We start from the raw sequence: 141,259 nt of genomic DNA, 5'->3' as shown, positions 1-141,259 counted from the left end.
CCGTTGCATAAGCTATATTTAACCGCACCTGCTGGCGCCAGACTACTCGCTTGCGCATGCGCGCATCGCTATACGTGGCGACGACGCGACACGTTCGACGCGTCGCTCGGTGGGACCCAAGTTAGAGACGGTTCCTCCGTTTTGTCTGTCTACTCAGCCGGCCGGCTGGTCGGCGGAATAGGGCTGCCGTTACCCGGGCTTTCTCCACCGAGGAAATTCGTCCGATTCTTATATCCGGGCGCTCTCTATGTACAGCGGAGAGAGCGCTAGAATTCATACGCGGTATCTTACGGTTGACGATAAAAGCAACCTGGAACACATTGAAAGGATCGTCCACATTCGGAAAGTTTGAATACTGTCCTTTTTTTCGATGCATTTTCGAAACACAACCGATATTCAACGGGAGAAATTTGTTTTCGAGCAATTCTCAGGGGACAAGTTTTTTTACCGGGTGTCGTTTCAAGATGCATCGAAAGTGTTGAAACCTTCTCGCCTCCAAATGTGTGTGTTCCTGTTCATAGGTTCTCACAATTATAAAATTTCGGTTCGGACGCGCGGGCAGCTCTCTCGTGCAATAGACCGTAAGTCGAGATCGGGGTACGGAGAATATTTCGGCCGGGGGCGCCATTGGGACTCGCTACGGCCCTGGTATCTCCATATCAGTATGTGTAAAATAAGAATGCTAAAACAAAGATTGTTTTATAATTAAATTCGTTTACAGGGGAAGAGCGGACTTGAAGGAAATATCAGGATCTGTGCGACACGATGCATTCATGTCGTATCTTAAAGAACAAAATCATGTTAAGCGAAAGTTACCCCTTTGCATCGGGGATGAATCACTCTCTTAGATTTCGGCGAGATAGAGGACAACTTCACGATTGTTTTCCGGTTCTTAAATAACAGTGATGTCAACGTGAAGAAAGGCCTGATGCGAAATGGAAAATTTTCGTTTGGAGTAAAATATGCTCGTGAGATTCTGGCGAACACTTTTTTAATGCGACGAAGTCGTACGATAAAACAGGGAAATGATTTCGAAGAACCGTTGATTATAGTACGTTTAATTTAATTAAACTCTGCGCCACCGTTATTGGGTGTGTCGTTTGCACGCGTGAAATGTATAAGGGGTAGCTGAAAACTATTCAAGCCCAACTCGTCAATGAATTAATACCAATGAAACTATTGTTGAAAACGAAAAAAAATCTTTCAAAAATTAAATTATTAGCTTGCTTCAGGTTTCTATATCATCGAGATATATGAAAAACGAAAGAAACAGTAAAGATTCTATTATTAGGATGAATAACCTTATCCTTGAAATGGTAACGATTTTTTTTCTGTTATTGCCCAAAAACAAAAAATACTCTCTAAAAGTATACTTTTGTCTCTATCTCGTGATATAAATATCTCATCTTAACATCATCATTAGTATTGTCAATAATAGCATTTTATTATCTGTATCGCGCTCAACTTTTGTAATTCTATTTATACTATATTAAAGATCTATCGGTAAATATTTAAACAGGTGAATAAATAAAATAGCAGATCGCGATGAAGAAAAAATATTGTAGGGAGACTCAATGAACCCTTTGAACAAAATAAAAGACAGAAAAAGAAAATAGTGAATACGTCTGCGCAATCCGATGAAAGAAAATTCCCGCGGCACGCGAATCTCCGAGGTGCAACTCTCAAGAGAACCATCTCGGGAAGTTTGGTCGTTAAGAGAGAGAGAGAGAGAGAGAGAGAGAGTAGAAAAAAGAAAAAAAAGGAGAGAGTGTGAGAGAGAGAGAGAGAGAGAGAGAGGAATTCAAAAGAAAGAAAAGAAAAATGTCACTCGATCGCACATATCTAAAACCCAAAAGAAAATGGAGAATATTACCGCGCCACGCGGGCCGGCGACAGATACATCGTGCAAATTCCTGCGGCGAGACGTTCGCGAAAAAGCGCCCGGACGACGATCTTCGTTTACCTGATCCAATGCCGACGACGAGGAGCTGTTGAACAGCTGCGCGCACATTCCGCTCTCGGAGGGATCGATCGCTCGTTCGCTCGCACGCTCGCTCGAGGAAGAACGACGACATGGCCGACGTCCGTCCGTCCGTCCGTCCGTGAATCCGGCACACCCGGATACGCGCGTCTCGTCGTTGCCGTCGTCGTATCGTAAACGCCTCGCGATCTCGTATGAAACGTCCGCGGCGGACTCCACCCTCCTTGCGACGGGGAAATTCGCGCTTCACGAAGAATCGCGTCGCGTCACCAAGAGAGGGAGGAGATGAAGGCGAAGGAGTAGGGGAGACTGCGACGTCCATCGTGCGAGGCGCAGGCCCAAAAAGCGCACTGTCAGCCGGAAGCGTGGCGTACGATTCGAGGAGGTGGAAAGATGGCGAGGAGAAGAGACGAGAGAGAGAGGAGAGGAGGAGGAGAGGCGGCAGCGAGGGACGACGAAGAGAGAAGAGCAGGCAGAGAAGAGAGAGAGAGGCCTTGGCACCGGACGACCAGTTTAAATCCGAAGGAACGTCGGAAGAGAAAATAGAAAGGTCGCGTCTCCTTCTCGTGTAGCGAGGAAACGAGAGTATCCTCCTCCTCCTTCTTCACCATCCTTCCCCCGCGAGCAAACGTACTGCGTGGATCGTCTTCTTCCCCGTCGCTCCCCTTCTCCCCTTCCGTGCGTTGCTTTTCCGAGTGCGATGCTACGCGATGGGCGCAAAAGCCTTCACGAGGAGAAGGAACGAGGTGAGGCGACGAAACGAGCACGCTTTCACAACGCACACGTGCTTCAGCTGATCGAATTGAACTGAAGCCGGCTGCCGCGTATAGCGCGCCTACCAACTAGCAACGCATACCGCACCGCCCCCTACCACCGCCGATATCGTACTCTTCTCTTCCACCGCAGCGCGTCGTCGTCGTCGCCGCCGCGAATTTCTCCCATCGGCACCGAGAATGCGTCGCGTTTTTTCCCCCACCAGATGGCGCGTCGGGTGGGGGGAAGCGAGATACGCATAGGACTCTCCGGCAGAAGTTGCGAGGAGTCGCGCGCGGCGGCGCGCCGGCGAGAGAAGGGGGGCGGCGAGGGAGGCAAGGTACACGCGTTTCGCGGTTTCGGCGATGCGAACGCGAGCATGGGGATTGGGCGAAGCCGGCCTGTGTGAATGGCGCAGGTGGCGGAGGTGCCGCGGCGGCTCTCTGAGGCTCTGGGGCAATGACTGCATTTACGTGCCATCGGACGCGCGTTAGAAGAATCGCGTCTTTGTAACGACCTTTGCGGTGTAAGCCGCGAAATATTCCGATCGAACGCCGCACGCGCCGCTGCCTCATCGCGAGCCGCCAACTTCGCGAATTCGCCCTTGGCGATTGTATTTAGTACCGGGTCAGCGATTTCGAAGGAATTTTCCAGCCGCAGTTCTAGGGGTGGTCTGGATCTTGTCCATAGGAAAAGAAATGCTAGATTCATGTAGATGATTACTCGGATATTTCTTTCGGCAAATTTTTATTTGTTTGTAAACGAGGAACGTTAAGTCAATCTTTTGAAATATTGATCTTATGAACATTTTATATACATTTTGACAATATTTTATAAATAATTTCAAATTGTTACTTGATCATATCCCAGATAGCATACGTTAGTCTCATATACATTCTTTAAACGTATGTAATGTTTCATAATTATATATGCATTATATACGTTTCAAGAACATGTGTGAAATTAACTGTGTTGCAGGGAATAATATCCTTAAATATTAAAATCGTCGTGTAGAAATATTAGGTTTAATATTTCGGTTAAATATTGTTAACAATGACATTGTACAATGACATTAAGAACTATATATTTGAAAACATTACATGTTACAAAACATTATAATGACGTTATGTTAATAATGCTTTTTGTTTACTGGATATATTCAATACTTAGTAGCAACTGTTTACTTATTTAAGTATTATTTACTTCATCCACGTCAGAATTTGCTAAGCAGTATTGGAACAATTATTTATTTAAATGTAGCACTTTTTTCCGTGTACGGGAGGTTTGCTCTTTTCCGCTGAACTACTATATACTTATGGGACTTAAAAAAGGATATACAGTTAAGATTCGGTGGAAGAAAAAGGAGAATTAGTACAAGCTGGTGTAGCCAGTTAAGTGGAAACCTGGTTATCTACTTGATCCAAGTAAACAATTTTCGAAGTAAATTATCCAAGTAAAATATTTACTTAACGTTAAGGTTAAAAATTTGCCAAGGAGCATCGGGACAATTATTTACTTCTAGCACTTTTTTCTGATGTATTTAAGGTCGCCTTGAGTTTATCTCGAGATGACCTGTAGAGCCAACAGAACGGCTCTTACAGCATCTTGAGATAAACTTCGGATGATTCTAAGTCGGACCATGAATCTACTCGGCCGTAGATCCTGTGTGATTTCTGCAGGAAGAATTTGATATTACACGCGAAGGAAATATTAAAAGTTGAAACTGGTCGCGCTGAAAGTAGCTCGGGTAGTTCTCTTCAAAAGGAGAGCGTGGCTAGCTTCATTCCAGGTTCGATATAGTCGCTCAATACACGTAATATACACAGCCCGGCTGGCGTCTCGACGCCACCACGCCCCTTGATCAGCAGGTTAAACGCACTCCTCTCCTGCAGGATCACCGTGCGTGCGTGCGTGCGTGCGTTCCGATAATTAAGCACGTATGCGCGCACGCAGGATCGGCGGCGGAGAGCCGTAGAACCCTCGCCGAGAGATTTCAACCATGAAAGTCCGAGTTCACGTCGGATTACGTCGTTGAAACTCCAAATCCTCGATTATTTCGTAGTCCGCTAATAAAAACGCGACCGTAAATTCGCGCGATTGCCGCGCATTGCATTGCGTTTACGCAATCTTGTTGTCGATCTTTAATGGAGCCGATCGCCGTCGGATATTGATGAGGTATCGTCTGGAAAGAAAGAAAGAGAGAGAGAAAGAGCACATCTCTCGTCGTAGTATCACTTTACGTAACCAATGCACTTATAACCGACGTCAGAGTAATCTTATCGTCGGCCGCGACCCCGTCCGACTCGACCCCGTAATTTTGTCGTGGCCTAAATTAAAAAAATTTTATCGCTTCTCGCGTTTGTGTATCGTTGTCGTTCCCTCTTACGAAATAGGGCCACAGGCTCTCCGCCGATAACTCCGACGGCAAATTCCTAGCGCGCACTCTGGCCGCACAATAGAACGTGGTGGAAGAGATAGAGGAGCGAAAACGCGCGCAACTCTGGCGTTTTATTTCATTCTCGAATTCGGAAATTATCTATTCGTTCTTTATTAGGATGTTATAGGTCACACGGCGAAGAAACAGACCGGAGCATTTCTCGTTTGAATTTTGGATAGTCGTACGGTCTGTTTTTCACAGCCGGACTGGCTGCACTAGTTTCGAGAAATTTGCATCGAAGCGTACGCACATGATTCTCACGCTTTAGTGTGCGTACATTTCTTGAACTAGTGCAGCCAGTTCAAGTCAGTATAAAGAACAGACTAATAATAACAAAAAGGAAAGAATCGAATATACGGGTCTCCTGTGCAACGAAACATGACAGGATTACGCATATCTCGTATGTTTTTCAGAAGACTAATCTTGAAGACTGGTAATCTTTTTCAAATTTAAACTCGGATAGTCTTCGATTACTTGTTTTAAATTCATCCCGATAACGATTATCAAAGCATAGCTAAAAAGTGCGCTTTATTTGTAGAGGAAAATGAGAGTGCTGTTTTGGTTCAGGAAATGATATAAGAACGCACTTTGCGGCGGCTCTAAACACGAAATTAATTATTATACGGTCGGCGAAGCGGTCGGATATACTGGTCGACCCCGAAGACCCGCGCTTCGTTCACATGCAAATATACTTTTCCTATGCGCGCGTTTGTCCGTGACGCGTCTATACCGTTCATGAATATATGGAAGTGCGCGCGCGTGCGATTCCGATGTACTTTGTCTATTGTCACACTATGTATGTATAGAGAACAATTCGAAACCTTCGAAAGCACGGACCGGTTTGACATTGCCAAAACGAAAGGCGAGAAACCTTTTTCTCTCGATCGATAGGCTTGATATCTAAAATAGCTAAAACCGCAATTAGAATGTAGTATTATTTACTTGATCCAAGTCAGATTTTGCTAAGCAGTATTGGAATAATTATTTATTTAAAAGATAAAAAGGAGGGCGTGAAAAATTGAAAAAAAACCAAATTTCGAAGCAATCGATGGATCGCTTGAAGTGTAAAGAGAATACGGGCAAGAATCAAATCGTACAGTCAGTGACGAAAATATTGCAACATGTCGATGAACTTTGAAACGCATCCAGCGTCCAATAGGAGAATCTATTTTCCGAGAGTTATTATTAAAAAAAACATGATTTTTTCCATATAGACTCGTTACGAAACCGATTGCAAAAGTGTCGCGACCTTTCCGCCACTGACTGTTCCTATGGCGACGTAAACATCTCAATGTAGACATTTTAATGTCCACTTATATTACATGCAATATAATAGTTTTTTGCGCACTAGGCTTTTCGTGGTATTGGGATTTAAGGTACGATAAGGACACGGGACTTCGTGAAATGTATTAGTGGGTCACGACGGAAATATATCGAGCGTACGGGAGCAATAGCGTAGTCCGGAAGATGGCATTGACCGTCGTTCCGATCTCTACAGTCCGTCGCATTCTTTTCGATTAAAGTGGAATATCCAGGTGTGAGAGAGGAAGAGAGAGAGGGGGGAGAGAGGAAGTCTTTCGAAATTATACCCCTGACGAAAAGCGAGAGAGACACACACATACGGCGAAAAAAACGAATACTTGACACGTATCGTGCCTCATTTGAATAACAATCGAAAGCGATCGTGATGAATTGTGTATTGCGAAATAAAGACGATGCATTCGCCGATCGCGAATAAATGAAGAATTATCTCGTTTACTCGCGTTATCTATCATTCGAGGCAAAATTCGCCCGTCTTTGGCCTGTGTTCCTCGGCTGAAATTAAAATAACGACGCTTCGAGAGCCCATCAATTCGATGTCGGTATCGCTTCGCGGATAGAGAGAGAGAGAGAGAGAGAGAAAGAGTTTCGTCTCGCATTTATCTCGTCTCGCGATGACCCGTAATGGTCCAGCGGACTGATCTCCGAGGCCAGTCGCTCGTTAACGTAACACTTTCCACGCTGTCGCAGTCGCGAGCGCCGAAAAAAAGAGGCAGATAACCCGAGATACGCACTGGTGGTACATGCGCCCGCTCCGCTCCGCTCCTCGTGTTATCACTCCCGTGACTTCGGCACTTCGACGAACTGTGTTGCTAGGCGAGCATCGTCGGGGCGTAAGAGCACGCGCTCGAGGAAAGCTGCTGTGCATTCCTTTCGTTGTCGAAGCGCCGTCGTCCCGGGAAATCGACGGGAAACGTCCGGTCGTGGCGATTCGTATCGATACGAAAAGGAGGACATAAAATGGAGCGTGATATGGGCAGTCAATTGCGATTTTCCAATGAATTTCTCAACGCATCCGTGTCCAATAAGAGAATTTATTCATTTGGTGAAGAGATTCTCAGAGGACGAGTTCTCTCATTGGATATCGGATGCGTTCTGAAGTTCGCCGAGGTAAAAGCGTTGCGGCCTTCCTACCATTCATTGTATTTTTGATAATGAGACGTGACAAGACTTGAGCCGTTGAATTAAAATTGTGATAAATCTTCGTGTGATTGTTCTCGGCTTTTTGCTAAAAAAGATCGACTCCAAATTGCGAGATAATGCGTCGGACTTTATTATATTCCTACAACACGTAATCAATGTAATGTGTTTCGCGTATTGACATGAGAAGAAAGACTCAACTTACTCACGACGATTCCGGATGCGACACTCGAAAAGACTACAGCTCTTTTTATTCTTTCCTCCCCTCTCGTCGACTTTTCACTTTGTTGTCGTGCTCTTTTGATTCTCCACAGCATAGGCCGCATGACTATAATTAGCTTCCCTTTTTTATTACGCTTTATAAGCGCGCTTGCTCAAAATTAACACGACTAGTGGCGACGCTACGAATTTTCGGACCCCGAGTAAAACAAAGAAAAGTTCTTACTTTCCAAGTTCGCTTAATTCGTAAAATTTATTAAAAAATTAAGAATACATTACAATATGGAAAATATAAAAAAAATATTGAAAAGGAAATCCTAAGTTTAAACGGCTAAGTCTAATAATATTAAAGAGAGGTTAAGGTAATTGGTCTATAAAATAATTTTCTTAAGAATCTTTTCAAATTTTAATAGCATATTAATCGAAACACGATCTACACACATGTAAAATTAGAAAAAGATCGACCATACCGAAGCTAAAATATGAAGTCAAAGTTAGCATTATTTACACATATCAAATTTTCGATATCACGTTTTTAATTCTATTAAAATTACTCTTACAGTTTTAATAAAAAACGAGAAGACGATAAAAGAGATTTCTAGAAATATAGAAAAATTACAAGATCGTTGACCATATAATTTTCTAAAAATTGATATATGATGCACACACAATTTCTGATAATGAAGTATATATAACAGCTAAATTTATAAAGATTTAACAAATATTGCATGTGTCGTTATATTTCTATTTGTGCTTCTTACTTATAGGAATCTTTTTAAAAATAAAATGGTTAAATAACCTTAAAGATCTATAAATCAATACGTAGAAATTCGAAAAATATAGAAAAATATGGAAAAATCTGACGTCACGATCATTTCTGTAGTAGTGTTCATTCGTACGCGTCTATCAGGATACGATATATTCACAAGCATAACATGGATAGTCCCAGCCAAAAGTATCATACATCAAAGCGTGAAAAATCGATCATTTCTTTGTATGTTTTTGAACATTATGCAAATTTGATTGATATTTTCTTGCTATAGTGTCAAAGCTGTATATCATAAATCATGTTTATAAACATTTAGCACAGATTTGTCGAGCTTCTTCGTGTTATATTATAATCATTATTTTTCTGCAGCCGACTTTACGCGATATGGCAAATCGCACATATATTATTTATGTTATATTATATTATACATATATTCGCCCAACATACGTGATTAATATAATTACCAACGTTTGCCTACATTTGTCACATCGTGTGGAGCCGGCTTCACAATATTGTCATGGACCAACTACACTGAGAGAAAATTATAATTTCGGCACTAAACACACTTTATAACAACATACGTGTAAGGTTATTATCGCTGATACTAGAGTAACATTTACCAGAAAAGTGGTTCTTCTCACTATTTTAGTTAAGATTAAAGAATATATTTGGTATCAAAATTAACTATAATTTTCTATCAATGTACCTTAAGAAACAATTAATATTAAAATATACGTACTAGAAGGTGGCACATATACAATGTTACGAACCGTTTGCTCCAAAACTGATTAGCTGTTAGTGATTGATAACGAAATCAATTACGAACAATGATATTTTATGATATTTAATGTCTATCAAAGTTTTTGATAGACAGATATATCAGCCACTCTGTATAATAATGATAATTCCTCGCCCCACGATGTGTTACGGGATCCTAAACACTCTCGTGAATTACGTCACTGGCGAAAATGGAAAGGTGAAATGATCGGACATATATGTATATATATATATATTTTTTTTTTTAATGAACCGCCATCAGTTTTGAAGAAATAGTTCAGAAAAATGTTGAATTTGCTTTTCACACGGAAAGGAATCAAGTGGAAAGATTGTTTCTTTGCTCGGTCTAATTGGAATGTAAGTCGTTTCCGCTGTAATTTGTGAAGATATACTGGTCTTCTTGGATACATTGAATATAAGCGACATCTTTAATGTTGATGAAGGCTTACATTTCGGGATGAATGACCCGAAATTGATGATCTGTCCTGTAAAAAAAAAAAAATAAAGAGAAAGAGAGAGAGAGAGAGAGATAAAAAAAATAAAAATAGTGGACAGAAGATATATCTGAAAAAATAGAACAGACTAGTATATGATATTTATGCGAATAATTTTTACACACTAAGAACGCGAAAATGGCCCTTTATGGAAGTTACACTGGTTTCGAGTGGGTTTAATGGGTAGGGTCAATTATAGTGTTTCAAGATCGTACCGACCCTGCGGGGTGCGAGTGGTTAACAAACATGGGAGCGCCGTAGACAGGGTCGATGGTAAAAAAGGAGAGGAAGATGGCCGAGAGGAGTGGACCTTTCCACCTCGTCTGGCCGTTCCCCTTTGCAAACGGGTGTGGTTCTTTCGCCACTGGATTATCATCGTGTACTTCATGTACCTCCGCCTGGAAATTACGCTCGAGAGCTGGAATTTTTAATTCCCAAAATCCGCGGGACCGCGTGAAATGGAACGATAGTTGTTATTAAGGGTGGATTTGAGATTATCTCGCAAAATACTAGATTAGTTGCGGATTGACGAGGATTTAGCAATAAATCTAGATATGTTATTGAGGACAGGAGTGCAGATCTCGAGTTGGAGGAAAATCAAACGATAACGATGTTTTCAATGGCAATGGATTTGCCGGGGAAAAAAAGACGTCGCGACGAATCGCGGTGAGCGGAAACCGATGAAGAAATCGCGCGTGCATTACATATATGTATACAGCGGTGCAATTGTAAATCGCGCAATGTTAATATCACGCTACCGGGGCTCGCTGGGGTCGCTGGGTCGTTGTGACGTCAGCGGATACAGCGACCCGGTGAGTGTGCATGCATACGCATACATGCGTGTAAAAATCGTGTGATGTTTTTCCGAACCACCGTTTGATGGACATACAACGATGGCCACGTTCACCAGAACGTTCAATTTGCAACTGTTGGAAGTTTTCTGAAGCTGAGATTGGATTATTCTTTTATATCTACAGGAATAATCCAATGTTAGCACAGGAAACTTCCAACAGTTGCAAAATAAATGTTCTGCTGAAAGCAGCCAATAAATAATACTCTACTTCTTATAGTTTACATATACATATCTCAATCTATGTATGATCGCAGCCATAGATTTCAACTTAATGAATCATAATCAAATTAATTACTGTCCTTTAAAATATTTGTCATATTTAATTATATATAAGGCGTTATGTATAACATTTGTCCATATGTAAAGATATGTAATTATTTATGAAGCACATTTTTACATATAGGCATATTCTATACATAATTATATATGAATAATTTTTTAACAGTACTCATTTTATCATAATAATACTGATCTAATAATCGTCATCATAATGATCCAACAATCGAATCAAATTTGCTAATATCTATCTGTGTTTATTAATCAGTAATTCACCGAATTAATTACACATTATTTCCACTATTTTCACTAATATGAATAATTACTCTTAACTATCGCCATATTAATATAATTATCTTTAACGTAATCTAACAAATTATTAACATCTAATTATTCGTTAATTATATCAATACTGATTTTCATGCAATATGAAATACTGATTCGATCAACATCATTATCAACATCATTATTAACATTCTATTAATTTAATAAGATTTTACACCTTAATGATCACGAATTCACTGTTTCGATCGTTCAGATGTGATTTAAATGCGTAAATGTACAAATTCACCTTTACTGTAATGTCCTTGTTTTGTATTTGACGGATAGAAAGAAGCACTTTTTTCTTTGTCCTCTGCCCGATTTCGCGGTTTGCCGCGATCTTGATTCTCCTTATTGCTTGACTGAGGCAATTTGTTTCTCAGTACAATTTCCTTTGTATCCGACTTCTTCTGCGGAGACTTCTTCCTTCCGTCTGCCGACTCGTTATCGACTGTGTCTTGGTCACTATAGGAGAGTCTCCGAGGTTTCATGCGTATTTTTGAAACACGGTTTCGCGGTTTTAACGGAGCATTTGGGACCACGACTAACTGTATCGAAGGAGGAGTAAACACTGGAACTTCGTACTGCTTGCTGTTCATCTTTGCTTCGTTCTAGAAGTTTCGATGTATTTTTGGTATTCATATTTTCATATGTATGTTTATATATATTCATGCGAATAACTTTTATATGCCAGAAAAGCACAAATTCGCGTTCTTTCGAAATCGAAAATAAGGCGCTTCGAGATTACATGGATAGATTGTGTTACATACTAGTAGTTAATGTAGGAACATCGTAAGCGCTGTGTATTGTATGTATGTATGTATATATGTATACACACACATACATATACATATATATATATATATACACATACATAACATATTTCTATATTTCTATATACACATATTTTCAACCAATATTTTCAAATAGATCCTTCACAAATGTGTTTTCAGGGTTACTTACATTCTGGCTTGTTTCAGAAAATGAAATTTTGTCTTGCTCGTAGTTCCGCAACATCAAATTACCAAATGATTTTAACAATCTTGAGGTCGCGATTTTATCGGGATTTTTTTGTTTCAATGATGACGACTGGTATGACTCCATTTCTGGCGAAAACATATTGTCTGGAAAATATACTAATAAACCTTCTTGCGAAAACTAAAGAAAGGTTTTTTCAACAGTTATGCCGTTGGCCATGTAGAGGACGACATGGAATATAAGATGGACACGAAAAAGGTGCAGAAGAGATAGATAGATAGATAGATAGATAAGTAAAGAGAGAGAGAGAGAGAGAGGGAGGGGGAAAGAGAGAATGAGAGGAAATGAGAATGAACAACTTCATGCCACTGCGCAGACGTGCTGCGGTCTTTCAGTGAAATTTTTTAACACAGTCCACACTAGGGTTCATAACAATATAACATTTTTTGGTATACAGTTTAGAACGCATCTTATCCAATCAGAGAGCTTGTTTTTCATTTATTCCTAGAAGCTAAGTTCTCTCATTAGTTTAATTCGATCATGTTCGAACATTTTCGCTAGGGCGGAAACATGAGAAATATTTTCAAATTGGAAAATTTATATTTTCCACAAATTCAGACTAGAGGAGAAGATTCATGATTCATTGAGTGCTGAAAAACGTAATCGATATTCTACATCAAAGAAGTATTCAAATCAATGAACTCTATTTTTTCATTTATTCCTAGAAGCCAAATTCTCTCATTGGTTTAATTCGGCTGCGTTTCGATGTTCATTGTTAATACTAAAAATCTATAGTATACGTTACATAAACCATAGATTTTTAGGACTAACTATGAATTTTGTAACGTGGTTGGATAAGGACGGAAATATTACTGTCCTTGTTTAGAATTTTGACTGGCATACAGAACGCGGCAATGTTTGCCGCGTTGCGGAAGTTCGCGCAGTAGCCAACCAATGCGCTGTTTTTCCGTAAAAACTACAAGTTTATTGGCTACCGCGCAAATTTTCGCCGCGTTCTGTGTGCAGGAGCCATTACAGTGGTTCAGAAACTATCTCGAAACCCAGGTCCATATTCTGAACTTTATTTTATTAATAAAAGTGCTTTAAAAGTGGTTTTTCAGCTAATCATGTGATTTTTAAGCCATTTTTAGAGGCACTTTTATCAATAAAAGAGAGTTCAAAATACAGACCTTGGTGTACACTGTAGACGCTATCAGTTTTAAGCGTGGTGTAGCGGAGAAGTTAGACATTATGATCTTTATAATAATCTCTATAATATATATAACTTTTCACACAAAAATTTTCACAAACTTTTTTGTAACATTTTGAAATCTTTAAACTTCCTTCTCTTCCTCATCAAGTGTTAAACACATATCTATTTCATTTTCAGTATAGGCTTGAATGCAACTTATTGCAGCTAAAAAGAACTTGTTGTAACATTATACATGTGAGATTAACACATATTTTAATAATTTATTACTTAGTAAACTAGGAACAGTAAATTATGAAATTTCTACATATACATTTGGTTAAATATTAACATATTTGCCGTGACATGATGCATTGGTAAATTTTACGAAAGTATGTTTCCTAAATATTACTAACGTTTAATATTATTTTATTACCGCGAAATACATATTTATCAATATATATGTACAATAAATGTAGAGTCTACTTAAGAACATTGAACAAATCATGGTCACAGCTAAAGTTTCGTCTTATTTTAGATATACTTGATAACATTGTTCGAAACAAAATGCGCAATTCAATTCAACATAGTATGACGATCGTAGATATTCCGCCTCTGTTCTCGGACTTGCCGTTTCCATTTATCTTGTTGATGTCCAACACGATTCAAAACATTGCCTCTTTCTCCCATTGGGTGAGATGTTCCAGGTGCGATGGATGAATCATCCTTTGTAATGTAAAGACAGTAATAATGATTTATGGGGTTCCTTAATTATTTATTGTTTTGGATATTGTAAATAGAAAAAGTATATAAACAACATGTGCCGTATATATAATAAGTTCTAATATGGAGTAAGATATAAATCACAAGTAGTAGAAATATTTGAATAATTATATGTATCTGTCAAAAAATTAATAATGATAATAATATATGCTGATTTTTTTAAATGCCACATTTGGTCTAATTTTGTCTAATTTTCAATGTTCAAACTTGTATGTCTGTTCTAGAGAAAAATAAACCTGTAATATATAAATTTCACACACATTCCATTTGTTCTTTTTCAAATGTAATCTTGAATGTAAATTTCTTGTAACATATATAAATATTAAAAACACCTTTAGAAATAAATTTCATGTTTTACCTCTTCATTATTATGTTCATGATAACCAATATTTGCTGATGCTTTATGTATCCGCTTGTTGAGTAATGGATCGAGACAAATTAAGAATAGCATGTAAATTACTAATAGTGATATAACCCATATAACTATTATCACCACAATCTGTAACAAAAAAAAGTTGTATTCTCTAATCATCTTATAGTAGAAGTATGAATCTGCAAATGATAAGATAACCTTGATGATAGTTGTATTCCTGTTTTCATATTTACAATCACACCGTGGACAAAATATTTCTTCCTTGCCCTTTATTTGATCTCCAAGTTTTGGCAGAACAACATTTTCACACTTGCTAAAAAATATATTGATATTTTGGCAATTAGCTTATAATGCTTAAAATTATAAAATACATTTTTAATTACCATTGTAACGGTGGAACATTTATGATATACGCCAAACGTTCCATAGAAGTCTGAGTTGTATTTATGACGGAGGAGAGACTTGGACAGATGCACTTGCATCTTTTGTCATCGTACTGCGCCTGAAATAAGTTCCATTTATTAAGAATACATAATCTAATATAATTAAGAGGTGTAGATAATGAAAATATATTCTAACCTCTGATTGTGACAGACAGGTCGCTAAAATGATCGTCACAACAAGAAAAATATACTTTAGCATTATGTCTTGAAGTTCTTCTTTGAAAAGACGCAGTTTTTATATGTATTTCTGTAAGTAACCGTATACAGTTAGTTTTACACATGAAAATGTTAACTACGGCTGCAAAACACCCTCACTTCTACCATGACGAACTGTCAATTTAGGATGCGTTCCATTTAACATTCTAAACGATCGCGAGCATCATTCTATCCTTGTTTCTCTTGGATGTTAAACAAAGACAGAACGATGCTTGTAATCGGTCCGAGCGTTAAGTGGAGCCTTTTAATGCGATAAAGGCTGTGTTCCAAAATTTACTGCCAGCGTTGAAAAACTATATTTGATGTTACGTATATTATAGATTTTCAACACTGGCAATAAATATCGGAACGCAACTAAGAATATTAAAAATTTCATTGGTCAACATCTAGTGAATTTGCTCATTTTTATAATTTTCATCTCACTTGAGAACCGTAAATCCGGATCTACAATAAGTGTAAAGCGTACGGATTGGAGATAAAAATTAAATTAAATTAGGCAAATCGATATAAAATTAACTGAATTTAAGTTTAGTGAAATTTAATAAACTTTGTACTGATTGGTCAAATTTTAATTCAAACCCAATCTTCAATCCGTAGTCTGATACGGACTTCACGCAAGTTACGCCGCATGGGGAAGCAGCCTCAGACTACGGATTAGGATTGAAGTTGAATTAAAATTTGGTCAATCAGAGAAATATTCACTGAACTTGAGTTTAGTGAACTTTGCTTTGATTGGTTAAATTTCAATCCAATCTCAATTCTAATTCGTACTCTGATATAAGTATAAAGCTTTAAACCATAATTGACTAATCATAATCGAATATGAGAGAAATAGTCGATTATGATTGGTCAATTTTTACTACCTAAAAATTTACTATTTAAAAGTTTACTACATCTATTGTAGATCCAGGTTAAGTCCCCATTTACAATGACTGCATTTACACGGTTAAAGTCAGCGGCACACGATGCTTGTTTTCGTGTTAAATAACTTACTGGTTAGAAATACTGCATTCTGATTAGTGTATTTCCAAAAATGGATGACAACGTACCAATCAAAACGCAGTATTTCCATCCAGTAAACAATACGAAAACAAGCATCACGTGCCGTTGGCTTTATTCCTTTCTGAACATTTTGAACATGTCGAATCGTTTTGAAATGCATCGGAAGAAGTATTGAAAGCACATCGAAACCGGTTATACACTAAGGGCAGGTTTCACTTGTGGTGCGTTCAAGGAGACGATATTTAGCGCTACGCGTCATTCTATCTTTATTGCTTTTTACATGTACAACAAGAATAGAATGACGTGTAGCGCTAATTAGCATCTCCTCGAACGCATCTTGATGCAACGATCGCAAGCATCGTTCTGTTTTTGTTTAACATCCAAGAGAAACAAGGATAGAATGATGTTCACGATCGTTGCGAGCGTTAAATGAAACGCATCCTAGACGTCATACATGCCTTCAACATTCCAACTAGGGTCACTTGTGCGATTTTCAACCCTACCTGTATTCACTTAAGGCGTATAATCGCAAGAAACCCTAGAAAGAAGTGTCAAGAAGCGTATGTACGGTGCACATACAGCTATGAAGAACGAATCTGCCTTATATGCCCGTTAGTAGAATCAGGTTCTGTCATTTGACGCAGAATCTAGTTGATACGTGCAGTGACATTCGTGCGAGAGTTTCATTTCGCGGGGCATTATCGATTAATGCGAGAAGTTTTAGCGTTTGTCCTGCGATCTCTCGGTGGAGGAGTTCTTTGCGCGCGGTGACGTGAGCCGTGTGCACGTATATATATATATATATATATACATATATATATATGTATATATATATGGTACCAGAATACCGAGAAGCAGGAATCTCTTGCATGCTAATTTCGTGAATCATCAATCGTCAGTCATTGTGCGAGAGAGATCAACCCACTGACAGTTTTGTTGACAACTGCGCATACCAAAGGTGGACTAACGTTTCGAAACAACAGTGCACTTTGCCGTTTTCGACCAAGTGTCAGCTCGAGGTACATTTTGCATAATTTCTTTTATCTCATTACTGTCCCGGTCCTTGCTGTAAGCGATGTCGAGAAACCTCCGATATTCGTGTACGCGTATAATTGGTTAGTTCCGGATGGGCATGCCCGTTCGAAATCTGTCCCGTGGGGAATTCATTTGTCATAGCTTCACAAATCTGCCGTTAAATACACACACACATGCACACAGGCAGCGGATTGTGAATTTTTTATTTCACTTTGACATGTCAAGGGAAAGATATTTGGTCTATTCTTTTTAGCTACACCGCTGAACTGATGCAATAAGTTAGAGTGAGACAAGTGTATTTTGTCTCGTTTTAACTTATTGCACCTGTTCAGTAATGTAGCTGAAAAGAACATATCAATTAATAGCAGTTTAATCAAGTATTCATATCAGTATTATGTAAGAAATTGAATTTATATGATCTAGTCTAACATCGCAGACAGTTCAAGATGGATGGTGGATTCTCATCCTACCATAACGGCGGCCCTGCCAGGGAGCAAGATTTTGGCAGGCTGTCCCAGACTATCGGCACTTCGATATTGAAGGTATCGCAGAATGGTGAGTCGTTAAATTAATAGAATTAGTATAATAAAGATAAGACTTTTCATTAAATATAATAGAGATAAGACTTTTCATTATCTCGATAATTTTTTTACAGTATCTTCTATGCAGAAAATGGTCAATCAGCTGGGTAGTTCCACTGACTCTCAAGAGCTGAGAAATCAACTGTAAGTTACAAATTAAGATATGTAAGAAAATGTTAATTGATACTAAATGATACATTGATATTAGATGTTAATTGATGAAATTGCATCATTTTATAGACATCAGATACAGCATTACACACAACAGTTAGCGAAGGACACCAGTGTTCATCTAAGAGATTTGGCTATATTAGCAAATAACTCTGGCTCTACAAGCCCTGGAGAACAGAGGCAGCGTAAGATGCAAAGGGAACGTCTTCAGGATGAATTTACAAGCGCATTAAATTCTTTCCAAGTAAGAACAAATATATTTTATCGTCAGCAGTGTGACAATGTGATAACATGAACCATTAAATTTAGGCTGTACAAAGGCTAGCTGCCTCTAAGGAGAAAGAAATGGTGAGAAAGGCCAAAGCTAGCGCGGGCATTGCTCCGTTCGGAGAAAAGAAACAAGAAACACTCATAGAATTGCAAGATAGTAAAACATATACAAGTGACAATACACAACCAAAGATGATGCAACATCAACAGCAGGAGCAATTGAATTTGCGTATGTTGGAAGAACAGGAAGCTAGCATCAGACAGTTGGAGGTAATGATTTTTGCTGTATATTCGTGTTCTGTGCAGGTGCAAAATAACGTTATGATTTGCTACTTTTGCAGAGTAACATTAGCGACATCAATCAGATCTTTAAAGATCTCGGAGCTCTGGTGTACGATCAAGGTGAAGTGATCGATTCTATAGAAGCTTCAGTGGAGAGAACCGAAGTGTCTGTTAACGAAGGTGCATCTCAAGTGAGGCAAGCGAGTATCTATCAAACCAAGTTGCGTAAGAAGAAATGCGTCATCGTATTGATCGCGGCTGTTATATTGTCGATTCTGATCGGGATCATAGTCTGGCAGAGTTAAATCTACACACATACTCTACACTGTGCCCGACACACGTAGCGCTAAGAAAGACTGCTGACTGTACAGATCGCAGAATATTCAGCCTGAGTAACACACACATTCTTAGTGACGTTCCTCTCCGATTTTAATTATTTTCCAGTATCCAGAAAGTAGTAGTATAATGGAAATACACGCGGAGGAAACGCGAGAAATTGACATCTTGAGAAATTGAGCCATTTCGATTGTGATAATCATTGATGCGAGCTCTAACTTGCGAGTAAAGTTTAGTGGCACGTCTGAGACTGACTGCCACGGTCCATTTGTACGTTTCAGTACTTATATAATGTGCATAATAATCCACTCACATAATAAGCAAGTACACGCGCGCACACTCGCGCATATATACATTTATGATAAAGTAGGCGATAAAAACGCGATTGTATTTAATAAAGATAAGCTTGTATGAAATATTTGTATATGGGTGTAAAGTACGACTGTTGTCCGGTCGCGTAGGTGAACACACGGCCGCGTGTGTGTGCTTGAAAAAATATTTTAAGAATTATCCCTATTGCGGAAACCAACATGAATGTTAGAGAGAGAGAGAGAGAGAATGTATTGTAACATTACACGAGAATTATAGGATCCATGTAAGTTAATGTATTATATATATATATACATATATATTTAATAATGTTGATTCATTTTAATCAAAATATAGCAATATAAAAAAAAACAATTACGAAACCGATGACATACTCATTTCTGCACACGATTTGCCGGAGAACGAGTATTATTTTGCGTAAAACGCGTCGAACAGCAATAATTTGTTATTTCTCGGACGACAATTCATTATATATCGTTTTCTCCGTCATACTCGAGCTTGTTTCTTTCACGGATCGGCCGTCGTAACTTATCCGTCAAACGGGACGTCGATTTTCCGGAGTCATCGAGGTTCCCATTTCTCGACCGGCCCTGTCACGGGTCGATAGAGCCTCTCACTCTCTCCCGCTTGCACATTGCGCGTTTCCCTCGCGTATAACGAGGAGAGAGGGTGAGGCGCTCATGGGACGGGAGATCGCGAGTTCTGTCAGTGGCCTCTCGGACACGAAGGCGTCGTAAGCGGAGATCGTCCACGAGAACGTGCGTTTCTCTCCCTCTCTCTCTCTCAGCTTGTCTCTTCCCGCCTTGACGTCTCTGTCGCGCGCACAGAGATCGTACGGTAATTGATTTCATCGAGAGAGCGCGGATCGTCGCCGCGACACACACCACGCGTCGCGTGGGCGGTTTAATAATTAACGTGCACGGAAGAAAGATCGCGAAGTGAGCGAGAAGGGTGACACCCCCCGCTGTTCCGATTGTGCCCCGGCTGTCGCCTCGCGACGTTGCGCTCACATGCCGTGACAGGGAAGACATCAAACCGAACACGGTCGATCGGCTCTCTCGATTGAACGCGCCTCTTCCCGCGAGCGAGTAAGACGTTTTTCGCTCGCCCGCTTTTACCCGCTTCATCCTCGCTCCGGGTCGTCGCGGATCGCCATATCCCGACTTCCCAGCTGTTCCTCTCCTCGAGGGACGTCTTCCGTCTTCAGTGTGACTTCGCGTCAAGAAACGAGCGTGTCACGACGGGATCGTACCGTTGTGTGTATACACATGTACACACGGCGGACCACGGGATGTCATCTTGGCTCGGATTCATTGAAATATCATCGCGAGCGGCTCGTCTCGTGAAAGTTCAAACGGATCTTTTTGGTGAAGGTTCGTCGTTCTTTCGCGATATTGCTCGCTGTTTTTCGCACAGGGCTATGCATTGAGTTTATTGTAGCATCTTTCGCTCGCAGCATACGTTGGTAGCATCCTTCCCGCGGATAAATTTTCATCGGCTTCGACAATGGAAATTGACTAGCCACTGTTCGTTAAGTATTCTCCTCGACTCGTTTAGGACCGATCTTTCTTAAGGAGAATCTATGGTTTTCGCGGTTTTCATAATTGGAAGCGAGGAGGAGCTAAACTTCGACGAATTGAACTTCGAGGGAAACAGTAGGAGACACGATGATGGTCGTTTCATTGGTTCGAAGTATCTTTTTCATTCAAAATTTTAATTTAGAACCGGGTGTACGGTGAAATTGAACATTGAAAGGATACGATATGAGAAAAGCGAATTTTGGTTGAAAACTTAATTACGGGGTGAACAATATCGGAAATCGAAAGAATGAGCAGTAGCCTTCCTTGACATTTTAATTGAACCGTCTTCAAATTGGCCGAGGAGACTGTAGTTAAACTCGATGATTCTGGGATACCCTGTACACGTACACACGACGGATTAGATGATGTAACCTTTGTCGAAGTTGACGAGAATATGTAAAGTGAGAGATATATAGTGCTTAATGTCAGGCTTTAGGTTAAAATAGGAAACGAAGTATGCGAAGGAAAAAATATCACGAGGACACGTCGCGAGCAGTTTTTCTTTACTAAATTAACACACATGATCAATCAACAAAAAGGGCAAGTAAGAGACACACTGTAGGTGTTATTAAGGCGAGATTTTAAATCACAAATATATTCCAAACGAACGTTTCGATCTCAACTTGAATCCTCTTCATCCAATTTCGATCCAAATTGGGATTTCGAAGCATTTGTTCGGAATGTGTTTGTGATTTACAATATTAAAATTTCGCCTTAATAATACCCACGGTATACCCACGACTTTTACTTGCTCTTTTTCTTAATTGATCGTATATCTGGAGGGTTGTTAAAATAACACTTAAAATATACGATCGTTTACTGACGTTAATTAATTCTCTGGGTCACTATATCAGATATATACCTCGTCTTTCATATATTTTCAATGCTGGTCGATGTCAATTCTCGCTCCTCGCAAAAAATTAAGAATTTTTTTCGGAAATTGTGGTTAAAGCACCTGTGGACGTTGTAACATATGTAACGTATTTGTCACGATTCTTTTTACGAGTCTGCGATATTTTACAGTTTCTCTGCACAGGGTGTTCCAGATGTTTCGTGTTTTCCTTCATTTCCAGGATCTTTGATTAAACTTTCTCCGAGGGAAATACCGAGATATACGTAATTCTAAAATTAAGAGTAATCAAAGGAGGAAGAGCTGTCTCGATGAGGCAAGGCGCGCGAGTTATGAGATCTGATTCCTCGGCTAATTTGCCGCAAATGAAGTTGAAAAATTCGCAAGAGAGAAACACGCCTGAGCGATTAGTTATGAACAGACGGAAGTTCTCCCACGCATTGAGCGACGATTCGCGAACGAAAACTCAGAAGAACATTAATCACGAGTGTGAACGTTGCCTTCGCTAAATTTCGACTTGCACACTTTCATTTTCCTTCTCGTTGTTTTATCGTCGATACTATTCGCCTCGAGATGAAAAGAAAATCGTGATTGGCGGTTATTTGACAAAATTCCAATCTAAATTCCATCAATTTAATGCTTAATTAAATCAATAGAATATCCAAATCGATTTGAATTAATTCAAATATTAATTTAAGTCAGTTTCAATTCTCACGACACATGTGGAATCGCATTAACCGCTGATTGCGGTTAACTCGACGAGGCCGCCTAATGAGAAGCAGAGCTTTTACATTAAAGAGTCAAAGACGGCCGTTATGANGGGGGGGGAGGGCTATCGATCCCGGTCATTCCAAGATTCGTATTTGCGCGTCTCGATTTGCACTCGCTTTATCCGTGAGGAAACTTATTAAGCCTTCTCGTCGTAGCGAGCAAACGAGCCGGAGAATTCGACGCGAGGACGAGATTGTGCGAGCGAATATCGTTGCGCCGATACCGATATCGCCCGGAACGGAGGCTGCGATTTATCGTTGCGTAAAGGTCACCGCGCGAACGTCGCGGGAGAGCGAGCAACCGTGAACCGTGACAATTCGTCCCCATTGTGCGCGCGTCAAAATATCGGCGAGAGATCTGAAACGTCAAGCTCGGGGAAGATCGCCCCGTAACCCCGACTCCAAGACTAGAATTTATCGTGTCATTCTGTGTGTCACTTTTACACGCTAAATGTCGCGGCGGTCACGCCAGTGACCGTAACCGTGATACTACCGCGTCTCATTACCACGTCGATCGCAGCGTTGATTTACGTTGATTACATAGAAGTCTCTTTTACAACGTAGTCTCTTTCCTAGGCGCAGTGACATCGACAATTTCCAAGCGGGTGCATCATTTCTGAATATTTGTACAGCATTATGGCTGCTGTTTTGCAACATCGCTGCCAATTCATTGAACAATCGATAGTCATGATGCATGAATATTTAGAAATTAATATTCAGAGAATTTACTAGAATATTTAGAAAATAATATTTAGAAATAATAGAAAGCCAAGTCGAAATTTTAGTCCTATGTTAAACCTTTAATTCTACAACATAATAGAAACTAAGCAAAATAGGTTCACAATTTCAATTCTAATACTGTGATATAACTCCTATTTTTTGATGTTGTTGATATCGTAAATTTCCGCTTTCGTTGTTTCAGCGTCAAATTAGGTTGTTCAATGTAGCATCAATGCTAGTATTCATAGTCAGACCTTATATTTAAGGCCTCTTTAATTTCATCTTCATACACTGAACTGCTCATTTCATTGGCTACAAAGCATCTGAAGATGAATTTAAGAAGGCTTCAAATATGAGGTCCGACTATGAATACGGACATAAAATTAAATTTGTAAAACTAAAGGTTTAAAAGAGAAGTTAAAAAGTGTCAGTATCGTTAAAATAGGTTTTTATCCATGGGCTGTCTAAGTAGGCGTAAATTATCCTTAAAGGGATTCTGGAGTAGTCTTGTTTTACCGTTAAAAATCCTTCTGCACAATTACAATTACACACGTTATGTAATGTAAACGACGACGGTTGTGATTTTATTCGAAAAACGAAAAAAATTTATATAATTTCTTGACTTTTTTCATTTTTTCGAATAAAGTCGTCGTTTACACTAACGTATGTATTGTAATTATGCAAAAGAATTTTTAATTCTGTGCAGCCAGTAACGAGTACAGTACTAAAAAATTTGTGGTAAAACAAGACGACTCCAGGGATTCCCTTAAGAGCGTCAGAATGGCATTAAAATTTCAACTCGGGAATTTTGTATGTCACCATGTTTAGGGAATGAGACTGCATTAATGGAGTTTTCTGTACAAAAGTTTAAGTTACCAGTTATAAAGATAAGATCAGAAAAGTTTAGCAATCACAAAAGATACGGTGAAAAAAAATGCAATTTTAGACACACGTATCTTCTTTTCCGTTTCATTGACTGTGCAAATTTGTTTGCATTTGATTACACTTTGTAGTTTAATGAGACGCGGTAAAATATAAATAAAGAAAGAGAAACAGGAAAAACAGAAGAAAAGAAACACTGATTACACCGGATACCGCAGAAGTTATCAATGCCATTGTGGACCATGTGGGCATTGTGAGGAATATGTGCCGGTTGGTCGATGTTGTTGGGGCTCATTAATCTACCGGCCAAACCATGCTGTCGGAATGTGGCAGATTAGTGCACTTCAAGAAGAGACTAAAGACGCACCTGCAACGGTCACGAGAAGAAATCCGCGTCTTCGGAGGATAAGATGAGCAAGAGCGTAGAGTTACTCGCTGGATCGGAGGACAGTGAGCCAGTACCCACGGGTGAGTGTCAGTGTCACGATGTTTTGCGCGATGTCGTCCGTGTGAAGCAGAGGATTAACGACTTTGCGACAACAGTGTTAATTTTTTAGGGCAATTCGAATAAATTCCGTTTTAACGGAATTTTTCCCCTTTAAACTTCGGTAAAAACGACGCGAGTTTAATAGACTCTATAGGCTGACATTAAAGACATTGGTACAGTTAGTAGTGGAAAAAGACATGAAATGAAAATTAGGCTTCGTACACGTAAATTGCACGATTAAAATCATGGCCTCTCTCTCTCTCTCTCTCCCTCCCTCCTACGAATGTCTGATATAAATTATAAACTGTATAAAATATAACATCCACATTGCAAAATTAGTAATAGCTATTTTATCATCATCGTCATCGTCATTTTTATCATAATTATATCATCAACATCAGCATTATAATCACCATTAACATTATCATTATCAATAATAACATCATCATCATCATTATTATTGTTATTAGTATTTTTTCAATGCTACTTAATGTTAACGATAATACGGCCGTCTGGGATCTTCTCTGTATCTATGTGCCGGCAGATACGACATCCTGGGTAGATGAGTGAGAATATCGGATTGATTTCCGCGATGCATTAGCGTGTTAAGATGATTTCCGGCGAAAGGGAGATAAAATCCAATAAACGTCAAACGCATTTGTCCGCTGCACTTCCGGACGTCGTACCTCGCGCGTAATTTTCGCACTGCGTGCTACTGCATATTTGGATTTGTCACACGTGTATACAGGGTGTCCCTTTGCGAAACTTGCAATAATTTTATTTTAACGATGAGAGAGTTCTCCGAAAAATTCACTCGATTCTTTCTCGGCAAAAATGCTGCTGCATTAACCATTTCCTATTTATACCAGAAATAAGTGAAGGATTTTTCGCGGAATAAATCTTTCCAGAAGGTAAGTGGGTCACAAAACCTTCTTCACAAAGCATTCTTCACAAGTATATTGTGTTAAAAGTGAAGAAAAAGATTAAAAAGCAGCACTCTCTGAAAAATCGATTTACCGTAGTCAAAATAAAAATTGCGAGTTACAGGACACACCGTATACTGTTTGGTTTGCGTCGAGGTGTTGTTCTGTTCTCATCGACCAACAGATCGTTCTCTGGTTGATACAATAATTTATTCGTGGGAAGTTAAAATAACAAAGGTAACTCGTTTTTTACGTGATCGTTACAGCGTGTATTTTTTCGGTACAGAGGAAAGGTTCATCCAGCAATAAATAAATACCGAGTTTATTACACGAGTCGGAAATTTATATCGATTGCTCAACACGCCGTCATTTCTGGGATACGATAAGTAGCACGCTAAGCCTTTTAAAAGACGTATAAGCGAACGCATATTACTATGCTTAATAATACAGACAGATCGATATGCTTACATGGCTATATGAAGTACATATAATGTACTTCCCTTGTCATTCTTCTAGAAGCGCGTGTATTTCTCCAATGTTCATTCATAGTCCTAGTTCACCGGGTTCCACCGTTACACAGATGTGCTTTCAACTCGGTCCAGGGTCGAAAATAATCGCGCGATCTGTGTGTCGAAGTAAATCCGTCCTCTCGTTCCTCCCCTTCCATTTTCGGCACATCACAGTTGAATTGATATCAGACACAGTGTGCATCTTGTTTCATTCGTATTATTTTATTCCACTTTATTATTACTGTATCTCGTGTTATTTGTGATGAGGATTTACTGTGAATGATTAAACATGAAATGTAAATCCGATTGCAAAATAATTCCCCTGTGAGACGAATATTACTCAAATAATTATATGAATGGCGAGGATAGATAATTACGAGCGTGGCTACGTTTCGCTATTTATCACGGTATAAGATTGTTCATAATAACGATTTTTGCCGTCGCAAGCATTGAAAGGTTAAGTACCTTCGTAAAAGGATCCAATGTTGTCGCTTGTTCACTTTTGATATATGGCGGAATTTTAAAATATCGAATTACTGAAATAGCTCGAGAAAAGCGCAAAAAGAGCAAGAAAGTTAACGTCAAGTTCTCTCCGTCTGTCAGAGGGAAAAATTTCGTATGAAATATTCAGCGCATTGGGATATCAACCAATATCGGCAACGAATAACTCCGAATGACGTTCAATGTTTTCTTGTCGATCGAAAATTACTTTTGTTATCTCTTTTCGTGGCACAAAAATGCAATCGTAAAATGTTATAAACATTTTTAGTATTCCATATAACGTTTAGGTGACGAAAAAAGTTCTCATCTCATCCACCTATCTCGGAATATACAGTCAAATCTCGCAAAATTTTAAATTCAAAACTTGCTTCTAAAGATACATCGTTGCAAATTAATCCGGTGGTTACCGAGCACACGATGCGCGGAAAAAAGGAAAACTGTGCGTATAATACGATTGAAATTTAGTTACAAAATCTAGTTTTTAGCTGTGGGAGTTAAAAACTGAGTATAGGGATGAACAGAATTTATTTGATTAAATTTCGGTTAAATTATATGGACAGCTAATTTTTAGCTGTAGGACTACGTGCTTCTTTTTTCCGCATGTCTGCTAAATGTACTTAAAAAATAAATAAACTATTATTTAAAATAATATTTGTTCTTTTCTCTCATAAATAATGTGTTTTCATGGAAACATAATTAACTCTGTGTTTTCTCGACTTGTGCATTTTGTAGAGTGGAAAGAATTCATTATTGTTTGAAACGAGTATTCATGTTTTACATCCATTTTCCACCTTCTTTGATCATAGGATACATTTGTGGATTACGCCATGAGAGTAATTATCCATTAACCCAATTTTGCCGTCGGGGGAGAGAGAGAGAGAGAGAGAGAGAGAGAGAGAGAGAGTATTCGTTCTCTATTTATTTCTTACACAAGAACAGGGAAATTAAAGTCGATAGATTTCACTATAATCAAAGGACAATCGGAGAAAGTGATTTTAAAATGATATCATTGGAGGCTTGTAAAAGTTCAATCAGAACTTATCCACGATTTTATCGGCTTAAAAGATGAGTCGTTTTACAAACTCAGAATCGAACAATTATCTGGAATATGGCAAGAGGTATTGAATAACGATGGCAGATATTTTTATGGAATGAAGCACATATATGTGCCGTTTCGTGTGACTATTAATAAAATAAAAAATATAGCTGAAAACCTGACAAACTCTCTTTCGCAAGTTTCATTCAATTAAAAAAAAACCCGATAAATTTTATTTCGAAAATTGAAGAGGGGAATTTTCCATATGACGTAACTCTCGCCACAAACTCTCTATTTCGCAAAAAAAATGAACCATCAATATCAATTTAAGACAGCTCGAAAATCAACGTGGACAAACAAGTGACTGCGGGGAATCAGACATGTGTAAACTGAATGATTGTAAAACACGTGTCCGTTATGTATTACGACATTCGTCCCGATTAAAGCTTATTGAGAATGGGCGTGTAAGCTGTATGAGTTGATCGTGCACACGAAATCAAATTACTGTGTCATCAAGGTGTGTCTGTGCAGTTAAATTACTTTCGTTCTGACTATAGTCTTGTGATTCTAATTTTATTTACTTTCAATCCTCACATGTTAACGTATAAATGTCAATGGATTAAGTAATAACATTAAATGGAATTAAATTAGTTAAAACAAAGAAATATTTATTTTTAATTTAAACGATTAATCAGCAGTAACAAAATGATAAATGCTGCATTCAAAATATCCGCCATCATTATCCGTCACTTCCCGCCTTTTAAGTAATCGTTGGGGTCTGCGTAACTTTTAAGCAATTGTCCGAGTGCGTAAGACTATTTATCTTGTCAACTGATGAAATCGTCGTTAATTAAAAGAACATTTCTCTTTAGGTTTTAATGTAATTTAACTATATTTATGAATATCATCGATCGTGTCGACATCGTTCGTTCGGCGTGAGCAACTATTATTACTATCGACCTTAACCCGTCGATTTGCAGCTCGGAGGAACTAACGATGTCGGAGACGCGTGTATTACGCCTGATCTTCTGCATCTGCAGACAGCTCCCACGCGGATCAAGTTTTTTTCATCTTCTCTCCTTCGTGCCCGTAATAGCTAACGACCGATGGGTGGTCGGATTCACCTTTCAGTAAAATGAATGGTCGCCTGAATGCAATCCTCATATTACGAGAACATCCCCGGGGATGGGATGTCGTAAAGTCTATGCGATATACCGCCGAGCTTCTCCATACGGCTTCTACTCCCGCCGTGCGCTTTCCAGTGACTTTTTTCATTCTCTAAAGTGTCGCGCATGTTATCATTTTTCAAAGAGCACTTTTGTAACTTACTATTGTGTATTTTAAAGATAAACACAGTGCCACTCTCTAAATCGACCCTTTTCGCGCGCGGGTTTTTGTGCGACGCGTTAGCAATTCGCTCATTCAATTACCGTCAAATTAATTTAGAAAAGAATCCACTCACCAACAGTCGATTGTAGTCTCCAATTTTACTCGAATTTAGCACAGTTTTGTCGCCGGCTGACTTGGCATGTGTGGAATAGAATGACAAAACTCTCAAAGCCAATTACATGTTGGCACACGAAGGCTTCACGATTCGGTTGGCATTGCTTCGGCCTTACATTCACCTGTGATGACAAGTGAAAGCTTCAATTGTGCATCGATAATTGAGAGAATTTCGCGCTTTGCGAGGTAGTTTTCTTTGTCTCCGACAGACTTGATACCCGTATTTCCCGCTTTTCATTGTCCTCGAGTTTCGCGCACGGGAAGCTGTGTGCCTACATCGCGCATTCTCCGATGCTCGTGACGAGTAATTCGATCTTCTGCTTTGCGCCCTTGCAGATAACTCCCGCGTCCAAGAGAGATCTAGACTGAATCTGAACGGGAGCCGTCAGCTCTCGAAAAGCGCCACGGAGCTCCGCGACAGTGAGATCGCCAACAGTTCGCCATCGAGGCGCGGCGGTGGCCCGAGCGAGCCCGGCAGCGTCGTGCACCATCATCGGCATCGTTATCACGCTACGTCGGTGGCGCAGCGTACCCACACCTTCTTCGCGACTCTCAAGAGTCGCTGGGCGCGCAGCCGGAGCAAGGAGCGGAAAAAATCCAAGGATGCCGGCAGCGTGCAGTCGCAGGACGTGGCCCAGCTCAAGAATCCCGGCGTCGAGTCCGACTATGCCGCCGATTACTCTTCGGAGCACAGCAGAAGCTCCTCCGCCACTCAGAGTCCGGCCAGGCACTGCCTCAATCACTCGGGTGAGCGACTTTCTTTCGCTTTTTGCTCCGGTGACTCGCTCTATTCTGAGTGAAACGAGCAAATATGTACCGAAAAGTATTTCATATCTTGCTCCAGCAGCGCGCGTCAGGTTTTTCCGTTATTCAATTCTTTCCGCAAGTCAGTTTTTTGGTTATTCGGTTTATGAGAGTTTCCACATTTCACACAAATTCCCAGATTTCGAATTTCAGCGAGTGGCTTTGCTGATACGCAATCAAAGAGTACAAATTTTGTTGAACCAATAACACTGTACTATGGACGGTAATTGTAATGTAATCAGTAAATAAAATCAAAATGAATAAAATACTTATTGTGTAATCCCTGGTAGAAAGAATGACTTTCAAAATGGTGATTTTTCTGCCTCTTTATTGTCTATTAAATATAATTGGGCACAGTTGAGACCGATACCAATTGAAAGCTTTCGAAACGCTGAAAAAGAATATGTCGGTTTCAAATTTGTCAACATTCAACTTCGGTAATTGTTTGCTCATTGTTCACGAAAGCTTTAAAAAATGGTTACTTTGGTTATGAAATTATTTTATATCCGTTCGAGGCTCTGTATCGAGATAGAGGTAATCAGAAGATTGTGAGCGTTTACGCTGCTAATAGGTCTTCAGTCTTTCATGTTATATATCGCGAAACATTTCAAATGCGCAGAATCTCCGCTGGCGCGCGGCGGCAGAGAGAAGGTCATGGTCGTGCAAGAGGACAGCGCCGGAAAATGCGGCGAGGGATTCTCCAAAGGATCCCTGAGCTTTCAGAGCCAGAAGGAAGGGTCCAGCGACGGACCCCGAGGCTCTGTGAGCCAAGATGGTGGGGAGTTCCGTCAGGACGAGGTGGTGCGGAGGAGAGAAATGGCGCTGCGGCAACACGCTTTCTTCCAGCTTCGCTTGCACATAAGGAGAGGCGCGAATCTCGTTGCAATGGACAGATGCGGTAAGAGAGAACTGCAACAGTCCGAAAATTTTATTATTACTGTATGTCATACGTATATTGTACTTGTCGTTATGGACAAGAGCTTCTTTCGCTCATTTACGTCCTTTCAAGCGTAACGACACTTCAAACGGAGAAAAAGCTTGCTTTGGATTTAATATACGTATTTGTTTGACTCGGATTTTGTTTAATATAAACAACATAATGTGATATCAAATATCATTTTGTTTAAATGAAAATGTTGTTTCATTAGAGTAAACTATGTTGTTTCATAGTAAAAACAGTATATTTAGAGGAAACATAATATTTCGTTTTCAATAAAAAAATTTATTTCATTATGCGTTAAATATTGTTCCACTGAAATATAAAGGAATTTCTTTTAATATTTTCTTGACATAGTGTTATTTCTTTCAAATAGTTTATTACTTATGACAATTATTGTAATGTTTGGGTAAAAATACCAAAGAAATATGTTTTTGACGTAAAGATATTTATTGTTTGAGAAACCAAACAATTCTGTTTGTTAAATCAATTTTCGTTTGTTTGCTCTATTCCAAAGACAAATTTTTTCAATTATTAATGATTAATTATAGAAGTTTTATCAAATCTAAAGAAATCTTTTTCTTTGTATATACATTATAAAAACATCCATCGAAACAATTCGAATCGAACCTGATCTTAAGGTCATATTATATCAGTATCTAATTGCCTGAATTCTTCCAGTAAAATTTGTGTTTTTAATCTCAAATCAGTGTTGCCAGCATTGATCATTTTATTGCATCACATTAACTATACTTGGGTAAGGTATAGTCAGTTCTTATATACAGCGAACAATCAGCAACGAGTAACCATAATCAGCTTTAGCAACGGGCTGAAGATTCTGATAGAATCTGAATTAATAGAATAGAATAGAATTTTAATTAGAATAGAATTTTAATTAAAAACCAAAGTGTGATTTTAATGTTCTTTTGAGACGCTAAAAGTCAGCGTCGATTAAATATAACCGAAGAGCTCGCACCCACTTTAACGATAAAATGATGCGATGCCTGTCGATACTCATGAATCATTGCGATGTGGATGTTTCAAGAACGAGTGTTTTGTCGTTTCAGGCGCGAGCGATCCTTACGTGAAGGTAAAATGTTCAGGACGACTGCTGCACAAATCGCGAACTGTTCATCGTGACTTAAATCCGGTGTGGGACGAGAGCGTGACCCTGCCTATAGAAGATCCCTTTCAGCCACTTACTATCAAGGTACTTCCGCTCCATTTCCCGCATTAGTATAAAAGTCACGCACATATGGCATGTGTAATACGTACATCTCACTTATTCCTTAAATCAATATATCGTGTGTGCAAATATTATAATACTATTTTTCGCAAAAATATCGCGAGCAGAATATTTTTACATGATGAAGCGAGGCGTCTCTTTCAGAGGTTCCCGCTGGCTTCGTGTCTTGCGAATTCTCGCATACCACGGTAAAGAGTACCACACGTAACAAATCGATCGATAAACCCATTTTATGTTACTCACGCACGCACGCACGCACGGCACACACGCACAACATATTTGTCATGACTTCACATGAATTAATTAATGGTAGACATTAATTAGATTAACGAAACGAATAATCCTAACAACTTGTTTAATGGCAAGCAGTTTGACGTTTCGTAATATATTTCATGTTGGGTTGAATTGTCAAGATTAAACGAATAAATTAGCAATATAAATTAATTTATACGCGCAAATAATGCCGATTAATTAATTGGTTAACATGAAAGAGAAACGTCATGCGGCGGCTCGCATCTGTGATGCACCGTGCAAGAATATTCCGCTCACGATATTTGTACAAAAAGTGACGCTTGTACAGACGATATGTTTATTTCGGTGATAGGTATGAATTAATTATCGCGGCACAGATATGTGATGAAAAGTCTCGTATCGTGGAAATAATTCGCGAGAGAGCATTCCGACGACCATCAGAAGGCTTCATGTACGCCGACAGGTTTTCGACTACGACTGGGGCCTGCAGGATGACTTCATGGGAGCTGCTCAGCTGGACCTGACGCAGCTGGACCTTGGCCATCCCCAGGACATAACGTTAGAACTCAAGGACCCGGGCAGGCCGAAGCAACATTTGGGCGAGATCTATCTGACGGCCACGCTTTGGCCGAGGAATCAGCAGGAGAAAGAGCAGGTACGCACCGCCATTATCTTCTTCTCGATGCGAGGCGAGGTTTTGCAAAAAAGGGACGGGTAAAAGTAAAATAGCGCGACCCGTGCATCTTACGGCAGCCTTACGCGGTCTTACGGCGGATTAAGCACGGCAAGGATAGCAGAGTGACGAACGATCGCGACGCGCTGATCGCTCACTCAGTATCTCGATGGATGGATAGTTGTGTTGCCGTGCGTGTATTTATAGCGCTTATGAAGAATCGGGAAACTGGGCTGTACGAGGGAAGTATGCGTCCGCGTCCATATTACGACGACGACGACGACGGTATCGACTTGTCGTCGTTGCCTGTCGTTGAAAGTGGAGTGCAAGGCCTGGCCCGTATTGGCCCTTATCGCGGAGCTCCATTTACGTATTAACTATTATTAAACGCCATTCCGCCGTTCCACGGAGGAATAACTATCAAGTGAGGTCCCCGGCCGCGCTACACCGCTCCGCAGCGTTAAATCCAATTCGCGAATTAATATCAATTTACGGTCTCGCCTGCTTGTCGCGATACGGCGACTGGTCGCAGACGCACGGCTCGTGTTGGCTCGTTTGTTCGACGCTTCGTTGACTCGCCGTTTGATTTATTAGGCCTTGCAACACGATCTTGCAAATGCATGCACGCGTGCGCCGCCTTTATATTTAATCCCAGGTGGGCTCTACTTCGAAGGGTTTACGATGCGACAATTGATCGCAATGCTGATGATCAATTTTACCGAGGGAAAGTTATTATTATCGTGCAAACGGATATACAAAATATTCCGTTTTTGGAAAATAATAATAACGGAAAATGAAGAAAAATTTACAATAAATTGAAGACGAAAGACATTTATTGTTGAACAGCGAAGAAAAATTTTCAAAATAGGGATTTATTTAATCTGACTCTTGGAGTGTTTCGAGAAACGTTTAAAAATGTCAATGATATCAGATTTCTTATCAGCCAACATGCTGAAATGACTAATTGTCTTAAATTTCCCATAAAGCGTCCGGTGTCAGCAGACGGAGGAAAGCGGAAATCTCCTAAGGCACTTACCTCTGAAAGGTTTCCAATTTAAGATAGCGATTCTACACTGTAAAAAGGGACTCATCAACACAACTCGAACCGAATTAAATAAAATCTGTTAATTAAATTTTGTGCTCTAAATTCCTACGTCAGGTACTGTTGATTCGGCTCTTCACTAAATTACATTAAATTCTAGTTGCAGTGCAAGAAAATTTCGTAACTCTAAGACCTTTCTTTCTTCACCCGTTTTTCTCGAAGTATCATAAAGTTTTAACGCACGTTAAAAATTTTCCGAGGGAACTAATTTCGGTGGAAATTTCGTGTAAGTTCTGTCAGTTGGTGGACGAACAAAAATTGAAGAAATTTGGACAAATATGGACAAAAGAACGCCGCGTGACCTCGATGAAAATTCATATTTCGAGATGCTAACTTCACAGAAATATATTAACAACATTCTTGTCTCTCATATTGCAAGGAATAGCTACTTACTTTTGCCCTTCATTCTCCAGACCTTCTCTACGTGAACATCATTATTCAGTCGGTGAGAAATATTTCTCCCAGGTAGCGCAAATTTCGCACTGCGTCGCGCGATATTTCCACAATGAGGACCAGAGTATATCGCACATGCGGTTACATCATCGTATATACACAGTGTCTCAGTGTTTATCGGAACACATCCTTGTACGAATAGTTTACCGCTGCGAATAGAGAGGGAAAGAAAGCGCAGTTGGCCGGACTTGAGAGCACGACTTGCCACCAGTTGCCGACGAAGCGCGCTTGACGCACGGTACGACTGTTTGTCGTTACACACGTGTAAGCATGATAATCGCAACGTGCTTATCAGCGAGGCACCTATACGATGCGACGATACCGACAACTTCGAAATGGGTTGCGCGTTAGTAATTGGCTCACCGTCGCTCTCAATAAAAGACGCGCTGATAATTGCCGTACACGCCAATGTCGGCATAGTGTATCGCGCGATAGAGTTATTCGTTCGTGTTCCTTCCTGCTGACTCAACAGCGTAGATTGATGATGTAACGACGGAAAACTGCACCGAGACGAAAGTGTTCGGAGTGTTACGCGAAATTACTTGCTATATTTGCAGCTGAAGTAATTCTAATCGGCAAAGTCATCGTTCCTTTTATCAAATACTACTTTGTAACAGTGGAAAAACGACGGAAAACTGCACCGAGAGGAAAATGTTTGACGTAATGTGAGACTACGATTGCTAGATTTGCAGCTAAAATCATTGTAACCGGCAGAGTCATTTCTTCTGTTAAATAATATTTTCTTCGAATACTTGAAATACTGATAGTGACCTTGTGTGCATATTGCTGCTACTTTGCTGTTGCTAGGGCAACAGATATGGTTGACGCCGAAAATGGCTGGGATTTGTAGCGAAATTAACGAATTTTCCTCGGTACGCGTCACCAGCTTCGTTGATCTTAAGCTGACAGCGGTACGTTCAATGACTCGGCGTCATTTTCGGTAAGGAAAGGATGCTCGCTAAGATCGACACGACATCGATATCACGTCTGATAAGAACAATTCGGCGGTTCCCAGGTAATGATTGCCATGTGTGAACGATGAATACTATATCGGAAACAGACTTCGCGTCCGAGCCGCGCACCGCGCGCGAACCGGACAACGCGTCCGACATGGACGCCGCGTTGAGGAAAGAAGACCCGGTCGACGATGTCTCGAAAATCGAAGTAACGTCTGACACTGGTGTCGACACGCCTACAAGAAAACTGCTGAGGAAACCTCACGTGAATCGGCAAAGAAGACACCCTGTCACGACACCGGCGAGTGACGCGTCGAAGAAACGATTCGCGCGGAACGTCGACGAGACCGACAGCGATTCTGACGAAAAGATACGGAACGAGGAAGATTCGGAAGAACCGAGCTTCACCGCGAAGAACACGATGGAAAAATCGGCGAAGACCGGGACGACCGAGGGACCGGTTTCCGCAACAAGGGAAAAAGGCACTTCCGAGAGCGAAAAATCGAAATTGGACCGAGCATCGTTCAAGGAAGGACCTTCGCGAGCCGAAGAGCCGCCCGTTGATGGAGGGTTCAGGATGCAGAAGAGGAAGGCGAAGGATTCGCTGAAGGGCTTCTTCGAGCGTAAGATCGAATTGATGGAGAAGATAGTGGAGGATCGCGTCGAGCGATTCTCGGGTAAGGTCTGGGAGGAGAACGTAGAGAGACATCCGTGGCTGCAACCGATCGACACGTGGATCACCGATCATCGCAAACCCACCTCCAGTTACACTCTTGCGACGCATTGTCAACGAGACGACGAGCTGGACGTCGCGTCGAAGACCGTGCATAATTGCGAGACGATCGAGGAGGAGGAAGAGCCGCGAGTCGACACGACCGAACATCCGGGGGAACCGCGAGGAACCGGTTCTCCGAATCGATTCGATCTGGCGAGCTCAATTGCGCAATCGAAAAAGCAAAAGGTTGTTCCTACGTTTCGCGTGGAATATCGGGAGGAAGACGTGTCGATCGACGTGTCGAACGACCCCACCGAAGAAACAAAGGAGGCCAAACGCCACAATAGCGATCTCTTGGACAAGTTGAAGGGCAACGTCAAAGAAAAGATGGAGGATATTCATAGGGTAGTCGTGCATGTGGATATACCGTTTCTTTCTTTTCCACTGAGTTGCGTGGCATTTATCGCGGCTGATATCGCGAGAAATATTCTTCGCTCAAACCGGTTATTACCCGGAACAAGCCTGGCCAACTCATTCTTACTTCTTGCGATTCGTCAGATGATTTTTTGCTATCGCATCAAGGAAAAATAAGCAACTTATAAAAACGCGGATATGTAAAATAAAAATGGCTGAAAAGTCAAAAGCGGAGAAACAAAATGAACTTTTGTTCATCAGCAAGAGAAAAAAGTTTGGTTGAATTTATCCGACAGTGAACGAATCAAATGCGTTTTGGTTGAAGGAAACAGAATTTCTGATTATAAAAACTGAATTTAAATCATAAGGATCAGAAATTCTGTTTCCTACAACCAAAACCTACGTTTAGCTCGTTTATCAAAATACGTTTAGCTCGTTTACTATCTAGTAAATTTAATCAAACTTTTTTCCCGTGTGACATTTCATTTTTTATTTTTAAGAGATCTGTTATTTTGTATGGCTCGTAGAAAATTGTAACTTGTCGAATTGGCCTACGGAACGATTTGGCCAGGCCTGTTGTAGAATAAGTAACGTCTCTTCACCTTGGAATGTAAATACGGAAAGATGGTGGGAGGTTAATCTTCCACTTTGCATAAATTATGCAACATCTGACAGCATTTACTCGATATATGGAAAACTGAACGATCGGGATGAAGAGTTTACTTCTCCACATAATCGTGCTTATATTGTCCCTAATATATTTATGAATGTACGTACAAGCGTACGTCGCGCGCGCGCACGTGGGCGAGTATAATACGCGTGTACAGATAAATGCATTAGTCTGACGATAATTTTACTCAACGTCCCATTTTCCCGCTCTCTAGTATTTCCAGAGGACCAATCGATTGGCGGACGTAAATAGACGGCTAAAATCGCAGATATGGAGTTCGGTGGTGACAATCGTCCTCGTAGAGGCGAAGAATTTGTTGCCGATGGACATAGATGGCTTGTCGGATCCATACGTCAAGTTTCGGTAAATGCATTATTACAAGGATGAAATACAGAAAAAAGATTTTGTTGCTTCAGTTAATCATAATAGCTGAAAATGTTCTGTTGCTATAGTTAAAAATTCGCTGCTGTAACGAAAACTTTACACTCAAAAAAATGATGCAATGTAACGAAAATTATTTAAATACGAGAAAGCTAGCTGAGTAAATAACTAGCAAATATTTCAATGTTATAAATGTGTTAATCAGTATATAGGTGACAGAGACAGAATTTTTATCTGAACTATTTGTTTAATTTAGCACGAAAGTCTCTCTGTGGAGCCCATTCAAATTAAGTCACACTTCTTATCAAAAATTAGTAACAGGATATATATTTTCTTGCACATATTGCTAGAATGATGTTGCAGTAAATTAATCTTGTCATAGGCAATTTTCTAGCACATAACATAACGAAAAACAATGATACGTTTTACCTGTGACATTTAAAATTCTAGCTGAACCAGCAAAACACTTCCCAGAGTGTAATCAATGTTGCTAGGTGTATAAATGCCATATAACATATGTCTACTGTAGCCAAGCTTGCAAGTGACCATACATTAGCTAAATCTCCGTTGTAACGTATGGATACCTACAAGTTTAACTACAGTAGTATACATATACAAGATGTTCCGTAAATAAATCAACAAACTTCGCTAACATATCTAAGAGGTTACTCTGAATAAAAATTGTTATATCAACAAATGGGTCAATTCAGCTTCGTTATCGAGATGTGGACCGAAATATGTCTAGTTATCACGTTAAAAGATTACATTTCTGTTCTGATTGAGCCGTCGATGGGGCACGTATTACCATCCATGGAAGGTGTATTGATATAAACCACAAGTAATCAAAAGCATTCAAGCTAACTTTTGCTTAATTATTTATTTGAAATTGTGTGAAAGTAACACTGGCATATTGTCCTAATATTTACACGCATTGTTCAAGATGAACACCTCATGTCTCTATGCACGCAAGTAGACGTGCTTCCATTGACCGGATCCACGCAATATCGGTAATCATTGCTAATATAAACAACAGTTTTATTAATGCTTATTATCAATTGCTCACGTATATTAGACTTTCCATTTAAATACATCCTCGATTTTATACAACCCTATAAAAACAATCTGAAGAGGATAGGTCAGATAACGGTGGGAGTGGTCATGGCACAAGTCCACTTTTTCCAATCTATCGACCGAGAAAAGTTTTATTGAGCAATGCTATTACATCTCTAGCATAGGAAGGTTAATACCTCTACTACTTCAACAGCTCATCTCAATCAAAACAGGAGTGTAATCTCCTAACACATGATAATTAAACGTATCGATACTTTGACCTATATCTCGATAACAGAGCTGAATTGAGCCATTGTTTGTATAACATTTTTTGTCCAGAATGCTCTCTCAAACATACTGGTAAAGTTTGTGGCAAACACTTCAATGTCACAAGTGTGTTGTATCTAATCAATATAGGCGACAGAGATAGAATTTTTATCTGAACTATTTGTCTAATTTGCAAGAAAATCTCTTTGTGGAGTTCATCCGGATTAAGGCCGGTCACATTTCTTATTAAAAATTAGCAACAGAATCTAAACTTTCTTGCACGTATTACTAGAATACTGATGCTGTAAATTATAATGTACCACAGACAATTTTCTAGCAGGTACAAAAAACAATGATACATTTTACCTGTGATGTTTAGAATTCTAGCTGGACCAGCAAAATATTTCCCTGAGTGATAATTTATTTGCGAAACATCCTATATATTAGGTGTATGGCATCTATACATTTAGCAACGGTGATTAAAGTTTTAGTTACAGCGGCGAAACATTTTCAGCTAAACTTTAAGTGCTGCACTAATAAAATCTGTTTTCCATGTACTTATCGTGTGATTTCTCGCACGAAGCCTCTTTTCGATCCCTTCTTCTCCCATTATTAACCGGGACACATGCGAAATTTCGGTTTCAAGTAATTATTCTGCTCTTCGAGTGGAAGAGATTCGAGGGAAATTCGGAATAGCAAGTCGCGATTGTTCACGAGGCGAAAATTGCGCCGTGAGAACACGGAATCGCGAATCCTACAAGCCCAATTTGCAGGCTCGGCACGGAGAAGTACAAATCGAAAGTCGTTAACAAGACTTTGAATCCGGTCTGGCTCGAGCAGTTCGACCTGCATCTCTATGAGGACCCGTATCTGGGACAAGAACTGGAGGTGACGGTGTGGGATCGGGACAGGAGTCATCAGGACGACCTGATGGGGAGGACGGTGATCGACCTGGCGATCCTCGAGCGAGAGACCACGCATCGGTTATGGCGCGAACTCGAGGACGGTTCCGGCAATATCTTTCTGTTGTTGACGATCAGCGGCACCACCGCCAACGAGACAATCAGCGATTTGGCTGCGCACGAGGATATGCCTATGGAACGCGTGCAATTGGTCCAGAGGTATTCCATCTTGAACACTCTGCAGAGGATACGTGACGTCGGCCATTTGACGGTCAAGGTAATTAGAAATGATTAACATCGGTCAGTAACGCGCTAAAATGTTATACCGGGAAGAGAGATCCATCGGAACAACTCAAATTAAACGAACTCACTAAGGAACGATAGTTTGGCCAGTAAGAAGCTACTTGCGACTTTTGTAGCGATACTATTTAAATTATTGTAGGAAGATATAAATTTTTTATGTGTAATATATCCTTAAAACAGTCTCGAGTAGGCACTTATGGGCTAGTCTATCTTTCCTTGGTTAGTAACCGACAGAACCTGTGTAAATCGGGATTGCTACAGATCTGGAAAATTGGAAAGAATCATAGAGATTTTAAATATCAAGGAAAACCAGGGAAAGATATAAAAAACCTGGAATTTTAAACTTAGCTCACAATTCTCTTAAATGCTCTCAACTGTATTCTTTTTTCCAATATTTATTTATTTTTGGTTGGCCTGAATTTGCATTCAGGATTATATTATATTACTAAACTTTGAAATATGTGTTGCTTTTTTCTAATAATATAAACTATCTTTCCTACAATTCTTGTTTCTAAACGTTAAAGTTTAAAATTACATATTGTTTATAGAAAATTCTTCGCTGGAAAACATGATTTCTTTAGATTTAATAAAATTTCTTTAATTGAAACAAATTTGTCTTTTGGAACGAAGCAAACAAATGAACGTTTGATTTAACAAACAAGAGTGTTTGATTTCTCAAACAATAAATATCTTGATGTCAAATAACATTTTTAAAATTGAAAATTAAATATTATTTCCTCTAAGTAATACAGTTTTCCTTTCCAACGTGGTTCATTTGAGTGAAATAACACTTTCATTCAAACAAAATAATATTTGATATTAAATTATGTTATTTATAATTAACAAACCCAAGTCAAACACGTAAACTAAATCCAAAGAAACCTTTTACTCTAAGTATAAAGTTTAAACGAACTCGATTTCCAGATCGAACGCGACGAACCGATCGCCCGAACTCGTTCAGTAAAATTGCCCCGTTCCTTTTTCTCTGTTGTTTGTGCGAACAAGCTTAAAATTTTATTTGGTTCTTTTTATACGTTTTTTCTTCTTCAGTAAAGTATGAATTTTTAAGCTCGGAACGTCGAGATATATCCGTTTTTATGTCTGTCGAATCCATTCGATATGAGTGTCCGCTTTGAAATCGACTTGTCTTTTTGCAGGTGTATCGCGCACAAGGTCTCGCGGCAGCTGATCTCGGCGGCAAGAGCGACCCGTTCTGTGTTCTCGAACTCGTGAACGCTCGACTACAAACGCAAACGGAATACAAAACTCTCGCGCCGAATTGGCAGAAAATTTTCACCTTGTAAGTTAAACCAGTACTCTTCGATTTTACGTGCCTTTTAGTATCACCCATCGGATCGTGTCGTTGAACACTAAAACAGAAAAACTGACGGGAAATAACGGTTCGCTATTTAAACAGCAATGTGAAGGACATCAATTCCGTGCTGGAGGTAACGGTGTACGACGAGGATCGCGATCACAAGGTGGAGTTTCTTGGGAAAGTGGCGATACCATTGCTGAAGATTCGCAACGGTGAGAAAAGATGGTACGCGTTGAAGGACAAGAAGCTGAGGGGTCGCGCGAAAGGAAACTGCCCTCAGATCCTGTTGGAGATGACGGTCGTGTGGAATATATTCAGGGCATGCATGAGAACGCTCAATCCGAAGGAGAAGAAGTACATGGAACCGGAAGTGAAGTTCAAGAGACAAGTCTTTCTGCGAAACGTTCTCCGACTCAAGGCTATTATCGTCATATTCATCGACATAGGAAAATACATACAGTGAGTTAACCTCGACTTTATCTCGAGTAGGAAGGAACTAATTACCGGGAAATGTGATACCTTATCCTTCGAGATTCGCGCGATGTGACATGTAAAAAATTAACGATGCAAAGAGGATCCAATATCCGAATGAGATTTTTCTAGTCGACGATTTTCGTTACCAACAAGAGCGAAAATCATGACCATGCGTGTAAGTTTCTTCTGCTTTTTCTTCTTATTTCTGCCGCGTGAAATCAACTTTCGGTAAAGTCGGGATTTCGATCTTTACGATATTTTCTCCCGCTATTTCCTACGGTTAGGAGCTGCTGGGAATGGGAAAATAAAGTGAGGAGCGTCTTCGCCTTGGTCGTCTTTATCTTTGGATGTTACTACTTCGAGCCGTATATGATACCGGCTATAGCGTTGTTGATTCTTCTCAAGTATTACCTGGTACGTCATTACCACGAACTTATTTGTTTACTTTATTTTCGAATTTTATGTATATTTATTCGAGTTTTAATCCCTCGTTCTCACGTACGATATTAAATCTGTATCCTGATTGCCAGTATGCCGTTGCCACGGTGATTATCGCTCACGCAAACTTAATTAATTACTAATACATTAAATCGAAAAATCAATTCGCAGATGGAACATTCGCGACCGTCAGAGCGAAGGATTAAAATTAATTTATCGCTAGCACGACGTCCTGCGGATTTCTCCGACTTAATAACTGCTATGCTATGAAACGCTTACTATATTTCGACTAAAAATCTATTTCTACTTCTTTAGTCCTTGTTTTCTTCGCTCCCTAGTGCCTTTCGCAGACTTATCAGTCATGAGTGTGTATATACAATGATAATGACTATGATATTATCATCTAAAAATGCACTGTATGCTTCTTACAGACTTATATGTGTCGGATAATTTTCTTTGAAAACGTTGCATTTGCATTTATTGGAACGGGCTAAAAATTTGTGGCGGGCTTTCCTTCGAAACACAGGCGAAGTTTACTTCGGTAATAATCTTAATGAAATGAGTGACGAGAAAAATTATTTTTCTGGCGTTTTCAATGAAACATGTGCATTGCGAGAGAGTTCGAATGTTTCAATTGTAAAAATGTATTTATGAAGCTTACAAAGAAGCTTTGTATCTACTCAAACGAAAAGATGATTTGCAAAATTCACATAAGACACATTTGACATCCTTCAATTAAAGGAAAAGGTTATTTTGAATATAAATAAATCGGTTGATTTTTATATTGCAATACTGCCAAAACTTTTTCACTCATCCAATAAGTTTTTCAATATTTTTTATATTAAAAAAAATAAATGATTGAAAATAGATTAATTATGCATGACCATTAACCCTGTTATTTTGTCCATATCTGGTAAATCTATTAGTATCTCAAGTCTAAGTGGATGCCTTTATATTTTTATGCGTTTGAAAAGCAAAGCATACATCCCCGGTAAAAAAAAGATCATACATGAAATTTGCCCATATATGACTATATATAATCCTAAATGTCCACAACGAAAAAATACTGTTATTTACAAATTATATACAAATACAATCAAATGCTTCGGGTTACTTGTGCTTCTGTCAGCACATGATACCGATATTTAATTAAATGACAACATCATTTTTTTTTCGTATGGACATATATGATCATATGACCATATTTATGGGCAAAATTCATATATGATTTTATATAATTTTATATAATTATATATAATCATATATAATTATTTATCTCGGATATTTTATGTTCTTTTTCGTATAAAGATCCATTTATAATAAAATAATACATAAATAGAGGATCGAAATAAATTCATAAAATTGGAAAGTACTTGGAAAATAAATATTGCTTGATTGAGCTCGAACAGAATGACAGGGTTAGTAAATAATCGTTCTTTGAATCCTCTCTTGTAAATGAAATTTGATATTTCTTCGTAAACTCATATCTTTCTGTACAACTTGACGTTCTTCCCGACTACAAGTGCAAGATACGTTCGCTTCCTTTCTTTATCGGCGATGCTGCATGTCGTATTTCTTTGCTACTCGTCAGCTTAGCGGCGAGAGGAGCGGATTCAATCATTGGATATTCGGACAGGTCGCTGTGGTGACGGGAGCACCTCTGATTTACGCGACTTCGCAGTTTCAAGATCACGCTGAGATCGGGTCGGACGATTGTCCACTGACGCCGGGAGACGACGACGATGATGACGACGACAAAGATAAGGTAAGCGGTGTAAAAACACAATATGGGGTACCGACGATCCACATTGTCGAATTATGAGCTATATTTGATTTGCCGACTCATGTGTCTTACAATAATTATAAGAATATTTTACCTATACGCGCACGGAATGTGTAAATAGGACGGCAGCACCCTCAAAGAATGCGACAGGTTTGATAAATCGCGATATAACCGGCGAAAGGGAGGCGAAAAATCTTTGTGAAAAATCGAAGTTCACTGATTCCGTCGGAAATTTTAGATCCACCGAGCCGGCCTCGAGATACTCTTTCTATCTTTGTATCGTTCAGCCGATCGTTTTCGTTCGTCTAGCTAAAATAAAAGCCTAAGAATAAACTGCACTAAGTTAAAATAACTGAACGATTTTTTAGGAGGAGAAGAAAAGCTTGAAGGAGCGTTTGCAGGCGATCCAAGAGGTCACGCAGACCGTTCAGAATTCCATCGGTTACATAGCCAGTCTGTGCGAGAAAGTGAAGAATCTCTTCAACTTCACGATCCCTTATTTGAGTTACCTAGCGATGATTTTGGCGATCATGGGCGCAGTCGTGCTTTATTTCATTCCTGTCCGATATCTGATCCTCGCCTGGGGCGTCAATAAGTTCTCTAGGAAGATCTTCAGGCCTCATTCCGTGCCCAACAACGAGCTCCTCGATCTTATATCTAGAGTGCCTGACGACGAAGAGCTGCTTAATTTTAGGTGAGTGATTCATATACAATAATCAATAAGTTCTACGTACGTACGTATGTGTGCGTGTCGCGTGTCTTTGTTTCCATCGGAATTAATCGATCTCTTTCACTTATAGATGTAAGACGTCTGTACGAATGTTACGGGAGACTCGAGTCTAGCATGCTTCGGGGAAAACTGTACTTTTTATTTTGTCATATTAAAGAGGAGAGTGTTTTTCACTTGTAATATGTGTGATTTCATACTCTGATATCTTCGCATCTGAAAAACGAACGGAGGGAATAAGTCAAAAATTATCAGTTTTAAATTATTATAGTCATTAATAATTAAGAATCAACGGGCTCTCTGTAAGTCGCGGAAATCGCAGATAAATTACATGAAAAAGAACTTCTAAGTACGATTGCTCGAAGGTTAGTGACGTAACGCGTTAAATTCACATTAAGTATGATAAATAAATCTTTCTATCTTCAGAAGAAAGTTATATAAAAAGAAAAAGATCTTGATTACAAAACATCTTAAATATTTCAAGAAAGATGGAGATGGATGGTACATTTGTCAGTGAGAATAAAGTGATTTTTAATCGCGACGTCGTTATTTGCAAAATGTGGTGCATAAAATATATAAATAAATCTATGACAATATTTTCCGGAAAAAAGGAAAGAAAACTTTTTCGAGTTTTTCGTAATTTTCCTTCGCTTCCTAGATTCTACCTATATTCAAAGTATATCCAAATGCATTAACACAGAAGAAGCATATCGTATCTTTGAGAAAGAAGTGATGAGCTTTCGCATAAATTCGGAGAAGCTTTGTATCATCTTCATAATATAGTCAACATCGTCGCATTTTTCGATTTTGCGAAAGAGCACAGAAAAGAATCCTCTCCTTCAACCCTTATCCTTTTCCAGAGAACTGAAACCTGTGCCGACGGCGGACTGTGAGAAAGGCGGTATATCAGGAAGTCCCGGCGCGAGCACGACGCGGAGGGAGCAGAGGAAAAGGCACAAAGTAGCGTAGCAGAATCTCCCGCGGCCGGAAGTCGCGGGTCCACCACGGTCGTCCAATATCCTTAAGACAGTCCTGCTCCGCCGGAAGCTACGCCAGCGAAAAGGATCAGCAGAGAATGCGGATGTGATCGACATAGACTGAATATCTTTCATTTTGTATCCCTCTCCCTCTCCCTACACGTCGTGAAAATCTCGAATTTAACATCGGTCATTAGCGGAGCTATGTGGTGATTTCTTTTCGAGGGAGGAAACGACGTGAAAAGAGAAAATAAGAAAAAGGAGAATTATCTATCAAGAAATATTCGAAAGATAAAAGAAAAATGCAGACAGATGATATGTTCGTCGATGAGAAAAAGATGATTTTTTATTTAATTGCGATGGGCTTAAAATATATGAAGTGAAATGTGGTGTAAAATAAGTGAAAAACGATGACACTTGTGTGTCAACTCGACAGATCGGAAGAAGCACGCATCGAATGGAAAATTATATCGAGTATTGAATTACTCCAACGTAAACGTACAATAGCGAACATTTCACATATTTCTGGTTGCTCCGAATTTCTGTGCTACTGACGATGATATGTATAAAAGTACAATCAGCGAAGAAGTTTGCATAACGTTTCGATCCCTTTATCTCTATTCATTATGAAATCTCTAATCATTTTTTATACATTATTCGTGTTTCGTGAAAATAGTTATGCATAGAGTTTCCATAGCTGAAATAAAAAAAAAATGTAAATTTGAAAAATTTCAAGGATGCAGATATTTTAAAAAATTTAAATGATTCCAGAATATAAATGGCATGCAAGTGCCAAGAAAATTTAATAACGAAAGCGATAGTATATAGAGTAAAATTATGAAAATGAAAGATTCAAATACTGCGAATAAGAAATGACGGAAAAGTAAACGAAGATCTCCGAGAATTATTTAAATACTATAATTATTAAAAATATCGCGGATTCACACCGCCTTTTCGTGTGATTCTTCCAAGTCGTTTCAGAAATCTCTAATCTCTAATCTTGAAGAATTTAATGTTGCTCTATACTGTATACATAATCTTTAGATATACTTCTTCACATAGAAGAGAAAATTGTTAAAAGACTGTCGATTTTTTCCAAATTCGATGGCATTCGAGTCGAGCAAAATGCTGCTGCTTCTTCTTTGGTTGTACGATTTAGACACGAACTCTAATTGCTTTTCTAAGATGATCTAGTCCTGCGAGAGAGAGAGAGAGAGAGAGAGAGAGAGAGAGGGAGAGAGGGCTGATCAATTTTGAAAGTATTTCGTGTTAAAAGGAAGGACAGCGTTTCGAGCATATCAAAGACGGCAAGGAACGTGTGTTCTTATAGGATATATTAGTTAACAGATCCTGACAGTAACGGAGATAGATATTTAAACAAAAATGCGATGACGCTTCCCTTAAGGGAATGCTTATCGGTCGTTTCGTCCATCAGTGTGATTAGTTAGTTATTAGATATTATTACGTGAAACAGAGAGGTTTAGGAGCAAATTAGATATTTTGTGGGACACAATCAAGCTCTAGAGATCCCGTGGAAAATTACGCGCGATCGGATCTCGTGAAATTACATTAGACTTGATTTTTAAGTTAATTCCAACGTTCCACCGCGTTTCTTTTATAGATACTAAAATACTGGCTGGGTTTCTGCCAAATGTCCGCTCAAAGTTCAATTTTCTACGATAAAGTTGCATCTGTAATTGTTCCAAAACAATTGTAGAACTTCATTCAGAATTTTAGTGGCACGCAATGTGCATTCGATACATTTCGGATGAAATAATCCATTTAAAGGTTGATCTCTGAAAGAAAGCAAACAATTAACAATTTTTGGAAAAGGAAAATTTTTCATTTTTGTTTTCGCTCTTTTTGCAACGATAATAATGACCAACGATATAATTGTCTTCTTGCGCTAATTTCTTTCTTATAAATTTAGCGCGATATTTTCGCGAGGATGCCGATAAAGCCGCTATTTTACGTTAATAAGGGATACGCGGCGGAACTTTTGCGTCAATTCAATATATTCGCGCATGCGGTTATGTAAAGTGGCATACATACGTATACAACATATATCGCGCGCGATTGTTTCCTTTTTGAAGGGTCTGACGTTATTTAAAGTCTTCGTTCTAACGCACAGTTTTATGTGTCGATCGCGGCGAGAGAAACGTGCGATTATTTTGTATGAGTATTTTTGCGTCGTTGCCGTCGCCGAGCGAATAATTGCGCTGCAAGAGAGAGAGAGAGAGAGAGAGAGAGAGAGAGAGAGAGAGAGAGAGAGAGGAGAGATAAATCGGTTGCCTTTTCAACTGGAAATCGTCCAGATTGCAACGTGTGCATTTTTACAGCGACATTTCGCACTCGGCTCTGCGATTAGATAATACCGATAATGTACAGAGTGTCCCTAAAGTGCTCCCCAGCCAAGTTACTTATTTACGTTTTTCTGCAAATTATATCACAACAGAAGAACATTAGATAAACATAAAACTGCAAATATTATTTTTCTTACAGTTACAAGCATCTGAAGTTGTATTTTATCATTATCTTACTACATATATATATCACGCGTCAATCGCATTTCAAACGATGTCAAATAATGTTTACATTTCACTCGATCTTTCTTTCTAACGTACAACTGTTAATAATTAATAATAAAGTTAATAATTTCAAAGCGATTTATTTACAAATCTACACAGAAAAAGATAGTCTTAAATCAATAGATAGATATTTTCCTATATAAACAAGAATATTATAATATTCTTGAAGATTTTCAGTCTTGAATTGAGTGTAAGTAATACTTGCATCAATACAAATTCAATGAAATCAAGACTAAAAATCTCTTAAGAAGATTATAATATTATATATGAGAATATCTATTCTTAATTTAAGACTAATTTTTTTCCGCGTATGTTTATTTCTTCCAGGTAGGTTTATTTTTTTTAATAAGTACACGATCAGTGGAACGTACACCGGGCAAACTATGGCTGGACACTTTAGAATCACCTTGTATGGCAATAAATTAACTAACTTTCTTAACTTCGCGTGTGGAACGGATACCGCCCTGGTGTTACACCAATGGCGGCTTTATCATTGCCTTCTCAATGCGGTTGTGTAATCGACCCGGTGTCGTGACATTTTCTGTCCAGCATGCGTGTGCACGCGCGCGTATTCTCGCGCTCCTTTCTTTATATTAAACTTTATATCGCCTGGCGGTTGTCAAGTGACTGAAAAGATCTATCGAGCTGTCTCAGACACACGGAACAATTGAGAATGTCGGCCGCGTTACAGCGCAGTACAGTCAGCGGCGGAAAGACTCGCGACACTTTTATTTTACGATCAATTGCAGAACGGCATCCGGCATCCGATAGCAGAATTTATCCTTCCCGTGAGTAACACGAAGGAAAAAAAGAGAACATTCTTCTATAGGACACGGATAAGTTGCGAAACTTATTGGAAGAAGTTTTGCAGCTTTTCTGCCGCTGACTGCATCTGCGCATTATTTCTCGCGAACTGCGTTCGATGATAAAAGAAGATCTTTCTTTCATGAACCGCCTTAAATAGATTCTTCGATCTTTTTTTTTTTTTTTCACGAAACGGAAGATACGGGAAAAGGAGCCGCGGTGAACGTTCAGAACATACGTTGCTGGAATTTCAAGCGCATCATTCCGATGTTATCGCTCGATAAAGCCGAAGAGGTCAGGGGTTTTCTGGAGTGGAATTTACGGTCGTTCAGCGCGGTCGTATGGCCACGGTAGTGTCTAATGGGTTAATTACGTACATGAAAATGTATGCGAGTACAAGGCGGAATTTCTCCGCGAAGTCAATTTCAATTCCGGGGTGATCGCAGCGCAGGTGTAGTCGCAGTTTCGTCGTTGTGCAAATGCACTCGGCCCCACGGGAGGATAGGAGGCGTGTATAAATATTAATTCCTAGCTGCAATTTTATGGATTTTGCGCCGGTATGCGAGTGTGTGAGCGCGCGCGAGAAAGAGACAGATAACGAAGAGAGAGAGAGAGAGAGAGAGAGAGAGAGAGAGAGAGAGAAAGCCGGAGAAAAAGATAGCAACAGAGGATGGTATCGCTGATCTATTTTTCGCTTTTCTAATTATTCTATATTGTACTGGTTACACGCCACGTTGCGCACTTCGTCTTTTTCGAGTCTTTTACCCGCCAATCACCCCCATGATTATCTCATCCTCATTCTATGATACGCGCCTCGACGATCCTTCCGGCACGACAATGAAAAGTCCCGTCTCATTATGAAGCACTACTCGGGGCGTGTCTGCATATATACACGTAAACGCACACAAATTACATACATATACAGGATGTCCCGAAACTATCGCAACCATCGAGTTAGTTGTGGCTTCCCAATAGTCACTTCTTGAAATCGAAATCTGAGTACAATGTGCTCTCTAGGCAAATTTTAGGCATAGTGGAGAGAGAAGTGACAAAACTGTAGTTTCTCGCGAAGAAATAGTTCTTGCCGAGGCGAGGAGAGATCACTTAGGAAAGTGTTTTGCTGGTCCAGCTGGAATTATAAAAATGTCACAGATAAAATGTATCGCTATTTTCTATATCCGCTGGAAAATTGTTTGTGGTACGTATAATTTACAACAACAGCATTCTAGCAATATGTGCGGGAAAATTTTCTGTTACTAATTTTTAATAAGAAGTGTGGACCGGTTTTAATCGGAATTGGGTCCATAGAAAAACTTTCTTGTTAAATTAGACGAATAGTTCAGACAAAAAATCTGTCTCTATCATCTATATTAATTAGGTACAACGCGTATGTGACATTGAAATGTTCGCCAGTCGTTTATTCATCTTAGCTAATTTCTCATATTTAGGTAATTTTCGTTATAACTGCAAAACAATTTTGTTAGAGTGGTCCCTCCTGCAAAAATCGCGCGGTTCGAGAAGTATTTCGGTAGTTATAGGACACCCTGAGCGCATACACCGCGTTATATCTTTCGTTACCAAAGGCCTAAGGGTCGAGCTGAGGGCAGACTACACACTATACATCGTAACGAACGCTTCGCATAATCTAGTCAACGAACTTATTTAGCGTACCTGTTTAGACGACATTCCCCCAAATCTCCATACTTCCATACTTCCTTACTTCCCTTTCCCCACGACTCCTTCCTCCTTCCTTCCACTTGTTGTGTTTTCAGGGCTTCCGGATCTGTTTTAGGACGACCTTATGTACCCGCTACGCGCGACTTGCGAATATATCAATCTGCGATAAACAATCGATGATAGTTACAATAGCGTATTTCGGCGAATAAGCTTTTTACCTCCCGTTTTATCGTGTATTCTACTCGAATCGATTATTTTATTTAGCTTTACACACTTTACATAAACAGACACACGTACACACACACACACACACACACACACACACAATAACTAATTTTGTGTTAAAAATGGTCCAATGAAATTTTGTGTTACTTTAACATGGGGGAAACTTGTGTTAAAAAGTATACAAATATAATGTTAAATTAATACGTATTTGTATATTTTTCAATATATTCCCTGTGTTAGAACAACACAAAGTTTCAATGGACAATGGAGTGTTTAACACAAAATTTTTTACTGCGCAGGTACCTACATGACTCATCCACGCACATACGCGCACGTTCGTATTTGCATGCTTCAAATTTCTTCGTGTGTTATTTGAATCTTCATTCGGGTGTTTAGTCGTTAAGGGGAAAATAAATCGAGAGTAATCGCGAAGTAACATTTATGAGGGCTGCGTTCGTCTTTTTCCGAAAATACCGTCGGAATCTCCCGGTTGTATCTAGATCGTTTAAATCATTCTCAGTCGAGACGCGCTCCGCACACGTTTGTCTACTTCCTAATCCGATGAACGAGAGAGAGACTAACTTAAGGAATTTATATATGGGTAGGGAACGCAAATGTGATTCGACCGATTGATCGTCGATTGTCGATCTCACGAGGGAGGTGGAGTGCATATATCGAGGCGGAAGAGATCAGCGTATAATCCGGGGCGTATGATCTCGATCGAGACTCGTTGGAGATTCACGTTCGTCACGTGTTTGGAATTTAGCGCGGGCCCAGAAAAAGCGCGAGAAAACGCGGATGCCGATCGAGAGCTCGCTCCGATGGTTACCACGCGATCTCGTCGTTCTCGATGTTCCAATGATGAGATGTACTTACGACAAAGCGTGATAAGAATCGTTATTATATTCATATTATAATATGAAAAGGAATAAACTTGAAAAATAAACGATGCTTTTAATATCCGAGCGGTCGGTCTTTCTTATTTGTCCTTTCCTCCTTCATCCCTCTGCTTCCTCGTCATTTATTCTCCCTCACGTTTCCTTATCATCTTTCTGATTGCTTATCTTATTCTTATCATTCATAATCATGTTCCCATCATAGTTATATCATCAGTGTAACATCAGTAAGCGATAATTGTATCATCAATGCATCGAATCTGCATATCATCTCGTATTATTATTATAATCACATAACTATATTATTCTTATTATTTGTTCTCTACTTATATTATTTCATCTTTTTTATATTGGGCACAACTTTCCTCTTTCTAAAACTCGGCAGGTTCGCCATAAATAAGGAAACAGCGGGTGAGATCGGTCGGACTTGTTAGATCGAGAAATCCGCGGTCTACGCCGTGCTCTTGCGCCATAATCCATTGCCGCTTGATTACAAGCTTATGTAGATGTAAGAAAAAGTCGGCGAGCAATTTATCGCGCGCGCGGTGACTCCTGCGGCTGACTTTTGTGTCGCGACGGAACAATTAATTTCCTTTCTGTCTTATGCGAAGAAAGGTCTCTCGCGTGCGGCTCTCACGAATTCGAACGTCGCGCTTCATACCGTAAAAGGGACTCCTATTAATAACTCGTTAGGCGCATTCGAATCGCATCCTGTACTCGTACGTGTTACACCTGTGCGTGTAACGTTCGCGGATATTTTTCCAGCCGGCAAAGATTACACAAGTAGAAAACGCCACGTTATCCTTGGACGAGCGCTTACGTAGTTAGTGCGATTCCGCCTCTTTATATATCCTTTTTGCAGCCCCGATGTGTCAAACGCGGCTTACTTTCCATAGACGACGTGGAAAAGAGAAAAAGAGAGGCGAGAAAGGTGCACGTGCTGCCGTGAAAAAAATGCCGCCTCGAACGGTGAAAGTAAAACCGCGCCCGTCGACTAAAACGAAATTGAGAAGTTCTTATTGGAATGCATTGAGCCATGATATCCTTTCGGCGATCCTTTTTGGAATGCGGCACCGTTCGGTTAATGACAGCGATACGTGTACGTAGACTAAGCATTTATACTTTCACTCTGCCGATTGACAAAGTCACAACTTGCTAAGATAATTCGTTTATCTCTCCACAGCAAAACAAATTTGTTTGGACAGCAGAAAGATTTGTTGGGAATATTAATTGCTATTTGCTAGATATATGGACAGCAAAATAATTTGGCTGCGCCAATTAAATTTTATTGCTGTCGCAACGATATCTTGTTACAACAGCAAAATTATTTTTTCCGTGTAATAAATATTTTCGCTGTCACTATATTAACAAACATATTGCCACTATATTAATAAATATATTGTCACTATATTAACAAACAACTTGCTGTTTCAGCAAAACTTATTTTCTCCGTGTATATATACAGAAAAATTTCAAAGAGATCCGCAAAACGACACGTATATTAGATTACTCTTACTCGTTTTGCTCTTTTTCGCAGGGGAAAAAACTGTCTCTTTATCTTTTTTTCGAAAAACAGTTCAACGGATTTACGCGTGTTGAGTACTATGTTCCGCTTTATGCTAACTTTGTTTAAAGGACTATCACACGAGTGTAAATTATTAGAGCATTGCTCGATATAAAGGCTATCTTACATATATTTCATTTTCCCAAAATCTGCAATAGTTTTTATTAAAAATTCATGATATTCTAGCTATTGCGTAATAGTGCAACAACCTATTCATCGCCTGACAAATAAGTTTGAGTAATTTTTTTACTCAAGATAAAGAGAAGTAAAAGGAAGACGGCGACTAAGACGGATTTTCTATCTTGAGCTTAGCTCGGTATCTTTTTGTCCGACTATAATTTACTCAGAAACGCTTTCAAATCCGGAATCCATAGCCCTGTACAAAGAATTTCGAATCCGTCGAACGAAAACGACGACAATACGAACGGGGTCCTAGACCTTGTACGAGGGTGAAAGTCTAGGTCAAGATTAGCCGGTCCGATTCGGATCTGGAGAGTACGAATGACCAAGCATCATATGATAAACACATCGATAAACGCGTCGCACAAGCACTTTCTTCTCATAAAACAAGAGATAAATGGGATAATCGTGGAAAATATTTAATAATGAGATAACACGTCTTTTTAAAATTTGGCAGAATAACAATTTACGAAAAATATAGCAGAAGAGGGGGAGGGGGAAGCAGGGACAATTTAATTTATGCAATACCGGCAATCTGGTCTTTCAACTTTTGTTATAGTCGAATACGTAATAGCCTTATGAATATTTTCGATATTTCAGACGGCTAATATACTTTTAATTCTCATTTTATAATTTCGGAGTTAAACAACAAAATCTATAATATTTTTTTCAATTAATTGGTGATATTAATATAAAAAACGATACAATCATCATTAAAAAAAATTAGTTTCGCGATCTCCCAAGTTACGTGATAAAGTAANAGGGGGGGGGGGGAGGTCTGAGGCAAATGGTCCTCAGGCAGAACGAACCGTAAAACTATGATCTCACGAAGAATTTCGAGAGCTGTTGAATTTGAGGAAATGAAAACGAAAGACCACCGTGTAGAAAGCCCTCCATGTTGTCTCGACGCACATACTCGATCTCGATCTGTCAGGTAGAATCGTGAAAACTGGATGAACCGGCTATAATTATTATACTGTCGTAACTTTCCAGTGAAGTGTCCGCGTGAAAATTTCAGTCGTCCAGGTCAATGGATTCAGTCTACGGATAAACGAGTATTCTGGTTCAAGCACCGGTTGTGCTGTATATATTTGTTAAGCAAAATCCCGTTCGAGCGGCGGCGGTGATTAGCGAGAAATGCAGTTGTAATAATCGAAGCGGGAATTACGCGTATCGCTGCTTTTTTAAAAAGTCTCGAGATGATCGGATGATTAACCTACATTCTCTTCAATTTGCATATATCAAAAGGAAAGTTGAAAAGCATCGGAAGAAGAGTGAACTAGTGACGATCATTACGAGCTAATCGTTTGCTTCGGATGGCTGTTTTGATCGTTCAGCATCTCTCAGCTTGTTTCTAAACTTTCGTTCCTTGTTAATCATTACGTGAGAATGTAATTCCGAGGGTGTGGTGTCTTGAAAATTTTCGAAAATTACAGAGAAAAGGTTGTGAAAACGGTTCCGTGACATTGGGAGGAGAATCTTGGATCGTGTCGGTCGGAAATACGAATGTGAAAGTTCCCGCTGAAGTTAAGATTCTCTCTTTCTCTCTCGGTTATTCATATTCATCGCGTATGTACGCGTTTCGTGTGCACACGCGGCGATATCGTCCGTGTATCGGTGTGTTATCGACGCTCGAATTGAAGACGCATGTTCCGTCGAACGGCCTTTTTACGGGTAATACCGGTAGTATCCATTATTCTTATTTTTTTCAGAGAAACCTCATTTCTCTCGTGAGAGAGAAGAATTCATCACCACGCATTTCGAAAAAGGGCGTTAACGCTTTATCGCAAATTTCCCGCGAGGCCGACACCCTCGAGAAAGCGTCAAACGCGGTCGCTACAACGATCGTTGAAGCGAAATAAACTGTGCGCGAGTGAGGTAAAAGTCCCGATAGCCGGACCTCTAACGACATAAGGTCAAGATCGCTTCATTTTTTTTTAAGAATACGCGATATTTCACATAATCTGTGCAGAGAAAAAAGTTTCTTTGGATTTAGTATGTGTTTATTTAACCTGGGTTTGTTTAATATAAATAATTATAAAGTTTTATATTAATAATTTAATATTAAATATCACTTTATTTGAATAAAAATCTTGTTTCATTAGAGTAAACCATAGTCTCGCTTTTTTTTACGGTGAACTCATAGTGTTGCAAATTATAGTCGCGCTTCCTCTCGAATGATGCAACGCAAGGCAGCGGCTCTACGTGTAACGTGTTAACGTTTACAACCACGCAGCTTACGCGATCGGTATGACTCGCGGTCCGTGAGAAAATCCGTAAAAGGGAAAGAATTTTACCGATCGGCTCGAAAGGTCGTACGTGCAACAATAGTTGCCTCTTTCTCTGTCTGTGCGAGCGATCGATCGCAGCTGCACCCATTTCAGTAAAAGTTAAGACGCTGATGTATTGTACGGAGAAGGTAGCCCCGCGATCGCGATAGGCGTTGTCCGCGAATTTGCACGCGCGTCTGAAAGTAGGCTGCGCCGGCGATTCGAAGGAACGTCGACCGACCTGAGAAATAAACGTCTAATTTGTATGCGTTGCGACACGAGATTACGAATAAGTAGAGGTTATTATCGCGAACGCGCGTCTACCATCGCGCACCGGGATTACTCTCGGATAAAACGGCCGTTATGAATGATGTTCAAATTTCGTGAAAGCGGTTCAAACTCCGATTCAAAAGCGTCAGGTCGACGATGCGACTCGACTTTCGTTCTATTTCATTTCAATCGCGGCTTGTGTAAGGAAACTTGCGCGAAACTTAAAAATGCCGCCACATTAAGCGAAAAAGACTTGAAACTTTATTTATGAAATATACACGGTTTATTTCACAAAAATAAGCGTTTATTTAAATGCAAGATAAAATTTTATTCTCAACAAATAAATCAATTAATAAGGAAACTTAGGTATATTTCACAAAAATATATATTCCGTCATTACAGTCAAATTTTTTTCTAACCAATAAATATCGAAAAAATATCATAAGAAATATTTATTTCGCAAGTTTTCAATTTTTTTTTCAATTAATAATTTATGTTGAAAAAAATAAATTATGTTGAAATTTCATGAAAGCAGTGCAAATTCCGGTTTAAAAACGTCGGGTCGTCGATCCGACCCGACTTTCATTTAAATTTCATTTCGATCGCGGTTTGTGCAACGAAACTTGCGCGAGAAATAAAAACGAACTCGAGAAATCGCTATTTCTACCGAATTTTTCGTCTCGGTGTAATAAATTCCTAACTGGTGGAATTATTGATATTCACTTCGCGATTCGATTACGCGCGATTACCTGTACCTCGACGTGTTTGAAAGTGATTTCGTAACGCTTTGCGCGATCGCCGAGTCGCCGAGTGGAATTTATTTTCGTCTATAGTGCCCGTGGTTTTCGGTTTCAGCAACCTGACCAACTGCGCAGACACTTGTCTCACTTCGCGAACACCCGCGGCTTCGAATGTCGCGCGCTATTAACGAAACTGGAGAAAGCTATTCTCCACCGTGAATTTAATTGCGAAGTTAATTTCCCCGGTCGGTCGAGAGACAGAATGTCGTGGGAGAGAACGCGGGTGCACAGAAATTACTCGTTTGCAATCGCGGCGCTTTCTGTGCGACGATTCCACTCGTTAGACTACTATTACGTGTCGTTTAATTCGCGTAACGTCGGTGAATAGAAATTAATGTGTTCTCTGATGCACCCGCTATTTAATTATGCAAGGTCCATGCGGTATTTAATTTGCCTATCGTTTCAAATTGAATATTGTTGTTTCGCTGCACAATAACAAACATTTTATACTTGTGTTAAAATCAGTCCTTTTAAAGTCTTTGTGTTAAATTTTTAACATATCCATATGTTAATTTAAGATATTTTGTTTATATTATCTCAATATTTTATGTCGAATCGATATTCAACATGCGTTTAAATAATATATAAGTGTTAAAATAAGACATTTTATACTTCGGTGTCGATTAATATATTATATGTATTTAATTTTGTGTTAATTTCTGACATAATATTTAGATTATTTTTCAACATATTCACCTTATGTTAATGCAAAAATTTGTGTGGATCGTTTGGAACATGTAAAATATGTTAAATTTAACACAAAATGTTTTACTGTGCAGATTAAATCATATTGTTTAATAGAAGAAAAAGTATTACTTTAAAGGAAATAATATTTGGTTTTCAAGAAAAAATTTATTTCGTTATATTACTTATTATTGTATTGGAACAAAAGAGTTCTTTAATATTTTTCTAATGTTTCTAGTGTTATTCTTTCAAGTAAGTAAATTGCAATCTCTTAAAAATATGCAAATTGAATTGCATCTTCGCGCGTTTTTCGCGACATCCCCTACGGAGACACATTTGCGTTCGAATACGATCAAATTTATTTTCTACTTATTTTTTTCGTGGAGATTTCACAAAGATAGTTGTGCGAATTGTCCGGCTAGATTGGATTCTACGAGGGGGGATTCCTAGGCGACTTGCGTCGTGCTCCAGAAGTCGCGCGCGGAGGATAGTCACCGCGCTCGGAAAAGATTTACCCTGACCTACTTCCGGTCAAGTTCATTGCTCATCCGCCACGGGAGCTCGCTCGCTCGCACGCGTCATGTGCTCTTTACACGTTTCTCTCTCGCACATGAATCTTACGTCTTTCTTCTCTCTCGTCTCACATTTTTCCAACTGCTTGTCATTTGTCTTACGATATTATTATAAAGTGTCAAATATATATTATAATGAGAAAATTAGTTTTAAGCAACTAGAGTTAAACAAATTGTATTTTCATGAATGTATATGAAGAAATAACTGTCTGAATTCTTTCGAAGAATTAAAAATTTGGTAAAAATTTCGTGTTATTTTGACCTCTTGTATTTATGTATAGCTTTTAGTTTGAGTACGATACAATAACAGAACGATTAACAGAAGTGAAAAGAAGACGTTGGTAGAGTTAATTAAAATAAACCCTAAAGGAGGTAATATTGATACTCGACAAAAATATTATTTTTTCTTTGGTGGAACTTGAACCTGAAACTTCTTCTGGTCCCGAGACTGTCGTCTTAGACTGCAGGACTACTAATCTTGTTGACATAGTGTATCCAACGGCAGTACATTTCACATTAACGCATTTGGAAGGATAAATTTCGGTTCCCCGAACCGAAAGCATTTGTTGATAAAAACAGCCCTTCAGTTAGTGAAAAAAGACTACATGTTACTGTAACCGAAATTTAATTAATTGAATATTTTCGGTTGCCATAATTGAGTTAGTTTATTCCATGTACGGCCAATTACCCATTAAATTATAACGGACTATAAATATCGGCCTGAATTCCGCAACTCGAGATATGAAATGTCATTAAAAATCGAGAAAATGTAAAAATCGAAAAAATCTGGTATAATAAATAGTTGTATGCACCTGAATACATATATTCAGCATCTTGGCTCTCGGCCGCTTAGTCGTGGCATTGACACTGACACTCGCGCAAAACACGATTCTATCGAAAAAACGCGTATTAATAAACGCAATGTTGACGAGAGCGTGATTATACATTCGGAGGACCGACGGTGAGTGTACGATTACACGCTTCGCGTCACAACGTGCACATGTGCTCTCGCCGGTTTGAAAAATGATGTCTCGGTAAAGGACGGGCAACGCATGGGAATCCGGAAATAGCGGGCAAGGAGGACAATATTTTTCCAACTGTCAAGCGTCGTCGTTCAGTCAATCAATGTCGCGTACATAATCCCGGCGGTCGGGACATCAAAATAATCGACGCTCCCGGAATATTCGGCGCGCTTCACCTCGACCTTGTCAACAAGGTTACCGTTACTGAATTTTTTCACCTAGCTCAAACTTAAATTTTTAATTTGGACACGGCGTTGTTGCTGCGATTTTTATCATCGCAACTCCTATCTTTTTCCACGAATATCCGAATCCTACACGGAAAAAGGGAACTGCCAATATAATACAACTGAAATTTAATTACCAGACCAGCTGTGAGAGTTAAAAATTAGATACAAAGACTAAAAAAATTAACTAAATTTCAGTTGTATTATATTAATTATACGAACAGCTAATTTTTTTCCTATGGGAGCTAGTTTTTAGCTAATTTTTATGGAAGTTATTTCTTTTTTTTTGTGTACTGTGCTTTTTAATGATAATGAAAAGAGGAAATTTGTGGCCGTTCACCCGTAGATCTTATTTACTCGTCCATATTATTTATTTAATATTCGCTCAATTATATTTAATTCTCTCGTGTGATATTTGCGTTTTCACATATCTTTATTTCGACGCTGCGGACTCTCCAATTTTCCGACGAGGCGACATTTTCATTTCCGACATCTCGCTCGAGTTCAATGCGTGTGAAATTAATAATTCGCGTCAAATTATTTACAGAGCGCACGGCAGTTAGGTAAAACGGCCGGCTTTGACCGGAACAATTTAATGACGTCACGCTTCCGCGATTCGATAATGCTGAGGATGGAAAAGGGAGGTATTTTCGTTCCGTCCCACGGAAAATCGTCCTGATTTTCGGATCGCGATTGTTAGAGCTCGTCCTTGGAAGCTGCTCGCGTGATTTGCGAAACGAGGAGCGAACGCAATCGAATCAGCGCGAATTGCGCCGCCGCGACGATCAGCCGTCGTGACGGGAGAGAGGAAAGGACGTCCTCGGGCAATGCGACCACGATGGAAAGAACGGTGATACGATGACGGATTATTAAGATAATTGCATAGAAGAAGCACGAGATGAGGAGACCGGCCATGAGATAGGAATGCATTTTACTTTACGGGCGGGTCGCTTTCACTCGCGGCGATACACCCGAAGGTACGAGACGTCGACGCGACGGAATAAACCCCCTCCCCCCTTCCCATTGTTCCTCTTATCAATTAGCTTCGCTTGTGACGGCGATCTCGCTTTTCCCGGTGTTTCCCCCCCACCGAAAAAAATTCACGTAATACCGTGTCCTTCGTGAAAAAGCCTATGACGAATACGCGCGCGGCAAGTCTCTCGTGCAGACCGAAACTCGGTTTTGCAAATCACTATAGTGAAAGGATTAGATACTTAGCGGAGGTGTATATACCGTGGCTGCAGTATGCCTTGCATATTTCATGCCAACTCGAACTGCTCGCTATTATCTTTGCCAGCTTTGTCCAAATAGCTCGACCATTGTTCGCAAAGTGACAGAGATTTTCGCAGTATTATTAACAGTTATATAAATAACAATCAAAATAATGTAATAATCAACAGTTGAGTGTAATTAATTGCTAATTATATAAATTATATAAACAATTGTAATATTCGTACGCGAACATTGTTATATGAACTAACGTCTGGCTGTCGAGCATTGCTCCTTTCTTTCTCGATCCTTTCCGACTCTTTACTAATAAGACATGACGCAAGCAACCCATCGACCGACTACTAGTTTTACTTTCACATCTTCCATTCTTCGCAAACATGAATATTTTCTGCAGCGAAAAGATTTGATGGTGTTTCTTTTTCTCCAGTCGGCACGAGATGCGCGGTTTGTGTTTCAAAACTCCAACGCAATAATGACCGTGCAATAAACGGTATTATTTCTCGGAGATTCCAGTACTCCGCACATCGTAAGCGTCTAATAAAAATCTGCGTTGGATAATGAAGGTAGCCTCTTATAGTGCGGCCATTGTATTTCCGATTGTTCTACGCGGGACATCGAAAAATGTATCCAACGGCCGCGGGGCCGTGCGAATGCTGAAGAGGTGCAATCATCAGCAGCACTCCGTGTATCCGGGCATTGAATTCGACGATTCGCCTCGTCTTTTCGCGGATTCGCGTCTGTATGTTCCACATACACCTCGTCCTGATTTCTCGTAACACAGACATTAGAACGAAGGACACCCGGTTCTCCCTCTCTCCCTTTCTCCTAGAATACCGGGGCTCTGACACTTCCGCGCGAAAACGATCAACGAGACGGATTTGTCTCTCTCGAACGACGATTACGCGAAAAGTACCGATAGATTAACGACTATTGACACCGGGAGTAACGATCGAAGAGACCAGCGCATGGACCATGGAATAATAACGCGGAAATTCGCATCGGTTCACGATCGAGTTCGACCGGGACAATTGGAAGTTACGAGGCAATCGGGAAATCGATGTTCGCGGGGAATTACGAAAGTTCTTCGCGGGGCTGGGCGGTGTTTCCTTCGCCGGGTCGGGCTCCCATTTAGAAGCGGCGAAATATCGTCGGATGCAACATCCTGAAGTCGGAGCACGACGAGAGACGCGAAAGACAGCGATACGTTCCAGGCACGAGCGGCCTGGATCCGCGTTTCCTAATCCGCGCGTGCAGTCCCTCGTTCGTTCCTTCCTGCAGACGCGAGAAGATATCGTGGCGGCGCATATTTCCGTAAAAGTCGACGAACTGACCGACCCGCGATCCCTATCAGAGGTTGCATAAGAAACGGGTAACACGCGCGCACACACCTCCGCGACCGGCCTCTCACTTCTCTCGCTAAGCCAGCCGATTCTGCGCCAGCCCCGATGCGGGCCGCAAGAACTAATGTTAGACTATCGTGCGCGACGGATTCGTCATTCGGAATTTTCCCTGTAATTTCTTACGTTGCGCGTTGTGTAATTTACCCGAGTTTGTCGGGATAACACTTACGTTAAAAAGAAAAAAAATCTAATAGAAAGAAGAAAAGAACCGAGTTTCAGGGTTACAAATGCAAATCTTCTGGCGCTACAATCGAATGAAATTGAGTGTAAAATTTAGTCAGTTCAGCAATCTGAAATAGACATTTCAATGCAACAGAATTTAGTCGATAACAAATGTTTGTCTGAAAGATTCAGGCGGTTGGTTCGCTATATATTAAATACTTGAAAAAACTTATGATATATTATTAAAGCCATTTTTATTTATTAATAACAATGAGATGATATTTAATATTTCGGCTGTAGCGATCTCCGGTCACTGCCTGCCTCGGTGGTAATAGTTCACAGAACTTTATCTGATTCCATCTTTAATTGCGTATCAATATGGCGTTTTGTTCGGAACTATGAATTATCAACCATTAATTCTGATCTAATATGGCCTAATATTTAAAGACTAGAAAACAACTTAAAGGAAAACAATTACTAAGTTGCTGCTACAGCCATCTATTTGATCCTACGAACTTATGCAAGCATCTAATACTAGCTCGTTTTCCATTCAAGTTCCTTTACATGAAACTCATCGGTCGCAAGCTCGCGTTTCACATAGGGATCGGGCGAATAGTTCCACGACAACTAGCCTAGGATCAATTATTTTCCGATCGCATTACGCGACGTTCGCGACACGCGTCGCTCTAATTCCTTTCCGCGTTGCGATCCGTTTGAAATTCGAGGCGCATCCGAGCGCGTCGAACATCGCTAATGTAACGTATCGATCGAACTACGGAGCAACGGACGTAGATGAGTCACGATAGAATTTTATACGTCGTAAAAAAGATTTGTTCTAAGGGCAAACAAACTCAGTTTCACCCTTGTAGAAATTTCATGTACTTTTTAAGCAGTTACTAGATAGTTAACTTAACTTTTGTTTAGCAACTAAGACATAAAACTACTTGGGACCATAATCAAAACGTAACGCTTTTCCTACAATTACTTGGCACAAAAGATGCGTAAAATCTGAACCCATTTATTGAACGAAAACAGAACAATAAATGAAACAAAAATTATTCAATTAATTAATACCAGTCAATAACTGGGCAAGTGTCTACGCAAACCGCATATATTTTGATCAGGAAAACTATTTCAGCCACTGATTAAAATTTCATCAAGTTCTTGTCTATTTCCTACGGAGTATTATTATAACTAATGAGAATACATTAATACATACTAGATAGTAACTGGGTGGGTGTGTAGAAAATACATCTCTACCAGGGCAGCCTTGTATTAACTTGACTATACAGGGAAAAATAGTTTGGTTGAATTTACCTGAAAAGAACAAATCAAACGATTAGAAGTAACAGCATTTCCGGTTAGAAGGACCGAATTTGATTCGCACGGGCTAAAAATTGGATTTCCTTCAAGCAAAACACGTTTGATTTGTCCAGGTAAATTCAACTAAACTGTTCTCTCCGTTTAGATCGCAATTGTAAGGGAAACATCTCATGTGTGGTCGCACACAAAGTTGCATGAAACTCCAGCATATTTGAAGATGACGACTCGGTCACAGTTGCAATTCATCACAGTTTGCGCAACTCCTTGATTTTTATTCGACCTTCTCTTCGGGGTACGTTTACTTGTGCGATTTTCAACTATACGCGTGTACACGCCCAAGGTCGTAAGTTGTATGAAACTCTAGCAGACAAATCTGAGGATATACTATATGATTGACCGCCTGGTGTACACCGACACCATGGGACCGATCGAAGGAGAGGCTTTCTCCTGGATCACGGTTCGTCGCCGCGGTACCCAGGCTCCGGCCAGCCCAAGCTCTCCTCATCATCCTCTGGAGGGGATATCTATATAGCCTGTCCATTCTGGGAGAGCCCCTTCAAACCGCTTGTGTTCCTAAGACCGCACGTGTACCGTCAACCGCGTACTGTCAACGAAACGCCGCGCTCCCTCCTCTCTGCATACGTTGACGCTTCCGCTCGTGCGACCGAGAATAGTTACGGAGAATCGCAGTTCTCCGATTGCAATTAAAAACTACAACAACGACGAAAGGACATGTGCCAGTGGTGCGATGTGAGCGAGTGCAACGGACGCGATCGGTAAAACGAAGCAGTAACGTCTCGTACGGTGTCGAAAGAAGAAGAAGAAGAATAAAGGAGAGGAAGAGAGTGGGAAAGAGGGAGGGAGAGAAAGAGACAGAGAGGAGCAGAACGGATAGGCCGACTTGGTGGTACTGCGGTGACCCAGTGGAGGCACAGCCACCCTGCGCAATGGTGAGTTGGTGGACATAGTTGCGGGGTTGCAGTGGATCGGTTACATAGATAAAGTTATACGTTTGTTTCCCTTTGCGAATTCCTGGAGATTCACATATACTTTACGTGCTGCTTTGTTTTTTTTTATGCAATTAGATTTTTCCTGCCTACTCCATTTCTGTAAATTAATTTTGGAATTGATCGATAATAATTTGATCACTATATTAACTGCGTGAAGAAAATTTGCAAATAATTTCATAATAATAAGTAAAATTCGAAATTATAAAAAAATTCCAAGAAATGTTTAATAAACAGTAAAGACAATTTTAAAGTAATTTGTAAATAAAGATTGGTACAATATTTTTTTGAGATACCAGACCCGTTTTTTGAGATACTAAACATGTTGATCATTTCTTTTTCTTTTGCCGATTGAACACAAAAGTAAAAATACACTATTAGAAAAGTTCTTAAAAGAATAGCGTAAATTAAAAAATTTTATATTAATTTAACTAACTAATTAATTTTATATTAAAATCTATAACCATAAAGATTTTTCATAATATCAATGATGTTAATAATAAAATAGTTATGTTTCATATTTACTATCAACGAACAAATATAAAATAATATAAAATTTAATATTTTTCCGTCTTATACAACTTAATTTGTTGTTTAATTTTCATATTCAATTATGACACATTATAATACATTATGATGTGTTAAAATTGTTCTAATATTTAATAATACACAAATATAAACCGTTAGTTGTAAATATTAATGATATACATCAGTTGTAATATATTTCACTGATATTCATTCACTAATTACATATCTTAAATTATTACAACATCATTATGAAAAGTGGATTCAGAATGTCTTTTCATAACTATGCGTTATAATATAATATTAAAATATAATATCAATTTGGTTATTAATTTTCATAACTTGGTTGTGTAAAAAACTTCACACCCAAGTTATTAAATTTAACATGGATTTTTCTAATAGTGTATTTTACGTTCTGATGCTCATTATGTTTTGCGAAAAAATAACTGCGCTATTTCGTACAAAAAAATCGGCAGAAAGGAATTGCATGCCGTATGAATTTGCGTGTAAGGCTTGCTCATTTGCTGCTGTCCATTAACAAAACGTGTACACAACTAACGGTAGAAAGTAACGTTTCTTGTTGAAGCACGTCCTCGTTAAAGAACGAAGTGCACAACTGCAAAGAGTCCTGAATGCGCTCTATTGTTGTCGCTTGATAATAAATGCATACGTTGCATTTTATATACGGGGCACATACGTTAGCATCATCGGTTTTTCTCTCTTTTATTTAATTAAAATAATTTAAGCGAATTTCAACATATTAGAGAAACGAATAATGCAAATAATCTCCTCTAAAGTCGCGTACGTTCGTTTCACGAATGATTTATTACCATACCCACTTTTTCCTTGAAAAGCTTAAACGAAAAAACCATTGTAATATCGCTGAAATTGCAATTTCAGTTGTAGTGTAATGAATATTTTCACCGACATAGCGTAATTGATCGATCTTAACAAATGGAACTTCTTTTGATGTACGAAAGCGATCTTAAACATTCAAAACGCCGAACTATTATATCTCGAATGACGAGATAATTGTAAAATAGACTAGTATGTCGATGCGTCTCTTGCATTACTACGCTTTCTAACTCACATTCTCTTTATGTCGAAGCTGTAAAATTTTCCAGTGCATAATTTACGGTTACTAAAGCTTAAGAAATACCACCCGATATTCAGCAGCGTACGCGATACGCTAGCATGCCGAAGCATCTTTCCATATGCGTGTCATAAAACATTTCATCTCGAGTAAAGTTAATCAAATATTTCATTTCGTGGATACTGAGGCCGAAGGGAAACCTTTTCTTTCTCCAGACGACACGCACGTGTGCTCGACAATTTGCTTTTCGCAGAGAAGTGCTTGGCATTTCTAACTGATAATTGCATAATCAAATAATTATAGTCAGACCCATTTGCGTAGTAAGTATTACTGCAACATTAGCAATAGCAATATTACATGCACATATTACTATTGCTACTCCTTTACTAGAAAGGACTTATATAGTTGATTCCAAAGATAACTATATAATTTTAGCGAGTTTAACAATTCTTCTCTCACAGTGCAGCGCTCACTGCGACTACCTAATCCGCGTGCATATTTTCACGCTCAAACTGGTTTATCTTGAGAATAGCAATGCACCGCCAAATATGCAATGAGCAATAAAACCGTGGTAGAGCGATACAGCTGAAAGTCTTATAAGATTTTAACAAGCGCGTTTTGAGGCGAGTTGGACACGAGGCGAGCGCCCATTATGTTAAACTGTGCCCGATTTAAAGACGTTCAAGAAGGAGAGACGGTCAGCGACCTCCCGACAGTCGCGATATAAGGAAGGAATGAGGAGCTGTTCACACACTGACCGCATTTCGTCGCCGCTGGAGCCGGCGAATAAATCTACAACTTTTGCCTATTATTGAATTTTGAGAAAGACGCAGGCGAAAGCGTGGGCGAAGGCTACTTCGACCGTTCCTCTTCGCTCAGGCTGGATTTCCGACGCGGTGGTTCAAGCGAGTCCGAATTCGGATTCGATCTTGTCCGATCGTTCGTCATTCGCTTCTACGTCCGTGTGACAAGATGCGCGGAAAGAAGGTGGACTCTCTCTTTTACGTCGGAAGGTCAGCCGTAGGCGGAAGTTCTTCCGACGAAAATCCGATCTAAGTGGCACGCTACTCGAGGAAAGAAAGAAAGGAATTCTTGCCGGTGGCTTCTTGATACTCTCATCGCGTGACGCTTTCGTGAGCGAAACGAAACTAGGAAAATTTTGCGATCTCTAATTACACTTTGCCGTGGCGCATGTCGACACTTAAAGGACGTGTATCACGAAAAGAGGGGGAAATCGTTTTGAGAAAAATGTAGACGTAATATCAAATTCTAATATAATAAAAACAAAAGTAAAATCGTCAGACGTAAATGAAAAAAAAGAAAAAGAGTTTAGTGAGATCTATACTTTTTGTTTAGAAACGTTTTTTTAATAAACTTTCTCCAGAACAATTCTTTCATTAGAATAATCAAAAATATGAATGATACTGAAGATGATTTGTTGTAGAATTAAACATTTCTTTCTCTCTTCTTCATTTGCCATTTATGACCGTAAATCATAAAATCTTGATCTCAGCTCGCGCACACAGCGTGCGAATTACGCGCACAATCACGACTAATTCCGCGATTGTTCGCCGCCACGCGAATCTTCACGATCGCATCCTGAACCATTGTCGTTCAGGTGCATTCCACTCAAGGATAACGATTTCGTAACGACACGCGATGTCATTGTCCGGGTGCTAACGACGTGCATTGCGAGCGATGATAACGCACCGTGTGAAACTTGGTTAATGCGGATGGAGAAAATCTATTCTATCGGTTGTGCAGGAATATTCCCCTTCTATTTTCGTCGGTTAATTCGGAAACGAGCGAAAGGCAAAAGAATCAATGAGATATCAAGCATTATTGAGAAAAAGAAATCTTTGATACTAATGTGACTAAAAAAAGAATTTGGCAACAATTACCATATATTTAGTTAAATAGTTTTAATTAAATGGTTTTGTTATATGTGTCAAGTAACTAAATGATTTTGTTATATGTGTCATGTAATTAAGTGATTTGGTTACTATGACCAACCAACTGTAACCAAATGTAACCAAATTATTTAATTGAAACTGACTAAAATGTTTGTTATCAAATCCCCTTTTCAGCGTACAATGGCATAGTAAAATCATTATGATCCAAATAATTATTTTTGTCATAAGTGTTATAAAAATATTTATATTGTATTTGTAGTTAATTCTACTGTAATGTTAAAGATGGCAATTTTGTACAATTCTTGCTACTGCTGCATTTAGTTAAAACAATAAAAAATATGATTGCGTCGAAAACGACTTTAATTTTAGCGAGATCAATTGTTTTCTTTTTCTCAGCGAAAACGTGAGTGCATTAACACGTAAACAGATTGGATATTTTCTTCTTTGTAGATCGAGCGCGAATCACGCACCATGTCGAGTCGCACTTCCGTTAACGTTATTCACGCGCTTCCGTGTTTCTTTGCGCTTCTCAACTGAGTTTCTCTGATATATATTTCTTCGTACTCGGAAACGAGTTATCTTGTCAAATCTAAGATTGGAGAACCACTGTTTGAGCGTGACGTGCTCAGGTAGGAGCCAAAAAGTTCGAAGGCGAAAGTAAAGGTGGAGCACCACGAAGAAAGTTTGCAGAGATAAGTGGCACGTCGATGAGGCGCGTTAACCACCCGACCGGATCGAGTATGTGAAACCTGTCGATGATTTTCCGGTGACAAGGGACACCAGCTAATAAACTGCCACTGCGCACGCACCGTTCGATAGCTCGACTATTCAAGCCGGAATTAAATTTTTATGCTGAGGAAAAAATGGTTCGTTTCACTGAAGTAGTCATTTCCGACATAAGCATATTTTATATTATTCTAACAAAATGTAGTGATAACAACAAACATACAAAGTTATTATCATTGACACTATGGTAACATTTATTAAGAAAATAATATTGTAATTACAGCAATTATAATAAATTGTAAGATGCAATAATAGTAAAAAAAAAAAAAACGTACAAAGTTGTTATCATCGACACTGTAGTACTTATTAGAAAAACAATTTTATCCACAAGAATTATTTCACCATACGATTATAGTCACAAATACCAAACACTTTACTCAAGGTTGGAACGAAAAATACATTTCAAATCTCATCGGAGACTCTTTCTGATTTAAACCTGAATCGTCCATCAAATCTCGAATGGAACTTTCGTCGAGAAAAGAAATCGGACTACTTAATCGAAATTATTTAAAGAGTGTCACTACTGACGTGCATTCTACCGCAGACATGTGTATTTCGAATAGTAACATTGTTGAGCCTCGTTACAATTTCTACGGGCTATTGTTCTTTCGCTCCATGCAGCTGCGGCAGATTTATCCGATGAAGATACGCAATGTATACGAGGCAACGCACAATAAGCGACGCGGGGCGATTGTTTTCATTGGGAAAACCGATACCGAGGATATCCGGGTATTCCATTTTCTACGGTTGAACAATCGCGCGTTTTGTGTGAACAGTCTCGAAGATAATTTCGCATATTTATCTCTGACGTAAGAAATGTAGAGTTCTCTTCGAAAGGTCCGTCCGATGTGAATACGAGAAACCGATAGTACGCGCTCGATGTTTTACGTTACTGCATAACGGCGGACTCCTGGGGTAATTTCCAGGTGAGAAATATTATTAATTTCAGTAATAAAGCGTCGGATATAAAATTAGATCCTATCGGTCCCTGGACAAAATCCGTTCTGTTCTCAGTCCGTGAGCGTGTCACTACTAAGGAGATCTTTCGAAAATAAACCAGCGCAGTAATTACGGTAAAGTGAAAGATTGTATTAAGCTGCACTGTGTTTTCACTTAATTGCGAAAGATGTTGTTCTCGAAGTTAATTGATCGATAATATTTGTATCACGCGGCAATTAAGTATAGAACGATTAGTTATAATTGCGATCCCTGCAACGGAGTACGTTTTCCAGTAAGTCACGACTTGATTACTCTGTGGTAGATGCTATCGCTCGAAATACGCCACTGATTCTGCGAGTTCGCGTGTAAAGGCTATTCAGAAGAAACTCGATCGAAACTCGTATCGTTCGCTAGTGCTTTTCTATTAGAGGCAGCCGGCACCTTCTCGAAACTCAAGAAACGAAAGCGAACGAGCGACTGCAGGATAGTGCAAGCGCGCAAGTAGAGCGTGAAATACCGAAGGCCGCGAACATGACATTTTTGCGTACGGTACCTTCGTACGCGGATTACGCACATTCGAGTAGGAGTTACCATATGCTGCTTCTAGAGTTCGAATAATACCTGGACGGAACCACTCGTACAGAGAGAGATGATGTAAAATTCATTTCATTACGCATTGGAGTTTCTCTAGTAGATAGTTAAGCTTGGTTGCGTTAATTCAGATCAGGTTGAATCAAGTCAGGTTTAGTTACGTTATTGCAAACGTCCAAATAATCTTAATTAACCTCTTCGATTATTTCACCCTTCCTAAATTGTTTAGCAATGTTTGTAGGTTTTCTTACGGACACTTGGGTGTCATTGATAGCGCCTAATTAATTGACAGACTTGAAATTTAATAATTTTGACTCGAAATTTACTTCTAGGATTCATTTCTCAAATAGAAATTCGATGGGCTCTTAGATTCAATAATCAAGAAGTAAAATGAAACAGACTTATGAGAGCGCATCGCAAGATGATAGTACGAAATAAATAAAAAATTAGTCCCTTAAATAATTCCTTAAATTTCGTCTTACTTTCACGATATCCTCGTCTCATGCGCGCGCGAGTACAAATTGGCGTCTGTGCGAGAGAGGATCATCGTTGAATCTTCACTGTTTTGCCCGGGGGCGAAACAGGGTACTGAAACGCATCGAAAATATGGGTTTTGACGTGGAGGACGTTGAAAATAACGCCGACGAGACCGCGCCTTTACTCGCGGCTGGAATACCACCGACTCCGGCTGGCTTCCTCGCTTCCTCGAGAGAAAGGTGCTCGGGCGACCTCCTTTTTCACACCGTTCTGGACCGGCGTGCGCCATGCGCGAACGATTGATAATTGCACGCGTTACCACTGGAATTGGCCGCACGGTGTTACGAGCGGAATATCGCCTGATGCTTTATGCGTCCCACCCGCCGAGAGAAAGTCATTTCTTTCGTAGACGCGACGAACATACGGCGATCAGATTGTTCTGGTCACACAACCGCGAGCGTGCGTGGGAAACTATCGGCCACGACCGAAAGCGGAATCGCGTCTGAAGACACGGCTATGAATATAGGTGGGATAGCCAAAAACAAGAGGTTGATCAGGATCGTTCGGACGTGTGATGATACCCGACCTGACCTGACTAGCACAATGTTTCTCGTGGTTTCTTTCGTCTTTCTCGACGAATGTACATTTATTAGCGTATGAGTGTTATGTAACCTAGAAGAACGCGCGCGGGGCGTCTACCCACGTAGCGGAACAACACACTCCCTGAGAAATCTCTCTTTTCAACCGATTTTTCCCAAGCATATTTGCCATCGTGCGTGGAGGAGAAGTAACGAGCCACCCGAATACGTTCCGAATATTAAGTTTGAGAAAAGAGAAGAGGAAAAAGTAGCGTCCCGAAACCAAAGGCGATCTCTCGAAGAGACAATTTCTATTCTATAATTAAAAAAAAAAACTGTTTTTTTCTTCAACTTTTACTCAGAAAGAAACCGAAAAAACCGCGGAAAAATGAAAACCTGGGTTTTTTTCGAACCCTTTAAAACTACATTCTGCTCCCTGAATTTCTTGAATTTCCGAGAATCCCCTTTTCTCGGGCCTCTTTTCTTTTCTCCCGTACGAAGAATCCCTGATGGATCGCGCCGTCATTTTACAGTCGATGGATCCGTTTCTAAAACGTTCGGCCGGAATGCACCTGGCGAGAATCGCGAAGAAAGCAGAAAAATCGCGTGCCGTGTCCGACACGCGATCTTCCGTAATGAAAATTGCATGTACGCGCTCTCGTATGCTTGCTCGTAACCAAAAATCGTGTCAGTGGCACGCGAACCCAGGCTAAATGCGCGCGTTCAAAAATCGCGATTAATCGTAATTAATCCCCAGGAATACGCGAATTCCTCGCGTCGCTCGCATTCGTCGCCGATGACATCACGGCGTGTTAATCCGAGCCGATAATATCGAATATACAGGATAGTATCGCGGAGTGCGTTCATTCTGAGTTTGCTTCCCGAGAGACAGTAAATAATTACATAAGCGGATTATTACAATATCACGACGGTAATTAACGAATTACGTATTCGTACAATATCGTTGCGCTGGGGGGATTTGAGAAGGGCGCATTCCGGTTATTAGAAATCGTGGTATACCATTTGATGCGATTCACAGTTCGTTAGCTACGGTTTCACTCCAGAAATTTTCCGACTCGTGGACGAGACACGCTATGACGATGCCGGACGTTGATAATTGTAACGATAACGATGATAGTAATATCCCGCGGTAATCGCGATGGAAAGAGCGATGGAAAGATCGTTAATACCTTCATGCTCGTGTAAGAAACGCTTGTTCTGCATCCGCGTGACTTTACACACGACAAAAAATATTTTTTACATCAAATCGATCGCGACTATACATTGTGCGGCTGCGTGAGAAAACGCGAGGTCTAACCTGGAATCGAGTAAGAAATTTAATTCCGAGTAAAACGGTTTGGAATTATTCAATGAAATAGAGTACCAAAATTCAATTTCCCAAATTTTCCAGGACATATATCCCGCGTAATAACTAATTTTGTTCTCTCCCTTTCTCTCTCTCTCTTTCTCTACCGGAAAAAGTTTCTGCGAAAAATTTCGAAAAAAATATTGTATTAAAAATGACGACAAAAATTTGTAATGCTGGACCACATCGGAATTATAATTGAATTTATAATGTGTGTTGCAATTTTTAGTGGTGTATTTCATTGCACACATCATTAAAGGCAACAACGCACATAACGATTTCAGTTATAATTTCGGAATTATTCAGCGTTACAGATTTTTGTGATAATTTTCACAATATTTTCTCCATGTTCCACTACCACCAAGATCGTTATCTCTTACGGAAATTTCAATGAATGTACGGGCTGAAACGGCTACTGCGGAATTGTCGCGCTCTTATCGATGCATTCGCTCGGAGGTGAAATGGATTAAACAGTTACGAGTAATCACGTGTCCACATTTCCCGGCGACTGGAAGGCCGACTACATTCACCGGAACGCCGTGTCATCGACACTGCCTGCAAATATTTCAGTGCTCACGGAAATAGCGAAATGATAACTCGCCGCGCTATGAGAAAACGAATAATTGTCCGAATATCTTCGTGCCTGCAGTTTTTGCGGACAGACTTAAGAAACGTCGATGGGGCGTCGACGGCGATGATGTTACTCCCTGTCGGAGATACGGAAGATAATAGAGTCATCGGTTTATCCTAGCGAAAAACCGCCAATTCCATTAAAAGCCGTAAAACCGGACTCACGATTGACTCGTCTCGGTCTACGATAAATATTCGTAGCACGCTTATTTATTCGCGTCGCGCCGTCGCAGACGCGGTGAGATTGCGGTTTGCTTTCTTGTTAGCTTTTTCCTACGAAGCATTACCGCGTTTTGCGCTTCTTGTCCTTGAATACATTTTATATCCTGTTCCCTGATGCACAAAGGAACCGCGGTCAATCGAAGCAATGTTATGCCGACGACAAACGTACATAGCATACGCGTGTTGTTATCATTCTGCTTGGCGGCCCGCGATCGATTAATCGATATTGTTGCTTTTAGATTGTGCGGAGGTGCTTTACTCCGACCACGATTCTCGTCGTGTTGATGTTGTTAGGCGGATTCGACGGAAGCACAGCTGAACGATGGTCACGACAGGTATCCAACAGTGAGTGGATCCCGTTGACGAACCCGCGGGCCGCTTCCGGTCACGTGTCGCAGGGCAACGCTGGCCTGCTGCCTAGCGGCGCGCATCTTCCGAATCCGATTCAGTCGCTCTCGTTACCGCCTGTTCTTCAGCAACAATATCAGGACCAGTTGATACAGTTGCAGAAGACGCAGGAGAGCATTCAGAAGCTGCTATTACTGCAGCAACAGCTCAAAGCTCAGCAACAAGTTCTTCAGGTAAGGCAGATCGATCGCACTCTGATCTCGGTTGAGATAACTCTGATTAGTTAATTAATTAACGTTGAATATTAAACAACTTGTTTTACACAAACAAACAATGAAAAGAATACCAAAATTTTGCCGGAAAATTGGAGTGGTTGGCGTTTGCACTTATCGACACGTAAAATGTATTAAATAGATAAATTGAAAATTAACATAACATATGTCACATATGTGCGACTATGATAGCAAATGTGTGTACTCGATTCGAGTTATTTCGGCTGATATTTTTTCACAATGTTCTATCATATATACAAAGGCGGAATTTGTTACAAGAGAAATTTTCGAAGATGCTTAAGATCTCAATCTCATTGCTTCCGTGACGGATCTCCCGCGTGACCTGCGACCTTCTTTACGTTCAGTCCTACAAGTCGACCTCGCTTTCGTTTTCAGTCTCAGACGTTCCTACCGAGCGGCTTCAGTAGCACCGAAGACGAGAAGCAAGGGCTGTTACCGAGCTCATTGGGCAATTTGCAAACGACATCCGAACTTTTAGTTCCGCCACAGCCCTCCTCGCAGGCGCTTCCCCCCATATATCCTTCACAAAGCTTTTTGCCTCACAGACCCGGACAGGTGCCGAGTCATTATGATCAGAACCTAGAAGCTAATCGAGAACTGTCAGCCTTGCCGGTTCAAGGTCAGATCGTGCTGCAACACGGCGAAAACGTGAACGCGGAGGACCCGCGAGAAGGTCCGCACAGCTATGGGACGAAACAGGGTGGCCAAAGACCCGGGGCGAAACGTCCGAAGATACAATCGAATCCGGAACTGTCGCAACTTCCTCTGATCGAAGGCGGCGGGGATGAGGAAGAGGAGGTTAGTATAATAAAATTGCTTCGTTATGATCTTTTATCAAGTGTTACCGTTTAATTTCTACGCCGGTATCGCTATCGTTAGATTGAAAATAATTAGAGCGTGCACAGAATAAAAGATTCGTGCGTCGGCTAAACAAGACAGGAAGACGATGAATTAGTCGGGTTCGTCAGTCGAGTTTGCTATTATATATAGCGTTACATTACGTTTTAATGAATTCTGGATGTTAATCGATTCAACTCGAGCAGCATGAAATCTCTCGAATTAAAAGCGTTGAGAACCGCGAGTCCTCACGACCGCGCGATCATCTCGCAGGTGCAGCTGGTGTACGTTCCGGCGGAGACGCTGGCGCAAAGGGGTCAGCAGCCGAAAAGAGGTCGCGGAAGAAAGCCGTATCACCTTCATCATCATCATCAGCAGCAGCAGCAGCAGCGCGAGAATCAAGACGGCGTAGAGCAAGCTCCGCTCTCGGCCGATCAAGAAGCCTTCGCGCGGCAGGTGCTGCAGCAGATTCAGCAGGAACACGAAGAGAAGGCGCAATTCTTAAAGGAGGAGCGCGTGAAAGAGTTCGCCAGATTGAACGAGGAGCAGAAGGTCCTCGAGCGGAAAACGCGACTGCAGCAGGAGGCCCTTCAGAGGGAGCAAGAGTTGCTGAGGCAAAAGGAAGCCGAGAAGAAGCGAAAGGAATTGGAGAAGCTGGAAGAGATGGCGAGGCAACGAGAATTGGAGCGAATTCGCGAGGCCAGAGAGAAGCAGAGGCAAGAGGAGCTCGAACGACGGCGACTCGCCGAGCTCCGCGCCAAAGAGGAGAAACGCCGCGAGGAGGAGGCGAAGCAACGCGAGGAGCAGGAACAAGCGCGTCGCCAACAACTCGCAGACGGCACGAGACCCAAGAGGATTCGCGGTAGACAACGTCAGCGAGTCAACCAATACCAAGAACAACCCAATTATCCCGAGTCCACGACCACTCCGTCTCCCAATCAGCCTCCTCTGTCGGTTTATATGGGCAGTTCCACGTCCAATCTGGAAACAATCAAGGTCACCGACGTTCTGAGGATCTTAAGGGACGCGAAGACCATCGCCGTGTTGGACAACGTCGGTCCCAACACACCACGCGTCTTCGTTGGTCCGTCCAATTTGGATCCCCCTTACGGATATGCCAAGTTCGACCTCCCCTACTTGTCGTCGATCGACCACAACAGGGTTGAGCGCAAAGTGGATAAGCTACCTTTCTTCGTAGCTCCGTTGAGCTTCGATCCGCCCGCGGGTTATTCCAAGATCCCCTTCCCGGCGCCGCATATCGGCTCTGTCGTCGTCAACACGTTATCGGAAACATCCCCGGAACCATTGCCAATTGAACCGAACCCCAGCCCGACGCCATTGATCGAACCGAATTCTTACAGCGACGCTGACCAAATCGCCGGTTCCGTCGCAACCACTGCGTCTTATGAGTCACCGACTACTCAGAGTTACAGTCCGGAATCCAGCGGTCCTAAGTATGAGTCCAGTTATTCGACACCAGCTTCGGGGTCGAGGTTCAGGTTTAGACAGTATTATGACAACAAGCCAACTTCCGTGGCCGGTTCGTCATATTACAGCGAACAGTCTACAACGAAGACGAAGCCGAGGACGAAGCAATACTATGAGGAGGAATCCAAACCGACCACTCAGTCACCCAAGATTGATACTACGGCCAGTTTTAGGCAGGAGGTATTTTACTCCAACGCACCTAATTTCCAAGACAGAACTGTAGGTTCGCACGATCCCGCCACGAAAGAGCAAGACTTGGCGGCTCAATTGGCGCTCATCAATCAAGAGCTCGCCGAGCAAAGGGAGCCGCAGAAATACAACACCGCCGAACAGTATCGTCCTCAGGCTAACTTGGCTGAGGCGTACGATGTTAATGACGTCAGAGCGCCCGTTGGATCTGCACAATACAATTTACCGGTGGAATTACCACCGATATCACCGCACCTGCCCGGCCTGGTGAACTCCTTGTTGGACAAGCAAGAGGGAAATCTCCCCGTCACTTCGACGCCGCCACCGACGACCACTACGACACCGTTAACGACGACGACCACTCGCGTGAGCTCCACGACTTACAGGTCACGAGGCAGGTGAGTGGAATAGAACGCGATTGTGTGTTGTAATTGATTCTATAATTACTCGGCACCTTCTTCACGATTTTATTACTTTATTTCGAAACATTTAATCTTCTGCCTTTTCCGTGTAATAATTGTGTATGTGTGTGTGTGCAGAAGATTATTTATTCAGTATTCTTCCTTGTAAAAATATTCAAAATGAATATAGTCATTAGCAATTCAATCATTTTTATATTTTATACTCGAGGTAATAGGTGTCACAATATGCTAAAAGACGTGAAAGTATTTTATTATCCGACACCAATACCTGAGGATTATAGGATATTGATAATAATTTTCCGATTTTACCATGCTAAATGTTGTCATGTAAAATTTTATCATTTTAAATGTCAGCGTGATGTTAATGTATCGGAAAAATACGTTTAATCACGTATAGAAGCAGAATCGTACCTACGAGAGCCAGAACCACTCCTGCGTCTACTAACAGAACGAGCACGCACACGGATAGACCTCGTAGACCATATAACAGATCAAAATCGAGATTCTCGACCACTACAGAGGATTATCACGAATCCTCTTACGAACCGATGAAAGCGAAAATACCGGAAACCACGCAGAAATATAAGACGGCAGAACATAAGAGACCAACGTCTAGGACACACAAGTACAGGAGTCGAGATAGAACGAGTTCTCAATCTACGGTATAATAATGACATTTTAATTCTTCTCATTTATTCCGTAGACTTGGGTGTACCCAGGATTTCAGTCAAAATTTCAATCAAGATTTCAGTCAGGAGGGAGGAAAATTTGTTTTCACATGAAACTTCTTAGCATACTCACATTAAAGTCAGTCTTCAAGAGTCTCCAATGAATTTTCTTAATACTTCTTAATTTTTAATTCGCTCAATTCTTAGAAATCAAGAAAAGCCAATAAGAGCCAAGCACGGCTGTTAAGTACAAATATATTTTTAATTTGAGAGGATAAATATGCTCGACAGTGATGACGCACGCCCCGAGATTCCGTCAGACTTTCAATGTACGCGGAGAATTTTCTTTCCACGTCGAACCGATCCTTTTATCCTGATTCCCTTTTTTGGCGTTTAAAAATCCCTTTCCCTAAATATCCACTATGAAATTAATTAATTAATGCATTTCAATCGATTCCTAGAATGTTACGAAAAATAGTGCCTCAGTCAGGGATCAAATCTGGATTTCCTCACTTGCCGGGCAAGATGCCTTACAAATTCGGCCACCGAGGCTTCGACAGTATTCCTCGCAACATAGATGCTTATAAATATTAATTTGAAAGTAAATAGATATACAATCAAATATTAAAATAGAGAAAGGTCAGAAAGAGCCAAGCACGGCTGTTAAGTGCGAATATATTTATAATATTTGATTGTATATCATGAGGGTCCAATACAATATGATCTGTTTATTTCACGTGACGGAAAAAAACTTCTATTTATTTTCGAATTAATATTTATAAGCGTCTATGTTATGAGCCAAGGAAATATGTCAGGCATGTTTCATAGCTAGAAAGAAAACCTTAGCTTTTTTTAAAATTTCTGCTAGTTCTAATTCTTCCTTCTTTTGTAATTTTTTATCTTTCCAGAAAATATACCATAGTTCGACTTGATTGTAAAATTTATTCAAATTATAATAATCAGAAAAATTGATTATTATTGCCAAAATTTATGGGGGAGAGGGGGGGGGGAGATATTCAAGTGATTCCTCTATCTCCCTTATATACGCCTATGTTTATAGATATGCATATGAGGAAAGCTGGAAATTATGCATCCTAAATGTAACTTGAGCTAATAATTCCCCTTAATTTCGAAACTAAAATAACACACTATTTTTATTTTGTAAATTTAGAAATATTAAAACTCGAGACTAAAAAAAAGAAAAAAATTGACTGCCAACTTTCACTATTCACTCACTTATATCTCGCAAACTCATCTAGATTCACGAGAGAAACCCGAATGTTCAGACTCACCAAGCAGCCGCCTACGAGAATTATCCGACGCAGAGCGACACGCAAAGCGATTCACAGGTTAATGTATCCCCGGACGCGTACTCGCTGACGAACGGACCGACCTCCAATCTTCAGCATAAGGAGATCTCGTCGCACGGGACAGTGAGCGATTTCACTCATGAGACTTATCTGTCGACGACACCCACGCAAACCGAAAACTATCCACCGTTGCGTCAAGTGACAGCCCAACATAGCGCGGCTTTGGTGTCCGACGATTACTCTAGAAGTCAGAATTATCCGCAACCCCGGCCTCAGGAAGCGCCCTTCCATGGCGGTTTCGAGCAACTTGAGAAGACCCCCGTGAACGGATTCAATTATCAAGTTGGGAACGAGGAGTCGCCAGACCAAGCAATTCCCCAAAGACCCAAGGAATATCCACGTTACCAGGTCAAGTTGGAGGACGCCAACTATAATCCAGCGAATACGGAGGATCCGCAAATAAGACCTGGCGAGGAACAACAATATTCGCCGGTTTACGAAGTTAATGTAGCGCAACCTCAGCCTCAAGATTATAACCCCGACGGGCAGAATCTTATCCGCGACCAGATCTTACAGTCCGAAGACGGTAAGATCGAAAGCACCGCGGTGAAGGCCGATCCGAATGTCCCGCCGATTTTCGTCCCGCTTCAGCACAACAAGCAGGAAGACTATGAACTGCGTATCCCCTCTACGCAGACACCGCTTATTGAAGTAAATATCTCTATATATTCTATTATAACTCTTTAGGAAAATTAAAATCTAAGATCTTTAGATCTAAAATATCTCTTTAGATCTAAACAATCTAAAAAATAAATTTATGTAACTCTCACAGTATAAAACATTTTATGCTAAAATTGATCCTTGTTAAAATTTTTGTATTAAATTTTTAACATACCCGTATGTTAATTTAATATATTGCGTTTATATCATCTCAATCTTTTTTATTGAGTCAATATTCAACATGCGTAAGGATTAAAATAACACTTAACGCTTGTAAATATTAAAATAATATATTTTATACTTCAGTGTTGACTAGTATATCATAGATATTGATTTTGTGTTAATTTTTTATATATTTTATTATGTATAATATTTATATTACTTCTCAACATATTTATCTAGTGTTAAATTAATACAAAAATTCATATGAAATATAGCAAATTTAGCACAAATTTTTTTACTGTGCTGAAATGTATTCTTTTTACTTGATATTTTCATTATAGATGAATTTTTTCCAACGACACGTTTGATCGACCATCTAAACATTTTTAATTTTTCACGTTGTAACGTTCGAGTTACTTTGCCGCGAAATACCTAGTAGTTTTTTTCTTTCCTACAAATAGCAATGATCGATTCTTTACAGATCACTACGACTAGCACGACCACCCCGGCGCCGGTGATAATACGTCAGCGAGTGCGAACTCGGCTGGGCAGTCGCGGTCACCACGACTCCGCGATTCAGACGCGACCGCGAGGTTCCCAAGACGAGTACGTTCGTTTCAGCGCCGTGAATCACGATTCCAGCCGCGGCACAGGTCACAAGCTACGTGAAGGATCGAGAACGAGAACGCGCGTACGTCCGCAGAGTCACGGGTCGCAGGTGCAGACCGAGGGCAACGAATACATCAAGATACAGGCCGCGCAGCAGCAGAGATTGGTCGCCACCACGACACCCACGACTACAACCACCGTCGCGACTACAAGCGTGCACCCGTTGGAAGAAGACATCGATTACGGATTCATAAGACCACCCAGCTTCCAGCCGGTGAATCCAATTCCGGTGCACCCGGCGGACAACCGATTCCAGGCGCCTATCACATACAGACCTCCTTTGTCCGAGGTAGGCGATACGTGAGAAAACGTCTCCGATATCACGCGAATTCATCATTTTCCGTCGATTTCCGCAGATACAGCACATCATCTCCAATGACGAGGCGGCGGTAGAGTCGAGTCCCGCTCATGTTCTGAAGAATCGACCGAAATATCAGCAGACTCCGAGTCGTCGGCCCGCCACGAAAACATTCGTGACTACGACGACGAGTACGACGACGGAAGCCGTACCTGTCGCGACGACGATACCGGACGACACAGTGTACACGACGAAGCCGAAAGCGAGACCGGAGGAGTTAAGAACGACGAGAGTGCGCGGACGGGTTCGCCGACCGGGTAAGAAACGCATCACGACCACCACGGAATCCGTGATCGAGGCGAACAACGAGCTACCGTTGGACGAGAACTATCCCCGAATCCCGTCGCAGCAGCTCGTCACGGTCACGGAGACCGGACAGCAGACTCTCTACGAAGACGACTTCGACCCGTCGCAATACGTACCGAACCGGCCGGTTCAGCTTTATGAGGAGACAACCGGCGAGAACGTAAGTAAATGCTTTTCTTTAGTAAACACGCGCGACTGAAGAGAAATATGTGTGTTGTGATTTTGATATTATATGATTAATTACTTGTATCTCATGTATACTTGCAGTATCCGCCTCAAGAGTTTGTCCTAAATTTTGACAACCTACCGGAGCAAGTGTCGCAACGGGAGAAATACGATCAGACTCAACTGGCCGGCGGCTCGTCGAAGAAGTACAGCCACTCAAGTCTTGTGAATCCAACGGAAGACGAGAGCGTGCACCCCACGGGCGATATTTACGGTGCCGAAAGCCAGTGGTCCACTAAGCTGTCCAAGACATCGTTCCAGCCGAGCTTTGTCTCGAACCACGCAGCCAACGGCGCGAAGAGAGGCCGTGGCAAGACTCGCGACGATCGGAACGACGAGAACGCGCCCGAGATTATCACGGCCGGACCGGACGTGTCTTTCGTGACGATGGTCGTTTCGTCTGATTATCAGAAGCACGCGGACAGTGCCGACGATGTGGACGCGATGGTGGACGCTGACGTCTTCGGACGAAAGATGAACGTGCAAGAACGCAGGGAAAACGCCGCGACGGCTGAAACGAACCCGCGGATTACGACTCTTCGGAATGTGATTCGAAATGAGGAAGACGCGTCGTCGGAGATGCGAAATTGGGTGAGAGGCAAAGAGAGGAACATCGTGAAGCAGACGGACGATGACGCAGAGGCGAAGAAAGTCACGGATCCCCTTCCCGCTAAAAAAGTAAATATCATTTTTCAATAAAACACTAATATATGAAAATAAAACAATTATATAAAGTGGCCTAAAGTGATTAGATTTGTTTTCATAAGCTGATTTTAATACTTTCCTGACAAATTAAAATCTTTTCCAGATCAAAATCAGATTCAACTGCTCAAAAACTACAAATAAACATACAGTTTTGCTACTTCGGGTTAAAATCGGCTCATTTTATCTATCGTTCTTTTAATGAATTTCGCATTCTGCAAGATCCGATGCTGCTTTGGGCTAAATCGGTAGAACCTAATTCCGAAGGAAGATTTTACAAGCAGATAATAAGAAATGAACAAATTCTTTTTCCAGGGAGGAGCTCGCAGAAGAAGAGTCCGCGTGCGAGTGAGGCCCGCTATGGACGATTTCGTTACCGCCGAATCGCAACACTTCAACTCCGCGATGAACAGCTTGGTTCAAGATCGATACAAGTACAATCCGATTCGCGAGTCGAAATTCACCACCGCTCAGCCGATCGCGACAACCATCACCACTACAACAGCCGCACCGACTACACAAAAATCCTTGCTACAAGATTTCCTTGAGGAGATGCTGAAGAACGATAAAGACTCTAATCCGACATATACCACGTCCGTCACTACCGAATTCCCCGTTTGGACGATGTCAACGCCGATGACGACGATCTACACTTCGAATAATGATGAGACCACGACTATAAAGGAGAATCCCACTCCGATTATCACGACGCTGACACCAAACGCTGATAACGATCGCGCCACGACGACGAGTGAAAATTCAGACGAATCGAAAAACGAAGCCGATCAAGCGACATCGTTTTCCCCTGAACAAATCTACCAGTTGTCGCAAGAAGAAATGAATGATTCGGCAGAAGAAAAATCGAGTACCGAGTACCGAGTAAAGATTTCCCAAGAAGACAAGATTGAACGCAATAGCCTGGAGAACGTCGGCATAATTGTACAGAGATACAAACTGCCGTCGAACTACCCTGGCTTGGAAACGTTGAAGGAAACAGAAGACAGCACAACGGGACTTCCGACTGCGCGAGACAAAGGGAAGGAGCACGTAATGACGTTGAAGAGGCCGGAGGAGAATGTCGAGGAGAACGAGGCGCATCCTAAGAATCACAGGGCCAAGTGGAGCGAGGTGAGATACCCATCGGCCTTCGACAAGTCACAATCCGCGCTGAAACAGCACTCCACTACGTCCATTCCGGGTTTTACTACGCGAAACGACGGCGAGAGCAGCGTTAAGACCCTCTCGGACTACGTGGCCGCGATCTTCGACAGCATGAAGAGTGGCGACAGCCGAGGGGAGGAGGAAGAGCAGGTCGCGAAGGTAGTCGAGGCGAAAAACGAGACTCCCGCGGAGAACTCTTACAGATTCAACGATATCGCCTCGGTGCGCGAGATAAATTCGAAGGAGATCGAAAAGAGCACCCCGAACACCGTTACGACCACCGAGTTTTTGCGAGACGCTCGTACAACTCAGCGAGTCGACCCCGAAGAGAACACGACGAGTCTCCCGGAAGCGCAGAGCACCACCGATACAACGACGAAGGAGAGCGTGACGACTCTCGACAGCACCACACCGATCCTGGACTCCACTGTGAACACGATCACGCCATCCGAGGAGACAACGACGACGAAGACCGCTACGTCCACCGAGAAGACGATCACGTCGCTCGGCCGGGTCGTAAACAACGTGGATCGAGAGAATTCGACGATGGCGATGCTGGGCAAAGTTCTGAGAACTTCGACCACCACCAGGGTGTCTCACATGACGGAGATCTGCTACAGAGGTCGATGCGTGATGACGAAACCGAAAATGGAGGACGCCACGAGATGAGGGAGAACCGGAACTAACGCGCGACACAGCGATGTCGAAAGTGCCGTGGAAGAAATTGAACAACGGGCCATGCGATCCAACGAACGAAATCTCGCTGAGTGAAGATTGATTTTTGGAAATTGATTTTTGGAAATTGATTTTCGCGTCGTTCGAATCGAATTTTCTCAATCAGAATCCGGTCGTGTCCGCGAATCTAATTAATAAAAGCCACCAAAATTGCAAACGTTTAATTGCGCGCGTATCTGATCGCAGAGAATAGGGAAATATCACTTTTGCGCCGTAAAAGATATCGATATTTCGCTTGAAATACCCAAACCGGTCGTGATTCAGAACGGTAAAGCGCTTTTCGCTTAGCACACGTCGTACTTACATATAAACACAAGTTTGATCAATTTGTTCTCCGGGCACTATCGTTTAGAGAAGGGTTGTTTTATCACGGCTGGATAATGAATTGTTCAAGGTGACGTCACTGCGAAATTACATGTGCTTCGGAGGGTTAAGGGCAAAATATCCACGTGATATTAACCGTGGAAGGAAGGGTTGTCCCCTTCCGGCAAGGAGGGTTCCGCGTCGTTGGCGGCAAATCGATCGTCCCGGCGCGTGCTTATATAAAAAGGACGCCCGAGAGTGTATGTGCCGGCGCCCTTTCCAAGCGAGATCGAAGTACGGAGGCTCGCGTTCCGCCAGCGCGAACGTAACGCGTAAATATAAACCGCGTGTGCATCGTGTCGCTTTCGAGTAATAGAGAGCTAAGTCTATTTAATTTAATACACCGCCCCGTGTAGTATACGTGTAAGTTAAGCGTGTAAGTATTTTAATAAAGATTTACGAGGGAGCGCAAGTTAATCGTGTGACATTTTTTTCAGCCTTTCCTAATTCCCAGGAGAGAGTGTCTCAGTTTTTCCGGACGATTCGTCGAAGACAATGGAAGAAAACAAGTTTTGCTGGAACGATAAATTGTTAATGTAGTGGTAAGGAAAAGATTTGTCACCCGAAAAGAATAACTTTGCTGTTGTAGCAAAATGCCGTTGCGACAGCAATAAAATTTAATTGGTATAACCAAGTTATTTTGCTGTTCATACATCCAGCAAATAGCAATTAGTATTCTTAACAAATTTTTCTGCTGTCCAAAAAAATTGTTTTGCTGTTACTATGTTAACGAACAATTTGCTGTTCTAACAAAATTGATTTTCTCCGTGTTCAACCCTTATATTATCCTCAAGTGGTTGTAGGTACACTACAAAAAAGATCGGCTGAAACAACTCGATTCGAGCTAAACAAACTAGATTTCGAGGTTGCACGAATCACCCACCCTGATTCTTTCAGCAAAATTTTGCCGTAAAACTATTCATCTGACTTGATTCTTTATTTAATTTGGTTCAATTGTAGTTTGTGCAACAAAATCTAATAAAATTAAAGCTTAAAGAAATAAAAATTAAAAAAGTAATTAAATAACCCTGAAATTTGAAACTTTTTATAAAAATATTGACTCTGTGTGATTAGGTGTGTAAGATATCCAAAAGTTTGTCTGGAAATCCCTCTCGCGCAGGATAACAAGTGATTCGCGGTTCCCGTACGTTCGAATCCCTCCGCGCGAACGGCGTAGTATCCTAGTAACTTTCCCGCTATCCCCGAGAGCACGCTTTATCGCGCGCTCCGTCACCGAACGAAAACCACCCTCTTTCACCCCACAATCGATCGGCATTGGTAGAAGTCTGCTCGTACAGATGGTGCCACGTGACGGCGGGATGACATTCGCACCGGAAGTGCGGCAGGGGATGCTCGAAGGGCGGCGAGGGACGCGGGTACACCAACCGATATATGTCGTGATCGCGCGTGCGGCGGCGGCGGTGGTGGTGGTGGACGAACGAACGAACGAATGGTTGAGGGTGAGGAGGGCGCAAGGATTGACCGAGAAGGACGTTGAGCGAGAGAGGAGTCGTTAGTTCAGTTGAGGCGCAAGAGTCCTCCGGCTAAGGACTACCGTCCCTGCCAGTCCGGGACATTATGCCAGGCGGCGAGGGGTCTTCGATCAATCTCCTCGATCGTCATCACCATCGCACGTCCGCCGCCGCCAGCACCGCCACCGGCTCCGCCGCCGCCGCCGCCGCCACCGCCGCCGACGAGTGCGCGAACGATGACGATGTCGGTACGACCGCGGCAGCATCGACGACCGGCGCGACTCTCGGCAGCGGCGGCAACGCGATGACGAGCGCCTTAGCGGGCGACGGTCTCCGCCGCAGGAAGGTCATACACGCGGCCAAAGAGACTCTCGACAAGGGTGAGTGCTCCAAGAAGGGGTGCCCCTTCTGTGTTCTCTCGTTTATACACGCTGTGACACCGCATATCCGCGTTCCTCGCAGCCGATCGTTACGAAACGTCGCGCAATATCACCCTCACGGTCGGTCGCGTGCCCGTTTGGGATCTGGGTAAGTCCGGTACTAGCCCCGAGTACGCGACCCCCTATCTGTCGGCTGGAGCGCGCACGGATCAGCTCTCTCGCAAGGGAGCCGCGAGATCGATCCCGCTTGCCCGACACGATATCGCCTTTCGTATCCTCGCGTTCGTCTTTGCGCTGCGTCATTGCACCGTTCGACGATGTAACCACGAAATAACGGGCGATTAATAATTGTCAATTTGCCGATTCCGTGTCCAGTCGGCCGGAAGCCTACTCCTCCTGCTCTCCCCTCCCCCCCCTTCTTACTCTCTCTCTCTCTCTCTCTCTCTCTCTCGAGCAATAGTCGATCGCGCCGTGGTACGCATGTCGCCTTTGGTATCGCGATCACTGACCGAGGGACGAACATCGCGGGATGTTGTCCTTGTTTTGCGCCTTATAGATCGAATCCTGCTCCGGATGGAAGTTCCGCTGGAGAAAAAAGAAACGGTATCGTTGCGCGTGTCCTGATTTTATCCGCATGCTCGTAAACGTGTCACTGCTGATCACTGCACGTAAACACCGATTCGATCGGGTTTCGCGCGGTTATTTTCGTGCTTTCCATTTATGAACGTTATCGCGAGATGCATTCGATATGCGGGAGGTGTCCTGTGCCAACGTATTGCCTCCCTTTCCCTACGAATATATTGAGGCTCATAAATAATATGTAAACGGAGGCCCCGTGAATTCGTTGCGATTTGTGACAGCTTGATCTAGATAAATTACAAATGGCGAGTGATGAATATCTCCGCCAAAGAGAGCCGATTCGGATATCGTTCTAACATTCTGATCGTCTAATATCTTAAGTTCAGTTAAGTTCGTGGGGAAAACAATCACCGAAAATCAAATTCGCCCGATGCCGCGGATTCAGTATATGTAAAATTTATCGATGCAGGGAAATGAAAACTTTCTACTCGCTCGTACACGAATATTTTGCATATATCGATAAATAATTTACAGAACCTACACGGATATTTTATGTAACTTCAATAGAATGTGAAAATATGTAAACAAATTGTTTTATAACTTCGTGTTTCTTTATAAGGATCGAGTCAATGTGCAATAACTCGAGATAACATGAGGATAATACGTAGAGTAGTACGTAGAATTAAGCTCACGTGCCTGCACGGCAATTTAATTTAAGAGACAAAGATATTTTAGATAGCTATTTATATTCAATTAAAACATGGTTATTAATAGCAATTGACGTTATTTTTGCCTCTTTAATGAAATGGGTAAAAAAATAACAGGTTGGCGAGAGCCAATGTAGGTTGAACGAAGTGGGTGGAGTTTAATTCTGTTTAACAATCGTCCCCAATACTGCAAAAGCTTTATATCGTTATGATGACCAAACGTTTCTGCAATATTTTTGAAGATGATAATTAAAAAGAAATTTCGCTCGCGCAACGTTCAATCTATGTCGGTTCTCATTAATTTGTCACTTTTTCATTCGATTGGAAACTTGGATTTGGAAGAATCTTAAATCATCATTGATCAAATTGAATATTCGCGACTTGCGCACTTCGTGACGTCATTCGTGCTGTCAAATGTGTTGTAAATATAAAAAGGGAACAACTACGGCGAATGCAAGTTTTGAAAGAACTCGAGAGCAACTGTCGGTGCTCTCAGAGAGCGCAGCTCGTCTAAGATACATAAAGCGACGAGAAACGCTTATGGTTTGTTAACATCGGTCCCAATCGCGCTGCTCGGATACTCGACCTGTTTTGTGTCACATCGCAATTGTGCATTAAATCGAGCGGAGACGAGGAGCACCGTGCATTATCCGTATCGATGTTAAGCTTAGTATTATCGCCGTTGACTCAGATCGACACCGAGACGAGGAATCATCGATTGTGCATTGTCACGATTTTAATGCAAATTTCAACGAACATCGTTCTCCTAATTACGTTATTTTCTTTTTATATTAAAAACGCAAAAAAAATTCGTGAAATTATTTGTATCGTTTCATTTTGATATAGTTGAACGCCGATTGAAAGAAACTCTATCGATTTTACACTCTTCCACTTCGGAAAAAGTCTATTCCGGATGGAAGTCCATTAAGTCGACTGTCGATGGAGATAAGTGCGAAGAATCTCCCCCGCTTTGTGTACATACCGATATAATCAGTATTTTTAGACACGTATATAAGAGCTTCGTAAATGTCACAATCATCACGTAAGAAAATATTTTATCCGAGAACTCTTGCCGCGCCACTGATCGTGTTAAAGCGAGTGCTTGCGACTTCCGCGAGGGAAGCGCTCGCGATCCTCTCATTCGTAACGATCGTGTCCGTAATTTACGTGTTTTGTGCCGCGCGAGATGTAGATAGTGGGCACACTCTTAGCACACCTTGTTCGGCAGTCGTGTATAGCTACGTGCGCCTGTGTGTGTATATATATGCGCGCTGTTGTGACGTAAGAGAGATTCCCGCTCCCTTCTTGCTCTCACCTCCCCGAAAATGAGATGCGGCGCGGTAACATTTCGGTGACGACGGTTCATCCGAAGGGATTCGGTATTCCGAGGACCTTCCGAGGCAGCTTAACCGCGACGCGTGTGTTCCAGATCGTTTTGGAGATCGATTTTCGAATTATCTTTCCTTCCGTTACAGATTGGACCTCGAGCCTGTTATCGAGAAAATAAACTTGTGCACGATGCAACATTGAGCGATGTTTGTTCGAAATAGCGTGTTAAAGGTGTGAATTTCTCGCGACGGCTCTCACGACTTGTTAATAAGTGAATTAGTACCGCGTAAAACGGCATACTCGACTGATAATCAAAGCGTCACAATTTTATCTCGGCTTTATATTGATAGAAGATTGCCTTCGGCGCCAAACATATTTTATAATAGAAACAACATACATATAAAGCACTCTGACACTATAGTAACACTTAGTAGAAAAGTGGTTCTTCTAACTATTCTTTTGCGTTCTTAAAAGGTATGTTTAGCGCCGCAATTAACTATAATTTTCTATCAGTGTGGACTCTTCTCCCCGATGCTGAAATTTTTGGCTGAGACAGAAGGAATGTGCATTTTTCACCATCGCGATTCCTTCGAGTTTGAGACTTCGCAGACGATAAATGGGTACCCACGTTCACCTACGCCGGATATTTTTAGATCCGATCGGAATAATTGCACGTACTTTATCTTGTCCCAAGGGATTTTTAGTCATTACACGTTCTCGTGTGTATGTGTGTGATTAATGGCCGTGCCATTTGAGCGCCCGCATAATTTACCGCATGAATTACGTTTTACATATGTTTGGAGAAGCCGATTAAGGGCCAAACCCTACGTCCTCGATTAACTTTAAACACAGTTTAATTGTTTCTCCGTCTTCCTCTCTCCGGAAACAGAACAAGAGACAATCAAACTTTGCGATTCAACGACGGAGATGTCGACCATAAACTTATGAAACATTATTCGCGTATGAAAATATTTTAATTATATCATTATGGATTCACAATTACAATTATTTTACGCGATTTCTAAAAGTCCTTAAAAAAAAAATAAAAAAACATGTTAAGTCATGGAAAACGTGTAAAATTTACATAACCGATATATTTCTCAGATAGCCAGCACGAAGAAAAGAAATCGATATCTTTGTTCATTTAAAAATACATACAGACACGGGTCTCCTTTTACCGTAACGGTAGATTTGTAAAATTTTTAACACATTTTATCGAAGAGAATGGCTATTTCAAGCATTTCGCCGATTAATATTGCATCACGAATAAATTTATTCTTTCATTAATGAAGTCGATTTATGACAGAGCGAAGATAATTAGAAAATCGATTTTTAAAATGGTTACGCGCCCACGCGCCAAACTTGAGGGCGAACTGTCAAACTATAGAAACTATAGAAAATAGGACCCTGCCCCGATGAGCTTGATCTTGACAGTCATATGATTATGAGTGACGTTCAAAAGACTTTAGACATCATTCATTGTTTGTTAGAGAGAGTTATCAATAAAAGGTATTGGATAAAAATTATATATTATACACAAACGTGTGAGCTGGGAAAGAACAGATTTTCTATCCCCATAAAATCTAATCGTATCTAACTCGACTCGATCTAATTTGATAAATTTTGTTTCTTAATAAATATTCTAGTAATATCATACATGAGTGTTATTAAGAAAGCACAAACTGTGAATACAAGTGAATACAACTGTGAATACAAGTATTCACTGAAGAGGTAAAATTTTTTCTTTTTGGCGCAACTATTCGAATCGAAATTTTGCTTCTACATTAACGCTTCAAATTCCGTTGAACTTGAAGAACCAATAGAAAAAATCTCGAGATATATATAATAAAGCTATACAAGCTGTCGTCCTATTTTTCAATAAACAGTATGTTAACTTTGTAATTTAATTAGCAGATACGAGCAATAAGCAAATATTAAATAATTAAAATATGTATAATTAATAGGATCAAGTATAATTAAATATCAAACTTACTCTGTCCATATTTTCTTTAGATTTTTTCATTAATGCTGGAAATTTCAGTGGGATTTAAAGATTTAAAAGCGATAAAAATGAAACAACCACTGACACCTACACTAATACTTGAGTATATACGATTTGATTTGATCAGAGGAACATACGTGAATGAACACGATGTCGACTGAATATTTCAGTTGGCGAAATATTTCAATCACCCGACGGAATGTATAAACACGGAGTGTGTAACAACGCCGATATATGTAATACATGTACTACGTGTCGCGGTGTACGTCGTTCGCCGACTCGAGACGCGATAATTCTGTCGCGGGAAAGTCTACGACATATGAGAGTCGAAACAACCGGCAAAAAGGGCAGCCAATTTCCATTGTTTGCGAACGAATAACATGTCTAATCGGCAGCCAAGAAACCACGACATCCAACGCTCTCGAAATATTACGCAAATCAAATTTATCAACGCCGTCTATTCGCTTCTGTTTAAAAAGTTATTAGATCGCTAAATTTTATCGAAATCTCCAACACTAATAAAAAAAGATGATAACTGATCATGTGAAAGAGGAGAAAATCTGTTGTTTTATTTCACTATTAATTTTATTATTTATGTCTATATTAATTATTTAATATTCGCTTGTCGTACATATTTGATCTGAAGTTAAGTAAGTTATCTCAATTAATTAAATTAATTATTTAATCATTAATTATTGTAATTATTCCGATAATTAACATATTGTTTACTTATTGTTAACACTTAGTTAACAAGTTTACATATTGTTTACATATTGTTAACATATTACATATACATTACTTAAGTTCAAAATGAAAATAAAATGTAGATGGAATATTGAAGTAATATATAAAATATTAAATACTTTTGAAACAAATGATTATTTAAACCTCAACGTTGGAAAAAACGACAGTGAGTGACATGTTTGCAATATCAAATATCAACAGTCTGTATAACGTTATTATGTCTCGAAATTCTTTAATAGTCCTTCGAGTTCGACAGAATTTGCAGAGTTAATGCAAAACTAAAATTTTGACTTGAATATGCGGCATAAAAAATTAAATCCATTTTAAACATTAGCATTTCTCGCTGCAATGTGACAGTGTAACAACAGATAAACATAGGTAAATTTTTTTTCTTCACAGCATCCCGTCTATTGAGACGAAAAATACCATGTACAGGCCACTTAATGACCCCCCGCCGCCTATGGATACAAAAGGTTCCTACTCAGGTACGTATTTCTTTATGTCTCATAATTAATGGTCTCTGTCAGTGGTTCCTAATCGAGAAAGTGATGATTTTACAATACATGCAACAAAGTAAGTCGAAAAAATATATGCATACATATATAAATGCCTTTATCTGTCTACCTTTAAAGAGAAAACTTTGTAAATGCAACAGGTGCCATATATTATATCAAAGGAATCCACATATTACGCACGACACGCAGACTAATTATTTTCATACTAACGTTCGTTTCCACATCATTTATATTGCCGCGTGCTTCTGTATACCAACGGAGATTGTTGAAGCGTATATTCCACAGATATTTCACGAATTAAAACATATATTTATCAAATATTTTAATGTTTTAATAAATGTTAGCTTTTTTACTGACCATAGCCGTCGTTTTATCATATTTTCGTTTGTAACTACCTTCCTTTCCTCCATCGATAAACCTTCGACACCTAATGCTGGCACTTTATCATCAGCATACATTGGGTAGTATCCTAATAGTTCGGTATAAAATTTGGCATTGCCAAGAAAAAAAAAAGAATACGTGCAACAATTTCGCGATAACACGAATGATATCAGGCTGACCTAGCGACGCGCTTAACTATTTGGGCACAAAGCCAAGTGTTTGATACTATTAACATTTCACGAAACGTAAGATCATCATTTCTCAAGTAAACGGACCGATGCGAGTCAGTTGTAATTTGCGTCTCATGCATATATTTCACTACGTAAAGCGCGCAACGGGATGTTTAATAATTCGATTTCTCCTAGGAATGCGACGTAGTCATGATGTTCCCCAGCGGAGCGAGCGACGAGACCCTGATGTGGTTGTTAGGACGGCTTCGGGCTGGAACCCCGGGGCTAACAGTTCACGTGCGACATCACACCTCATCGGATAGTTACGGGTTTTACATTACGGCGCCATTTAGCGTGTAAGTGTTCGATTCTCTCCGAGCTAATATTTGACATTTTCACTCTTTCTTTTTTGTCTTATTATTAATTACGTTTATTTCTTCGCGCGACGACCGTCCGCGTTTGATTTTTCCATCTGTATCTCGTTCCGAGAGAATATTATCCTAGAGCATAATAAACCGGTAGATATTGTATTGCATTCTATCCTTTAATCTATTCTAATATTCACGATCGTGTGAACTTTGATCGCATGTAAAATCTAAGGGCGGATAGTTATTCTGACCCCGTTTGGGCTCGTAGTCTGTTGAAAGCCGCAGAGGAGGTGCATCTACCTAAGGCATTACGACAGGAATTCGGCGGTGGTCTGAAGGAATTCGTTGGGTCCGAGGCTAACTGTTTCGAGGGTAGCGACGACGAAATCCGATTTTTCACCACTCAAGAGAGGCAATCCCTAGTGATGCATCTACTTCACACGTTGAGAGCCGGTCCGCATGATCTACAAAGTCTGCCGGGTTTTAAGTTGGTGGAAGGTCAAGCGATTATCCCAAAGTGCATTTCGTCCGGTATTATTTCTCAGGTGTAGTATATGGGGTGGCGCACGATCTTGTCTTGATCGATCTTAATTTCAACGATGGATTCCCCGAGTAGATTTCATACGAGCAAAATTCTCAAAGCACCTCGTAATTTTCAACTTACAGAACAACTAATATAGCTAAGTAAATATATTGAAATATATTTCTCGGTAATTCTCTAAAGTGTGGATTCAACTTTTACCTGAAATTTTATTTGAAATATTGCCAAGAAAATCAACCTGTTTAAAGAGTCTATCGTTAAAATTACGGTTGAGTCTATGTTGAGGCTTCTCTCGACGGAGAAAAAGATTCGTGACGCGATCGATCGTGCTTTCGTCAGGTCTTCCCTCTACACGAATTACCCGCGCTAGAAAAACTGCAACGAACTTGGGTCCGCGCTTTCCTCAGTCCTCAGCCTTTGGACGACATTTGTAAATACTTCGGGGTGAAAATCACTATGTATTTTGCCTGGCTCGGCCACTACACCACCGCTTTGATAGTTCCAGCTGCAGTGGGTGTCATATACTGGGTATGTACATACGTATTCTTTATTCTTCCGTGCATCGATCGAATTATATTACGAATATCTTCTACTAAATTTTTAAACAGAAGGCCGGAATGAAAATAGATATTAGCACAGTATGATCACACAAGTACACAGAAAAAAGAACTTAATTTTTGTAATAGAATAGGAACAAGATGAAAACTCGATAACAAGAAGCGGTATCTTTGTTATTGGGACTGAGAATATTCATGTAAATATTTAGCTGTCTTAAAACTCGATTGAGATAACTGAGAACAATTAATTCCTGTAGAAACCATCTACAGGAATCTTTCTGTTCCTACAACCGAATTTTCGTCTGGTCCTCAGGCAACAGAAAATTCAATTATATCAACGGAATTGTTTTCTCCGTGTACCGAGGCACCTACTCTACGTATCGTTTATTTATATATTTGCCTTCATTTATTTAATTACTTTCTAAAAACTGATTGCCCTATTTTTATTTATTTAAATAAAAAATTTCAAAAATTTGAAAAGAAAATGTTGTCTGAAAAAAATAATGGTACAAAAATAATTTAGTGGCAAAAATAAAAAAAAAATTCGAACATAGAATTGATTTTTATCTGGCGGAATATTCCTATACTCGAAGATAAAAAAAATGTTAACAACTACCGAATCGACCGTCCAGGTCGGCATCATCGGCAGGAACCAAGCGGTGGAGGACGTGGCGTATGTCCTGTTTTCGGTGTTCAACGTAATTTGGGCTACAGTATACTTGGAGACGTGGAAAAGGAGAGGCGCGGAATTGGCGTACAGGTGGGGCACTTTGGATCAGAGGGACGATCTATTGGTCGAGCCTAGACCTCTCTTTACAGTAAGAACCTTTCCGACACTTTCTACGCCTTAGCGTTCCGACGTTGACATGGTAACATAGTAGTGTGTGCTACTACTACGACACGATAAGTATAGTTATGCTTCTGCTATATCGCTGTAATAATTGAGGATATAAAATACCACGTGAAGAGCTCTCGACAAATGATAATCTATTTTTATCGGAACTATTTTATTCGAAACACGATTGACACAATCATGATGCTACTGTGTTCAGGGAACTCTAGAGATTTCACCGGTGACGGGTAGATTGGAACCGACTTACCCCAGGTGGCGGAGAAACATGTTTCGATATTTTGTCAGCGTGCCTATCATCGCGATCTGTTTACTCTTCGTCTTCATCGTTATGATTCTAAGCTTCCAGATACAGGTACGACGAATCAAAGTCGTGCGACTTTTGCAAAATGCACCGTATATTAGTGACTAGTTAAGAAATACTTGAGACAATTATTTGGAATTCGATTCGAAGCTTTATCTACGATCCAAGCGGCAAACAATCATACGGTTCACTTTGCATCTCTACGAAAAAGCCTTTCCTTAGAAGCTGAAGACTGCTACGCTAGAATTCGTACCGATAGATTATTTCGCGCGAACAAATTCCAGGATTGGTGGGACGCGCATCTCGAATCTGGAGGCTACGGGTTCTGGCTTAGTTACGTGCCAAAGGTGTTACTCGCGGTAGTGATCGCGTTGATGGATGAAGCGTACTTCAAGGTTGCGGTGTGGTTGAATGATTTGGGTATGTATTTCGATAAAAAAAGAAAAAAATTGATGTCCTACACTATTTTAATATTGCCATCCCTCCTTCTTTCTCTCTCTCTTTCTCTTTCTCGCTCTCCCCTTTCCTTTCTCTCTGTCCCTCTCTCCTCCATCTTTCCTTCACCTATCTATCTATCTCTTTCAACAAGATCATATTTCTGTGCGATTCGAAATACAAATGATTCGCCATTTGCCGACTTCTTCGCATCGGTTTGTGTATTTCACGGTACACTATGCACGTCTAGTTTGAGAGCCTAGCATATATACTTTCGATAACTTTTCCCACGGCTTAGCTTCTTTTAGATACTAATTGAAGGACTATGTAAGGAGAACGTTATACTTTCTACATAAGGGACTTTCTTACTAAGCGAATGTTGTTCTGTTATTTGTGTGACTAAACCCGTGAGATACCATAGATACCGTTTTTATCCTTATTCACATCTCGGTGAGCGTTTATGGTGCGGTAGATAGTATTTGTGATTTTTGTGTGTTGGACGCAGAAAACTATCGACTAGACACCGAGTACGAGAATCATCTGATCTACAAGGTGGCACTGGTAATGAGATATCTTCATTTTCAATGAATAGGATATCAGTGTTATGTTAGACGTTATACTTACGTCCTCCTCTAATTAATAATAACAATATTATAATAAATCAAACCTCCGCAAAAGGGAGGATTGTAAAAATTTTTTTATTATTACAATAATAAAAACGACACTTCTTCGTCGCCAGGTCTATGTAAGAAATCTCATCTGTTAGCAAATATTTAAAATTACAACTTTCACTTGAAGATAACCACTTATATATTTAGAGGTGGACGCTTGCAGAAAGAAATACAATATAGATCTTACGCTTTTTGTTTTGACGTGAAAGTGCCTGCTCTGGCTGTCTCTGTCGCTGCATGAACATTCTATTCGCGAGAGAAACACTTTTCGCTTAATGATGTCATATTTCAGTAGGCCTTCATATTTACGCTTTTACATACATTGTTCTAACGCGCGATTACAGAATATAATTTACAACGGCCACCCTATATTTCAGTTTCAGTTTGTAAACTCCTTCCTATCGCTGTTTTACATCGCCTTTTATCTTCAAGATCAAGAGAGACTTAAGGAGGTGAGAATTTACTTATTAAAAGAGGAAACTGAGATAAAATGTCTGTGAAACAGATAAAGCGATGTTGGCTCGATTTGTAACTTACCATTGAACTTGATATTTTGATATCTGCGCCATGAAACGCCGTGTGACTCTGAAGAGAGAAAGTTTACTTCATACCGTGCGGCGCAAAGAGTCCAAAAATCGCGGAAGAAGAACCAAGTGCATTGGGATTTTTTCGTTTCAGCAACTGGCGGCTCTGCTCATAGCTCGCCAAGTAATCGGTAATCTGAAGGAATCAGCGGTACCATATTTGATCGAACAGCTGCGTCTGGCGCGTTTGAGCTTCGAACTGTTCGGGGCCCTGAGTCCCAGCGAGGCGAGGCCGGCACCTGGTCAGGAGGGCGAAGAGGTTCCACGCGACAAGGACAAGGAGGAGGAGAAGGACGAACGGTCCACCGACAGCGGCAAGTCGAAGCAACGAAACGTCAGCCAAGCAGAACTGGAGAGTTCCCTCTACAGAGTAGGGCATCCCACTAATTCTCTACTTAGTGACGTTGCGTTCAAGGTTCGGTCTAGATTTAGCCAATTGTGTTTATGTTCTCTCCGAGAGCACATCCATTCCCCCCTCAAACACGCATCACACGCACACGGGCGCGTATATCACCTCGAAGCACTCGCAACCGACATGTACATATATGCGCTTAAAGATATCTATGTCAAGTCGATAAATTCACCTCCTTCGAACTTCTTCCCCTCTGAGACACTTTTGAAGATTTGCGAATCGACGTTGCGAGTGGATTGGACGCTTCGCTCCATAAATCGATTCATTTTGTGCCTTGCCTCTCAGGTGTTTTTACGTTCGACTGCGCTGTATCAGCACGAAGGCTTAGCCGAATCGATAGTAATGTTAATGTTGTATATTGTGTTTCTTCGTCGTTTCTTTTTGCAGAATTTTAATCATTTTTTTCCCGTTTTACACCGATCCCATCGACGACGCGCAGGTATCAGCCAAAAAGGTAACGTTGTACTCATCCTATCATTAAATATCGATTCTTTCCGTCACGAATAATTGCGATGCGTCTCACACGAATATTGCTGGTTACACGAGAACAGTAATATCACGATAGAGATATGACCGTCATATTCCCGGTAAAAAAAATGAAATTTTGCTAAATGTATATTTAGACTAAAAATAATAATTGATTAACATTGCCGTGGAAAAGAATCTATTTAGATCTTTTGTGAATTTTATTAGCATAAAAAACATTGTGAACACAGCAAATAAAGTGACTGGAAGGAACATATATTAATCTCATGGCTTATCATGCGTCATTTGTCCCGAATTTTATCGATCCATATTCCGCTAAATTTTTAATTTTTTCAATGTTTGGCACAGTCTATACCTAAGATGTGGTACGAAACGTAGCATATCGATTATCCAAAGACACACGACAAGCACTGAACATGTATAGGCAATTTTATGTTCGCATTGTGTTAGTCTGACACGTTCTCATTATATAGTTGATAATAATGCTAAGTCGATATTTTTTATCATCTAGTTCGCTACAACTATCATTAGGTTGGTATATCTTCAGAGAACAGAACTGGCAAATTACGAATTTTAATGAATATTAAATTGAATAACAAATAAAGATGCAGGTTTAAATAATGCAAACATATTTTTTTCCAAAAATACGAATAAAAATATTATATTATCTGTCGAATAAACTAAACAAGTAATTTTTTATTCGCAGTACGACGGGGCGTTTTCGGAACACCTAGAGATGTTATCGCAACTAGGATACGTTTGTCTCTTTTCGTCGGCATTTCCATTAGCTGCGATGGCAGCTTTGCTTGGGAATTTGCTCGAATTACGCGGCGATGCGTTCAAACTATGTTTCGTGCTTCAACGACCTTTCGGGCGCAGAGTTTCGAACATTGGAACGTGGCAAGTAAGTGAAAAAATTAATTCGATCCTCGGCACACACACTAAAAGATGTGAATGATCAATTCAAATTTTCATTCTTTGATAGAACGCTATGGAGACGATGGGCCTGGTCGCTATTTTAGTGAACTGTGCTCTAATTGGACTGAGTGGGCAGGTGCAACGAATGTTTCCGGAGATGTCGGCAACGCAAACGATCCTGTTGATTGTAGCTTTGGAGCACATAATGTTCGCTATCCGATTTGTTATTATCTGCGCGATTCCCGACATACCTCATTGGGTCGCTACCGAAATGGCTAAAGTGGAATTCTTAAGACGCGAAGCGGTCCGAAGATTGTCCTCGACACCGTCACCGGAGCAGCAACCAGCAACAGTAATAGGTATATTATTTATCCTTATAACGTGTTGAAATCATTGAATATTCCCTCAACTAGCGAATAATAAATTGTTTTAGATAGCGAATGAGAAATATAACGTTCGTCTGATTTTTCTTTCGTTAGAACTTGATAAAACATTTAAATTGAATTTAAATTAAAATTCGTTACCTATTCGTATTTTTAAGATTTAAGGGTTCAGCGTATTTTCTATCGGTTAAAAAATTTCTCGTATATAATTATATATAATTATATAAGGGTGATTCATTTTAATTTTAACAGGTAAATATTTCGAAAAATATAATAAGATATGGGAAAATGTTTCAGATAAGAGTTGTAGGATTTGAAGGGGGACATAAGACCGTTTAAAAAAAAAACTATGTGATTCAATTAAAAAAAACGAAGTTGACTGTATTATGTACATATAATTATATATTTTTATATATGGACATATTCAAAACGTGAATTATATACGAACAATTTTTTAACGGGTAGGATTTTTTGGATCGACTAATTTCACCATCAAATATAAATACAATATTATTCTTCATGGTTTCTTTTGATGAAAAACGGATGAAAATCGCAATATCCTATTTTCATCTATCTCAATTTAATATTTAATCTTTAATATTTAATCAATTTAATATTTATTCTTAATTATGAGTTTTTTTTCGCCTTCCTCCCTCTCTCTCCTCCTTTCTTTTTTCTCACTTTCCCGTTCTTCAAATGAATACGAAGATTCACCGTCCATAGGACAGTCCGTTCCACAAACGCGCAATGGTCTTTATTCACTTTACTTAACCCGTCGATTACATCCTACCTCCTACCAGCTATTAATTTCGCTCGAACTCAGGGAGATTCGTGGTGAGTCCAGCAGACGGAGAGAACGAAGAGCAGCATTTGCTCACGGACCGTACCGGCTACGCGACCACAAGTCAAGCGGAGCCCGCGACTCTGGCTTCGACCACTCACACGCCCAGTGGCCCGACAACGCCCAGCGCCGCGTCGGTACCGAGGATCGCGGAAACACCACCGACGGCCGAATCGCCAGGCGGTAGCGGCGGAAGCAGCAGCGAGACCAGCAGCCCGTTCCTACCCGAAGGCAATTCCAATACGACCCGGGACATCCGTAACTCCCCGAGATGCTCCATACCCGGAGGTGAACGAGGTTGGATTTCGTTTCTTTCTAATCCTCGGCGACTATTTTTGACTTCTCCAAAAAATCCACAATAGTAAGATTCTTTTGCATGATTTTAACGTGTTTTAAAAATGGTGCGGTCCAATTTGAAATAAGGATGTGTATCTTTTTCATAAATATTCAATTGCGAATTTTTTCGGTGATACATCTCTTAAGAGGAAATACCTAAAGAATTTACACAAATTCCACCTCATAGAAAGTTCGATAAAAATTCATGATAGTTGTTTCGAGAAGAATTGACCGATTGTACAAGTAACCGCTTCGCTTTGCGCTGACGAGATTTTTTCAGTAGGGAGGCGCTCGAGGGAGTGGTTAAGTAATGAACCAGAAGCATCCGGTGGGACTGATCAATACAGCCATCATCTAACCATCGGACCACATGGTGGCGTCGACTGGGTGCGTCGATTGGGTTTGGAGCCCGGTGGTCGAAAATCTAGCGATTCCGAGATCAGTGGTGCTACTAACATGAGCGGAAGGGAAGAGGAATTAACGTTGCACAGGTCTACGGACTGTATCGTGTCCAAAGAGCTAGCCTCTTCTTCAGACAGCGATCTTCTCAGGTAGGGGGAGAGGAAGAAAATTTCTTTACGTTCGATCATCTTTTATCAAGATGAAGATGCTATAAAGATGAAAGAGAACGAGTGTCCTCGAGTTCCTTATTTTTATATCTTCCGTATTAACCGTCATTTTCTATGTTCGAAGGTCGGCACCGCCGTGGTCGGTAGCTCACAGGAGTCAAAAGTTCCGCTTCTCACCGGAGAAGGAGAGGGAGCGCGAGAAGGCGGAGAAACAACAGCAGCAATACCGGGATCATCACCGGGATCATCATCATCATCAACGGGAGACGCACGATTATCGCGAGCGGCAGTCTTACCTTGCCGAAAAGGAAAGGGAGAAGGAGAGGGAGAGAGAGAGAGAGAGGGAGAAGGAGAGGGAGAAAGAGAAGGATTCGAGCGGTCTATCGGATTCCAGCAAAACGATTTCCAGCCAAGAGGAGGATAAACCGACGAAGGAGGAGCGCGAGGCGAAGAAAACGCGCGTCAAGCAGAGCCTGATGAAGCGGGCGCGTTCGGTTGCGATTTTCTCGCTGAAGCTGAAAGAACGTCGTGCCCGGGAGGCCGAGCTGAAGGCCAAAGAGGCAGAGAGAGAGGCCAGGTGGCAACAACCACAGTCCTGCGTCGGCGGCGAACTTTCGTGCATACCCATAGAAAAGCTTATCTCCGTGGACGACATCGCGGCCATGGAGTCAATGCGCCGGCTGAATCATTAGCCGCTTGATTGACAACTTGTCTGTCTCTCTCTCTCTCTCTCTCTCTCTTGCACTTTTGATTTTTTTCGCTACGTAGACAACTGGATGTTCGCGATATCGCGTACGATCGGTGCGAATGATGCTGGAGTACCGCGAGAAACCCGATCGCGAACGGACAAGAGAAAAGGCACACAACTTATACGAATCGTCACCGGCGGGATGTCTTAGGCAAAACATTCCGTAGGAATTGTTTCCTCCGTCGAGAGAGACGTCTTTGACGACCATTCCCCAATACGGTTCGGTTCAGGAACAGAGCGGAAACGGGACACTCCCGAAGAATCTACGCGAGTAACGAAGATGAGAATTTCCACGGTAACTTCACGACTTAAAATACCCACAGAACGCGATTCCTGTTGTTCTTGAAACAGCACGGATGAAACCTTATCGAGAGACTGTCGACTCAAAAGGGAAAGAATCCACGGGAAAACACATCACGTTGCGATTACGATCGTTCTAAAGAATAAATATCGACGAAATTATCGTATCGTTGCATTAAATACGTAAATTTTCTCCGAGGCGCGTGATGTTCCGAACCGAAAGTACCATACTAATTGCCACGATTCTAATTTCGCTTCGAATCGATGCCCCAACACTAAGTGGCATAATTTCCTACCGCATAGGTCACTTGCTCGATCACACCGTAGATAATTGAGTCGTAATTATCCCGCCCGTGCCGTCAGTAATTGTAACTGTACACCGAAAAAAGTAAATCACTCTCGGCTGAATCTGTAACGCGCACGCATTATTATGTGTGGCTCGTCGCGGAGAGAAAAAAAACAGTTGAAACGCTCGTTAGCCGCGAAATCTTCCCGGAGAGACAGTTGGGAAGCTTGTAAAGTACCATTAGACCGCTCGCTGGGGTAGCAAACGCCGGCGCGGAGAATCCAACGAAGAGAACACGGGGGAGGAGGAGGGACTTTGTTGTTGTTGCTGCGGTAATAAATTGTTAATTAATACTATAAAACTCTAGGTGTTAATGGTTTAACGAATTTTTGCTAAATAGATCTCTCACACGAGGTGTAACACGTTGTCGAGACCACCGCCTCCAAAAAGCCTCGTGTCCCTGTTACAAATCGTTCCCCTTCCGCGGGGAATGACGACACGCGGAAGTCGCACCGTTATACGTGATAAAAAGTTTGCCACGCGACACGTTTCGTCGACGAAGAGATAGAGAGTCGATTAGAGTGCACACACATACACACATACACACACACACACACACACACACACGATACTCTTCGTCCAGAAGTGAATAAAAGGAATCTAGAGGTCATTTTTGTATATAGTGAAAAGTGTTACGCAGAGATTGTAAAATCGGTTTTCATGGCCTAGCCTCATGTCCCCGTCCGCGGCTGAACTTTAGCGCAGAGTTGTTAAGTACATACAGACACGACATATATACATGCATACACACATGTATACGCACGCACGCATACACGCACGAACACACATACACATACGACAAATTTGATTACATTTATCGAGTATTGTTAGCGGTTAGTACTTACAATTAGATGCATCCACATTGAGCACCGTTGAACAAGTCGATAATCGCGTTGTACCGTAGAGTGCCCTTCGGGAACTTGCAGAGATTCGAGTGCAGTAGACGCGAAATCGATAGATTAGCCGCTTTCGCAAAAAGGCAGGTCGAAATCAATTCGGCGGGAAGCATCTGTGTTTGTTAGATGTTTTGTATAAAACAGGAGAACTGAGCCAATAAAACATTCTACGAAAGACCGCGCGATCCTCTGATTTACTTCTCCCCGTTCGGCGTTTGAAAAATTCATCCGGATAACGTGGACGTTTCATTCATATTTTCGATCGTCAAGAAGTATAGCTCTTTAACGAAGTAGCGGTATATGTTTGGTTTAAGATTCTCACCTCGGATTTTGATAAAAGTATGCCGAATCGACTCGTTTCTATGCGTATAGAAGAGGACGTCGAAAATTTAACCCGCCACTCATCAGTAGTACCAACTTTTAGATTAGATTACAGCCAAGTGCTGCCAAGGACAAGCTTCATTTAAAGCCCGTATCAGACTGCGGATTGAATTGAAATTCGACCAATCAGTGCAAAGTTTACTAAATTTCACTAAACTTAAGTTCAGTTAACTTTGTATTGATTGGCCAAATTCAATTCAATCTCAATCGGTTATTGCGAGCGATTAAATGGAACGCACCCGAGAACGGCTACTACACGTTATTTCCGCTAATAGATTCAATGCACTCTTCTTTCACACTGATGTAAATAGTTTAGCTAAATAGAATACATTTCTACCTCTATTCCAGCCGAAGTTGCAGTGCAGCTAAAACGAACAAATCTTTAAAGTGTCATATTTCTGACTCATGTATGTTATGGTCGAATCTATATCGCGACGTATTCTATGATCGTTCGATAGCAATGACGACAGTTGCCTTTATATCAACTTAATTGTACGAAATAGTTTCTTTTTTTTTAAGCGGACGACTGTTCAGTCGTCCCGTAGTTAACAGATTACACATCCACTCACAATGGTGAGAAGTGTTGTGTGTATTGTGAATTGTGTTTCTCGTTCTTTCGCCCGCATAGTTGCCTTCTTATCGATTTTAGAGGTTACATATGTCGTCTTCAGGATTTGAAAAGCAATGTTTACGTCAAGTAGTTTCTAATTTTTCGGTATTAATCTTAAGACATCTCGATAACGCTTTATATTTTTTTTTTATTATTTCAATATAAGGTAACACATAACTCTAAGTTAATTTACAAAGTCGCGATCCTGCGAGATTTTTGTATTTTTTTAAAACACCTCTTTGTAGTCTGTTGCAGAATTTTTGGAAGGTCTCCCTTCTCACAACGAGAACAACTTTGCAAATTTTCATACTGACAATGGAAATCGGACATGCGTCAAGAGACCATCTGTATATCTTCCTACTAAGGATTATCCTTCAGAACAAAGTAAGTGCTTATTGTAGAATAATTATTATATTTTATATAAATGTTGTAGCTAATTAATCTTGTATTTGTAGTTATAGTTACTGAGAAAACCACCATCTTATTGAGGTACCTTCACCAACAATGGGATAAGAAGGTAGGCAGTACATCAGATGCAGTAATTTTATTTAGTAATCAGGTATCACTAATTGCTTTTATATATCCATTGACTGTTATATATTTTTTTATTGCAAACATGCAATATATCTTTCAGAATGCAGATAGAAAAAGAGAATTTTTGTCTACTAATGGCGATTCACAAGATGATGGATCCACAGTACGTAGTAAAAGGCCACGACTCGATCTGAACAATTCCCTTTAAAATACCTCACATTTTTTCGTATGAATGTATATTCTTGAATAATCAACATTTGTATGCGATCTAAATCAATTATTCGGGAAAACGTTATTCATGGCACAAGATTACATTGGACAAATATATGAAAGTAAAGCATACCATTTCAAAGAATAATTTTAATTATTTTCTATTAATATCATTTTTATATACAATGTTCATATATTTCATTGTAATGTACAAAGTATGAATGTGCAAGTTTATGATCATAAATATCCATGTTCGTATGAACCGTGTTCCATACATTGCCTACTTAAATCAATATTGGCAATGTAGCGAAAACATTCTTTTTTTTGTATTGTGATAATTTTATTTACATTATTTTTTTGTCATGCAATTGTATTCATATTGTAGAAAATTTGTTTAGTATTATGTAAGGATTTTAATTGAAATCGATCTTAATTAATATACTTACGTTTATATTATATGCTTTTGCTTGTATAAGAATTATTTATTATTAAAAAACGCAAAATTAAATTTATGATGAGTAACTTATGTGCTTTCTACAAAACACATTCTTACCATATAAGGTATATGTTTCATCATTTATCTCGTTTGTAAGATGTTTTTATATAAAGAATTTTTTATATAATCGCTGTTGAGTGTACTTACATAATTTGGTATATTTATTAAATTATTCTTTCTCCCTCTCTCTCTCTCTCTCGTAAATTTTATAAGTATATATTACATATAAATCCAAATGAATTCCCAATGCTTAAAAACAATATCGACAATACTGCGTTAATAAGCGTAAGGATGTCTTCACAAAATTCAACATTTTATCAAAATGATTTGTACCATGATCAAACAGTTTATATCAAAATATATAATTAAGACCATGTCACACAAAGATGTAAGCAGTAAGCACATTGACCACAATCTCAATTAATTATTCTTCTCCTCTCTTTCTCTCCTTACAGTCCAAGAATAATTAACTGTGATTAATCAATTTGCTTCCTGAGATTACAATGGTATCGATTTTTTTAGTAATATTATATATAAGATACGTCAAAATAAAAGAACTTTAATGTTCAGTACATGATTTAGATATAGGCAAAATTATTATTTTAAGCATTCCACCCTGTATATATTTAAGTAAATATTATAAGTCAAATACGGTCACACATATAGTCTAGCTTCAAAGCTATGTATATATCTTTCTTACGGCTCTTTGTAGCAGTAAGTTCGTGGGATCTCTAAGAGCTCAGTGATAAGCATGGATCTTTGCCATGATCATTGTATAAATGCACGAAACGATACTATAGTAAAATCAGAAAATGACAATAGGTTATATAGAGGCTTAGTACTCTCTAATGAAATGAAAGTGCTTCTAATAAGTGATCCATCGGCCAATATGAGTGCGGTTGCATTAGATGTTAATATCGGTAATTTTTATCACATTATTTTTTTTTTTTACGTTAAGGTTAATACATTTTAAATACCTCAGTGTTTATTAATTAATATTAATATTTTCCATGTTTTATCGGCTTTATGTTATACTAATTATTACTATAATTGTTTGTCCACTTCATCAAAAGTAACGGACATATTTCAAATCGAAAAGTCAAGCAACTGATCTTATGTAGTCGTTTCAGTCGTTGATAGATAGTACATCATTGCAGGTACTATGTTCGATCCATATGATTTACTAGGATTGGCAAATTTATGTAGACATATATTACTCTTTGAGAGGGTAGAATATTTCAATAACCAAAGTTTCTACGAATATTTACGCAACAATCAAGGCTATGCTGATACATCGATAAATTTGGATAACACTGTCTACAAATTTGAAATTATATCGGATAAATTAGAAGACGCTTTAGAGCGTTTCGCCAAAATCATACGAAAGCCTATTTTCACGGAATATATATTAAAGAGGGCATTGAACATTATAGATTTAGAATACCATATAGATTTAGCGAATGATGAACGACGGTATAATCAAGTAGTTCAGTCGGTCGCGAAATATAATCATCCTTTTAGCAGATTCCAACAAGGAAATTTAGGCAATAAGGAATCGTTGGAAGTAATACCAAAAAAAAAGGGCATCAATGTTATTCGCAGGCTGCACCAATTTTACACCACATATTATTCCTCTAATGTTATGTCATTGTGTATCCTTGGTCAAGGTAAGAAGATTATATTTACTTACACACAGTATCATTTGATACCAAATTATTTACCGATGATCCGTATGTAAATATTGAATACGAAGCATTCCTATCCACTCAAAATATCACAATAACTCCCAGTGGGATATAATATATAATGAGCATTAAAATACTACGCGATTTTTATGTTTAGGAGATTTAGATAATCTTGAAAAGATGGTTGTAAATTTCTTCAACGATATACCGAACTACAAAGTTAAAATTCCACAATGGTCTTATCCGTTCCCGACGCAGAAGATTCTTAAAATAAATATAGTTCCAATAAAATATATGCGAAAACTGATGTTAATATTTCGCATACCCGATCTACACATGCATTATCAGTTTAAGGTAATAACTCGTTTTATAGTTCCGATGTTATATAAGAATATTATATTTTAATTGAAGAATATATAATAGCACTATTTATTTTTCTATGTAGCCTATGTATTACATTTCTCATTTGCTGGAATGTGAAGGAAAAGGGTCGTTGTTATCGGTTTTAAAGATTAAGGATTGGGCTAGCTCTCTCATGTGTGAAGAACGCTATAGTACCAAACCTCTCAACTTGTTTATTATCAATATCGAGCTAAGTAGGAATGGTTTCTTACATGTCAACGATGTCATTTATCTAGTGTTTCAATATTTCAAGATGTTGAAGGAAAAAGGTCCGGTTGAGTGGATCTACCAAGTAATTAATATAATAAAGTACAATTTTGTATAGATAATATTCTGGTAATCGTGGTACAGCAATGATTTTATGTTAATACTGAATGAATAAAAAAAGTATATTTAGAAGTGAATTTTTTTTCGCCAATATAGTTTTCTATAAAGAGACTTTTATGAAAGGAACAAACGCCTCTCTTTGATTACGATTAAAATGTTTGCTTCGATTAAAATATGTAGAGTTTTTTAACTATTTGCTATGATTGTAGGAATATCAGGAGTTCGCGGAGAAAAATTTCCGTTTCCTGGAGAAATCTTCACCTATTTCATATGTAACTTCAAATGCTCGAGCATTGCAAATATATCCAATGAACGATGTTCTATGCGCAGAAAGTATTTTCAGTCCAACATGGGAGCCATCGTTAATCAATAAGTTATTAAAACAAGTTTTAATCCCTTTAAATATGCAAATTCATTTAATTGCGAAAGAAAATGAAAGTACCAAAAATTTAACCGAATCTTGGTACGGCGCCAAATACAATATGGACTATATAGCGAGAGAATTGGTTAGAAAATGGTATAAGATTGATGTTAATCCGGAATTTCATTTGCCCTTGAAGAATAAATTTAAAGTGACAAGTTTCGATATCAAGAAGGCCGATAACGTAATTATAAAGAATAATCGTTACTATACTAATATTACGTAAAAAATATATCTGCTAACATCACAATATACCTGAAAAAAAGACTCGGTACATTGCAAAAAAACCTAGCAAACACCAATTAGCAGTAACATAACATCAATATTATAATTTCTCATTCAACAATGTAAATATAATACGTATGTTATGTAACAGTTACATTGTTGAGTAAGAAGTTATAACATTGACATTATGTTACCGTTTATGTTTGCTGGGAAAATAAATTAAATACGTGGAATAAGTTTTCTATTAGTTATCCTTTTCGTGAAATTATCGAGATTATGTTTGCACATTATAAATGTATGTTGCCGCACGTGTTAATTTCGATTAATTAATTTCGATTGTAGTTAACAACAAATCCGATAGTTGTATATTGCACACAGTTCACGAAAACATGGCTTAAACAAAATATCGATGTGCCAAAGGCTAAAATGATTTTTTATTTTGTTAGGTATGTAATATAAATTTATATATTTCATCCGGTTAATTGTATTTAAGTGGATAATCGCGTATAATTAATATTGTTGCTATTATACAATATAATTATTTCTTGCATTTATAATCTGTAGGTTACTCACCTATACGGATGTAATGAATTGTGTCTTAACCGCTGTATTTGTTGAGTTGCTTCGTGACTCTGTCAGTGAACATTTACACGCAGCTAAAGTGGCCGGCTTAGAAACAAAGTTTACAAGTCGCGACAATGGAATGGCAGTGAGTAAAATAATTATAATGAAAGAAATAATGAAAATAATGGTAATGAAAATAATGGTAATGAAAAGCGTACAAAAGTTTATTATTTTTAGATAGAATTGAGTGTTATGAAAGTCCGACTTTATTCAATTTGTTATTTTAATAATGTTAATCATATCTATTATATTTTTAAGATTTTTAATAGTAATACTAAATATCACGTATATTATTTAATACGAAAATTTTATAATCCGCATAATCTATTATTAATCTTATTCATCGTTTTGAATACGTAAAAGTATAAAAAATGAATGCGCTATCTTCAAAAAAGTTTTGCTTACTTTCCCCTTTTCTCTTCAACTCAACGTAAAAAGATATGAAAGAAAAAGATATGAAAGATATCGAGCAATATAATGTGTAAATTGAAAAACACTAATGTGTAGTTCAAAAGTAATAATAATCGCTTCATTAGCTTACATTGGATGGCTATGACGAGAAACAGTTTATGCTATTAAACAAAATTATGATTAGCATGACAAACTTTAAGGTCGACCCACAAAAGTTGGAGATGTTTAAAGAAACTGTACGTACAATGTTATATCAAAATTTAGATGAAACTAATTGACAGATATGCACATTATATATTTATACTTGTTTGTACAGTATAGTTGGAGCTTACAAAATATCGATAGTCTTCAACCGCATAAGCGAGCAATTCATACGCTTGAATATTTGTTAAAGGAACAAATCTGGGCAATAAATGATTTAGTGGAGATGCTTGATTGTAAGTGTGTACAAAAGAAAATTTATTAGAAGACAATGCCATTTATATTACGTGCTAAAACGATCGAAAAACATTTTTATCTTCTTTCCTGTTTCTGTCGATATTGCCGCGTTGATATGAACTTTTTGATCAATTTGATAGTTAAAGGGTTGAATAATTAAAATTACGTGATGATATTACGCAGACTTAACAGTTGACAGAATGGTGAAGTTTATATCGGATTTCCTCATTACGATACACGTAAAGTGCCTAATAGTAGGTAATGTAAACGTGGAAGAAGCAATAAATATATCTCAAATGATCGAGACACGATTACCAAGAGTACCTTATATAAAGCACGAGTCAGCGTTATATCCATTAATACCTCATCGTCATTTAAACACCAGTAAGTCATATCCAAACTAGAATTTTCATAAAGTCTTATAAATGTTTTTAGTTGTGTAACTGAGCATTTTCTAAGAAAAATATAATACACGATGTGATATATAATGATAGCAAGTTATCGTCTGTGTTGCTTTAATTGCAGATTCATGTAGCTCATATGAAGTAAGCAAATCATTACACAATGCCTCATGTACATTGATTTATTATCATAGTGATATACAGTCAAATTCGGGTATATTGTTATATCTCTTAGTACAAATCAGTTCAGGACTTTGTGAAAAAACTTTAAAATTCAGGGAACAATTAGGCCATATAGTGATCATTGATGTACATAAGGTAAACGGAATGCAAGGCTTGAAAATTTTAATTGAAGGTAACAAACATGAGCTACATTATGTTACAGAACGAATTTATGCATTCATGGATTTGGTGGAAGTAAGGCTACTATTAAATTATATATTAACATATAACAACAATATCTTAATAACCTTCTGTCGCAATACCTTGTGTTGTTTAAATTATTATAACTGCATTTCAGAAATATATAGAAACAATGACTGATGAATATCTTGAAATGTACAAGAAAATATTGCACCAGTCATATTTCAATTTATCAGAATTTAGATGCTCTCAGTTCGCGAAATATTGCGATCAAATTCTCACAGAGCAATATTATGTTAAGCAAGAATATGATGAATTCACGTGCCTAAGCAATATCACAACAAAGAAATTACTTAAGTTTTATAAGGTAATTCTTATTACATGAGTAACTTAAAAATGTAGAATAAACGTTGATATGTGTGTGTGTGTGTGTGTGTGCACACTCAAAGATTAATTTTTCTCTCAAAGATTAGATTTTCTAAGAAGAAGTAACTTAAAAAATGAATAATAAGCCGTGTATCTCAACAAATTCCTTGTATTTATATTTTCCTGTTAAAAAAGGGGCAAAGAAAATATACATTATTATTAAAAAGTCAAAATACATATCGAGACGTTTATGGTCTTTACGTGTAATTTGTTTTAGAAATTGATAACTAACGTTCGTACTCGAAAGAGATTTATAGTACATGTGAAATCGGCGATAACGGAAGATCGAATATCTAAAAATATAGTGAAAGAGGAAGTGTTGACTCGTACATTATCTAGCAATATATTGAAAGAGGAAATGTTGACCCATACGACTAATAAAGATACTCGAGCGATCGAGGCTATTTTAGATTTTCAAAATCGTCAGTATTTATACCCACTAGTATATGAGCCCGAATTACCTCTCACGTATGTATATATAAACATAAATGCAAGTAAAGGAAGGATTTTTTCATTTGCCTCTTATTTTTCATTTACAGGAAAAGGGGGGAAGGCGCACAATTGATTGAACGATGCGACGATATAATAAAATCGACAAATGACAATAGATTATACAGAATTCTAGAGCTTACCAATAAGTTGAAAGTGCTTCTGATAAGCGACCCGATGACCGATAAAAGCGCTGCTGCAATGGATGTTAATATCGGTAATGTTTATTACGTTTTTTTTTTACCTATGTGTGTGCAGAGAGACCAATATTTTCTAAAAGATTTTCTAAAACTATATCTTATATAAATATAATTAACATAATTTTTTAATTAACACAATAAATATAAGTAAAATAAATATAAATATAATTAATACAATATATATAACAAAAACCTATATTAGAAATGATCTTTTTATAAAGTTAGTATAAGACAACGGATGAAAACAAAAAAACTTACAGGAAATATCAAATAGACAAATCGAAAAGTTTATATATATATAAACGTCAATCTAATACAAGTTTTTTTTTTCTTTTTGATCTGTCTATTTGATACTTCCTGTTAGTTTTTGTTTTCATCCGTTATTTTATACTAACTTTATAAAAAAATCACTTCTAATACAGGTTTTTGTTCTCAGCATTACTTTTTCATTTTTACTAGAATAAAAGCTGTAATTCGCGCTAGAAACATTTCTTGATTTAAATTTTAATATCCTTTAACAGTTTACGTAATTAATAGGTAGAATTAGTTTATTAAAAGTAAGATATGTTATCATATAGGTTATTTGGATGATCCGAATGAATTACCAGGATTGGCGCATCTTTGCCAGTGTATGTTACCTAGGGAATCAAAGAAATACGCTTTAAATGATTATAGTATGTATATATCGTTTAACAAAGGCAGAAGTGGTGGATCGACTCATATGGATCATACGACCTATTACTTTGATATACATACGAATAAGTTATGGGGCGCTCTAGACCATTTTGCCCAATTCTTCATAGAGCCCATATTGTCCGAAGATAGAATCGAGGAGGAAGTGATGGCTATAGAATGGGAATATATGAATAATTTGCAAAACAATGTCTATATATACGATCATTTAGATAACTCCAAGGATTTGGAAAGTGTCAAATTCAAATTCGGCCTAGGAAATAAGCATACATTGGATACAGTACCGAAGCAGAAAGGCATTAATGTCTGGGAAAGACTGCTTGAATTTTATGAAGTACATTACTCCGCTGATATTATGTCGCTGTGCGTCCTCAGCAAAGGTAAAGTGACAATTTGACTAGTAAAATTCAGGTTTTATGTTCTGTATATAATGCGCGGGTAAAAATTGGAAATTTTTCGTTCTCCTAAAAAAATACGGACCACATATTTTTCATAGAATCTTCACATAAATTACGTCATACACAATACTTTGTAGAGTGAAAGTACTGTAATAATTGCCGTATGTGTATAATAGTATAATATTCATTACATTTATAACTGATAAGTACATTTTTTATTAATAATTAAATATATTTTTTAGAGAACTTGAATGAACTAGAGAAAATGGTAGTGGATATCTTTTGTAAGATACCTAACAAAAATATTCAACCTCAAAAATGGAATTATAATCTATTTCATCAAGACCACTGTGGCCATACGTGGTACACTGTTCCGGCACAGAATACGAGGGCTTTATTGATAACATTTCCTATATCGTTAGCAAGATTTTTCGATACATTTTCGGAGGAGTATAAATGCAGGGTAATATAATTCTTTCAGAATAGATATTTTACACGCAAATACTTAAATTTAGTAATAAGACACGTATATCGTGTCATGTATTTCAGTTTTTTTTCTTAATTTAATTTAGCTTAATTTCTTAATTTAATTTAGCCTACAAAATATATCTCCTATTTCTTGGAACGAGAAGGAGAGAATACGTTACTGACATGTTTGAAGAAGTTGGACTTGTGTAAATCCATTGTATGCGGAGAACGTGCCAAAGCACGAGGTTACATGTTTTATGATATTCGTCTCAATCTGACCGAAAATGGTCTTAAACATACCGAGTCAATCATCTATCAAGTGTTTCATCATATTTGGCTAATGCAGCAGGAAAATTCAATGGAATGGATCTTCGACGTACATATAATTGATGCAACAAAAAATATAAATATATGTAGAGGGTGCTGAGTAAATCGTCGTGAAGCGATTTATCGTAATGGAAAATATTGATTTTACTATATTGATTTTATTTCACATCGAGCATCACTTTCTCATGACAATCGCGTGACGATTTATTTAAAAAAAAAACGCGCTGCATTCTCTAATTCTCTTATACATTAGACATGAAATGATAAAATTTTATATTTATAGGAATGTGAAAATATTGCGATTATGAATTTTCATCTTAAAGAAAAGCCATTATCGCACTTATACGTGACTTCATGTGTACGTGCGCTGCAATTGTATCCGAAGCAGGACATTCTGAGTGCGGGACATATTATTACATATAACAAGCAATTAATTGATCGCGTATTACTAAGTTTAAACCCAACAGAGGCGAGAATTCATGTAATCTGGGAAAAATATGAATGTGCAACGACTCAGATTAAACATTGCTCTTACACTAATTACAAAAGGATACATATGCCGCGCACTGTATTTAGTTTATCACGGGCTACTAACGATCCTCTCGATATAGAATTCAAGTTATTTTCTCGAAATGAATATATAGCAAAGAGTTATGTCAAACCGATTAACATCGAGGTAAGTTAATGGAAAGAACATATACATTATATATTTGTACATTACGTGGATATTAAAATTAAATATTTTGCAGTTAATAGATAATCCACGATTTGTATCACGAGAGTACACAACACTCTGGTTAAAAACAAGTAACAAATTTATTGTTCCTCAGGCTGAAATGATATTTCTTTTCTCCAGGTAAATAAACAGCTAACGTATATTATATGCTAAATTTTTATGTAGTTATGATTTTCTTTAAATCTCATCTGTATAATATAAATATTCTTTTCTTTTATGCATAACCTAAGAAATATATAATGACAATTTATATTGTTTTTTTTCTTATAAAGATAATTATTTTTTTCTTAGAAGTTCTAATAAATACATGACAATACGTATTGCACACACTTAATTATTTTCATCTTGTATACCTATTGTTGTGTAATGAATATTATTAATGAGTAACTAGCGGTTGATAAATTTGATAAATTGAGAACAATGTTTGATGATGTTACTAATTACTGAATCAGTATAATGAATAGACAAAATACGTAACATTTTCGAGTCAGATATGTATTGTCATAATATTATGTAGCATAATTATTACTTCTTGTGTTACTATTTTATAGCGAATTCAGCCTTGTGGATGCCGCTACTTTCAATTTAATTTATATGTATACTCGTCTAGTAAGCCTTTCCCTCAATAAGTATTCATACGGTGCTCGAATGGCCAATTTAAAATGGAAGATTCATACCAATAAACGTGGAATTCAAGTAAGTGTAGTATAAAAAAATAGTCACGTTTCGGATGATATTATCTTTTATTTCCAACAAATTTTATTCCTGAAGATCTCTCAATTCCGTCTTATGCTTTGTGGTCTATCTATCTAAATAACACTATTAACTGAATCTGTTGTGATTCAAGAAAAATAATTGTTTCATTAGATTACACTAAGTGGCTACAAAGATAAGCAATATGTATTGTTAAAAAAGATTATACACGAAATGCTATACTTAAATATAGAACAAACAATATTTAAAACCGTCAAAAAAGATGTACGTATAACGATAGGTTAAATTTTTTATTAAATCATTAAAAATACAGTTCCTTATGCTTAGAATTACTTACAGTATATTAGCGCTTTGAAAGACTTAGGTACTTATGGTTCGCATAAAGAAGCATTGCATTATCTTGAAGCTATGTTAATGCAGCAACTTTGGATAAACAGCGAGTTGTTAGAGGTAGCTGAAAGTAAGTGTATACTATGAAAAATTATCTATTAGATAAAAATTACCTATTGGATAAACTATCTATCAAATCTATTAAGAGACAATGAAGTTTCCTTCTTGCATTCATGATTCTTTTTCTAAGTAATTTTTTCTCAAATTATGCTACGGTTATATCTTTTAAACATAAACAATTATAATTAATTAAATTATCAAATTTAAATCACTAAAAAAAACATAAACATTCTGATTGATGTAATATTTAAATATTAAATAAATATTCGTGAATTACGCAGATCTAACTGTTGATGAGCTTAAAATATATAAGGATCACTTCATCTTTAATACGAAGGTAGAATGCTTGATATGTGGCAACATAACAGAGAGAGAAGCGAAAAAAATATTTAAACTAATTGAATCAAAGCTGGCAGATGCAAAGTGTAAATTAACATTGTCAAACAAATGTTTGGAAATACGCAAAGTAATCAAGTTAGAGAAAAGTAAGCATGACAGAACATATAGAATCAATTATAAATTAAAATTTGTGTCAACTTCGTATTTTTTTAAATTTTATTAAAATTTATCCTCGTTTGTGATAACATTTGTGACACAATTTGAGTCGTTGGTTCTGAATATGTTAATAATATTTATTTGACAATAATATATGATATAATATACACGATGTTTTGGCATCTCTAACTTATAGGACATCACTTTTTACTTGAAGTATTAAATTCACGGAAAAAATCATGCACATTAGTTTACTATCAGACTGAACGGCAGACAGAATCCTATATATGGTTAGAACTTTTAAAGAATATAATTTCGTCGCAGTGCGCCAATATCTTCAAATTTGATAATCCACTTAACGACATAATTGTTAAAGAGTATAATATCGGCATGACAGAGGGTTTGATCATCTCAGTTGAAGGTGTACATAAAACGAAAAACGTTGAAACACGAATTAATGCTTTTATGAAATTTATGTTGGTAAGCATATCGGTAACATTACAGGTCATTTCTACTTCATATTTTATAACAACATTCTTTGGTTAAATTTGCGAGAGAGAGAGAGAGAGAGAGAGAGAGAGAAAGAACGAGGGAATTGGGAATGGAGAGGGAGAAGGAGAGAGAGAGATTGGATGTTCCTTTTAAAGTATCGCGTTTATCTCTCTCTCTCTCTCTCTCTCTCTTTCTCTCTCTTTCTCTCTCTCTCTCTCTCTCTTTCTCATTCTAATATAAATATATTATATTTCAGACATATATAAATAATATGTCTAAAGAGCAGTTTGAGAAACATAAGGAAGCGTTGATTGAAAAGTATTGTCAGGAACCTACAACGTTGAGTTCGGTAGCTGCTGCTTGTTGGGATGAGATTTATAATAATATATATTGCTTCAAACGACGATCTTTTAACGTGATGCACTTAGAGTCCATGCAACAGGATCAATTCACTAATCTTTATAAGGTAAGCGTATTTTATTGTTATATTCTATATTAAGTGCTATTAATACTTTTCACTCCCGGATTAGGCGTTTCAGATAAAATAAGTTGTGTCTGAATATATTGTGCATTATAATTAAACAGCTTAAGAAAGACAATTTTTCATGAATTAACAATTAAGATACACGAATATATAAATGCGTCATGTCCAATTTGATAATGTCTAAGTTGGAATAAGAGGCATTTATGACAACGACAGTTTATTTATTTTTTTCATTTGTACTATATAATATGTGATTATTAAAAACAACTCAAAAATCAAATCAAATATTAATTTTTTTAACCAAAGTGTATTGAATTTGATTTATTTTTATAATGATACTTTCTTCTTAAATTAAAAATATCAACCTTTGGATCAATTATTTAGGTTTTATGAGAAATATGATATTTATACTTTATATGTATTTTTGTAGAGCATGCTACTTAACGAAAGAAAAATATCGGTACATGTGATATCTACGCAAAATGATGTTTCACGATTACCATATAATATACTATTTCATGGAAGTCAACTAAAATTAATAGCTAATGGCAATGCTAATATCATTAATAATGACAAAACTGGCTATACAACGTCTATGAAGAAAGTTACAGTAATGGACAACATCATGATTTTTCAAAAATTTCACTGTCTTGAAGAGGAACAAAAAAAAATTAATCTTTGAATAAATTATTTAGGTTTTATGAGAAATATGATATTTATATTTTACATGTATTTTTGTGGAGCATGATACTTAATGAAAGTAAAATATCGGTACATGTGATATCTATGCGAAAGAATATTTCACAATTACCAGATAATATACTATCTCATGGAAGTCAATTAAAATTAACCGTTAATGGCAATGTTATTACGATTAATAATGACAAAACTGGCTATACAACGTCTATGAAGAAAGAGTAATGAACAACATCATGATTTTTCAAAGTTTTCACTGTCTTGTTGATTAGTATAGTTTTTATCAACATAGTCGTATTTATTTACTACTTTATTAATACAGTCTGTATCATCCATATATGATTGAAAGAATATGCAAAATATACAAGTCAACAATAATGTAACAATAAAAATGATTATGTATCCAAGGGTGAATTTGTGCATTTATGCATATTGCTTTATATATTGCTATCTAAATTTTCTAGATTTTATAATAAATATAACAAATGAATGTTTGAAATTTTTTCTAAACTGGCATATTTTCAAAAAATAGTGTAAAAATTAAATATTTGTGTATGGTTATATAAAATATTTTATGTAATATAAAAATAAAATAGAATCTCAAAACACAAGTTATTTCCCTTTTTAGTGTTCACACGGCGCTTAAATAAAATAAACTCTTTATTGAAAAAATTACTTGAGAATATAACAAAAGCAACGAAATGTTGAGGAAGCGTGATATACAGTGGCTTTAATGTGTTTCTACAAGAATTAATTTATCTAATAATCTATCTAATAATAGTATATTAAAAGGAATTGAAGCCTGGTGAGCGAAATGACCATGTTGCTGGTCTGTTATATTCGATTCTCCGACATGGCTACATGTCATCCAACGAAATGTTTGGCTTTTTGCCGAATAAGATGCTGTTAGTTTTGTTCAAACCATGTTTATCTTCGAATGTATACATCCATATTTTCTTGAATAACGTCGGCAGATGATATGTACAAGGAAACCCTAGAACATTACTCTATTTAGTGTTCCATGAAAGAAATAACGATTATATCAATCAATTAATATTTCAGCAAATATTTACATTTTAGATTTCACAAACGATATAAAAGAATTAGATTAGAAGTAGGTTTCATTTTAATACTCAACAAGTCCAGATGTAAATATTGGTTCTATTTTGTAAATCTGTACAAAATCTAGAAATCTGTTCTGAAAAGTCTTATTTTTTGTTTTTAAATTACCTACAAGATATTAAAAAGATGTTAATATATATTTATTTCAAATATTATAATATATGTTGCACATATTTTCGTAACAGGTTAAAGTATGAATAATAACAACTTCTGTTTAATAACCATGTTATTATTCATGTGCTTGACGCAGTAAATTGAAAGTTGAATACGACAGCTTAAGCACCTGTAGAAATAACACAGTTACATTTTAGGATATTCTTTTCTCTCGCCTACGGTAAACAATAACAATTTTTTTTGCCTGAATTTATAGATACTGACTGCCACGAACGAATCAAGATTCATCGTAATTATATATGCGCTATTAAATTCAATGGGAACCATTGCACGTTTCATAATAATCAGTAAGGATCGTTTGTTGTCATTGTTAAGCATTAGCCATTCCATCTCATAAATATTATTCATTAAGCGAACACTCTGTAAATAAAGGCGTAATAGAAATCGCATATATATTATTTATTAATTTTTTCATTAATTTGATTTAATTAATAAATTTGGCTAATACATTTTATTGATTAATTATTTTTTAATAATTAATACAATTCTGTTATTATAAGAATAATTCTTAATATATTTCCCTCATTTTTAATGTTTCTTACAAATGTGTATAATATTTTGTACATAGAAGTATATGTACTTTTAACTTAACTTCGTTTCCAAACCAGCAGTAAATGAAAATTTGCGCCAGCATGCAGCCGGTGTAACACATCAGTGGAATAAAGCTCCCGTAATTCTCGGCCATCGCTATTCGATACAAATTCGAACACACCACTAACATGCTCACCGCGAATTGAACGGCAATTATTTTCGTAAACATTTTATTCAAAGCGTTCGCGTATCTGCGGTCAGACAGAAATATCTTTACAGTTTCAAACTTTTCGCGAGTTATTTATTATAAATTTTACAAGTGAACACACAAAATCAAATCAAAATTGATATTCGTACTAGCAGATATATGATTATGCTTCGCGTATAACACGACGAATCTTTCGATAAAGTTCGTAAGCAGAAGGCGTATTTTACTCGAAATCGAAATTAATGGAATAACAAGATCACTTCAAGGACTGACTCAAATATGAGATTGTGATGATGTATGCAATCGCGCAGTACGTCCTGACCCTGCGTGATTTTCGTCAGCCGATGCTCCAAGATTTCGAGCTGGCAGCACATCTGCAGCAAGAAGCCGCAAACTAGACTCTCGCAAGCAACATTCACCAAACCGGAGGCTGCCATGCCTGTCATTTGGTGAGCGAACACGAAAGTGAACGCAGCAGAGCCTGAATAATCGAACGGCACCCACGCTGTGTAAGTCAAATTCCCTTTCGTAAAATCCATTAACACAGACGACAAAAATATCGCTATGACCGTCACCATCACGAGAATCAAATAGCGCATCGTGTTGTTCCTGCAAAACGATCACGAAAACCGTCTTTGCATTTCTAACCGGCTACAAAATGGGTTTATGCTAAGCGAACGAATAACGTGTGTGTACAAAACCAGTAACGAATGCGAATTTCTGTTATACGGCATGAAATATATAAACATTATGCATCGAAAAAAAATACATTATTTCCTTTCATTTTCAAATGATGATATCAAGAGAAATGTCGTTATTTGATCACGATAACTATTATTACTAAATATGTGTCGAAACGTCACTTATAAAAACACACACATCTGACACATCGCACTGAACTAACATTCTAAGATTTGCATTTGAACGTTATCTACCGAGAAATCCACATTTTCCTAGACTTTCCGGACAATCCAATACTTTACTACCCTTGTATAACTGCTTTTGACAAGTCGGCACCACCAAGGTTCTAGTTGAGTAAACATTCGTTTATGTGTTATACATTATGTAAAAGATATTCCCAGTTTATCATTCGGAAAACATTTGCTCATATTTAGTACGTACATGTTAGCGCGCCGACAAGCCAAAAAATATGAGTATTTTCAGTATCGTTCGTACTTAAAAATTAAGTGATAACGGTGCTCCGTTGCTCAGGAGAAATCGATAATTATGCAATCGTTGCATGTACGTTCAGAATAACGGGTCATTGTGGAAAAAGTCACCCCCACACCAAGCAGGTGGCGCGGCTCACCCGCCGCCGAACGATCGAGGGATCGCGGCAACGCACTTCAAAACAATCCAACCACCATAACGGACAAAAGCCGCCGGTGCGACATATGTTTCCGAGTGTTTTCATCGTGACTTTTGCCGGCGTATACAACCAATACAGTGCGCAATACGTCTATCGGTGAGTCGTTTCCTCTTGTAATTTTCTCGTTGATTAAAATATCTCGCGGGTGCTTGGAATATTCGATCGAAGCGTCGTGTATAGGCGGGCGTCAGGTTAGTGTCGATGTATCCAAAACAAGAATATTCGGAAGAACGAAGCAGTGCTAACCCTAGTGGCATACAACGTTGGCCAATGTTAAGCCAATGTGACGCCAATAAAGTGTGCTACTAGGGAAGATGCTGAATCGGGAAGCGGACAACGATATATTATATTTTTTCATATGTGTGAGCACATTTATTGGGCTTCCGATTCTAATGTATTGAATGTCGTGACGTTACTGGTAGGCCCGGATAATGACTGCTCATCGCGTCTCATTAACGTCATTAACGTAAAATTAAAGTAAAATTCATTTACTATTTGTGTCAAATATTCTGTTTGAAAAATAGATCGTACGAGTAATAGAAAGCCGATGAAACAAGATAATAAGAGTACATACGTCACGAATTGCATTTATTTATTCTATTTTAAATAATTCGATTATCGATGATAATTTTTAATGAAAATCAACGCGGCAATTAACGTGTTAACGTACATTTGACATGTTTGCTGAGAATAAAGAATTATTTAAGAATTAAAATTTTAATCAGCATTCATAATTAGTCAATATGTCTGGAAGTTAGCGTGATAAATATAGCTGCATCATTCTGTGATCACTTGTCAATCTGTACTTGTACTTATTTTATACGACAAGACCCGTACAGCACAGAAGCTTGCAATTACATTGCAGGAGCATTGCAACATAGCAAGTTGCAATGTAATATTATTTAATAATACATTGCAGAGAGACATAGAATTACAACACTCCGCCGAAATTTTGCTGTAACATTCCTGAAACATTATAAATATATTTAATATTTTATTTTATTTTTATATGTATCGTGATTACACATTGGAAAAAAATCCATTTCAATGAGCAATGTATTTATGAGTTAACTCTTACACTGATCTAACTTTTTAACATTGAACACTGTCATTTACCTTAATGACTTGATATTATTAATTATAATGTTTAACAAATTCCGAGTATATTCCGAGTTTTTGTTGATCGAGTTTGTACGTTTTGTTTTGAAGCAAGTTAAACATTTCCAGAGCGTTGCCGTTAAACGTATTCGTTAATAAACATAAATTAAAAATATTTGCATCGCGTTGCGAATGAAGTGTAAAGTGCAATCGACGTGAGAAGATGTGAGATGGAAGCTGGAAAACTTCAGAATATGAAATAGTAGACTTGAACATTGGTGGAAGTGGACGGACATCGATGGATTTCAACGTGAAATGGCGAGTAATCAATCAAAATGCTCAAAAAGAGTTATTTCTGTAATGTAGTTATGCAAATTTGCATTGATTTTCAACGAATATAAGTATAACCATTTGTATTATCTTAGGAAAATAGCAATTGTGCCGATATGTGTAGTGCAAGCGATTATCCCACATCGCTCTTTTCGCTGATTTATTTTTCTCGTTTCTTTCGTCAAACCAGCGAATAATTACGTTAAAATACGATTTCTAAAAATTTACTACACCGTACATTTTTGTACTGATCGCATATTGTAGACATCAAATCTAGCTGAATTGCGAATATTCGCCCAGAGCTTGTAAACAACCGAAAAAACAACAAATGTGTTCGAACACTCTATTGGTTATTCGTTACTTGTTCGCGTAGCGTATATCCAAATTATCTCTGATTACTTTCATAATTTAGATAACACTCACCGTATCATTTTGTCGAATTTCTGCCGTATCATTATTTCATGCGATTCATACGGTGTAAAAGGTTTTTCAGTGAGAATATTGATCATTACCGTGATATTTTTATGATCTATCCACATACAAATTTGTTTATAGCCAGCGACGAACACGGTCAACATCATGTATAAAGAATCGGTGAGCTCGTCGGAGTTATCGACGTTCAGTAGGATGTTCATAAATTGAGACATCGCGAACACAAGTAACGAGGAGTTCAGAAATATCGCGTAACTTATATAAATGATAAGTTTGAGCAGCGATGTACATGATGGCGGTTGCCAGAATCCAGCGACTGTGCATATCGCGAGTGTGAATTTTAGAACGCGCATCTTGGCTTTCCTAATTCAATTTTGCTATATCTCATTGACACTTTATCATGTTCGGAATAGCTTTTTTTTGAGAGGAAGAATAAAAAGAGTATACTAAAAATACGAAAAATCATGTTTTAAAAGAAGTGCTATGAATAATTAGAAACCGAAATGATATATTGAGGTTTAAGGCTTTACGTCCAACAAAAACTTACTTTAAACATATACTTTAAACATATACATACATATACATACATTTCTTCGAAATTAAATAATAACTTGAAGGTTTTTATCTCAGCTTTCAAATATATTAAACATTAATATCTGTTTTTGCTGTTTATCGAGTAACTGTGAAACGAGTTCTCAACTACACACGGGTAATTCTCGAAAACGTTATCTGCTTCAACCCTCCCTGTGTCTCTCTTCCCCTCGCCAACACCCATTCTCTCTCTCTCTCTCTCTCTCTCTCCCTCTCTCTCTCTCTCTCTCTCTCTCTCTCTCTCTCTTTCATGTCACGTATTAAGTAAAATACAATCATTTTACAGAAGACTGAAATATTTCTAGTCTTTCTATAGCCCGTCTATAGTTGTCGCGATGTGATTGTATTTCACGCATCATCTTCCTTACATATTTCTGTCATTTTTCTGTTATTATCGTAAATTACGATTGCGATAACATCTTCTCGATGAAATGATATTTTTATGAGTCAAGGTACAGATCGCTTATGCGAGATACAGACTTTATGAAAATAAATTGTTCTTTCAGTAGAGAGACAATGGAATAAAGTAGAAATGAGATGAATATTCAATGTGATAAATTCTGTAAATTGTCCTCGCGCAGGATCATTAACTGTCAAATGCTATCAATAATACTTTGATACTATTTCTCTTTTTTGCGTTTACGTGAAAATATTGCATTCGTTTCTCTTTTCCGCACTGTCCGCGATTTTATGAAATATACATGTATGTACAATATATTTCTAATATTATTTTGCACCAGATTGGTTAGTACTCGGGCATAATTTATGAAATATTAATATCGGCAACTGGTATACTACAGTATACGATAGTGCGCTTTTGGTTGTCATACTATCTATGATATAGTCGCATTAGGAGTCGCATTTTAAATGTTATAACGTATGTTGCACGATATTGAATATCCAGTACATTGCTAAACAAGGTAAGAAAAAAAAATTTCATCCGTTAATGTAAATTTTTCCAAGCAGTAAATACTTTAACGAGCAGTTTAATAACAATGCAAATTGAAAATTTTCTGCCAATATGTTTCTCGGTGTCCAGCTTTAATTCAATACTAAATTAACGTTGTAATTAGATATTAACAAAAGATTTTGATAAATATATAAAATGTTAAAAATTTTATATTTTGACTAAAAATAAGCTGCTTAATACTGGTGATGGAAAAGTTAATATATTTTCTCTCTCTCTCTCCAACGTATTCTGTACATTGCTTTTTAAGCAATAAACTATAACAATATAAATTTTTATTTATCATTCACATTTCACTCATTCGCTTGTTTAAGTACGTTGAAAAACGAATATGAAGTTTTAAGTACCTGCAAAAATTTATGAATATATTTGAATCGTTAGAAATATTTGCAGAAATAAATGGCAATTCTTAAGAAGAATTCTTAGGAAAAAACGGATTAAATTATTCCAAAGTCATCATGTTGGCTATGTATTTCGTTTATGCATTTATTATGAGAAAAGTAATGAAAAAAGAAACGCAAAATTTAGCTTGTAAAACGTAACTATTTTTCTTATCCTATATTCTAAAACGAAATATTTTATAACTTCTTTTCCAGTTTTTTTCTACAAAAAAATTACGAAAGAAACGCATAAATACATCTTTTGAGCCAACATGTTCTGGTTTCTCTTATAACGTAAAATGATCGCCGGTGTGATACTAACAGATACAAACGATTCAAGATTCATTTTGATGACCGCCGCACTAGTAAATTCAATGGGAGAAACCGAGCGTTTCATAATTAATAGAAGACCTTTTTTAATACCGTTGTCTAGTGCCAACCATTCCATCTTGTATATGTTATCCGCCACTTGAAGACTCTGTGAATAAAGACATAATACAATATATGTATTTATGTGTCGCGCATGATAAGCAGAATAAAATATAAATTTAACATGTCGAATGCCCTGTTGATTTGTACTCATGCCGTTCTTGCGGAAACTATCCCCGACCTCATTCGGCTCAAGAATAAAGTATCCTATACCATGAGAATCAATCACTACTCACACTCTTGCAGTACTATAATTTGTATTGCTAAAATGTCAAGTTTAAGATTGAGGTCGGATGTAGTTTCAACAGGAACAGCAAGGATACAAAATCTCAAACTTGACATTTTAACGTACAAATTATAGTATTGCAAAGGTATGAGTAGTGATTAATTCTGCTCGTGGCAAAGGATACATTACTTTTGAGCCTAATAGCGTTAAATTCAATTGTGGGTCGTTTCAAGCGAAATGGGTGAATATACTGAGTTTTTTTAGGTGGTAAAAATTAGTTCAAAATCAATACTTTGTTTTCTTTACCTCCCTTTTCATTTTTTCTACGTGGCCCTGCTAACTTATTATTAAGCTAGAAGTGCCATGTTTTTTTTTTTAAACGGTAGGAGGCACAACATTCTTTTTGGTCATACAAATTAGTACAAAATAAGTATTAAATATTTGAAGAAGTCCGGTTTAATTCTGCTGATTTGATCCTGCTAGATTATAAGAGGTAATAGAACCTCTAAAACACTCCTTTAATTAATAAGTTTATAATAATATGTTAATTATATATAATAATATATGTTAATAATAAGTTTATAATAATATGTTAATTATAATAAACATTTGATTCCGTTATCTATTACATATCGCTACAGCAGCTGCGATTAAACGCTTATCGGCAGTTATTTCCTTCCTCAGTTCTTCTTTATTAGAGCCATATTAATATTCTTACACATTTAATTGGTACTCTATCGACCGTATAATCAATTTAGAAATGTAATATTTTTCAATTATATATCTTATATATATCTCTTAATAATCCATAGTTGTATAGTAAAGTCACCAGGCACTAATAAACATTTGTAGGGCTCAACGAATTAATTCATTTTCGACACATAACGTAATATCGTTTTAGTCTGTACAGATTGCGCATACTTTTATTTTGATCTCATTTCCAAACCAACAGTAGATAAAAATTTGCGATAAGTTGCAGGCCGTGTACAATATCAATGGCATGATATTCGCATCGATTGTTGCCATAGCCAATTGAACTAAAATGGAGCACACTATCAATGTGCTCACTCCGAACTGGAGAGCAATTATCTTCATAAAGTGGCCGTTCACCATGTACGCGTACCTACGATCAAATTAACTGATTTAGTCCGTTCCTACAAAGTAAGTTATTCCTCAAGTTTTTCGGTAAACCGCGGATATATCTTGCGTTATTCATGAACGTTTTAATCATTTCCAAATGGCTTGAGAGAAAAAAACTCAGTCACAAGTTTTCGGAAAAGTAATATCTTAATAAGCTTTAATAACAACTAACTCAAATATACGGTCGTGATGACGTACACACTCAGACAGGATATGTTGTTTCTGAGGAATTTGCATTAACCGGTATTCCAGAATCTCCAGTTGGCAGCATACGTGCAACAAGATTCCGCATATCAGACTATCGCAGGCGACATTCACTGTTGCGCCGATTGCTACGGCTGTGTTTTGGTGAACATACACGAGACAAAACAAAGCGGGCGCCGTATAATTGAACGGTACCCATGCCGGATAAGTCAGGTTCCCCTTCNATTGCTACGGCTGTGTTTTGGTGAACATACACGAGACAAAACAAAGCGGGTGCCGTATAATTGAACGGCACCCATGCCGGATAAGTCAGGTTCCCCTTCATAAAATCCAAGAAGACGGACGTAAAAATCATGCACACTACAGTCGACATGGCAAGGATTAAATACCAAAACGCGGCGTCCCTACGATTTAACCGTGGAAATCATTATGTTCTTTAGTATCTAAAGAAATATTCACAAAGTGTTATTTTGATTGTAGGACTGTTCAAAATGTTACTGTCATAGTAGGTATCCTACAATTATTATTATATACATGAATTATTATATACATGATTAGAAGATGATGATGCTTACTGTATGATTTTGTCGTACTTTTGCTGAATTGTTATCTCGCCCGATTCCACAGGCGCGAAGGGCTTTTCCGTGAGAGCGGTGATTATTTCGGTAACATTTTCGTTACTTAGCCATATGATAATCATTTTATAGGATGCCACGAACACAGCCAACATCATGTACATAATATTGGCGATCTCACTGGAGTTACCGATGTTTAATATAACATTCATGAACTGAGTTATGTTAAATGTGAATAATATGGAAACTAATAACGTTCTATAAACGTTGTATATGACATGTTTAAATGTCGATATCCAATAGAGCGGTTGCCAACATCCAGCGATTGCGCAAATCTTTAAGGTAAATCGCAATACCTTCATTTTATTTTGGCCAAAATGGCCTAAGCTACAGTTTAAAAAGAAATGCAATTTCTTATTCGAAAAAAATTGTCTTAATGTTAAAACATGTATATTAGTACGTATAAATATAAAAATAATGTGTTCGTTTATAAAAAATATATGTTAGTAAAATAATATTTTAACAGATATATTAAAAATAATTAGAAACTGAAATAGCATTTTAAAATTTTAGACTTGATATTAAGCGAAAGTCTTTTTCTGTCGAATATATGCTTACATTTTTCCGAAATTAAGTAATAATTTAAGAATTCTTTTGAATTTTTTAGAATATGTTATTACATGCACGTTGAATTTATTTCACTATTAATTTGAACCGTTAGTACCTGCATTAAGCTACCTGCCAAGTAGTTTCAAAACTGATTTCAACACTCGCGTAAGTTTCGAAATAAACGTTTTCTTGAACTCTTTCTCCTCTTCTCTCTCTTTTTCTATCTTAAATGAAACAGAACAATTTTACAGAAAATCGGAATGCTGCTAGTCTTTCTATAGCCTGTCTATAGTTGTCGCGATGTGATCGTATTCCACGCATCCTCTTCCTTATTTCTGCCATTATCTCTGTTATTATCGTAAATTACGACTGCAAAGACGTCTTCTTGGTGGAATGATACTTTTATGAATCAAAGTACAGATCGTTTATATGAGATACAGACTTTATAAAAATAAATCGTTCTTTCGGCAGAGGAAGAATGAAGTATAGCAGGAGGGAGATGAATATGATAAATTCTGTAAATTGTTCTCGCTCGGCAGCATTAACTATTACTTTCAATGACACTTTGATACCGTTTCTCTTTTTTACGATTAGGTGAAAATATTACATCATGTATAAAGTCATATTATCTACGATCTAGTCATATTGGGTTGTATTATATATGGTACGAACATGTATGATATTGAATTTCCGAGTTGCTTCTCCTTTTTTTATAGAATACAAAAGTAGGGGAAGAAGAAAAATTCAGTCCATTAGTATAAATTTTGCGGAGCAACGCGTCAACATAATTCGATAATAATGCAATTACAAGTTTCCCGCTGGTACGTTTTTTTCTATGCAGTTATAATACAGTTGTTCAAANTTTTTTTCTATGCAGTTATAATACGGTTGTTCAAATGAACATTGTATAGATATTTACATGAGCGTTTTATAAATATCTAAAATTTTTTAGGAATTGTATGTATTGGCTAAAAATTGACTACTTAATATACTTATGTTGGAAAAATTAATAAATATTTGTTCACTCTCTAACATATCCTGTACGTTGTCTTTTGATTATAAGTAATATTAATTTTTATTTATCGTTCACAATTCATTCATTCGCACGTTTGAGTAGATTGAAAACTGAATATGAAGCTTTAAGTACCTGCAAATAATTGACATATATATTTGAGTGATTTGAAAGAAATGCTTGCCGCGANAAGTTTCCCGCTGGTACGTTTTTTTCTATGCAGTTATAATACGGTTGTTCAAATGAACATTGTATAGATATTTACATGAGCGTTTTATAAATATCTAAAATTCTTTAGGAATTGTATGTATTGGCTAAAAATTGACTACTTAATATACCTATGTTGGAAAAATTAATAAATATTTGTTCAGTCTCTAACATATCCTGTATGTTGTTTTTTAATCATAAGTAATATTAATTTTTATTTATCGTTCACAATTCATTCATTCGCACGTTTGAGTAGATTGAAAACTGAATATGAAGCTTTAAGTACCTGCAAATAATTGACATATATATTTGAGTGATTTGAAAGAAATGCTTGCCGCGACAAATGGCAATTCTTATGGAAAATCGGATCAAATTAGCCTAAGAATCATGTTAACTATGAGTTTCATTTATATCTATATTGTGTACGAAACAATTAAAAAAAAATCATAAATATTCCTTTTGCAAAACAAATATTTTTCTCCTATTCTATGTTCTAAAAAAAACATTTTGCGTTTTCTTTCTCATATTTTGTCCTCATTTTTTCACAATAAGTTTATAAAATAATGTATAGTTAACATGATCTTTGGACCAATTTGTCCTGATGTTTCTTACGACCTAAAATAATTGTAGATGTAATACTAACAGATACAAACGAATCAAGATTCATCGTAATGACCACCGCGCTGGTAAATTCAATAGGAGAGGCCGAGCGTTTCATAATTAATAGAAGACCTTTTTTAATTCTGTTGTCAAGTGCCAACCACTTTATCTTATATACGTTGTCCGTCACCTGAAGGCTCTGTAAGTAAATGCGTAATATAGTTTCGCGTAATATACACAGAAAAAAAAAGGGTTAACAAGTTGAATGAAATACTGATTTCCATCAATTGCACAAAAGTTTAATTAATGAACAAATTATTAAAAATGTGGTGGAGAAATATAATTCAAGATATTATTTGCATGTTTTATTGACTCTCTGTTGGCCTTACAGCCAATTTTTTTTTAATTAATTTTTTTTAATGAAAATTTTCATTCATGCATCATATATATGGTATATCTCTTAATGACAAAAATGCGGTAGCGTAAAAATTATCGATCGCCGATAACTATTTGCAACATTCAATGTGTTCATTTATCTTTGAAACGTAGCATAAAATTGCTTTAGCTTGTATAAAATACGCTTACTTTTATTTTAACCTCGTTCCCAAACCAACAATAGATAAATATCTGCGATAACATGCAAGCTGTGTACAGTATCAGTGGCAGGATATTTGCGTCGACTGCAGCCATGGCCAATTGAAATAAATTAGAGCACACTACCAACGTGCTCACTCCGAACTGTAGAGCAATTATCTTCAGAAATTGGTCGTTCACCATATTCGCATATCTACGATTAAATTAGCGGATTTTAGTCTGTTCCTACAGAGGTGTTTCTCTGTCGTTCGTTAAACCGCGGGTAATTCCACGCGTTATTTTGTTCAAATCATTTCTTGTGAAGAAGGAAAATCTACTTTGTTACTATTTGAGGTATGCATAATTTTTAGTCTTTTTTTTCGAGGTCTTGAAAAAACTTTTTAAACATGGAATATTTTCGCGCCCTTTTGTGATTTTGAAATATTAAAATGTTCTAAACGCCGTCTGATATGAGGCAACGATAAATAAAAACTTCAAAAAAGTATAATACATGATGTCTAACGATAAGCTGTATATACAACATTGTATTCGTTATGAATTTTAACAAGGAAAAAGTGCTGTTACTTTGCGAATTGATTCGTCCTGTTCTTGACAAGGAAGGTATATTTCATAACACTCAAACATTGTTTTAAATGTTTTAAAGACGGTGAGTTTGATGTTAATGACTGAGTTCATACTCCCGGTGAACCGCGCAATATGGAAATGGAATATTTGCAAATATTGCTGAATGAAAACTCGGTATAAATGCAAGAAGAACTTGCAATATAATTAGGAGTTGATCAAGCAACAATTTCCAGGCGATTACACGGGATGAGAAGGATCATGAAATTAGAAAAATCTGAGATATTTCCCCTCACATGGCTTATTTAACAGATTTGGCGCCTTCTGATTACTACTTGTTCAGATCGATGCAACATTCGTGGACTGCGTATCATTTTCGAGATATGTTCGAAATCTGAAAATTTGTTGATGACTTCATCGCCTCCAAACTTTCTTCCGCGACGGAATCTCTCAGCTTTCCGAAAAATGAAAAAAAAGTTATAGCAATAACAACAAATATTTCGGTGATTAAATTGTGATTCATATTTCTTAAAATAACATCCAAAATTTGAAAAAAGGAAGACTAAAAATCATGTATATCCCTAATCATTTTCGGAATAATAAAATCATAAGAAACTTTAATAATAACTAACTCATATATATGGTCGTGATGACGTACACAATCAGACAGGATATGTTGTTTCTGTGGAATTTGCATTAACCGGTATGACAGGATCTCAAGCTGACAGCATATGTGCAGTAAAAGCCCGCATACGAGACTATCGCAAGCGACGTTCACTGTCGCGCAAATTGTTACGGCTGTCGTTTGGTGGATATACACAAGGGAAAATAAAATAGGCGCGGTATAGTTAAACGGAAACCATGCCGGATAAGTCAGGCTCCCCATCATAAAATCCACAAAGACGGATGTGAAAATCATGCACACGACAGTCGTCATGACGAGGGTTAAGTACCATAACGCAGTTTTCCTACGAATTGACTATGGAAATCGTTATATCCATATGCATCTAAAGAAGTATTCCAAATTGTTTATTCTGTTAGTTGAAGTATTCAAAATGTTACTTATTACAGTGGGTATTCTACAATTATCGCATCCACGTTTGGAAAATGATGCTTACTGTACGATTTTGTCGTACCTTCGTCGAATCATTATCTCACCCAATTCTGCAGGCGCGAAAGATCCCTTTGTGAGAGCGGTGACTATTCCGGTAATATTTTTGCAATTTAGCCACATGATAATTATTTTATAGAACGCCACGAACACAGTCAACATCATATATATAGTGTTGGCAAACACTTCGGAGTTACCGACGTTTAATGCAACGTTCATGAACTGAGTTATGTTAAACGCGAATAATATAGAAATTATTAACATTCTATAAGCGTTATACATGACATGTTTAAATGTTGATATCCAAGAGAGCGGTTGCCAGCATCCAGCGATCGCGCAAATCGTTAAGGTAAATCGCAGCGTGTGCATTTTACCTTTGCTGAAATGACTTTTTATACGGAAAGCATGAGTAATTACAATATAACGATAGAATTGTACTTTTCGGCACGAAACTTTTCGATGTTTGCTTGCACGTGATCACGGGGATTTTTCTAATCAAATCGCAACGTACAACAAAACACACAAATACCATTTGATCTCGAAAGCGTATATTGTAACGTTTGCACGATGCTTATAAACATTTCATGATTAAATAAACCTCCACATGCATGCGCATGAAATAACGGCGGACGGAGCGATTTACTCGAGCGAGCAAGATATTCCAAATGTCTATAGTCTCACGTCTCTCTGACATTCACTGAATATTCACCGCGAAATTTCGTTTTCCTCTCGTTTCTATATTATTTATGATTCGTAATACCGAAGTTACGACTGACCGACGTTTATACGGAAGTACGTTTTCACATTAATATGACATCGATTCGCAGAACAGCAGATCTAATTGGCACTTGTGTTACGCAACGGAATAGGATACTATTATTTTTTCACCGGAAGAACAGAAAGCAAACATATATTACCCTTCCATTTCTTTCGGTAACCCTTCGGTACCCTTCTATCCCTTCGGAGTNACCGGAAGAACAGAAAGCAAACATATATTACCCTTCCATTTCTTTCGGTATCCCTTCGGTACCCTTCTGTCCCTTCGGAGGACCGTGAATATAGCATATGTCACATACGAGTTCTTCTTATGAAAGATTCACTTGAGGTACTTTTTGCACAATGATTAAGAAATATTTTATTCATTACTGTTGCTACCCACATAATTCATCGTCACGTATACATATCATGTTGCGCATATCGATTCATGATTTCAATTTTCCGGGAACATATACGCTCTAGAAGGGGGAGGACTCGTAATCGTCGACGAGTAGCAACGCAGTTGCATTTCAATCGGGGTTGGAAAAGTCACTTTTTAAAAGTTCTTCATGTCTACATGTACAAAGGAACGATAAAAGTAACGATTACATTATATTATATTCGTTACCGTTACATATCAGGAAAAGGAAATTTCATAACGGTAACGTAAACAAAATAAAGAAAAAGAAGTAACGTTTTTACCAAGCTATTATTGGAAAACGGAACTACAACGATAATTTTCCAACCCTGATTTCAATGCGTAATCTTAAACGTTAAGTCAGCATAGTGATTAATTAAAGTATGCGAGTATAGCCGTCAAAGAATCGTGAATATCAACAGATACTTCAAATGACTCGTAAATATAATTATAAAGAAATGCTTAGTTTTGTAGACTGCGCTATTGCTTGCGCGATTGTATCAATACGTTAAACAGCGAATACGACGTTTTGAGCACCTACAACAATCGTATACAGATTGTTAAAAAAGTCTACCGGTCAGGTGCATGCGTGCCCGTGTTCACAAGTCGATGATCGTTTCCATATCGATGATTGATTTTTTGGATCATTCGATTTGATAACTATTAGATTTTTCATTGATGCAAAGGAGATCGATGTTATATTGGCGATAGATCTGCATGGCATATCAGGTAGAAATTAACCGGGACATGCTTCAAATCTATTATGGCTCTAAATGAGCACGTCCCAAAATAATCCTGCCTTTGTTGAACTTAGTTAGGGTTAAGAAAGACAAATCTTCTTGATATCGTGATAAAATCTTACAAATATCAAATCAAACATTGATTTCCATAGGATTTCGGACATTCACTTGAATTTGACCCAATTTTTCATCGACGTGTGAACAATGTGGGTGGGTGGATCGAATGTTAATTAATTACGCCAGATGATAATAGAATAGTCGTACGAACCGCCACGAAAGATTCGAGATTCATCGGCATGTGAGTGCCGGTAAATTCGATAGGTATCGTCGAACGGTTCATGATTAGTAAGAGACCTTTTTTCACGCTGTCATTGAGCATCGTCCATTCCATGTTGTAGATATTATCCGATAACTGCAGACTCTGTGAATGGAAAACACAACGGAAGTTTTGTGAGAAATTGTTTTATTAACTCATTAATTAGCCGATTACTTATCAGTCGCGTAATTCTCCTCAAATAAGATTGTTTATTTATCATAACAGCGCAAGCGTGGCATAGCAAACAGCGCACTGTTCTACTATGCTAGAAGTCCCAGTAAAAGCCAAAATATTTACGCTCTTTGCGGAAAAAAGTGGCAACCTAGCGAAAATATCTTTGCCATGAACGTCTCTCTGAAATTTGTCGTTCGGAACCGGAGTTAAACTTTAGGTCCCATGTTCCTGACATTTAGTATGGCGAAAGGCCTAACATAACCTTCAAAAGTATTCACTTCAATATAGTCAAACATGGCAACAGGTAAGGTGCATATCCGACACTGTATTCTTTATGAATTCCAACAAGGAACAAATGCTGCAAGAATATGCGAATCGATTTGTTCCTTTCTCGGCAGAGGTGTATCGTACGATGTGTGCGCATTTTGGTTTAAGCGATTTAAACGCGGTGATTCAGTCTGATCGACAAACAACATCCTGGAGGTCCTTGAAAATGCGACAACTATGATTTGGAACAACTGCTTGCTGAGAATTCGGCGTAAACTTAAAAGAAGCTTGTAGAACAGTTGGGATTAACGCAATAAACTGTTTCCAAATACTTACATGAGATGGGTAAGATCGAAAAAAAAGGAAAATTGGTTCCACATGAATTCACTGAAGCCAACAAAAATCAACGAGTGACAGCGTGTCTTTCTCTTCTCAATAAGCAGCGTCGAAAGTCTTTCTTGTGAAAAATCGTTACAGGCGATGCGAAATGGATGCTCTATGAAAATCCGAAACACAGAAAGTCATGAGTAAATCCCTGCGAACCATCAACATCGGTCGCAAAGCCCAATCGCTTCGGAAAAAAGGTTTTGCTCTGCATTTGGTAGGATATCAAGGACGTGCTCTATGAGCTGTTGGAACCGGGTAAAACATTTACTACGGACAGCTACCAACGCCAATTAATCTGTTTGAGTGAAGAATTGGAACAGAAACGCCCGTATACTAGAAAAGGAGAACGCCTTGTTATATGACAACGCCAGGCCATACATTGCTTCCAAAACAAAAGACACCATAATGAATCTTGGCTGAAACGTCTTGCAGCACCCGGCGTATTCACCAGACATTGCTCCATTCGATTATCACTCGTTCCGGTCGATGCAACACACTTTGTCCTATACTCACTTCCAATCAGTGGATGAGGTCCGAAAATGGCTTGACGATTTTATCGTGTCCAAAGACACAACATTTTTCCAAGATGGAATTCATCAGCTGCTTGAAAGATGACTTAAAGTTATAGAAAGCAACGGCGAATATTTTGATTGACAAATTTGTTTTACTTTCATTTTGGCGGAAATTTCGTACCCTCATTTCAATAAGATAATGAAACGTAATCGGCAATCTTAATTAATTTCAAGTCAGATATAAAGCTACCAGTATTGCGGATTATTCTTCTGTTATCCCTCTTGTATCTGACGCATTGAATATTCACACAAATTAAAATTCCTACCGAGAGCTGCGGTGGCTTGTGCAAACAAATGACAATAGTTTTATACTTTGTAGAATGTTATGCGTTAGAAAAAAAATAGTTTATTGAAAACGAGTGGGTCTCTGGATCCAAGTGGATCTGGAAGATCTTTCTAATCGACAAAATTCAAGCACGCGCACTCAATTACAAAGATAGAAATTTCTGCCGACGACTTTTNGTTATGCGTTAGAAAAAAAATAGTTTATTGAAAACGAGTGGGTCTCTGGAACCAAGTGGATCTGGAAGATCTTTCTAATCGACAAAGTTCAAGCACGCGCACTCAATTAAAAAGATAGAAATTTCTGCCGACGACTTTTGCGTTTTGTGCAAACAAAGGATAGTACGTTTGTATTTCGCACGTAAATATCATCTGCAGATTATATATCTCTCACTCACGGACATATTTTTGTTAAGGTAAGGAATTTTTTGTTAATGAAACAAATTAACGCGACTTCGCTTATAACGAATAAAAACTATTCTAAAGATCACAAGAAAGTCATCAGCTGTAAGTAATGGAACGAAATCTCGATATACGCTATTCATCGCATTCCAGAACGTATTCTGGAAAAATTCATATGTAGCTAATCTGATCGATTTCTAAATTCTCACAATTATACCGAGCATAAATGAAATTCGTGTTTGGTAAGTATTTACAATGTACAATGAAGAAGAAGAGGCTGGTGATGTTTACATATACATATAATTTTTTATATCAGGACTAATGGCTTTCATGGCATTTTAATTTAATTTGGTTTTTATGCTAATCAAAACAAGTAACAGACATGTATATGTGATTTAGGAAATTTAGGCAATCAAGTGCAAATGAAGTAAAGTGCGATAAAAAGTATGAAACTGACAAAGCGATCAAAACGTTAGCCGTGTAGTTCTATAAATATGTATGAATATTCAACGAGTTGCATTTATGCAACAAGTCACAGCTTGTACAATGACGGTTTATCAAATGGTATTTAAGTTTGTATTGTTAATTCTCTCTATCTTTCATCTTGAAGAAAGTTTTGTACTTCCGTACCGCTAGCTAAACGGAACCGATAATCTTAATTAATCGTTGCCTCCCAAGTTGGATGTAAAGCTTCTTTCGGGTATAAAGTTGTATGGATTATTCCAAACTATTATTCCTCTTGTATCTGACGCATTAGATTGAAAATTGAATACGACGTTTTGAGCACCTGTAACAATCTTGTTATGGAAATCGAGTTAACTTACTATCGTAAACAAGCTTGTCGAATTGATCGTTAATTGCGTAGTCGAGCCGTCATACTGACCATCAGGAAAGAGTCGAGATTCAGAGGAATGATGCGCGCACTGGTGAATTTTATAGGTAATGATGTCGCGCGATTCATAATAATCAAGAGACATTTTTTCACGTTGTTATTGTAATGCGGCCATTCCATTTTGTAAATATTTTCCGACAATTCCATACTCTATAGTCAAACATGCGGTGAAACATTACATCCTGTAAAGGTTTCTTTTTTTCTTCACGTCGGCTTTATTCGTAAACTTACCCTCAATCTGACTTCATTTCCGAACCAACAATAAAAGAAGATCGCCATTAATGCACAAACAATGCACATAATAGTTTCAATATATGTGAAGTTTGAAGTTGCCACTGTTAAACGAAAGAGCAGACAACACACCACTAAACAGGATCCTATGAATTGGCTGCCGATGACAATTACTAATTTATCGTTCAACATTTCGGCGAATCTGCGATTATACAAAATGTTATTGTTCATTTAAAATTGATCAATGCATCGAGGAAACTTACTCAAATATACGGTAATGATGAAACACACATTCGCGAAGCTTAGCGTGATCATTTGCGATCTTGGACAAACGATATTCTAGGATCTCGATCTGACAGGAAATGTTCAGCAGTAGTCCGGAGAAGAAGCAGTCGCAGGCGATATTTAGGAAACTGCACAATATCATACTGAGTATTTGATGAATGTATAAAAAATAATATATCACGGAGACCGAGTGGTCAAACGGGAACCATGCTTTGAACGTCAAGTTTCTTTTTCTGAGGTCCGTGAATAAGGATGCCGAAGTCATGTATGAAACAGTCAACGCCATAAGCATTAAATAGTAAGTTGTAATAGTTCTACAAGAAATGTAATTATTTTTCTATTTTCTCCTCCTCTTTTTTCGTTAAACTTATTGTAAAATATATAACACACCCAGAATTTATTATTTTTTAAATATTAGAAATATTATTTTATGTACTTTATGCCATAATATACTAACTTTATCATTTTCTCAAATTTTATTTGAATCATCGTCTCGATCTGTTCCATGGGTTTAAATGGTTTCTCTGATAGATTCCCAAGTATAATCGCGAAGTTCTTGTAATTGATACTTATCGTGATTATCTTAAAATTTCCGATCATTCCAACCAGCACCACATACATCGACTCAGTTATTTCGTCCGCGTTGGCCGCATTAAATATGAGATGCATGAATTGGGTTGTAGTGAAGATGAACACTGCTACATTTAATAAAATTGTGTAGGCATTGTACATAATGTGTTTTATCAACGACGTCCACGACTGTGGCCGCCAACCTCCAGCGACTGTGAGAACTGATAAAGTAAATTCTAATACGTGCATCTCGGAGGGTTTGTCCATCTTCCTTTACATAACTCGTTGTCGATATTTCATTAATTATATATATATATATATATGTGTATATATAAATATATATATATATATAAATATATATATGAATATATAGTATTTGTCAGTTGTATATAAGACGCTTTAATAATTATATATATTTGCAAACATTAGCCGCTTACATTCATGCGTGATTATCGATCAAACTACGTTGACGTACGTAAAGTTCTCCCATCAATTCATTGGAATTGTTTAATTCGAATGATATGATAAGATCTTTGTCGCATATGCGAGATAAATCAGAAAGGAAAGAGCTCCCTGATAATCAGGATAAAGTTGGATTTTAAGGGGCGAAAAACACTTGACGATATTATAAATATTTCTTTATCCGAATTCAAATTAGCGATGACTTCACTTCTTTTCAAAATATTCGCACGAAACTCCGTGATATCGAAGATGTATTATTATTAATAAAGAAAGGCAGAAAATTACTATACACGAAATTTCAGACAGTAATATCCACGTATCAAGCGAAAAAGTCAAAATACGTTGTGGGGGAACGGTGAACTCAGAATGTGTATAAATTTCTTTGACTTTTTATCGACAAACGTCCCTATCGGGATTTTTCCTTCGTGTACAACTTTATATCATTATTATCGTAATGTGAAACTGGCAACTGTGTCCCTCGTCGTGAAATAATACTTTTATAAATTACTATCTTTCTCCCGAAGACTTTTATTATAAAATTATTTTTTGTCGATAAATTCTAGTTAGGAAGAGCGCAGTTCAGAAAAAAGGCAGAAACAAAAGGTAGACTCTCTGTATTCTCATTAATAGATTATTTTATCGATGTTTGTTTCAATTGCACGTCAAGCATGAAACATTACTTTAACCCTATTCGTGGTACATTATAAAAAATTAACAAGTCTCGGCTAGCGGTAGACCATACGCATAAAATTGTCATCACGATGATCTAACAGTAACCTTTGTATACACTCGGTTGCAAGGTGTAATTGCAGTCTTTATCTACCATTCAATTTCAAATCATATGATCGTGTATACCACTGTCGTATATTGATTTCTGCGGTACCCTTGGCGTCGTTATTGAGTTTTACTCATGCAATGAAAACGGAAGAAGAGATCACATACTGAAACACGCAATAGTAATATTATAAAGAAGTGTATGCAGCTTTGGATATTATATATGTGTTGTGACGATGCAAATTTTTGCTCGTCACTCAGGCCGTAGCCTGGCCGAGGAGGAGCCGGAAACTTACGCCTTCTCACGAGAGAAGGCGACCGAATTTATTATTTTTGACTGTTGTGAACCGGTAGTGCACGAGACAGGATCCGCGGCTGCTATTTTTTTTTTAGTGTAAGAACACCCCGAGCCGGAACACCGGAGGAGAGGAAACAGAAAGGAATCGGCTATTTGACGCATGGTAGACTCATTCACACCCTAAATTGTCAATTTCCTGAGAGACAGCCTGGGTCTTCCGCAATCAGCTTTTGGGTCCTTTGGACAACTTCCGGGGTCCTTGCCGACTTCTCAGCCATTTTGAGGTTATGTTTAGTCAGAACATTGTTTTAGCTTACTCGGACACAAATATCAACTTAGCACTGGAGTAAAATATGCCGGGAAATTCAAATTGAAATTTGTCCGGATTTAGCTGACGTACCCTGTATGTATTTACCAATGTTATAACAATTTAAACGTTAATTAGATGAAAATTAAGTAAAGTGCGATACAAAATATGAAAATGTTAAAGTGATCAAAATGTTTTCAGTCTTTTTGTTTTCTTTATTTCTTCAAGTTCCTGCAATTGTATAATTCTATAGTTTGTATACTACTAATTCTACAATATACATATTCTGCTAGTTGCATTTATGCAACAAATACAACTTCTACAAGCTAC

General features: G+C 38.5%; 16 protein-coding genes and 2 long non-coding RNA genes across 30 annotated transcripts in view; 9 read left to right on the top strand and 9 right to left on the bottom strand.

Moving 5' to 3' along the window:
- LOC106750558 overlaps positions 1-2,854 on the bottom strand; it is a 6,289-nt gene extending 3,435 nt beyond the window's left edge. Inside the window, exons 1-3 of the long non-coding RNA XR_001374956.1 lie at positions 1,964-2,854; positions 449-682; positions 29-310 (exon numbers count right to left, since the gene is read on the bottom strand). This is a non-coding gene — a long non-coding RNA (uncharacterized LOC106750558). The remainder of the gene's footprint in view (positions 1-28; positions 311-448; positions 683-1,963) is intronic.
- Positions 2,855-9,617: 6,763 nt separating this feature from the next.
- Positions 9,618-12,604, bottom strand: LOC106750565. 2 transcript variants are annotated; one of them, XM_014631006.1, is made up of 3 exons: positions 12,304-12,604; positions 11,591-11,951; positions 9,618-9,881 (listed from the first exon to the last, which is right to left on the bottom strand). In XM_014631006.1, exons 1-3 carry the CDS (start codon positions 12,457-12,459, stop codon positions 9,655-9,657), a joined length of 744 nt encoding a protein of 247 aa, XP_014486492.1. In that variant the 5' UTR covers positions 12,460-12,604; the 3' UTR covers positions 9,618-9,654. The 2 variants fall into 2 exon arrangements, with proteins under 2 accessions (XP_014486492.1, XP_014486493.1); XM_014631007.1 differs by having other exon boundaries at positions 9,618-9,876; positions 12,304-12,603.
- Positions 12,605-13,913: 1,309 nt separating this feature from the next.
- LOC106750566 (uncharacterized protein CG1161) lies at positions 13,914-15,550 on the bottom strand. The gene is made up of 5 exons (XM_014631008.1): positions 15,243-15,550; positions 15,047-15,165; positions 14,862-14,976; positions 14,649-14,789; positions 13,914-14,233 (listed from the first exon to the last, which is right to left on the bottom strand). The coding sequence occupies exons 1-5, from the start codon at positions 15,303-15,305 to the stop codon at positions 14,084-14,086; spliced, it is 588 nt and encodes a 195-aa protein (XP_014486494.1). The 5' UTR covers positions 15,306-15,550; the 3' UTR covers positions 13,914-14,083.
- Positions 15,551-16,864: 1,314 nt separating this feature from the next.
- On the top strand, positions 16,865-19,628 carry LOC106750539 (syntaxin-7). 2 transcript variants are annotated; one of them, XM_014630946.1, is made up of 7 exons: positions 16,897-16,935; positions 17,168-17,343; positions 17,783-17,914; positions 18,015-18,084; positions 18,181-18,355; positions 18,421-18,651; positions 18,723-18,968. In XM_014630946.1, exons 3-7 carry the CDS (start codon positions 17,806-17,808, stop codon positions 18,966-18,968), a joined length of 831 nt encoding a protein of 276 aa, XP_014486432.1. In that variant the 5' UTR covers positions 16,897-16,935; positions 17,168-17,343; positions 17,783-17,805. The 2 variants fall into 2 exon arrangements, with proteins under 2 accessions (XP_014486434.1, XP_014486432.1); XM_014630948.1 differs by having other exon boundaries at positions 16,865-17,343; positions 18,723-19,628.
- A 425-nt stretch (positions 19,629-20,053) lies between these two features.
- LOC106750553 (multiple C2 and transmembrane domain-containing protein 1) lies at positions 20,054-48,624 on the top strand. 6 transcript variants are annotated; one of them, XM_014630981.1, is made up of 14 exons: positions 20,054-20,166; positions 24,263-24,599; positions 29,427-29,837; positions 30,514-30,792; positions 31,899-32,041; positions 32,793-32,984; positions 37,527-37,675; positions 39,784-40,189; positions 41,373-41,515; positions 41,633-41,992; positions 42,292-42,421; positions 44,082-44,210; positions 44,597-44,922; positions 45,816-48,624. In XM_014630981.1, exons 2-14 carry the CDS (start codon positions 24,542-24,544, stop codon positions 45,922-45,924), a joined length of 2,835 nt encoding a protein of 944 aa, XP_014486467.1. In that variant the 5' UTR covers positions 20,054-20,166; positions 24,263-24,541; the 3' UTR covers positions 45,925-48,624. The 6 variants fall into 6 exon arrangements, with proteins under 6 accessions (XP_014486467.1, XP_014486464.1, XP_014486465.1 ...); XM_014630978.1 differs by having other exon boundaries at positions 44,037-44,210; XM_014630979.1 differs by having other exon boundaries at positions 20,054-20,417; positions 24,306-24,599; positions 44,037-44,210.
- On the bottom strand, positions 25,876-29,410 carry LOC106750556. The gene is made up of 3 exons (XR_001374955.1): positions 29,309-29,410; positions 29,050-29,212; positions 25,876-26,323 (listed from the first exon to the last, which is right to left on the bottom strand). It is a non-coding gene; the product is annotated as an uncharacterized LOC106750556 (long non-coding RNA).
- On the bottom strand, positions 33,782-34,982 carry LOC106750555. Its single transcript, XM_014630984.1, has 2 exons — positions 34,498-34,982; positions 33,782-34,070 (listed from the first exon to the last, which is right to left on the bottom strand). The coding sequence occupies exons 1-2, from the start codon at positions 34,973-34,975 to the stop codon at positions 34,057-34,059; spliced, it is 492 nt and encodes a 163-aa protein (XP_014486470.1). The 5' UTR covers positions 34,976-34,982; the 3' UTR covers positions 33,782-34,056.
- Positions 48,625-74,064: 25,440 nt separating the features above from the next.
- Positions 74,065-85,300, top strand: LOC106750537. The gene is made up of 10 exons (XM_014630944.1): positions 74,065-74,115; positions 74,190-74,531; positions 74,967-75,389; positions 75,702-77,503; positions 77,925-78,189; positions 79,455-80,216; positions 80,869-81,345; positions 81,413-81,880; positions 81,988-82,623; positions 82,963-85,300. Exons 1-10 carry the CDS (start codon positions 74,065-74,067, stop codon positions 84,475-84,477), a joined length of 6,741 nt encoding a protein of 2,246 aa, XP_014486430.1. The 3' UTR covers positions 84,478-85,300.
- A 1,027-nt stretch (positions 85,301-86,327) lies between these two features.
- LOC106750560 (anoctamin-8) lies at positions 86,328-103,907 on the top strand. Of its 5 annotated transcripts, none has more exons than XM_014630997.1 (16): positions 86,328-86,758; positions 92,519-92,604; positions 93,381-93,541; positions 93,822-94,098; positions 94,434-94,622; positions 95,284-95,469; positions 95,704-95,856; positions 96,090-96,225; positions 96,746-96,801; positions 97,289-97,363; positions 97,590-97,865; positions 99,100-99,297; positions 99,379-99,670; positions 100,518-100,832; positions 101,152-101,422; positions 101,565-103,907. In XM_014630997.1, the coding sequence occupies exons 1-16, from the start codon at positions 86,485-86,487 to the stop codon at positions 102,130-102,132; spliced, it is 3,513 nt and encodes a 1,170-aa protein (XP_014486483.1). In that variant the 5' UTR covers positions 86,328-86,484; the 3' UTR covers positions 102,133-103,907. The 5 variants fall into 5 exon arrangements, with proteins under 5 accessions (XP_014486483.1, XP_014486482.1, XP_014486481.1 ...); XM_014630996.1 differs by having other exon boundaries at positions 97,590-97,910; positions 100,539-100,832; XM_014630995.1 differs by having other exon boundaries at positions 97,590-97,910; positions 101,155-101,422.
- Positions 103,908-104,555: 648 nt separating this feature from the next.
- On the top strand, positions 104,556-106,459 carry LOC106750541 (DET1- and DDB1-associated protein 1). 2 transcript variants are annotated; one of them, XM_014630951.1, is made up of 4 exons: positions 104,556-104,684; positions 104,967-105,105; positions 105,177-105,238; positions 105,356-105,910. In XM_014630951.1, the coding sequence occupies exons 1-4, from the start codon at positions 104,682-104,684 to the stop codon at positions 105,461-105,463; spliced, it is 312 nt and encodes a 103-aa protein (XP_014486437.1). In that variant the 5' UTR covers positions 104,556-104,681; the 3' UTR covers positions 105,464-105,910. The 2 variants fall into 2 exon arrangements, with proteins under 2 accessions (XP_014486437.1, XP_014486436.1); XM_014630950.1 differs by lacking the exon at positions 104,556-104,684 and adding an exon at positions 104,691-104,826 and having other exon boundaries at positions 105,356-106,459.
- Positions 106,460-106,712: 253 nt separating this feature from the next.
- Positions 106,713-109,022, top strand: LOC106750535 (insulin-degrading enzyme-like). The gene is made up of 5 exons (XM_014630943.1): positions 106,713-106,881; positions 107,119-107,628; positions 107,804-108,000; positions 108,092-108,340; positions 108,585-109,022. Exons 1-5 carry the CDS (start codon positions 106,713-106,715, stop codon positions 109,020-109,022), a joined length of 1,563 nt encoding a protein of 520 aa, XP_014486429.1.
- Positions 108,137-111,643, top strand: LOC106750534 (insulin-degrading enzyme-like). The gene is made up of 9 exons (XM_014630942.1): positions 108,137-108,340; positions 108,585-108,748; positions 109,364-109,467; positions 109,586-109,730; positions 110,182-110,292; positions 110,373-110,493; positions 110,678-110,878; positions 111,020-111,312; positions 111,416-111,643. The coding sequence occupies exons 3-9, from the start codon at positions 109,448-109,450 to the stop codon at positions 111,641-111,643; spliced, it is 1,119 nt and encodes a 372-aa protein (XP_014486428.1). The 5' UTR covers positions 108,137-108,340; positions 108,585-108,748; positions 109,364-109,447.
- Positions 111,644-112,013: 370 nt separating this feature from the next.
- On the top strand, positions 112,014-114,374 carry LOC106750542 (insulin-degrading enzyme-like). The gene is made up of 5 exons (XM_014630952.1): positions 112,014-112,152; positions 112,224-112,390; positions 112,952-113,446; positions 113,707-113,927; positions 114,060-114,374. Exons 1-5 carry the CDS (start codon positions 112,043-112,045, stop codon positions 114,357-114,359), a joined length of 1,293 nt encoding a protein of 430 aa, XP_014486438.1. The 5' UTR covers positions 112,014-112,042; the 3' UTR covers positions 114,360-114,374.
- Positions 114,375-114,555: 181 nt separating this feature from the next.
- On the top strand, positions 114,556-118,312 carry LOC106750533 (insulin-degrading enzyme-like). Its single transcript, XM_014630941.1, has 5 exons — positions 114,556-114,935; positions 115,009-115,115; positions 115,547-115,691; positions 117,403-117,612; positions 118,061-118,312. Exons 1-5 carry the CDS (start codon positions 114,564-114,566, stop codon positions 118,310-118,312), a joined length of 1,086 nt encoding a protein of 361 aa, XP_014486427.1. The 5' UTR covers positions 114,556-114,563.
- Positions 118,313-119,677: 1,365 nt separating this feature from the next.
- LOC106750532 lies at positions 119,678-123,943 on the bottom strand. The gene is made up of 5 exons (XM_014630940.1): positions 123,582-123,943; positions 120,635-120,970; positions 120,203-120,404; positions 119,827-119,982; positions 119,678-119,731 (listed from the first exon to the last, which is right to left on the bottom strand). Exons 1-5 carry the CDS (start codon positions 123,941-123,943, stop codon positions 119,678-119,680), a joined length of 1,110 nt encoding a protein of 369 aa, XP_014486426.1.
- A 1,498-nt stretch (positions 123,944-125,441) lies between these two features.
- Positions 125,442-129,355, bottom strand: LOC106750531. The gene is made up of 7 exons (XM_014630939.1): positions 129,345-129,355; positions 128,103-128,360; positions 127,723-127,931; positions 127,496-127,661; positions 127,105-127,306; positions 125,851-126,006; positions 125,442-125,495 (listed from the first exon to the last, which is right to left on the bottom strand). Exons 1-7 carry the CDS (start codon positions 129,353-129,355, stop codon positions 125,442-125,444), a joined length of 1,056 nt encoding a protein of 351 aa, XP_014486425.1.
- Positions 129,356-130,162: 807 nt separating this feature from the next.
- Positions 130,163-133,015, bottom strand: LOC106750530. Its single transcript, XM_014630938.1, has 4 exons — positions 132,822-133,015; positions 131,116-131,317; positions 130,574-130,729; positions 130,163-130,216 (listed from the first exon to the last, which is right to left on the bottom strand). The coding sequence occupies exons 1-4, from the start codon at positions 133,013-133,015 to the stop codon at positions 130,163-130,165; spliced, it is 606 nt and encodes a 201-aa protein (XP_014486424.1).
- Positions 133,016-134,936: 1,921 nt separating this feature from the next.
- On the bottom strand, positions 134,937-139,355 carry LOC106750529 (odorant receptor Or2-like). The gene is made up of 5 exons (XM_014630937.1): positions 138,976-139,355; positions 138,497-138,646; positions 138,234-138,435; positions 137,994-138,152; positions 134,937-135,131 (listed from the first exon to the last, which is right to left on the bottom strand). Exons 1-5 carry the CDS (start codon positions 139,353-139,355, stop codon positions 134,937-134,939), a joined length of 1,086 nt encoding a protein of 361 aa, XP_014486423.1.
- Positions 139,356-141,259: the final 1,904 nt, after the last annotated feature.

This window comes from Dinoponera quadriceps, unplaced genomic scaffold, assembly GCF_001313825.1.
Source record: "Dinoponera quadriceps isolate SergipeBrazil2010 unplaced genomic scaffold, ASM131382v1 scaffold6016, whole genome shotgun sequence".
Taxonomy (NCBI): Eukaryota; Metazoa; Arthropoda; class Insecta; order Hymenoptera; family Formicidae; genus Dinoponera; species Dinoponera quadriceps.
Note: the sequence above shows the minus strand (reverse complement) of the source record. Positions and strands in the feature narration are given on the sequence as shown.

Bases quoted from the DNA above. Each gene is read 5' to 3' on its own strand.
- LOC106750553 (XM_014630978.1), top strand. From the start codon at position 24,542: ATGAGCAAGAGCGTAGAGTTACTCGCTGGATCGGAGGACAGTGAGCCA. The intron at 41,993-42,291 runs GTGAGTTAACCT...TCCTACGGTTAG, and splicing joins GACATAGGAAAATACATACA to GAGCTGCTGGGAATGGGAAA. The intron at 44,211-44,596 runs GTAAGCGGTGTA...ACGATTTTTTAG, and splicing joins ATGACGACGACAAAGATAAG to GAGGAGAAGAAAAGCTTGAA.
- LOC106750535 (XM_014630943.1), top strand. From the start codon at position 106,713: ATGGATCTTTGCCATGATCATTGTATAAATGCACGAAACGATACTATA. The intron at 106,882-107,118 runs GTAATTTTTATC...ACATCATTGCAG, and splicing joins TGCATTAGATGTTAATATCG to GTACTATGTTCGATCCATAT. The intron at 107,629-107,803 runs GTAAGAAGATTA...TTTTATGTTTAG, and splicing joins ATTGTGTATCCTTGGTCAAG to GAGATTTAGATAATCTTGAA.
- LOC106750542 (XM_014630952.1), top strand. From the start codon at position 112,043: ATGTTGACCCATACGACTAATAAAGATACTCGAGCGATCGAGGCTATT. The intron at 112,391-112,951 runs GTAATGTTTATT...GTTATCATATAG, and splicing joins TGCAATGGATGTTAATATCG to GTTATTTGGATGATCCGAAT. The intron at 113,928-114,059 runs GTAATATAATTC...AATTTAATTTAG, and splicing joins CGGAGGAGTATAAATGCAGG to CCTACAAAATATATCTCCTA.
- LOC106750566 (XM_014631008.1), bottom strand. From the start codon at position 15,305: ATGCTAAAGTATATTTTTCTTGTTGTGACGATCATTTTAGCGACCTGT. The intron at 15,166-15,242 runs GTTAGAATATAT...AACTTATTTCAG, and splicing joins CCTGTCTGTCACAATCAGAG to GCGCAGTACGATGACAAAAG. The intron at 14,234-14,648 runs GTAAAACATGAA...TACATTACAAAG, and splicing joins ATGAACATAATAATGAAGAG to GATGATTCATCCATCGCACC.
- LOC106750560 (XM_014630994.1), top strand. From the start codon at position 86,485: ATGCCAGGCGGCGAGGGGTCTTCGATCAATCTCCTCGATCGTCATCAC. The intron at 86,759-92,518 runs GTGAGTGCTCCA...TTTTCTTCACAG, and splicing joins CAAAGAGACTCTCGACAAGG to CATCCCGTCTATTGAGACGA. The intron at 95,470-95,703 runs GTAAGAACCTTT...TACTGTGTTCAG, and splicing joins AGCCTAGACCTCTCTTTACA to GGAACTCTAGAGATTTCACC.
- LOC106750541 (XM_014630950.1), top strand. From the start codon at position 104,770: ATGTCGTCTTCAGGATTTGAAAAGCAATGTTTACGTCAAGTAGTTTCT. The intron at 104,827-104,966 runs GTATTAATCTTA...ACCTCTTTGTAG, and splicing joins AAGTAGTTTCTAATTTTTCG to TCTGTTGCAGAATTTTTGGA. The intron at 105,239-105,355 runs GTAGGCAGTACA...TATATCTTTCAG, and splicing joins ACCAACAATGGGATAAGAAG to AATGCAGATAGAAAAAGAGA.
- LOC106750539 (XM_014630948.1), top strand. From the start codon at position 17,806: ATGGATGGTGGATTCTCATCCTACCATAACGGCGGCCCTGCCAGGGAG. The intron at 18,085-18,180 runs GTAAGTTACAAA...ATCATTTTATAG, and splicing joins CAAGAGCTGAGAAATCAACT to ACATCAGATACAGCATTACA. The intron at 18,356-18,420 runs GTAAGAACAAAT...CATTAAATTTAG, and splicing joins GCGCATTAAATTCTTTCCAA to GCTGTACAAAGGCTAGCTGC.
- LOC106750537 (XM_014630944.1), top strand. From the start codon at position 74,065: ATGCACAAAGGAACCGCGGTCAATCGAAGCAATGTTATGCCGACGACA. The intron at 74,532-74,966 runs GTAAGGCAGATC...TTTCGTTTTCAG, and splicing joins CTCAGCAACAAGTTCTTCAG to TCTCAGACGTTCCTACCGAG. The intron at 82,624-82,962 runs GTAAATATCATT...TTCTTTTTCCAG, and splicing joins ATCCCCTTCCCGCTAAAAAA to GGAGGAGCTCGCAGAAGAAG.
- LOC106750565 (XM_014631006.1), bottom strand. From the start codon at position 12,459: ATGTTTTCGCCAGAAATGGAGTCATACCAGTCGTCATCATTGAAACAA. The intron at 11,952-12,303 runs GTAAGTAACCCT...CGAAACTTCTAG, and splicing joins TTTCTGAAACAAGCCAGAAT to AACGAAGCAAAGATGAACAG. The intron at 9,882-11,590 runs GTGAATTTGTAC...TTTTTTTTACAG, and splicing joins ACAAGGACATTACAGTAAAG to GACAGATCATCAATTTCGGG.
- LOC106750533 (XM_014630941.1), top strand. From the start codon at position 114,564: ATGAATTTTCATCTTAAAGAAAAGCCATTATCGCACTTATACGTGACT. The intron at 114,936-115,008 runs GTAAGTTAATGG...AATATTTTGCAG, and splicing joins TCAAACCGATTAACATCGAG to TTAATAGATAATCCACGATT. The intron at 115,116-115,546 runs GTAAATAAACAG...ACTATTTTATAG, and splicing joins ATGATATTTCTTTTCTCCAG to CGAATTCAGCCTTGTGGATG.
- LOC106750534 (XM_014630942.1), top strand. From the start codon at position 109,448: ATGATTTTTTATTTTGTTAG. The intron at 109,468-109,585 runs GTATGTAATATA...TATAATCTGTAG, and splicing joins ATGATTTTTTATTTTGTTAG to GTTACTCACCTATACGGATG. The intron at 110,879-111,019 runs GTAAGTCATATC...CTTTAATTGCAG, and splicing joins TCATCGTCATTTAAACACCA to ATTCATGTAGCTCATATGAA.
- LOC106750529 (XM_014630937.1), bottom strand. From the start codon at position 139,355: ATGGACAAACCCTCCGAGATGCACGTATTAGAATTTACTTTATCAGTT. The intron at 138,153-138,233 runs GTAAGTTTACGA...GTTTGACTATAG, and splicing joins GAAATGAAGTCAGATTGAGG to AGTATGGAATTGTCGGAAAA. The intron at 135,132-137,993 runs GTCAGTATGACG...TTCCATTCACAG, and splicing joins ATCTCGACTCTTTCCTGATG to AGTCTGCAGTTATCGGATAA.
- LOC106750530 (XM_014630938.1), bottom strand. From the start codon at position 133,015: ATGAACGTTGCATTAAACGTCGGTAACTCCGAAGTGTTTGCCAACACT. The intron at 131,318-132,821 runs GTACGACAAAAT...ATTTAATCGTAG, and splicing joins GAGATAATGATTCGACGAAG to ATATGCGAATATGGTGAACG. The intron at 130,730-131,115 runs GTAAGCGTATTT...ATTTACTTACAG, and splicing joins GGAACGAGGTTAAAATAAAA to AGCCTTCAGGTGACGGACAA.
- LOC106750555 (XM_014630984.1), bottom strand. From the start codon at position 34,975: ATGCCGACATTGGCGTGTACGGCAATTATCAGCGCGTCTTTTATTGAG.
- LOC106750532 (XM_014630940.1), bottom strand. From the start codon at position 123,943: ATGCGCGTTCTAAAATTCACACTCGCGATATGCACAGTCGCTGGATTC. The intron at 120,405-120,634 runs GTCAGTCCTTGA...GTCTGACCGCAG, and splicing joins CATCACAATCTCATATTTGA to ATACGCGAACGCTTTGAATA. The intron at 119,983-120,202 runs GTACATATACTT...CTTTATTTACAG, and splicing joins GAAACGAAGTTAAGTTAAAA to AGTGTTCGCTTAATGAATAA.